This window comes from Alligator mississippiensis, chromosome 10, assembly GCF_030867095.1.
Source record: "Alligator mississippiensis isolate rAllMis1 chromosome 10, rAllMis1, whole genome shotgun sequence".
Taxonomy (NCBI): Eukaryota; Metazoa; Chordata; order Crocodylia; family Alligatoridae; genus Alligator; species Alligator mississippiensis.
Window position 1 is genome coordinate 72,620,079 of NC_081833.1, and position 144,179 is coordinate 72,764,257.

The 144,179-nt window shown below is 43.7% G+C and overlaps 3 protein-coding genes and 1 long non-coding RNA gene across 6 annotated transcripts; 2 read left to right on the plus strand and 2 right to left on the minus strand.

Annotated features, from left to right (window-relative positions):
- The first annotated feature begins 1,605 nt into the window (after positions 1–1,605).
- Positions 1,606–41,114, plus strand: LOC102558279 (hepatocyte nuclear factor 4-beta). The gene is made up of 10 exons (XM_014609275.3): positions 1,606–1,831; positions 10,531–10,702; positions 12,810–12,904; positions 25,936–26,042; positions 27,298–27,453; positions 28,992–29,079; positions 31,131–31,283; positions 35,184–35,420; positions 36,623–36,736; positions 38,844–41,114. The coding sequence occupies exons 1-10, from the start codon at positions 1,717–1,719 to the stop codon at positions 38,978–38,980; spliced, it is 1,374 nt and encodes a 457-aa protein (XP_014464761.1). The 5' UTR covers positions 1,606–1,716; the 3' UTR covers positions 38,981–41,114.
- Positions 12,898–27,395, minus strand: LOC109283366 (uncharacterized). The gene is made up of 3 exons (XR_002090518.2): positions 22,728–27,395; positions 22,376–22,643; positions 12,898–14,300 (listed from the first exon to the last, which is right to left on the minus strand). It is a non-coding gene; the product is annotated as an uncharacterized LOC109283366 (long non-coding RNA).
- A 703-nt stretch (positions 41,115–41,817) lies between the features above and the next one.
- On the minus strand, positions 41,818–78,817 carry ZDHHC7 (zinc finger DHHC-type palmitoyltransferase 7). Its single transcript, XM_006271340.4, has 8 exons — positions 78,686–78,817; positions 69,391–69,472; positions 61,816–62,138; positions 58,121–58,245; positions 50,298–50,394; positions 48,561–48,642; positions 46,449–46,579; positions 41,818–44,108 (listed from the first exon to the last, which is right to left on the minus strand). The coding sequence occupies exons 3-8, from the start codon at positions 62,119–62,121 to the stop codon at positions 43,932–43,934; spliced, it is 918 nt and encodes a 305-aa protein (XP_006271402.1). The 5' UTR covers positions 62,122–62,138; positions 69,391–69,472; positions 78,686–78,817; the 3' UTR covers positions 41,818–43,931.
- Positions 78,818–92,523: 13,706 nt separating this feature from the next.
- On the plus strand, positions 92,524–138,610 carry LOC102558510 (putative phosphoenolpyruvate synthase). Of its 3 annotated transcripts, none has more exons than XM_019488241.2 (36): positions 92,524–92,772; positions 94,413–94,547; positions 96,342–96,466; positions 98,444–98,512; positions 102,498–102,611; positions 103,405–103,520; positions 104,091–104,146; positions 106,771–106,823; positions 108,233–108,360; positions 109,073–109,229; positions 110,488–110,674; positions 111,552–111,658; positions 112,040–112,078; positions 112,632–112,821; positions 113,698–113,833; positions 114,908–114,984; positions 118,111–118,228; positions 118,840–118,943; positions 119,025–119,096; positions 120,305–120,411; positions 120,895–120,967; positions 122,071–122,166; positions 123,164–123,238; positions 123,326–123,415; positions 124,630–124,758; positions 126,156–126,240; positions 127,003–127,082; positions 128,118–128,180; positions 129,103–129,198; positions 130,069–130,226; positions 131,290–131,425; positions 132,481–132,572; positions 132,734–132,861; positions 132,967–133,146; positions 134,172–134,246; positions 135,786–138,610. In XM_019488241.2, exons 1-36 carry the CDS (start codon positions 92,539–92,541, stop codon positions 135,839–135,841), a joined length of 3,936 nt encoding a protein of 1,311 aa, XP_019343786.2. In that variant the 5' UTR covers positions 92,524–92,538; the 3' UTR covers positions 135,842–138,610. The 3 variants fall into 3 exon arrangements, with proteins under 3 accessions (XP_019343786.2, XP_059569891.1, XP_059569892.1); XM_059713908.1 differs by having other exon boundaries at positions 118,882–118,943; XM_059713909.1 differs by lacking the exons at positions 132,967–133,146; positions 134,172–134,246; positions 135,786–138,610 and having other exon boundaries at positions 132,481–132,585; positions 132,734–132,816.
- The last annotated feature ends 5,569 nt before the right edge of the window (positions 138,611–144,179 follow it).

A 144,179-nucleotide genomic window follows, 5' to 3' on the forward strand; every position in this document is an offset into this window, starting at 1 on the left:
GACACAGGAGGAGGGGTGGATGTCGTATACTTAGACTTCAGGAAGGCCTTCGATACGGTATCCCACCCCATACTGGTGAACAAGCTAAGAGGCTGTGATGTGGATGACTGCACAGTCCAGTGGGTGGCGAATTGGCTAGAGGGTCGCACCCAAAGAGTCGTGGTGGATGGGTTGGTCTCGACCTAGAAGGGTGTGGGCAGTGGGGTCCCGCAGGGTTCGGTCCTTGGACCGATACTCTTTAATGTCTTCATCAGTGACTTGGATGAGGGAGTGAAACGTACTCTGTCCAAGTTTGCAGATGACACAAAGCTGTGGGGAGAAGTGGACACGCCGGAGGGCAGGGAACAGCTGCAAGCAGACCTGGATAGGTTGGACAAGTGGGCAGAAAACAACAGGATGCAGTTCAACAAGGAGAAATGCAAAGTGCTGCACCTAGGGAGGAAAAATGTCCAGCACACCTACAGCCTAGGGAATGACCTGCTGGGTGGCACAGAGGTGGAAAGGGATCTTGGAGTCCTAGTGGACTCCAAGATGAACATGAGCCGGCAGTGTGACAAAGCCATCAGAAAAGCCAATGGCACTTTATCGTGCATCAGCAGATGCATGACGAATAGGTCCAAGGAGGTGATACTTCCCCTCTATCGGGCACTGGTCAGACCGCAGTTGGAGTACTGCGTGCAATTCTGGGTGCCACACTTCAAGAAGGATGCGGATAACCTGGAGAGGGTCCAGAGAAGGGCAACTCGTATGGTCAAGGGCCTGCAGACCAAGCCCTACGAGGAGAGACTAGAGAAACTGGACCTTTTCAGCCTCCGCAAGAGAAGGTTGAGAGGCGACCTTGTGGCTGCCTATAAGTTCATCACGGGGGCACAGAAGGGAATTGGTGAGGTTTTATTCACCAAGGCGCCCCCGGGGGTTACAAGAAATAATGGCCACAAGCTAGCAGAGAGCAGATTTAGATTGGACATCAGGAAGAACTTCTTCACAGTTAGAGTGGCCAAGGTCTGGAACAGGCTCCCAAGGGAGGTGGTGCTCTCCCCTACCCTGGGGGTCTTCAAGAGGAGGTTAGATGAGTATCTAGCTGGGGTCATCTAGACCCAGCACTCTTTCCTGCTTATGCAGGGGGCCGGACTTGATGATCTATTGAGGTCCCTTCCGACCCTAACATCTATGAATGAATCTATGAATGAGATAACTGGGCTTGGCATTAGGTGTAGGTACTTTTCATCCATGATACTTTCTGGGCGACTGATTCACATTCAGTGGCTCAGATGATAGCCCTTGATGTTTTTACAAGGGCAGACGGCACACAGCAGACACATGTAACATGAAGGTGACAGGAGCATTGCATGCAAAGACCCAGGGCTGGAGGAACTGTTCGGTGCATGAATGCCTCGCTGCTGTGCTTTTCAAAATGTTTACACAAGGATCGTCATAAACCTCGCTGTATTGAACCAAAGATGCAGTCCAAGTTGTGTTAACCCAGGCCTTATCTGCAACATATCATCGTGATCAGATGTGTGGGGGAGAGAGAGAAAGGTAAAGCCGCTCCTTCTCTCCAGCCTTCTCTTAAAGCGGGGCGGGGATTGCTGGGGTGCTAGGTAATGATTTGTCATTTCAAGGGCTTGGGGTTGTCTCTCTCTCTGCAGATGAAACCTTGGCCGTGATTGACAGCAAGGCTGTTTCGGCCTGCTCTATTGCCGTTGACAGGTAATAATGAAGCTTTGTCAGTCCCTAATGGACATGGATATGCCCGACTATGTCGAGTCCCTGGACTCCTCTTACACCATGCTGGAGTTTGAAAACCTGAGAGTGCTTCCCAATAACACGGGTGAGATCTCTGTTCACTTCCTCCTAAATAACCGCTGTTACCCTTGGGAAAAAAAGTTGGACTCCTAGAAAAGATAGCTAGGACACAAGGGGCAAAGGGTGGACGGTGTAATATTGAAGCAGATGAACTGTCAGCCTTTGTTGTGCCTGTCATTACGGTTAGGCGCAAGCTCCACGTAATGGCTGAAATGCGTGGTACCTTTCTAAATGATTCGGTGCTCGACTGTGCAAGCCACGATACGAAGGCTGGGCCGTTCCTGCCCTGGAGAACACGCCGCCTCTTTTGAGCTATTTGTGGGGCTCGGTAATATTTCTTCTGTTTGCTTTCTTAAAAGCAATTCAACTACTTCATAAAAAGCTGCTGTTTTCTCTCTATATGAATTAGACACAAATGTGTTGTGACTTTTGAGGGGAAAAAGCAATTTTGAGTCGTTTAATTCTTAAAACGCTATTGCCTACATCGTTCTTCACACAATAAATCATGTGTTGGACGGAACATATTCAAACATATTTACATGATGTAGCAAATACTAAACTTTGGGCTCGACTAGGAGCATTGCTGCTTATTTTTCACCTATTGAGCTTGACTGAACGTCTTTGCAAGACACAAAGAAGAGGATTGTTCTGTGTGCTTTTTCACCGAAAAGTCTGTGCCCTGTTCCAGGAAAGCAATTTAGTGTGACATTTGGGAGTGCGGCACTCAGGATTTTGTTTTCAGGCATTTTAGTAGTAGCCCGTCTTTCCAACACACGAATCAGTCATTGCCTCAAATGCAAGGCAAGGCAGCTGTTGTAAATGGTGTAGCATAGGGCTAACATCACAAATAAATTGGATTAAAATGAAAACGTTGGAAACTGCCTGCTTGGATAGTCTAAGCAATATTTATTCTGAGCTGTCAAAAGCGTGTTTTTTTCTGCTTAAGATTGATTTCTCACTGCCTCTCTTACACTTGCTCATTAGAGCCCTGGACTATCAGTGCTTCAAAATATCTTTTGCTGCCATCTTCTGCCATTATGCAAAGCTTGTGCACCGCAGGGAGGCTTTCAGAGCATCAGACCAACGGAAATTCAGAAATGTAGCCTGGCCTCGAAAGAAGTTGTATGACTAGCCCTTGGAAGAGGATTTTCAAACGTCTGGGTTTTAATTTGGTTGTAATCCAAACGCGTCATATGGTTTGTCACATCTATTTGAATAACGAGGTAGACCTTTTTGGTTTTTTGTAAACCAGGCTACAGATTTCCCCCAAATCCAATAATTTCAACAGAAATGTTCCAATTTTTGCATGCCCTCACACAGTAGAAATGACAGGTTCAGTTTTTTGGGGTTTTTTTTTTTTAAGTTTGTAGAGTTTATCTAGGTTAGCATTGGGCTATTTGTCTTAATGTTAATCAGTAACTGGCTCTCTCAGGAACCAGTTGTTTTGACATTAGCTTGTTTGTCTTGGGTAAGTCTCTTCTACAATTTGTAAAACGAGCTCTTAAAAAGAGATGTGAAAATGCCACGGATGGAAATGTATCACGAGCCATCAGAATTCAAGCCACTCAGCTCTCCCAGATGAGGCCACGGTTTTAGCAATATTTTTACGAAGTTGGGAATTAGAGAAATAAAGAGAAAAACAAGAGAAACAAACTTCTTTATTTCCCAACTTTAGAAGGCATTTCTAAAGACATAGGATCCTAAATACACTGTGGAGAGATTTAGTTTGAACCTATTCTCTACGTTTCCCCATTTAAAAACAGGTAAATGTTGTCCTACATTCGAGTGGGGGCACTATCAGGACCTCACTACGTATCCAACTCCATTAAGGCCTAGCTCTTGGATTTCAAACATATGATTCTGAGCTTAAAAGATGCTCATCATCCTTGCCCTGGTAGACCTCCATTGACTTTAGAGAGAAGAGGGCGAGCCATATAATTTAGGAGTAACTCCACTAATTTGTATATTATTTCCTGTAATTGAATGACCGCAAATTTAAAATGGATCATTTATAGTTAACCTATGGCATTTATTAGCACAAGATATTTTTAAACCAATCGTTTTTTTTTTCAAGTATTATTCAAGCATATTTAAAAATAATACTGTAGTTACCTTTATCTAAAAATAAAGCTAAGGGCTCTCCAATCTCATCAAATGATCATGAGCTGAAGACAGAAACCTAGTACCTTCCTGGAGTATAGAAATGCACAATATTCAAGTGGAGGACACATACTTATTAGTCACTCTGCGAGAGAGGGAATACCAGGCTAGCTTGAACGTTAATCTCATCAGTGAGCCTTTGATAGAGGCCGTTAGTCTAATTGTTTCCTTAAGGTTTAAAATCATTATTGTTTTATCACTATAACTATGGCAGCTGTTGATAATAGGCTTTGTTCAGAGAAGATCAGTGCAGCTATCAGTTTTGCTGGGTTTAACTGTGTGCCAAATCCTCTAGCAATGTAAAATTTGCAAAGAATATGAGACCTAGGTTTCTCCCCGAAATCGCTAATGTTAATTCATTTATGAAAGATGTATTGCAGTCAAGCAGCAAGTTAACTGGAGCTTGTTAACACATCAGTGCATAGTATGTACCATGGGAAAACACAAATAAAACTGAAAATTTTTTTTTAGTTAGAAATTTCATATGGGTTTTATGAAAAGTGTTTGTTTTTTTTTTAATTTGGAACATTTTCAAGACAATTATTAACTTTTGTGGGACAAAATCCCATACTTCCTTTTCCTTTTCTTCCTTACAAAAAATATGGGGGGGCAGAGAGGTAAAAAAATAGTGAAAGCTTTTCCCCCCAGCAAAATAAAATAAAATGTGGGTTAAAAAAATGGGATCAACGTAATCAAAATGTTCTATGTATCGTCGTGTGAAACACCATTTTTCTCCGACTGGTTTTCATCAAACATTTGACCAATTTGAAGATTAACCTTTCTTTCTTTGCTATTATGATTAAAACACTAATATTGCTTAGGCAATCGTTTTTAATCTTTTAGTAGTCTGTGCATGAATAATGGGCAAATGCGGTTTAGGTAACTCAGAGAATAGTCCAAAACGCAAAGCAAGAAATCCATTTTGACAGTGGAAGTGGGCATTTAAAACGTTGTCGCATTTAGATGGAAATAATGGGAAATAAGGAATAATGGCTATGTTAATCTTCTTCACAAAAGGAGTGTTCTGGTGGCAAAACTGTTCCCTCTTGGGACAATCGTATTTATTTTACCATGGATAGAATTACATCTTCATTCTTACATCATGTTTAATACTGGTGTCATCACCAATTGCATCAGAGTTATCCCTTGGCCAGCGAGAGTGTAAACAATATTCTCTTTAATAGTGTTATTCCTTTCTTCACTCTTCTGTTCAACCACCAACGTGACTCTGAAGAGTTCATCACGACCCTTTTTCAAATGTCACTCTTGGGCCAGATGCAAGTTGACCCTGGCTTAGTCCTAATTAAGGCCAAAGCAATAAGAGATGTTTTGCCAGTTAAGAGTGTGAATGTCTGAATATGCCACAAGTTATAAATTTGCTTGCAGGACACTTCACCCTTTCTGGCTGGAGACTGTGGAGTTTGAGAACAGTTATCTAACTTGTTCTTTGTTTTGGAGCAAAAGACTCGGGTTTTGGAACGCAGACAGCTGATGTATCATGCGATTGAATTGCATAGGACCAGACTTTCAAAATGGGGCCCACTCCACCCACAGTTTGGCAGTTGTAGATGTTTATAGTTCTTGTGTTGTCTCAAGCTGAGATTCCTAAGTGCAAACCACAAAGCAGGTACCTGGGTAGAAATCCAGGGATGCAGTGTGGTGCGGTCGAGTTGTGGGGGCTGCAGAATTGGCAACCAGAATGCATGCACCCAGGACTGACTTTTGGCATTTAGTTTTGGAAGCATAAATTCAAAGGCAAGAATTGAAAATGCAAGTTGCTGCATCTGCAGAAATCTCTGTCACGAGTAGGGTGCAGATGAAACATTTTATCATCCCCTTAGAGCAGTTATGCCCAATCTTTTGGCTTCATGGGCCACATGAGTAGTGCGGGGCTGGTCCCTGGGCTGGATTGGCCCCTGTGCTGTCTATGTCCAGCTCTTGCACTCCCAGATTGGGCCCCATGTGCTGGGATCACACCCTGGGGCTCTGCGCTGCTCCCACCCCACCCTGTGTGCTGGGATTGGGCCCTGCCCCATTGCTGCCCAGCCCCGCACTCTGGGATGAGGCTCTGCATGCCAGGATCAGGCCCTGGGGCCTTGCACCACCTTTGTCCATCCCCACACACTGGGATCAGACCCTGTGCCATCTTGCATGGCTGAAGGGCCACACTCTCTGGCTCAGAGGGCTCTCCGTGGGTCTGGAAATTTGGCAGCAGGGGAGCAGCAATTAATGCTCCCAGCATAAATTTTAGGACCTATGGGGAGCCCCAGATGGCACAGCACTGGGGGCTGCATCTGGTGTGTGGGCTGCAAGTTAAGCCCCTGCCTCAGAGTATCCGTCTCATTGCCAGAAGTGGATTTGACTCATCAAAATTAAATATGAATTGGATTCTGCATTCCCAATTCAGATCTGGGGTTTGAAAAGGGAGCCTGTTTCTTCCTACTGAATGTCTTACAGTAAATCCAGGACCTCATGCAAGGCCAGAGCCCCATCTTGTAGGCACTGTCCAGAATGATAAATACCTATGGTTTAAAGGAGAGAGTGGCGACATTCTTTGCAAGTCAATAGTCAAGCTGCAAACTGGCCCCAGGTATCAAAAGTCTTAACTACAAGACCACCCTTAATCTCATTTCTTCTCATTTCATTCATGTCTTCCTTGCACACGTTAGGACATCATCTTATATCAAGTCTCTAGTATATACTAAGGACCACGCTGATCTAGAATTGAACTTCCCCAGGGTTTGACAGGATTGTGTATATAATTTTATAGCCTAGAGGCTAGCTGTAAATGCCCAGATTGCACACTGATGAAGCAGCTCTGCTGAAACTCATGCAAGTTATGGAGTCAGACATCAGAGATTTCTGGCAGACAATTTTGGCAATGATTATCTCTTAGTGATACACCCAGCGCGGAGAGACAGATGCTTGCACTGCAATGACCATTCTGCTCAGAAGCCGTCTAGGACTGAGATGACCTTTAGAGAGTGCGTCTAATTATTGATTTTTCTTTAAAAAAGTTCCATCAGGTGTTTCCTTCTACCAGAAATCCCATAGATATGTCACCGGAAAACTTTCTGACACATTTTATTGAAAGATAATCCTTTGGCATTATGGAGCTGGGCAACTCTATCCATTACACATCATTGTGCTCCTGTGTTGGAAGAAGTAGGCGTCCTTCCAGAGCCTGTGTTTCCCTTTCTCTCTCAATAGAGGCCCTTCCAAAACAAAACCCCAAGCCAAAACATCACAAAGTGTTGTGCAAGGCTTGAAATTCAATTCCAGATCCAAACTTTGCATCTGGATTTTTATGGTTCACGTGCTCCTTTGTCTCACTCTTCCTCTGTTGGAGTCTGCCATTAATTTGGGATAGGAGTATAAAATAGTGATGGACTTGGCAGTATACAACTGCTCAGCCAATGTGTCTACGTCAAACTACTATCAACTCGTGAAAAGGAAACGTCATTGTGCACTCTGGACTGGACTTTGCTGTGCTCGGCACTCATCAAGTCTACTCTAATTTATAGCCTTACAACTTCACTGACCTCAGAGGTGTTTACATGGTTTTCTAGTTGTAATTGTGAGGACAAAATTAGCCCCTTAACTTGAAAGCAATAATATCATATGATTCATAAGGTGCACTGAGGTTATTCACCCACAAGGAATGATGTCAGGGCATCATGGGAGACAAAGTCTGACCAGAAACAGGGTTCGTGGAGGAGAATGGGGACATGAGGGCCCCAGAGCTACAGTTTTCTCAAGGCATTGCAAAAATTCAGGCAGGTCGTGGGGTCAATGTTGGTACAAAACAAACCAACGCGTTTCATTTTGATTTTTTGGACTGGAAAATTCTACCGATGCCAAACTTTTCTTCTAACCAATTTTGATTTTCTTGAAGCCTCTTTCTCTGGTCAGAAAAGGTTTTATTCAACTCGATTGTCCACAATGTGGTGCTGATAGCACCACTGAAAATGGATTCACTTTGCCTGGCGTGAGCACATGTGTTAGGTCAGAAAAGGGACATGTCTACGTGAGACGCTTACTGTGCATTGGCCTAATAACACTGCACTCAGTAGCCTGTCACGGCAAAAACTGTGCGAATAGCCTGCTGCGTAATGTTATTAGGCTAATGCTCATTAAATGTTACTAAAAAACGGGGTGCTAGTGCTACTGCGCAGTAACTTTAGGTACTATGCATTTAGTTAGTGCTTTATTAAGGAAGCACTAAAGTAAATGTGCAGTATCTAAGGTGCATTAATGAACGTGTAGACATGCCCAAGGTAACAGAATTGTTCCTGAAATGGCTGGAGCCAAAAGCTTGTGGGCCTTACTCAAGCAAAAGTCCTACCAAGTGAGGGTCAGGTTATGAACACTTTACTCACATTAGTGACAAGTGTAACCCTCATTGACTTCACTCACCAGAATGGTTTTATTAAGCTGAAACTAGGCTTTCATAGTCTGGTCTTGTGTTGGGTAGATGGCCTGAGGACAAACTGGGTTTCTTTGGAATAATGGATCTTTGAATTCTGTGCTGGTCATCTGGGCCCAGCTGTACTGGATTGAATGGGATTACATGGGTGTAACTGAGAAGAACTGGCCCCCTTTTATCTTTATGTTTATTGTGCAATTGAAAAAAAAATTGGAATCAAACGAACCCTGAGGAATTGTTTATTATGGCCAGTCTGACCACGTGCTTGTTCAGAAAAGACTTGGATGAAGCCAGAAGATATTCAAAGATCGAGCTGATCCTGACAAAATATAGCACTCTGGAGATACCGTTTCCGTTTCATTCAGTTCCATTGTGCTGTCACCAGTGGAAGGCTAGCAAGATCAATGTGAGCTTCAATGATCTGCCACATAAGAGTCTTGTCTGCTAAGACATCGAGCATTTTTCCCAGGGCTGAGCACACAACATTCAGTAACCTTAATGAGATCTGGGGACCACCTCCACTTTGGGAGGTGGAGAATAGTAATTCCTGCCCATATTGTCTACAAATTACTCACATGCCATTTTGCTACCTTGTCGTTCTTATTCCTCAGTATGGCCTTCCCTCCCCCCCATCCATCTCTTAGAGGTTTTCATTTAGTTTATAAGATTTGTCAGTGCAGCAGTGATAAGCTTATTATGTTTGTACAGTACCATGGAGAACGGGACCGTGCCCTTTTTGCCCACTGGGTACCAATGCAATATAAATGTTAAATAAAGTTAGTTTGATCTACCGACGACTAAAGTCACTCTGAGTTGGTTCAGGGACAGTGGCAGTGGTTAGATACCTATGTCAACCATCACAATTATGTGTCTTAGGATGTTTCTTAGACATTATTCTTTCCACATGTTAAATGTGCTTAAGACAGGAGCATCTGCATGTTAAGGCAGGAAAAGATGAGCTACATCTGCATGGAATAGATCATACTTACACCTCTTCAAGTGAGAAATCTTTTTGATTGGTGCTTATCATGAGGTTAAATTGATTTGCTCCACAGGGCCAATATGAGCAACTTGTGCTCCTCCAGTATCCTAGGATGCACTGCTTCCAGCCTCCCCCCCCCCGAGGACAATTTATCCTCCCAAACTCTGGATGAGACCTGGAGAGGCAGGCAGCCCTAGGAGAACTAGAGAGAGCTGGGAAGAGGTGAAGAGCCGCAGGGCAAGCTGGGCAACTGCCAGCCCTGGGATGCTGACCAGCCCCCTCCACCTCCCCGGTTTCCCCCAGTTGCCCAGCTTCTTGGCTTTCCCTTGCTCTCCATCTATCCAGGGCAGTACAGAGAATACAAAGAGTGGGGGACGGGTCCAGTAACACTCACAGCACGTTCTAACTTTAATACCACCTAACACTCAGCACACCCACATTACAATGTGTAACTACACCCTCGCATACAGGTGTGAGCTCCCTTGTAGGAAGAAATTTAGAAGCAATTTTCAACAAAATGGTCCTGGGATGCTTCTTTATTAGCATCCTGAGGTTATTTGAGTTGACAGGAGTGTATCTGTTGGAATAGGAGTGTAGGTTGTAGCCGTGTTGGTCTAAGGATATAGGCAGACAAGGTTCCTTGGGTGAATCTGATATCTTTTATTATTATTGGGTTGGTCTAATAAAAGATATCAGATTCACCCAAGGAACCTTGTCTGTTGGAATAGGGAATGGAAGCATTGAATAGAAAACAAATCCAAGGAGGGTTGTGCTTAGTGTGACAGCCTTCAAATGGCCAAGCTTTCCATTCTCTGTCATGCAGAGATAGGCAGGCAAGGTTGTTAGAGTAGATGTGACATCTTTTATTGGAGCAGCTGAATAGTTGGAAAACTGTTCTTAAAAAGTTCTTAGCAAGTTCTTTCCAAATAGTCAGTTTGAATAGATGTGATATCTTTTATTAGACCAAGAACCTTGCCTGCCCATGTCCTTAGACCAACACGGCTACAACCAAAAACCCTGTTTCACAGAGATAGCACAAGCAGGTTTGGAGGAAGGGCAGATGTGCAGGGGGAGACCAGATAGATAGAGCCCATGCCATCATGTTGTTCTGGCTCCTTGGGGGAAAGACCTAATTGAGTTTCTGCTCCATCTGCAGAACCGATAGCTGCAGAATCATCCAATGCCAGCCTGCTTGCCGGCAGCATCAGCTCCATTTGCTCCATCTGTGGGGACCGCGCCACTGGGAAGCATTATGGAGCCTCTAGCTGCGATGGCTGCAAAGGGTTCTTCAGAAGAAGCGTCCGCAAGAACCACGTCTACTCGTGCAGGTAAAGTGCTCTGCTGGGTTTCAGCACTGGGAGCAGGTTGGGGCAGGGATTGTCTATTATTCGGCGTACAGGGCCTCACACAATGGGACCTCAGTCTCAGCCTGGACCGATAATGATGATGGTGGTGATGTAATCTACTTTCTTGAGCATAAGACTTGGAAACTGGGGACTTCTGAGTTCTAATTTCACCTGAGTCTTTGAGCAATCCCTTTCCTGGTTGCATGTCTCCGTGCCCTCACAATTAAAACAGAGGAAAGTTCTAGCATTGAGGACTCGTTTCCATATGTCAAGTGCTAAGTACTTTTACTGGGTGTGGAGTGACCCTAAGAACTCATCGAGTCCTCGCAAGGGAATGCCGCGATGGCAGGGAGCCAAAGTCCCCGGGACTGATTTTCGAACACGGGCTCTCTTGCTTTGTCTAACCATTAATGGAAATGCAATCTGCAGGTATCTCCAAACCTGCTTCTCTCCCCCCAGCAGCTGTCTCTTTCTGCCTTTCTGGTCATGTTGGTTTTTAAGATGCACAAATCATACCTCTTGCTGCTATCAACTGCTTTACAGTCAGCCTGTGAACCAAAAAAGAACCGGCTCCGATGGTCTCCACCTTGACATGCAGGGATATATTCATGAGGCTTATTTACCAGAAGGAAGCCATAAATTATACAGCAGCTATCTCGGTTGACCTAAGAAAGATGATGTTTACTTAAAAAAAAAACAAAAAAACCCCAAAAAACAACCCACACTAGAGGATTAATTCATATCTAACTGGAACCTGGGAGTTTTCCTTGTGCTGCAAGGGATATTCCTTGTTCAAGAAGGTCCCAAACTAATAAAAGACGTGTCTCCCTGTTTGTTTTAGATGAAGCTGAATAGGAGGCACCAATAGCTCTGTTTTATTTGATCACTGGCCTGCCCTCGCCAGCCCAACCCCTTTCTTGGTTTAATTCCAGCGACCAAAGGGAAAATCTATTCTCACGTCTCAGAACGAGTTGCTCTCGTCCTCCGGGAGTTCGCGTGAAGCCTCCGTTTCATTGCGTGATCCCCCGGGAATCCATGAATCACGGCGATGCTTAGCAGGTCAGGGAAGACCTTCTCATTCAAATCCAAACCTATGCCAAGAGCTCCATTGGTGCTCTGTGAATCCTAATTTGGTGAACCATGCCGCAGCGAGTTTAAGGTCTGGGCCGCACTGTTTATAATGGAGTTGCATTCCTTGCAGACTTCTTCATTTGTTAAGTGGGGTCTGTTCTGCTCGCTGAAATGACCGCAGAGAAAATGTCTATGCAGCACAGTCAGAGAGTATCATTAGACCATAAAAGCTGAGGCAGATTCACCTTCCCTTCTTTTCCCCTTTAAAATCCATGTAGGGACCTAAATGCCAGCAAGAACCTGGCTCTAACTCTCTTAGACATGAATGGGAGAAAATATCCATCCAAAGAATTTCACCCGCCTCTACGCAAAGTAAAAGGGAGTTCCCAACAGAAGCAGGGGTGCTATCACTAGGATTTAACATCAGATATAAAGGAGAGGAAACAGACTGATTGCTGTTCCCTGTCTGTCCTCTTCTATACTCCCAGGTAGATGATGACAAGCCAGTACATGTATTCAGGCCCCTGTTCACTTCTGAAAGACAGTGACTTGCGGAGGATGCATCAGTAGCGGCCTTGGAGGAGGGCAAACCAGGCGACCGCGCAGGGTCCCACACTATATAAAAATAAAAATGAATTACATTGAATATTTGTATTGTCAATATTGTATTAAGACACTTTCATTGCAGTTTCCTGGATAGGGCAATGTGAAACTGAACTTGAAACTCTCTGACTTTCTTATAGCTCATCGAAATTAAAGCGCCCCAAATGACACTCCTGCCCAGGGCTCCAACAACCCTAAGGCCACCACCGCACACATTAGCTTGTAAAGGAGGAGACCTGGATTCTCCAACACTTAGGCAGGGTCACCCCACCGGTCAGTCTGTTTCCTCTCCTGTTTCTCTAAACGGGGTCCCCGTGAACAGTGCAATGAGCTTCTGGTCTGGCTTGGGCTTGTCAGGTGCTGGAGGGATCCCGAGAGCCTTTATAATCTCAAAGTCGGTCCTGTCTCCTTTCAGGTTCAGCCGGCAGTGTGTGATCGATAAAGATAAGAGGAATCAGTGCAGGTACTGCAGACTGAAGAAGTGTTTCAGGGCAGGGATGAAGAAAGAAGGTAGGTGGTAAAAGAGGATGCATCCTTTGCACGTAGCTTGGAAAGAACAACCTCTCAGCCGGTTCCACAATCCCGCTGCGGGAAACTCGACTGCACAATTTTGTGGCAATGGGGGACTGCGATCACGCTTCCCCCATGGCTTGCTCCCCAAGTCCACGGCTGGCATCCTCTGTGTAAGCCCCAAGTCTGAAGGGGTTTGGATGTTCTCTGTCTCGCTTGATCTTAGCCAAAAGCGTGAAGAGCATCTGAAGCCCAAGGCTGAGCAGTCTGGGAGGGAGGCTAGTTGCCTGGTGGCAGAGCCGCACACACAGACGTGAATGATTGAGCTCTGCTCAGTCTATATTAAAACAAAGTCCAATAGTCAAGTTCCAAATTTTATTTCAAGGACCAAATCAGTTCCAAATTTTATTGGGCAATATCACTGAGGGCGCATCTGGGGACATTCGGTTCCCTGGGAACAATTAGCAGCGGTGCACCTTGATGTCCCTGGGGAATGCCTGCGCCATGCTCACTCTGGCATGCGGCAGGTTACCCGGATGGGGTAGGGGAGGCTGGGGCTAGCACAGTTGCTGGCCTCAGCAGCCTTACCTGGGATCCTGGGAGCCAGGGAAGCTGCAGCCTCATCGCTTCTGCAGTTCGGAGCCTGGCTGGTAGCTGGAGTGTGTCTCCAGCCAGCCAGGCTCCAGTTTTGGGTGGTGCATGCTGTCCCAATGTGTGTTGTCTTGCTTGTTTTTTTGCACGGATTTTTTTGACCCTGGGTCAAAAGAAACCCCCCATGCTGCAAGGTAGCAGTATGGGAAATGCCTGAATGTGTGATAGGTGGCAGCACTACATATCACACGGCCACGCTCGTCTGGACGTGGCCTTTGCATCTATTTGGAGAGGTCCATTTAACTCCATTTCCATCTCTCAAATGTTAGCTGATGCTCTTTGACACATTTCCTGTTGGTTCCTATGGGAAGGTATGCTGGAATACCTAAACACCTCTTGCCAGGGAAGTAAGTCCCTTGTTCCAAGTTGCTATCCGAGATGAAATAGTTTCAGTTAGGCGGTTGCTGGCAACACCACCGCTCTCAGTAACGCCATGAAAACTGTGCTTTGCTCTTTGCCGTTGAGGAAGAATTTATCAGGTGCCAGAAATACCACAGCAATCCCTTGCAGCTGAGGATGATTTTCTTCCATGATTGCCTTATCTGTGGGTCTGATGAATTATTACCAGTTTGATGGGATATAGGGAGTTAATGGACTTGGACAGGATGCTCGGTTTGTACAGTACCTTGTACAGTCGGATTCTTGGCCAAGCTTGCGGCTCCGAAGAGTTACAGCAATAGAAACAGGACGCAAAAGTACCGCAGACTTCATTCCTTGCCTTCGATGGTATCTCGTTGCATAATGTCTGTTTGAAGAAAAAAGATGCTTTTGTGGTTTATAAAGCAAACAAGCAAGTACAAACCATTGTCCCACTTATATGTTGCGCCCTTGGAAGATTAAAGAGCTTTTTAATGTAATAGCTGATCAGGGGGATGGTAAAACAGTCCCAGATTGTTGAAACGAACAGATCCAAATATTTTTTAAAACTTAGAAAACGCTGGAGGATTAGATCAGCTCCTACACTCCTGCCCCTTTAGATGGCAGGGCAAAGGAGCTGGTTTTCTGAGCAACTCAGCAGTAAGGATGGCAATTTTCTGCCAGACCCTCCCAGCAAGCTAGATATAGTTAACAGCAGCTTTGTCACTGCTTTAGCTAATGCTATACACTAATCCTAGGGGATCAGGGAACCAGGAAGATGGTGTAAAATAGGGGTAGGTCAAATGCAGCCCACGGGTTGCATGCTGCCCGCCAGGTCATTCGATCCAGCCCACGGGGCCCCTAAAAAGTTTAGAGAATTAATATTTATCTGCCCCTGGCTGCCTGTCATGCGGCTCTCAATGGCTTGCCAAAGCTCAGTAAGTGGCCCTCTGCCCGAAATAACTGCCTGCCCCTGGTGTAAAATCATCTTTGCCCTGTTAGAAACCCATCAGGCCTGAGCTGGTTACAGTTCAACCAGGGCCAGGGGTCAAGAGGACAAAATTTTGGTTGCTTTCACTCTCACTTTGACTGGATTTTCTATTTGTCCGTAGTGCAGTGGTACTCAACCTTTGGCCCCCATGGCCTGGATGAGCCATGGGCTGGATCCCAAGCCCTGCACAGCTGGATTGGGTCCTGTATGGCCAATCCTACATGCAGGGCCAAGTTATCCAGCCTGTGGGGCTCCCCATGGGTCTAGACATTTAGCAGCAAGGAAGCAGCAGTTAATGATGCCACAATCCCCTGCAGCCAAGGTTTCAGACCCCTGGGGAGCCCGGTGGGCTGGATGACACCTCCATGGGCTGGTGTTGGCTCATGGGTCGGGGGTTGAGCACCCCCGAATTAATGTGTTCAGCTGGGAGCTAATGGCACAAGCCAGCATCCCCCAGAAATCTGGAGTGAATAATCTACAGAGCTAAAAACCAGTGGGGTAATAATGACTCCATGGACATAATGAGTTTATACCAATTTGGCACAGGAATACATTTGTGATAGGAAGCAGCAAAAATATCAACTGGTTTCTTTTGAGAAAAGTAAATACAAAAATTAAGGGAAAAAAAAATGTTAGCCTATCCGGGAAGAGGCAGTTACTAAATCAGGTATGTTTGAGCAACCTCGAAATATGGAGCTCTATTTGAGCAGCAATTTGACTTGATCTGAAACCTCATTTTTTTATAGGTTTACCAGTAAAGGTTGTAAAACATTGGCTCGCTCCTTCAATATCGATTGCAGCTAGATGGGCAGATGACTCATTGCAAGTTCCACCTAGGCAAAGCCTTTGAAGCTCCATTTATGAGTGCAAAGCCCGTGGCTGATGTTGCAAACAACTAATGCTTCTTCTACGAAATATTTTAAACACTCTGTGCAGTGTCTTAACTGAAATTGCTTCTTTCAACAGCTTCGCATGCAAAAAACCCATGTGCCTAACTATATGCGCAGCATCTTCTTGAACAGTTGCCTGCACGAGCATTAAAATCCAGTTTTTAGCTCTGAATTATATATTCAACTGCAGGCATGGGCAGATGAAATGGTTAGGCTGGGTTAAGAGGGGGGAGGATTATCGTAGCATAGGCAAATCTTGTGCAACTGTCCTTGGCTTCACTCTTAATTTCTAGCAAATGAGACTAAACCACAGTAATTTGGCCCTGAAGGAAATTGTTTCTTCTGGCCACTTCTAGCTAATAATAAGTGGACAGATGAAACAGTGATAAAGCATAAGCTGAGGCACGTCCCCTGAGTTGTGAGATCTATCCTTTAGCATGGTGTCATTGTACATCTGTCCAGGCCTGACATGAAACAACTTACCAGAAGACAAACTTTTCTAATGCTAATAGCTACAATGAAAATATTTGGGCGTTATTCCTTGGCCTCATGCATCTATGACCAGAGACCGTATCATCACGACACGGACAGTTGGTTCTAATTGTCTTAGCATAAACACGAAGTAATGTTGGCGCCGGCGTCTTCGCTCTGTTCGTCGCCGGCCTATTTATAATAGCAATCAGATTGTTCAGGGTGTGGCAATAACAGTGTCTGCCCACATTGCACGGCAGAGATCGGAAGCCATTCATTCTTCAGGCTTGTGCTTCAAACCACATTTCGGGTATGATGGCATGTGACAGTATCTCTATCACCGCAGCCTGTGATCACTGCCACCGCACCCTGGTGTGCGACCCACGGCTGCAATGTGGTGAGGTGCAATTTTGGGAAACATTCTGTTCCTGACGTGTTCACTTCTTAGCTAAGCAAAAACATGAGTTGGGATGTTGAGCTGGGGCGTATTTTCCAAGCTCTCTCTGTCAGCTGCAATGTGATTTTTCCGTAAGAAAAAGCTAGTGGGATTTAGGGATGTTATTATCCAAACTGGAATATGTCTGTATACTTAGGGTGCTTGACTAGCAAGAAACTTATGGCTTCAAACTTAGGCTCCCCAGAGACTCAGGTCATGGTGTGTGGCGCCAGACATGTCCTGGAGAAGTGAATGCTGTGTAATTTAGAGAGAGGCAAAGATTTCTTAGGGGGATATCTTTTATTGGACCAACTATGTAGTTGGCCTAAGTTAGACAAGTTTTTGAGTGCAAGACATTTTTTTTGGTCAGGTCTCTGGTCACAGCGTAGTGGAAAACGGCAGAGGGGAGTGGGAGACACATAATTAGCAGAAGAAAAGAAGCTGGTTCCTGGGAGATGGAGGTCTATCAAAGGGGAGGAGGGTCATTCGCACCTTGCCTGTGTCAAAAGAATTCAGGATTTGGGGAAAATACGAGGTGCCATAAACCCAAGACCAGTGTTTAGTCCTTGGTTCTCAGTGTCCAGCCAGCTTATGAATTGTTGTTCCTAAGTTCGTCTTTTAAAGGTATTTGGTAGATTCCCCATTGAGTGCGAGGCCAGTGAGGTCGAAGAGGGAGTGGTTGTTCTGTGGGAAGTGGGCTCCTGTCGATGTGTGTACGTCTCCATCCTCAGCCTGACGAAGGGCGTTTGTACCCGAAAGCTTGCAAAGAAGAATTTTCCCAACTATTCAGTGGGTCTAAAAGAGATCAGATTTAGACAAAAAATCTTGTCTGCCTGTCTCCTTTCTTCATATTTTTTTTCTCGGAGAGTTCCTTCTGGCATATAGCTGCTGTGTCATTTTACCCGCGCAATTGCCACTTGGTGCTTTGGATCTGGTAGATCCCGTTTTGGGAAAGGTGTATGTAGAAACCACGGATTCTGGTGCAATTCACGTCCAAGCTAACTTTAAACTAGCTGTCTCGGGTACCGGTAGTCTAATCCGACAGCATAGGGCTCAGCACAGGGTCATTTACAGGTAAAGAGGGGCTTCTGGGGCTCCGGTGTAGACGCATGCTGAGCCAGACTCAATGCTATCACTTATAATTGATTTGGGGTCCATTTCTGCTCTCAGGTTGCTGACACATGGAAAGCGTTCCCAGCTTGTGAGGGCACTGGGGGGACTGGGATGTGATGGTGGGTGATGTGATCAGCTGAGTCCATGCCTCCGTGTTTTTCATATTTCAATTCCTAATTGTATATCTTTTTATAGATCCTTGCAGAATATAACTGTAGACTTGTTCTCCTTGTCCAGCCGTTACCCAGCACTGAAGGCAGAAATGTGGCTAATGCTTAGAGCAGGGGTGAGGAAAAAGCCTGGATACTGTTTTTAGCTTCTTAAAGCTTGGTGTGACATGCAGGAAATTAGTTGAGCCCCTGACTCTCTTTTGAAAACCCCAGGCTAAGTCCCACTGGCTTTCAGAAAAAGCTGGGACTCTTGACTCCTTATACCTGTTTGAAGAGCCCAGCCTTAAACTTACTGAGCGCATCTACATGAGATGCTGTGAGTGCAGTAGACTACTTCTACTGTGCATTAGTGCAGCGGGGAAAACAGGTGCTAATGTGCAGTAGCGCCGATTATGGTGCATTAAGGTAGTACCTGTAATTACAGGTCCTAAACTTAATGCACCACAATTATAGCACATTAATGAATGTGTAGATGCGCCACTGTGACTTAGTTTGCCAGTCAGTACAACAGGGTTCATATTTTGCCTCTTGACCCCTTTAAGATAATATATTAATGTTTGTAATGTTTCTCTTGGGTTTCTCTGAAGACAAGCATCTGCCGAAGTAGAAAGGATTATAATATTATAGTTCATTTCCAACATTTTAGTGTCAGGATTATAAGTTATTTTAAACCACTTTATAATTTTTTTTTTTGCCAGGCAGGTTTCCAGGGCTTTTTTGATTAGTGTTTCACATAATTTATAGCTTGGTTCATCTCTACAATGGTCACATCTCCTCTCTGCCTGAGTTTGAAACCATAGGGTCAGATTCTGTGGATGTAATTTAACTTCTGCAAGTCATTTTTATGCTTATGCAAGCAGAGAGGAGAACATTAATCTGTCTCCCCTACCTGCATGTCCTCATAAATCAGGCTGTTATATGTGTAAGCCTTACATGTGTGAGTGTTTGGTGTTTAGTCACAGGGGGCAAAATTGCACATGAGACATTAGAAGTTGGATTGAGGTCCTTTTAAAAAAAAATCAGATCTTCTTCTCAGTGAATGTAACTGAAAGGGCAAATTGGGACTGTGGATTAAAGCACTGGGGAAGCTCTGTGCTTATCAGATGTTGCTGCAGTCTCAAGCCAGATGCATTATTGTGCAACACGTCTCTGTCTACCATCTCTCTCCACACATGCACATGCACACCCCTCACTTCACTGCTCAGTTGGTTCATCAAGATCATTTAGAAAACAGCAACACCAAACAGGACCTTTCCTAGAACAGCTAACCATTGGCTAGGTGGTGGTTCAATGCGAAGGGAGCTTTTGGTTATGCGCCTGTGGAAAGTTACTGGTTGAGTTGGCAGGCATGTTTACTCTTTCATTCCTAGGGTTTTCTGCTGATGCATTGTCATGTGCTCCGTTCCCAGTCCTACCCGGTGTGGCAATGCCACAAGGACAAAACAAAATTTTGGGAAATAAGGTCTGTTTGTCATCTGCTGAGTGAACAGTAACAAACAGCACTATTTGCTCACGTGTCCCGACATGGACGGCACTTCACAGTCTTCCAGGAATCCAATTGGCCGGCATGTCTTGCACATTTGATGCGTAAAAGACACCAGGCCAGCATCAACGATTAAACTTTCCACCTTGCTCATCTGCATCTCTGTCTGTTTGCCCAGAGTCACGGCATGTTGTTCAGAACAACAGCCAGCTCCCCGTTTCTCTCTCACTACTGTCCCTGTGAATCCCAAACAAGATTGAGACACTCATATTGGTGGAAAGGGCTGGTCTTACACTTCCAGCATATGGGATGGCTGAGATGACGATGATCCTACCTTGAGCAGGGGGCTAGGCTTGATGGGACCTCCGGAGGTCCCTTCCAGGCCCATTTCTCTATGGTTCTGTTTTTCCTTTCATCACTCAGTAGTGATTGTCTTCTTTTTCTGCAGTGCCTCCAAAAGAGATTGCCATTATTGTGCTACCCTATCTGGAAGGGAAATGTTTAGCATCCCTCAGTGTCTTCTGATGGGCTGCAAAGCTCTTTTGGGGGAGTACAGAAGCCTGAGGAAATCTCAAGGAGATGATAGCTTTGTCTATGGTTTAAGGGGTGCCTAGCAAAATGCAACCACCACCGACCACCCTCCATTCACTAGTTCTGGAGCAAGAGTTGTCTGCTCCACCCTGGTGCTTCACTTACATTTTGTGTTGGGCTAATAACCAATGGAAAGAGATTAATGAGGGAGTCTACAACCAAAAACCCAATAATAACCCTTATTAGTTGGTCTAATAAAAGATATCACATCTACTCCAAGATATCACATCTACTCTATGTCCATAGACCAACACAGATGAGTAGTTTGAAACAAGTTTTTAGCAAGCTTTTGGGTGCAAGCACCCTTCTTCAGGTATAGGGAGTCTCTGCTGTATTCAATGGGGGTTATGGCATTGGGTTATATCATTATGGTTATAACAGGGGTTATGGCAGTGAGAATGCTCATGGTCATGAGCGTTTTCACACGAATACCACATATTGCCAAGGCCTTGCTTCATACTCAGCAGCTGGAGGCAGCCTAGGTTGGTCTGCTCTGGTTGAAAAAGGCCTGCCACAGATTACTCTGCCCTCCATCATTTAACCAGCAGTAAAGTGACAGACTTTTTATCCAAAAAAATGGGGTTTTGCCAAACAACTAAAGCCCCTCCGGAAACCAGTGGCAGATCCAGGAACAGGATCCCTCTCTCTCCACTCGTGTCAATTTGCTCTTTTAAACTGACATCTGCATATCACAGCATCGATCACACAAAGAATTATCACGTACAGAGATGGCTGAGAGCTACCGGGAAATCTCGGCATGTGTAGGTTGTTAATACCCCAACCCCGCCAGTCCTGGAAATTTGGAAAAGGTATGTTCTGTGTGGGATAGGGTAATAATTGGATTTAGCCCTTATTCCAAGTTTGCCTGCCTCTATGGGGTTCCTCAATAAATGCAAACCTCCACGCAACACGATTTGTATGGCTTGCCTCATCCACTTTTCCAAGCGCAGTTCTTTGAGATCACACAACTGCCAACACCCTTGTAGATGCCACAAGAGGAATGACTATTTTTACAGGCGTAATAAATATTGCAGTATAATTACCCCTCCCCTAGTAACAGATTGATTTCAAATCAGGTAAAACATTAACTCCATTAGATATGTTATTCCATGGCTTCTTAGGTACTTTCAGTGATAACATCAAAATCACCTTGAGAAAGTCATTCTGTACCATCCACTTATACTTGAAGATTGGCTTTATCGGTATGTGAGCGGAGCATTAAATCAGGTACCATAAAAACCATTAAAAAAAAACTTGTGTGAGATCCGTGGAGCAACTGAATTCTTTTTAAATGATCTGATCGTCATGGGAATATTAATAGGTCTGTGTAATCTCAGAAGGCCTAATATAAAAGAAGCAGTAAGGTTAGGTTATGGCGCCCAATCCTGAAACCTTACTTCACATAAGAAGGTTTTAATCACTTGAGACTGCTCACACAAACAGCTCTGCTGTGTTGAACGGGCTAGCAGCAATAGGCAAGGGCCTTTGAGAAGAGAGAAGACTTTTGACTTTATGATGTACTTTCTGTTTGACATTGGACGGTGACATTTCTCCACCATTATTTTTCCTTTTATTCCTATTAGGGGGTGGTGTACTCTGAATGCTACCCCAGTTTCCTGTGTGCACCACAAGAATAAAATTAGGGCTGTTCATTCCCATCACCCAAGCCCAAACTACCCCTGGTTCCTCCCAGGGCCTAAATTTAGCACCCAGTACTGCAAATCCTCTTTCCTTTAAGAGGTGTGGTTGAAGGATCAGACCTGAACTGGATTCACAATGTGGAAAGCTGCTGTATAGGCTTCCTAGAAGAGGAAAACAGGGACTGTATTCTTTCTATACTTGTCCAGCATGTAGTGAAATCATGTCCTGATTGGATCTTGGTACTGCCTGGTCTTCCCGAATACAGCTCATATGAAAACCATAATCTGAAGAACTACCCTTCTCAAATTTTCCAGTAGATAAGAGCAGCTCAGGATCCTACAGAGATGGCTCCAAGCTCACAGAGCAGCAGACTTCAGCCCATTATTAAAAGATAAGATGCTTCCTGTGTCTCTGACAGGCCCAGATCTTGGAAGGCACACGTACATCCAGTAACTAGCAATTGCATATTATTCCTGTGAATCATTTATGCAAGAATCCCACAATGTTTCCTGGGTACAGAAGTAGGGAAGATTTATACAGCCCATGCAGCGACACCATCTGAACATAGCACCATGGGACTCACCACAGAACCTGATGAATAAGAGCTGTGCTAAACCCAGCTCCCCTGAAACCAAATATTGCATTTCTGATGAGAGGAGATAACACACGGTATTTACCTTGTCACTGGTTGACTGTTGCATGCCCTTTCACCTTGTTGGCACTCAATATATTCATCTGCAAAGGACAGGCACGTGGTTCCAGCTAGAGTCTAGGTTAATACCCAGCCTCCATATCGCCATTAGAAATGTTGCATGGACTCAAGCTATGACTTGGCCAAGTTGTTTGTAACTTCTGTTTTCAAGAGAAAGCATACAGACTCTACAGGTTGCTGTTAAGAGGCTTCCAGGGTCTTTATCTGTCACCCAGAACAGCTGTGGAAGGATTCTGGAGAGAGATAAAGCCACGTTAAAGGAAAATATATATATTTTAAATATAAAAAGGCACTATCGCCACTGAAATGAATCCTACCAGCAAATCTGGAATCTGAAGTCTTCTCCGCAGCAGAGGCATGCTCTGTTCAGCGGGAGTTTCTCTCGAGAGTTGGGAGACTGCGTTTGTCATTAGAAAACTGTCTTGGGCAATAAGTGAGTTAGCCACATTCAAGCAATAATTCAGCGTTGCTGTTTCTCAGCTGGAAACAAAAAGGACATTTCCAAATGCTTCACATCGTCGAAACAAAGTATTGCAATTGTTTTAGAACTTTGTGGGTTTCTCGTTTCTAAAGAAAATTAATGAAATGCTTTGCTCCACCCAAAACTCAACCCAGGTTTTTTCCAGAATGATTGGCATGCTGGAACATCTCTTATTTTGGGGTGAGAGAGGTAGAAATGAGTAAATAACTGAAAAAAAGCTTCACAGGAGTGATTCGAAGCTGTCTTTCCTACACCCCGGTCCAACACAATAACTGGTGAATGGATGGATCATGGTGGGGCACCAACTCCTCTGGCCATCTTTTCCGAGAAGGGGCTAGCTTCAGCATTTAGCACCCAACTCCTAGGGTGGGAGTGTAAGCTTCATCTCTCCACATCAGCATTTCCTTCTAGTTTTGGGATGGCTCCCAGCTCAGAATGAGGGATTTTTGTGGAGCAGAACAACTCCCATGCCTTGTATAAGGAGCCTGCATGCTTAACTGGGCCGTGATAGATAACAAAGCCCCTAAAAGTCACTAGAGAACTCAGCATGACAAGCCCTGAGGTCCTTTGTGTCTCCTTCCCCCAGCCTGACAGTAGATTCATCTTACTATCAGCTGCTCCTGAAAGGTCTGGTATTTTGCCATGAGCGGCTCAGAAGCAGTCGTTTTTGACATTGCAAACAAAAAGGGAATACAAGTCTCACCTAGACTGAGGAAGATTTTTTCACATGCTGTTCTTTTTATTCAGGTGTTATCCAATGAAGCAAAATAAGACTGGTATTTCTCAAACATCCAGCTCAATGCAAGCTTAGGGATCATGCATGGATGCCAGTTGTCTATATTAGTGTAGCTCTGAGATGAAGTGTCCTATCATGCTAAGCACTGTATATAGACATGGCAAAAAAGGTCCTTTTCCAAAGACTTTATGGCAGTGGGTTTCAACCTTTTTTTTCCCTAAAACATTTCAAATGGAAGTGTGGATACACATGCATTTGATTGATCCTAGTCGTCTTTTGTGGACCCCTTAGACAAAGTGTGTGGGCCCCCCAGGACCACCAGTTGAAAACCACTGATTTACTGTATGCTGCTGCAGACTCCAAAGTATCAGTCTAAGAGCTGCACAAGAGAAAGAAGTCTTGCTTTCCACAATGAAGTCTGGTCTGCCTGTCTCAGTCATCCCTATAAACATATGCCAAAGCAGGCTTGATTTAAAGCACATATGTAGGAGGAGGTATTGATGCACTGTATTATCATCACATGCTAAATCTTACTGCTTCCTGGGCTTCAAGAAGACAGGGCTTGACTTGCTGAACTGTACATTGCGAAAAATGGATGAGCTGTCAGGGAAATGTGGAGTCTGTGCTCAAGAGCCTTCCTTCAGTCTAATCATTGATCATTCAGTGTAGCGCTGGGGGTCTCCGTGTGAGAACAGGGATCTGGGGGAGAGACTTTGGTGCAGAAACTAGACATCACTCTAATTTCAACTGCTCTCTTGTAAAGCTGCGTCTTGCTCAAGTATTATTTTACCTGCTTTCTGTGGTCCAGAGAGAATAGCATTTTTTTTCCCCACTGAAGTAGATTGTTGCAAAGAAAAAGACTTTTGTTCACTCGCCGTGCTGTCACGCAATACTTAATTCTCATATAATCATAGTGTTTTCGTTTGCAAAGCTGCCTACAAACATATTGCCTCCCATGATGCTAAGCAGAGTCCAGTAGCAAGTAGGAGCTAGAACCAATTGAACAAGAAGCAACGTGGAGTCTCTCCTTGCTGGTTCCATAAAGGATCAAAAAATATGAACTCAAAGGAAAAAAAAGCAAATAATTTCTGGCACGTTCCAGATCCGGACATGGATGGGGAGGGCTCAGCCTCGTATCTGCACTCAAAACTCTCCTCTCTTGCCTCTTAGCTTATTAAATCTTGCAACCACATAAGTGTTGGTCAAGCAAGAGCCAGTTGATGGTGTAGTGATCTCAGTACTATTCCTTCCTGTTGTCTGGCGGCTGTCACTGAAGACAGGATTACTAGGCACCAAATAGCTGTAGACTGTGAGGACCCCCAAAAGCCCCATCAAAACCTCCTGTGATGTTTTTATCAGTTTTTCTTATCGGTTATTTTCTTATCCTATCTATCATTTTCTTTTGCATCAGTTTGCATGGAAGATCCCACCCTCTTCCATGCAAACTGGGAAATGTCAGCACCCTCTTCCACAGCTATATGCAAGGTGTGATTAGCAAGCAAATCCTAATAGACAAGCTAGTGTGTCAGCTGCTGTTGTCTTAACAAGTCATGGAGTGCCTGGCAATTCATGATGCGGGACCTGATTTCCCTTGTTTACTAGGCAAGTTTATGTGGCCAAAGGCAGGTTATACGACTATCGTTCATGGAGCGCTTTGCAGTGATTTTGCAGCAATACATAGATCTTTTGTTTACTCCCTCCGTTCTCCACCAGCATTATCTTTTGGGTTGACAGCTCATTGACTTGGACAATCAGTGTTAGAGGTAGGCCTGATGGGGTGCACTGAGGGCCTACAGATTATGCACCATCCCTGTTCCAGGTTTCTTTGATGGAGAGGCTATAAGGACCATTCTTTCTCCTCCTGAGTCCTACTGTCATACCTGGGAAATTATAGTAGGATACCTCGATGTCAAGAAACAAAGTACAGTTGTTCTGGGTTCTTCTGAAGTGGAGCCTCTAAGCAGATATAGTGAATTTTCCAGTGTTAGGTGAACATGGCCCAGCATCTTCCTGTGTGAATTTAATGGTAGAATTAGGCTTCAAAGCTGCCAGGGCTATGATGAGAATGCTTTCCTACCAGTAGGGCATTAACAAATCTAGCATTGCCAGTACTATTTCTCCTTGTCTGTATTTTCAGGAAATTGTTACTAATATCAAACTGTGACCGTTAATAATATGATATGTTTTGTTGCTGCATAAAATGATTAGCAAATTGCCAGGCTTTTTATGAGAGTAAATAGCAGCTATCGCTTATGGTGGGAAATGCCAGGATCTGACTAATCTAACTGGTTATTCTTCCTCTTTCAAGCTGTACAGAATGAACGGGACAGGATTAGCATTCGCAGGAGTAGCTATGAGGATAATGGGTCGCTGTCAATCACTGTCCTGACTCAGGCGGAGACTATGGCACAACAGGTATGAAATACTTGGGTTGTCATTATGATAGGCTGGCGTGGCTTTCAGCCGGACTACCCAGGGTTGGGCCTACTCTGTCGTTATCTGGCACGTGCATCAAACGACTGGTTGCTGCAGGAAGCTGTCTTCCCCTCCGTTCAGCGGTGATCATGAGCACACGTCTGCTCAGGGAAGTGCTAACAGGCTTGTGAGATGAAAAACAGAAGTCCTGATATCTTCAGGATGTTAAAGATCCCATTGCAGCTTCTGCAGAGGTTAGACAAGTAGGCCTGCATTACAGTCTGATCGATAATATTGCACCCGCTACAGACGGCCTACCTGTAACCTTTTTCCCCATATGCAAAGCAAGCCTGTTTAACCTAGCAATTGATTGTGCCTCCAAAATGCCATCCAGAAAGATGGCATTTTGGAGGCACCATCTAGCTTTTAACAGGGCCACCAAGGTGAGATGGGTTGTGATAGATGGATCCACAGCTGTTGTTCCAGCAGCTCTGGAAGCAGCCTTCACTTCTTGACTTAGACCGTTAATGGACTGGCTATCCACTTCACACGCCCTCTCCCTTCTTCTTCTCTACCCCATGGCCCAATCTAAAATGCAGTTGGATTTAAGAAACTACACAGAAACCCCTTTTAATTTCCAATACCAGCGATCTTTTTCTTCCCAGATACATAGAGGGAAAGCATTTTTAAAGGGAATGTGAAAATCTGTCCCATCAGGGATGATGCTGTTTTTAATGTGTGCAAAAGGGTCCTGGCTTTCAGATCACCAAGTCAGACCCATTTATTCCCATCTGGTCTTTAAAGACAAGCAGGGGGGTAGAGGTACCCGCTGATGTACAGGAGAGTATTTTATGAGAAGCTATTGCTTGGGGGAAGGGATGACCTGCATCTTGGTATGTAGGGTGCAGTGCTCACATCCTGTCCTTTTGATTATTCCCAAGAAGGCAACGAAAAATGAGAACCTGTTCATTCCCATCTGACAAATCGGTTGTAAAACGGTCTGCTGAAGTCCCAGCCGCTCTCTTGTGACGCAGCTCCACCTGGTGGACACTGCCAACATTTCAGAGCTGCTTCTGAGCCGACCAGATTCTGCAAAGTAATTTTGAAGGATGCATATTTTTAATACAATATCATGCAAATAAGCCCATTATGTGTATATAGGAAATACACATTATTATGTACACTTAGGTAGGCCCATTTGCCAGACAAAGAAAACCGAGTGCGGACCGCATATACACGTTAGTTTTTCTTTCAGTACTCAGCGCTGAGCCCAGTACACAGTGCTGATATCGCTATGAAGAAGGTGGCCACAATCAATGATGTGTGTGAGTCTATGAAACAGCAACTTTTAGTCCTCGTGGAATGGGCCAAATATATCCCAGCTTTCTGTGAGCTGCCGCTGGATGACCAGGTAAAATATGGCACTTTCATCTCGCTTCAATTTGTTGTCTTTCAAATAAGGTCGCTGTCCTTGGCCTAGAGCACAGAACTTGGTGTAACTGCATTCATTTCAGTAGGCAAGGCCGGAAAATCCTTGCAGGAAAGGAGGGATTATAAAGAACTAGGATTTGATTGTTACAAAGTGATGCCACGTGCTGAAATCGAGAAAAAAATACCATATTTTCCTGTATACAACATGCCCCTTCCCCCCCAAAAAAACAGTCCCCTGAAATTGGGGGGTGTATTCAGGGGAAAGGCTGATTTTCTGCCTGGGATAGAAGCAGCCTGCTTTGAATCCTGCTCCACAGTGCAGCAGCTGTTGCATTACTAACACAAAGGAAGATCAAACTAACACAAGGAAGTTTGGGTTTTTTTTACACGGCATGTAATTCAAATGCTGAACTCGTTGCCGCCAGATGTGGTGGAAGCCGACAGTTTAGCCAGATTCAAAAAGGGATCGGACAAGTTCTTGGAGGAAAGGGGCATCAGTAGCATGGGAGTTAGGGATACAGCCTCTGAAGTGGAACATCCTGGGTGCATCTACATGAGACGCTTAATGCGCACTAGCCTAATAACGCTGGACAGCAGCACAACACTGCATGGACAGTGCTAATACACTAATGTGCAGTATTATTAGGCTCCTGCAAACTAAAAGGACATTCGTTGGTGCTACTGTGCAGTAACTCTAGTATTTGCTTAATGAAGCACTAACTAAATGTGCAATAACTAAATTAAATGCACAGTAACTACTGCACATTAATGAACGTGTAGACGTGCCCCTTATACCTTAAATATTGGAGACTGCAAATGAGAGAGGAACAGTGGAAAGAAACCCTGGTCAGACCCAGTTCACCCTCCCCTTCAGCATCTGTGTGAAAAAGGGGACTGGGGAAGATGGACCTATAGTCTGATCCAGCAAACGGCAATACATATCTTCTTATGTACTATTTAGTCTGCCCCTGGTCCATGCAGCTATAACTCTGGACAAATCTTTTTTTCTTCATTCTGCCTTTCAGAAACAATGCCTATTATTACTGTATTATCCCACCTGAAGCATGCAGCAGAATATATGCAATCAGTTGAGCCAGTACAGGCAATGAAGTTAAAAAAAAAAGAAAAAAGGACATGGGTTTTTCTTGCCCTTCCTCTTTATGCTGGTGAAACATAAAAGCCTCTTATATCCAGGGCAGGAAAAAAATGTCCTCCTTTGTTCTTGTTGTGGGGTTTTGGCTTCAACTAATGGCGGACTTGGGAAGACTAGAGATCTAATATCGCCTTGCTGTTATACAGCACTTTTCATCATTAGATCTCAAAGCACAGTTTGTTGATGTCAGCATCTGTTCTCAGTTACCCCTGGCTGATTCAGGATAATTGCTGAGTTCAGCATTGCTACACCGCCTTCCTACCAGCGTAAGCAGGAGCAGAATTTGGCTCATGCGGTACAATGCCTGCCCGTTCCTTGGTTTGCTTTGGAAATGTAACAGCTCCTTTCTCCTGTTTGATCCGCAGGTTGCCTTGCTCAGAGCCCACGCCGGGGAACACCTGCTCCTGGGAGTTGCTAAGCGGTCGATACCGTATACAGATTTCCTATTATTAGGTAAAATAATATAATTAATTATTGCTTTGTAGCTTGCCCAGAGTTACCTGCTGGGTAATGACTACGCCTCCTACTTCCCTTAAATGTGCCCTGCATTCAGCCAGCGAAGGTATATTTTACTGCTTATGCAGTCAAATTGCTGACACGCATCTCCCTAGAGATGGCCTCACTGCTGCGGTGGACAAAATGGATGCAGACTGCGCGTCTGTTTGTAAACTAAAGTGCTTGGGGAGCTTTCTGGATGAAAGACGAGATAAATAAGCAGAAGCTTCGCCTTTTAGCTAACAAATTGCTCTATTACTAATTCAGGATCCGAGGGAAAATTAGTCTTTTTTTACCACTGAGAAAATATATTCAAATGCAAAGAGAAAGCCCTGTGTTTTGTAAGCCAAGTTACCAGGGTTATCCTGGCCCCAAGAGACCTTTGAGCATCTGGGCTCCAATTACCAGTACCAAGAACATGGAGAGATGCAGTTCCCGTCCCCCCCGTGGCTACAGCTTCCGCCCTGCTTCGAAACGAGCCACGTAATTAGCTGCAGAGCAGCACGTCCTTGGCACGCTCTTCTGAGAGCAGGGTGGGAGGAAGAAACCTGCAAGCTATGCTTGAAATTATGCTCCTTCTCCAAGGAGCTTAGGCTACTTTCCATCCCCCCAAAACCCCCACAGACTGGATGTAGGGAAGATAATCTCCTTGAACTTCTCTTTGAGGATGTTCCTGCTGAAGGGTCTTTTAAAGAAGATAAACAGGTCCATGCGTGTGGTTCCCAGTGAGCCCCCGTGTCTGACCTGATACAAAACAGCCAGAGGCCAGGACTCTCCTTCTCTGGCATCCTGCCTGTGTTGCCTCGCAGCCGCTCTCAAGAGGTTTTTAATGGCCATGGAGATTGGCTCACCCTGGGAAGACAATGCAGTGATAATGTGCATGCTGTTGGCTCTGTAAAACTCCCTGAATGGATCCAGGCTAGGATACATCTATAATCTCAAGTTGCAGCAAGGGAAGTTGAGGTTGGATATTAGGATAAACTCTCTCACTAGTGGGGTGCTGAAGCACTGGAGCAGGTTACCCAGAGAGGTGGTAGACGCTCCATCCTTGGAGGTTTTTCAGACCTGGTTAGACAAAGCCTTGGCTGGGATGATTTAATTGGGACTGGTCCTGCTTTGAGCAGGGGACTAGACTAGATGTGACCTCCTGAGGTCCTTTCCAAACTTATCTTTCAGGCATCTTTCATACAATCATAGAAAACGGACTGATCCTACCTTATGCTGCACATGCATGAATCAGTCCAGTTTCATTGAATCTGCTCAATGACTTGAAGCTGAAGACGCAGTGATGTTTCCCGAGGAGCCAGCACCTGGCCACCAATATTAATCTGCCCTACAGACTGAGCATTGAGAAAATGAGCATTTCCATCCTTGTGCTTTGAAAGCAAGGTGATGGGCCCTTTAGAAATACTAAAGAGTTAGATAAAACATAGAGGAAAATACCACGTCAGATAATTCCTTGGCATTTCATCTTGCACATAGGAAAAATAGTCTCAGCTTTAAATATTGAACTGTTTATCCAAAAGTATGAGACATCAGCAAACTTCCCCCCCACCACCCACCAACTGCAATGAGCCACCATCCCTCCTGGCCCTGTACAGTTTATCCTACCAGCTAGTCAGCGGGGAAGCTTCAAAAGGAGAATTGGAGAATACACTGAGTAATGCCAAGCCTGTGGCTTGGTAGCTTATGCCCTTTTCTAGGGAGCATGACATGCAGGTTCAAGTCCCCACTTTTATAATTGTTTTGGTACGTGAACACTCAAAGGGTAAAAATGTCTGTAAATCAACACGTATTAACTAGGGGGGCATATTCTAAGCTCAGTGGGTAATTAAGGACACAGATGCATGTGCTACCACATTGCTTTATGAAATTATACATGAAAATGAGGCGGATGGGGATGTGCTGTGGTCTGAAAACAAGGCTCTGGCCAGCCAAAGAAGCAGGGGTTTGATAACTCGCTGTATCTGCTGCAATCGGGTGATACAGATGTTCTCTTATCTGCGCAGGGAATGACTTCATCATCCCGATGCACTGCCCAGAGATGGAAATTGCTCGCGTAGCCATGAGGATCCTGGATGAGCTGGTGAAACCCCTCCGGGACATTCAGATCGACGATAATGAGTATGCTTGCCTCAAAGCCATCATCTTCTTTGACCCAGGTAAGATTTACTGAGGCATCACCATGATAGTAAGGTTCAAAGGGAAATAAAAGGGGACGGGAGTGGGTGCAATGAGGCATGAAAAGGCATCGATTCCAGGCCGATCTTATTCTGCCTTCACCCTAGGCATCCAAATGTTTCTTGAAAGTGTCCAATCTTGCTGGGATCCTTTGACCCTAGCTGACTTCCTGCCCCTGGGGCAGGGGGCTAGAACTGATGATCTTGCAAGGTCCCTTCCAGCCTGAATGTCTATGAAATCAGCAATTAGTAGCTGCATAATGGCAATTTTTGGCACTTAAGATTTGAGTTTGACAAAACTAGGACCTGTGCTGCTCTACTGACCATGCTCAGTAGGCTGCAGCCTGACTGTGTGGGTGCCTGAGCCTACACATAACACCTAATTCAGAAGCTTTAGCTGCCAAAAAAACAGGTGGGGGGGAGAGGAGGACTCTCCCCATCCTTTAGCCTAATAGCCTCATGCTTCAAACCCATTACTCAATGAGCTTTGAAGCTGTATCTATAGCTTCCCAGCACAGCGCTGTACTCCCCAGGCTGCATGGAGCATCTGACAGCTCTCTTCTTGAAGCTTGGCTTACTGGAAAATCAGGGAGTGATGATATTTGAGGCTAAAAGTGGGTGTCTGGCTGGCTTGATGAGGGTGGAGGTTCAGTACCTGAATGAGGCAGAAGGTTTTACCCTCCGCTGCTGCTCCTCTTGTAGCTGGCTTACAGGGCACCCCAAAGGGAAAGTTATGTGGGGCCAGGAAGACCTGTTGCAGCAAGCAGAGAGGGTGACTCAGTGAGATGGCTGTTGCTGTGGCTGGGTGAGGTTTCTGGCCCTGAGTGAGGCAGAAGCCAACCTACTGGTTGTTTTTTTATCCAGAGCACTTATTAGTACACCTCTTGAAACGGATACACTAGGTGACCAGGAGGAAAGCATTAAAACAGAGAGGATGTGCAGGGAGATGGTTGCAAGAAAGCAGCACTCTGAGTGCTAGGTTGGGCACATACCCCACCGAAACCATTCTGTTTATGCATTTGATTTATGCACGTCTAGCAAACGCAGTTAGCTGTGGGGCAGCTTCAGGAGGAAGGCTGAAGACAGCAATATCTGATCTGTGGCCTGGTGTTCAGGTCACTTGGCGAGAAAGCTGGAGATACACGCTCCAATCCCCTTGGAGCAAGGTCATCCAGTTTCTTGCTCCCAGTGACAGTGTTTTCACAGCCAGACCGTTGGCCTGAAAGGTGGCAAGCCCTCTTCTAGCACCTACACGCACAGGGAGATCCTAGTCTACCGTAAGTGGAACCTGGACCCAACTTGTGTATAAGTTCAATGCTACTTTGGATGTCGTCCGAATGGCACTGCTTCTAGCATTTCTTGATAGCGCCAATACTGTTGTGTTGCTCCTCTCCTTTGCAAGCCTTGCGATGGGGCTCCCTGAGGGGAGACAAAGGTTGATACGACTAGCTGTGTTTTGAGAACGTGGGGAAGGTTTTATCCAGACTATGCCTCCCAGCACCCATGAGTCACAGCAGGCAACAACTCTGCTTTCCAACTGATCACCTGCTGCAGGAGGTGCAGTCGGGGCAAGTTTCAAGTGATTCTTTCTTGCCCATTTCTCTATTATTTACAAGATGCTAGCGCCTGCCTGAGAGACATGCAAAACTCTGTAGGAATTGAGCTTTGGCCTCAGTGATACACATCAGTTCGAAAGGGAAGAGGCCGCGTAGGCCATGCCTGAATGGTGCAGAAGGCTAGTGAATCAGCTCTGCCACAGACCAGGCAGCCACGCAGGGAACAGAGGAGCATTAAAAACCACACAAGGTTAGATCATGAGCACTCATAAGTACGCGCAGTTCCTGCTGCTATCCTGGATGCTTGTAATCCTTTAGACGTAAATCCTTTGACTCAGTACCAAGAGGATGTAACCCTCTGGTGCAAGCCAAAGGTGCGGCTTGTCGTAGAGGTAAGACACCGGGTGCTTCTCGAGATAAAATGCCCCTACATAGCTGTGCCTGCCTAGCTGCCTGTTCCCCCAGCATGCACCTATCTGCGTGACTCACCTGATCTTTCATGCTAGCATCTGAGCCCTTCCTATTGTACCTGCATGAACACAGAGCTGCAAAGAGATAACCTACCCTGAACCGGTTGCTTAGGGCTCTTTCAGTCCCAACGTCCCTCTAGGCTGGACCGCATGTGGTGGTCATGGAACATTGCCTATTTATTCAAGGAGAATTAACACTGATTTGAGCTTTTTTAAGAGCAAAACACAAATGTCACCTGACTTATGAAACTGGAGGTGTATTTCTAATTAGAAAGGAGACATGAAGATATTCTCCCCAACTTTTGGCGACCGTTGCTGACCTGAATTGAAGATGCAGGTGTTTTTACCAGCTGTAACCAGTGCCATTTGTGTATAACAGTGACATAATGTGAATATACAACCAGCTGTGACATCAGCTGCAGTCTATACACCAACGAGAGCAACAGGCTGAATTAAGAGAGAGAGCTGAGACCCAAATCGGATGCTGCAGCCTCAGGTTTTGGCACCACTGCAGGAAAGGAAAAGGTTTCGGTGTTGCTCCTGCCTATGGAGAAAGCTAGAGAAAGACACTGGGTGAACCAGGCCTCCTTTCTTTGCCTCCCCAGGGGAGAGCTCTTGGGGATGGCTGATTTATCAAGCGGCCCTAGGACTCAGTCACCACTGGATACCTATTGCCATCATAGATCAGGGCTTTGCCTCACACCTCAATCTATCTAGCTGGGGAAGCACTACGTCCACTTTACAGCTAGGACAAAGACAAGCGAGTGATGTATTTTTCTATGGACTCTTACCTGTCACCATATGGTCCTTGTATTATATTATGGTCCCTTTAGCCATTTCTTGTGTCTGGAGGAACACAGACATGAAGCAATGCCTCTCAGGGTGGCTCCTTACTCCATCACTTTGATGATCGTTGTCTCAAGCAGAATAAGTGCCAGGCTCCTCATCCGACAAGTCCAGCAGTGTTTGTAGCTGCTCAGGTCTTTGGGAATTTCCCAGCAGCTCACTCTCCAGGCCACTAGAAGAGGACAAGGTTATTAAGGACTCATGGAGAATTGCAGTGCAAGTAAAGGTTGCATAAACATCATGCTCTGCAATAAAGAAGGCAGACATCACAAGGTCCCTTGAGTTGTTGGCACAGCCGAAAGCCTCCGTCCCACTCCAGGTTGCCCTGTGGTTGGGAAGTGCCTCTGGTACAAGATTATTCCTGGTGGCCTCACCTTTGAATCGCTCCCGATCCACTCAGCTTTATCTACAACACTTTGGTGAGACAGTTCAGGAACCCATATTCTCTGAGTGATTTGAGAGACCCCCCCTACCCTGATCAACACCAATCACTAAAAATCACAGGCAAGGTTTTTGAAAGGCAAGACAGGTTCCTGAATCCTTATTTAAGTTTCAAAAGAAATGGCCTGCTTTTCTGAAGTGCTAAGCACGCCTTGCCGTCAGTGGGTTCAGCTGGGTGCTCAACCCTTCTGGGAAATCAGGCCATTTATTAAGAAGCAGACAAAAAATAATCAGAAGTTCCTATTAAAAAAACCCAAAACTTTCCTTGCCTTTTGAGTGTTAATGGTTTCAGCCAGACATATCCACCTGACTCAAGCTTGTATTTTCCTACCGTTCTTTCTTGATATTTTTTATCTTAATCAGATGTGAACTACCGACAGGTTAACATTGAGCTGTCATATTACCCTGGAGGCGTCGCAACATGCGATCTAAAAGATAGATGTTAAAAAAAGGTCACCTGTGTTTAATCTTCTTTCCTTTACAGAGCAGGAATGACTCACAAGAGTTGTTCCGGCTTTGCCTCCGAATTGGATATAAATAGTTCTTATTGCTGTTCTTCTTTCTCCCAGATTGCAAAGGCCTGAGTGAGTCCGGGAAGGTGAAGAACATGCGATTCCAGGTACAGGTTAACCTGGAGGACTACATCAACGACCGGCAGTACGACTCCCGAGGGAGGTTCAGCGACATCCTTCTCCTCCTGCCGCCGCTGCAGAGCATCACTTGGCAGATGATTGAACAGGTCCAGTTTGTGAAACTCTTTGGCGTGGCGCGGATTGACAGCTTGCTGCAGGAGATGCTTCTGGGAGGTAAGAGCCCCCGGACTGAGCAAGTAATCATTTTGAGAGGTAGCAACGGATGGGGTTGCCGCTGCTCTACAATGGAGAGCGCACTTATATGTAGAGAAAGTGGAAGAGTGGGGATTTTGGTATTGCCGTGGGGAGCAAAAGACCAAGGTTCAAGTCCCTGGCTCCAAAAAAGGAAGAGGAGCAACTTGTTCCTCGGTCTTTTGCATCTTGAACTGCCCAACCCGAGAGAGAGGAAGCTAGCTGCGTTAGTCCAAAGTCAAGCAGAAGGAAGGGCAGGATGGTTATTCTTCACGATACCACCCAGTGCTGGCTCCCAACCAACTTTAGGCTGTGGCACATGGCCTAAAACCTTCCCAGGGAAAGTTCTGTAGAAATAGGTCAACTGTGAAAGGATGCCATCACTGTCTCTGCAAAAAAACATTTTGGTTTTGGCAAAAGCTGCAGTTTTAAACATGTTCTGACATGTGCCTTGACAAGGGCGTGTTTCAAAAGCTATTAACACTAGCACTAGCTCCAAAACTGTTTTAGGAGAGGCTCAGGAAACTCTTCAGACTTAAGCCTAGTATCAAAGACCCCTCAAGGCCTTGTCACCATCAGGTGTAAAGGTGCATAGCTCTGTTGAAGTGGCTTGAACTCCGGTGATTCATGCCAGCTGAGCACCTGCCCGTGCATCATAAACTGAGCTCACCTGCAGGGAACTATTCATGCAAAGAGTTGTAACCTATGCGGAGCCGATGCCAACATAGCTGCAAAGTGACTCATTAGCAACTACAACAGTGGGAATACACAGTTCAGCTCTTCGGTTAGACTGGGTGTACCTACACCACCTTCAGATGGTTGCTGGGGAGTGACACGATGAAGCATGGCATGCCTGCTCCATGCACATAGAGGCTGCTGGCTTGGCGTAGCACTGGATACATGCCTCGGAGCTGGAGCTGCACTCATTTCTGGGCCTTGTTTCCGCAGCGTGGGCACACTGTGCATCACGGCAGCACTCCAAGGCTTTGTCTGGATAGGTTGGAGATAAGGCCTAGGTAAAAAGTCCCAGTGACTAGGCAAGGGCAAAGACAACTAAATAAGTGCGTCCCACCCGCAAGCAGCTCTTCCACGTCAAAAATAGGCAAGACTCATCATTGCAATGCTGCTGCTGGCTTCCCATTCAGTAAGTGTGAGAGCGACTTCTCTTCCGTTCTCCTCTGCAGGGACCACTATTGATGTCCAGTACCAACCGGGACCTGCCAGCCTCAGCCTGGAGCCTCTCCCCGGACACGTCCTGCCAGGCAGCATGAGCTCTGTGATTCACGCTCCTCCACACCGTAGGTGTCCACCTTCACGTTGGCCGGGGTGGGTGCAGAGGAGGGACCGGGCAGGATGCTCTTAGCCCTATTTAATTTTGTTCATTGAAATAGCACGGTTGGAACGTGGGGGTAAAATGGAGTCGGTTAAATGTCAGATCCAACTGGAAAGGACAAAACAGGATTGCAGGTCTTTAGCGCCTCTACTGAATTAAAAACCACCCCTGCTGCCGGTGGCCGTCTTGCCAAACTGAAACTTCAAACGCAGGCCCAAGGCACGGGAGCATTACATCCTAACAGCATCAGCCTGCTCCTTCACTCTTCTCAATTTTTGTTTAAAATTAACATTCAAAACCAACTTCAAGTGATCAAATTTTTCAGTCATTTCCCCTCAGTGCTTTTTTTTCCCAAGCTGTATGTTTTGGGCTCTTCTTTACTGGCCTTTGGATCTTTGGGGCTCAGTTTCCTGGCTGCAGTGACAAGGGTTAGAAACTTATTTTTAAAAATAAAAGATGAGCTTTCATGTAACATGACTCCAGGAGTTGAAACTTTAAGATGACTCCAAGAAGCCCAAAATTTTGGTAATCTCATTTATATGAGTAAAGGTTGAATAAAGAAAGTCCACAAAGTAGTGCCTGTAGTTAGTATAGTGTCTGTATTGTACGTGAAGTAGCTAATTTATTGTCAACAGAGGAAAAAAGAGCACAGCCTCCATCCTTTCCTAATGGGCATGGGCTTTGCAAAGCTACTAGTAAACTTTTGTCCTCCCTTTTTAGCTTCTCACTGCTGGATAACTGATTTTCATATTCCTTTTGTGGTTGCTTAAGGCCGCTATTCAATATGTTGATGGATAACACTAATACAGCAGCAGTTAACATTTTCCATAGCACAGACTTCAAATTTAATTGGATTTGGGAAGCTGCCCTCCCTGGTCTCACAAGCTTAATCCCCACCCTCCATCATGGCGATCAGATCACTCCCGTAGCACAGCACAGTAATATTTGAGTGTAGTTTTAACTCTTTTTCATGGTGCTTAGCAGCTGAGTGAGCCAGCACCATGAGAAGTCTACGTTCTGGAGAACACCCAGGGTCAGGCACTTTAATTAGCAATCAGCACTTGGTGAAAATGTTTTTCCTTTATCAAAGGGCAGTGTACGTGAAAGGCAGCGTGGTACATTGCTGAGGAAAAGTCTGAATTGTCCACACCTCTCATCGAGCCCGTTATCCCAGAAATATGGGGTGGAGGGCAGTAAACGAACCCCTGCATTTGGAAGGGAAGCTGGCCCCATCTCTCCATGTAGCAGGCAACAGTCAATGCTTCTGGATTAGGGTGCATGTGCAAAAGGTTACCAAGATCCTCATCTGCCACGTGGGAGACTCAGGTTCAATTCCTGGAGGCACGTCTAACTATAGCCATTGAGGCTCCAGACTTGGTCTGGATTTTCAATGGTCTCAATGGCCAAAAGGAGGGTGGAAGGTCTAGGCAGCCTCCATACTCTTGCCTAATCATGCGTGGCCAAGGTCTCTCCCTGCTAGAGCCTTTTTTCTTAATTTTATTTTTTGTTAAGACTAATTCCAGGGAAGTGCCGGGTTCACTTCCTCTCTCTGGTACAGGATTATGCAGCTTTGTCCGCCTGTGCCCCAGTTCCCCCTTTGTGCAATAAAGATAATGATAGCAGTCTTCTCTGCAAAAGGCTGCAAGAGCTACCGTTAGGAAGCACTAGGTATTATTAAAATGGGGATAATAGCGTTTTCCTACTTCACAGAGGCAGCATGAGGATAGAGCTGTAAAAAGCAGAGCTATTCAGACACTGCAGGAATCGGTGCAATATAAGATGAGTCATTCCATTCAGAAGTGCTTCAGGCAAGACATGATATAGGGCAGTGTGTAGTGGGTTGTGCATTACCCAGTAAAAATACTAAGGATTTTTTAGACATAAAACCAACAAAGCCAATTGAGGATAGCTAGGAAAACCTGAGCTGACCCACTGAATTTGGTGCTCTTTGCAAACTCGCATCCTGGTTCTCATGACTCGCCTCTGGGGTCTGTAATCAGCCACTGTCTTATTAGAACAAGTCACTTTAGGGTATGTTTTAATTCTGCATTTGCTTCTTTTCTCCCCTGCAGCATCTCCTGAAACTTCCCTCCCTTCTCCTTCTACCAGCACAGGAAGTGAGGATTACAAGCTAGGCTCGGGCGCCATGCCGGAGGCCGTAGTGCAGCTGCTGCCGCAGACAGTGATACCAAAGCAGGAGATCTTATAAAAGGGAAGATGCCAAGAAAAATACCAAGCCCCCCTGTGGAGATGGAGACCAACCCTTGCTTTCTGCAGTGCAATTGCCTGCTTTTAACGAGATTGCATAACGCTGTACCTCACCAGTCACCCTCTTTACAGAAGCAGCTCAGACACGAATCTGTTATTCATTTTAGTGGACCCAGGACTGTAAAGCTCCTTGATGCAGAGACTTTTCGCTTCACCTAGCACCATAGGGCCATCACCTCATGGGGGCCTTTATGCACTTCTGTAATAAAAATATATATAACTTTCTGGTCGCTGACGAGTATATACCCCTCAAATTGGCAGAATGAGGTCTGTTTATTAAAAATAGTACACTCCCATCTCCCCTGCTGCAGGTCGAGCTAAATGAAGAAGCCTGTCTGCAGTGCTCTTCAAATCCATAGGAGGAATCAAAACTTCCTTATCCCACGGATCCGGTATTGCAGCAGTTTTTATACTGTGGTTTAGTAATGTGTAATGCTGGTGAATTATTAGTCATAAACCTTACTTAGATGTGATTAGGAATGCCATGGTCTCAACAATGCAGTCATTTGTTCCATATTTTAATGACCAGAGTCCATATTTGGTCTCTAAAAACATCCAGGGGAAGGGTAAAAAGTGGTCTTTATTTTGATCCTGAACCAAGCCTACTGCGCTCTATGAAAGGAAGGATGAGTTTCTCTCTCTAGAGTCAAACTAACTGCATCTCTGCACTCGCAATGCTGCTTTTACCTATCCAACATGCTGTCGAGACCATTAAGTAGGACTTCTGTGCATCAAAATGTCATAGGTACTACAATTATGCTGAGGCGAGTAAGCTTATGGAACCACCTTTGAAAGGCAGGTTGACAGAGATTTGGCAAATTAATTCTCTTGTACGCCCTCTTTTTCAGACCAACTCATGTAGGACTTTATTAACTGTATTGTGTTAAACAATATTCATTGCTCAGTACTTAGTAACACAAAGCTTTGCATGCTAAGTGCGGAGAAGTTTTATGTTATAATTAGCCATAGGATTTAACAAAACACTTGGGTTCACCAAGATGCAACTACTTCCAGCCTTCCAAATATTTACATTTAAAAAAAAAAGAAACCGATCTAGACTACCTTGTTTGCCTGCCTCAATTGCCTGGTAGTACAGTAGGGCTAAGGACAGAAGTTACACATAAACTGGTTTAAGTGATCAGAAACCGGTTTAAACCTGGAACAGAACAGAAGTTCAGTGCACATAAATGAGTTTCAAAATGGCTGAAATTAGTTAAAAATAAACCTGGTTGAATGTACTTAACTGATTTAGGTCTAACTGTTTTATGGAACTTCTGCCCCAGACCCAGCCGCAACGGGTTTATTTTTGTTAAGGTCGATGAATTCATCGACCTTGACTGAAGGAGCATCGCTGGGCTTTTAGTTGCAATACAAGAGCAGCTAAGAGGATTCTTTCCCTGCTCTGTGACCTTGGATAACTCTTTAAAGCCTTATCTCTTTTCTCCTGAAATGCAAGAGGGATAAACGACCACAGCCACGAGTAGTAGTTCACGTACGCTCGGAAAGCCCCTCAGGATCCTAGGATGGAGGACACAAAGTCTGTCAATCAAGGAGACTGCATTTCCTATCTGGCTGAAGCGTCAGCAAAACATCTCTTGTCAAGTGCATGCCAAATGCCCGTTGTTACAACAGTTATGGGGACGGTTTAAAGAACATTGCCTACTATTGGAAAGAATGTCGTTTCTCCCCTTTTTCACGCATGGTTTTCAGGTCTTCCCTAGTGCTTCAGAAAAAGGGTATTGAAGGATTAAATGTCAACCATGTTCAAAAGTTGCAGCATGTGCATTTTACTTGCTGGTCAAAACTGGGCTTAAACTATAAGATGACAGAGAACTCTGATTTAAAACATCTGCATTTGGAAAAAAAAAATCCTGCAGCAACATTTTTTCCATAGTGGGGGGAAAAGGGCATCATCTTGTATTAATATAGCAATTTTCCCCATGTACATTCTCCGATTTAAGGAAAATGAGTGCATTGAAATAAATATGCTGTACCTAAATATAAACCTATAAAATTAATCATGCCATTTTTAAAAATTGTGCCATATTACTGAATTAAAGCTCAAATGGACAGGGTATGAGTTCAGATTGCTTTCATTTGTTTTGGTGACTCACATTAGTATCAAGCTGTTCAAGTGGCCACACCAAATACGGTGTGATCATTCACCTCCAACTCCCCATAGCCACACTTGGGTTTTGCTTGCATTTAGCTAAATATTGGCAGGATTGCATCAAGCCAACTACAATGAGAAGCTCCAAACCCTGTGGCCATGAAAGATGTATTTCATTAAGAAAATGGATTACGACGGAAATATCATCCCATTTTACCTGAATACGTAACACCGAAGCATGTGAAGTTTTACAGAATTCAGCAAGAATGATCTGATTCTAGAGAAGCTTAAGGCCGCAGGAGTTCAACACGATAGCAGCTGATGCACATACAATATAGGTGACTATTAGCTATATATTAGCACTCCAGTATACCCAGATGCAGCAGCTTCTCCCCTGGCCAACACTAGGTAGCTATGAAGCTGAACACATTAAAGAGTGTATAAGCAGACTATACTAAAGTGAGTTATGTCCTTTATTTGACACATGTTCAATCATTATTTAATGGGCGTGCTTCACTGCACACACTCTTAGGGAAATTTAATAAATACCTATCAAGTTTCAACAGCCAGAAACACATCCTTTGCCCGGATGATTTTGTAAACCTAAACAAGCAGATTAAAAAAGAAGATGACAGATGACAAAGATAGGGAATGGAGATTAATCAACATTAAGACTTCCAATTCATTACTTTATTTTTACATTAAAAAATTACAATGCAACACAGGCTTGCAGACCCGAGTAAACTTGATTTCATACACGCATACGCACACACACGCACACGCTTGCTAAGTCACAGAAGTTCAACGGCTTGAAGTGATAGGTTCATTTCTTCATCAGTTTATTTCATTAAACAATATACACGCTAAAAGCCTCATGACAAAGCCAGATACAACATTTTTTTCCCCAATCTTTATGGAAGGTGTGCAACTGCATATGCAAAGATTCTTGTGGAATGCCCAACTTTCCCCTCATCTACATGATACATGTAACCGTGTTCCTCTGGCTGCAGTTTTGTTGGCTATGTCGGTCTGGAAATGTTCTGGTTTTATGCATTTACTTATACATATTCTGAAGTATTGCAGTTTTGTTCATTGAGCCATGATATACTGAATGGATCCCTTAAGTCAATTCACCCGCACCATGGCACAGGACCTGGTGGTAGAGTCAGTACGACTTAACGATTTAAATGCCATCAGAAAGTACACAGAAATAAAGAAATAAATCACCAGGTAAAGAAAGAGTATTTGCGGTCTGAATGTAAACTTACTAATGAAAGATCATTGAGCATGTCATAATGCCTGAGGTGGGACACGATTGCTGATGCTCCTGGCAGAGCAAAAACAAAAGCTGGACAAGTTTAAGGCAAATCCCAGAACAGGGAGCTCGTTACTCTCCAGGCACCGATTCAAGCTGTGCATCAAGGCTCCTGTTTTATCCTTTGTGCTGTGGATAATTAAAAGTAACCATATAAAAATTCTTCTATATGTAGTGTTTTGCTAACCCCCTTTCAGCTGAGTTTCATCACTTGCAGGATGCATTTCAACACTTGCAGATTTACAAACGCATCTTAGCACTACTAGTATTTGTCAGGCCCACAAAAAGCAGTTATGTTTCTACATTGCTCATTCCTTTTGTTCAGAAGCAGTTTGGGTTGGAAAATATGATTCAACGTAAAATTTTAGCTTGTGCCATGGATTGGCTTTCTTGCCCTTGTGCCAAAGGAGGGCCGGGGATTACACTCCCTTGCTCTGAAGGAAGTCTCCCTCCTCTCAGTGACTGGCATATTGTCTATCAGGTTCTGCTCCCGTGACAAATTTATACAATAAAAATAAAGAGGGCAAAGCAGGACCTTAACAAGAATGATTGTTCTTTGGATCAAGTTCCTTCCATCTGCAATACATTCATTTTAATCCCTCAGGAGGATGTAGCTGGTCCCTCTTTTCCCTGCACATAGGACGAGATACCATCCTCACATACCCATGAGTTCCTTTAGAGTCGATGCGCTGAGAACTGGAGATGCATATCTGAGGGCGGAAGTTTGCCCACAGGTTAAGTTAAAAAAAAAACTGATTACTGCACATTTAGAACTTACCTAAATGCATCTAAGATTAATACTGCCAAATACGAGACATGCTATTGAGAGTCTGGGAAGACATTTGGCAGAACACGGAGGAGAGCATCTGACATGGTTATGTTGCCAGTGCGTAAGTCTCTAATAATTAGCATACATGGAGCATACACTTGAAGAGGGACATGAGAAGAGCTTTGTCTATTAAGACGCATAGAAATGTAAAAGAAAATTTCGTAAACCATTGTTCCCTGAAAAAACTCTTGGATTTAGAAGGCTTCGTCTCATGTGAGATTGGCTTCCACCATAAATACTTGATCTCATGATTGGTAAGTGCGCCCCCCGGTCCATAATTTTATAAAACGCATAGGTAATTCCCCAAACATTTGTCAAATAAAAAGTGTTTTAACAAAAAAAAAAAAAAAGCATAATTAATTTCATAAAATAATAAGTTACAGTAGTATGACAACATTTTGGCTTCTTTAGTGTGGTCGCACGCCTTTCGTTTGTCATCTTGCTGAAAGACCACTACAGCATCCAGTTTACGTTTCTAAAAGTTAATGAGATGTCTGGACTATAAATGTATAAAACTCTGCTTGCTACAAGCAAATGTCCCGTTTCAGTTGGTCACAGATTATATGTAGACAGCCTTTTTGGGCCCCAAAATAAATATTAGAGAGCATTCTTGCAAGTTCCAGCATGAATAGGCAAACTCAGACAGAAAACTCCGGTCCTCCTTTCTTTGCTCTCAGTAGAAGTCGCCTGATTCGAAACCCTGCAAAAGGATTGATCCACAGGAGTGACGGCTGACCGCCAAAGACAGACTTCATCCCTTCCCATCGTAGCCTCCGCTCCCAAGTTGGCTTTTCACTCTTCAGCCTTTCAATCTCCTACACACAAATAAAAACGCAGTTACCTACTGAAAGTCTGCTGCTGCACTTCACTTCTCTCCAGCTCCTGAAACTGGATGCTATTTTGAAATCATCTGGGGAGGGGAAGGTCCTACAGCCTTAGACTACATATCAAAGATCACAGCAGCAGCAAAGCTAGCTAAGTAGGTGCAATGCTCTGAAAAACATTCCATATTTTTACAACAGATTCACTTTACAAAGAATTTTATGACAGATGTACAACATTATGACAATGAGAAATTATAGCCAGCGTGAAAAGATAATCCTGACGAAGCACAAGATTTATGTCACTCATCTAAGTTCTGGATGAAGGGACTCCATTCTTCAACACAAATAACAGAAAGGAGTTATTTCAGCTCAGTTCTACGACTGTGTTCACATCAGCTTCCTTCCCCAAGAACTGCTAGTTCTGGCTTTGGAGAAGCCCACGTTTAATGCCACAGAGATTTTGCAGAGTCAGAACTAAAATGCAACTGCTAAGCTGTGTAGTTGTTAGGCATGTCTGAGTGCCACATGCCTTGCTCCAGCTAGGACAGGTTTTTGAATGTTGAATTTTAGTTACCCCACCCCCCAATAACACACAAAAATACTTTAAAAACAAATAAAATAGTTTATTAGGCCTGAAATGCCAGATCAATGAAACAATAAATCTATTTGCTCAAAATGGGGAAAAAGAAGTGGACTTTCTACCCTTTGAACAAATTACCTTGTACAACTGAGACTAGGAAGATGATAAATGTGATATACAATGTACAGCTACTCCTCGCTTAATGACGTAGTTATGTTCTTGAACAATGCAACTTTAAGCAAAACGATGTTAAGCAAATGCAATTACATCACAGTAGTTACCATCTAGCAGGTGGTAGCCCAACAACATTATAACCGAACACTGCGCGACTTTAAACGAGTATGTTCTCTAATACGTCGGCGAGAATAACGAAATAACGTTAACTGGGATGATGTTAAGTGAGGAGTACCTGTATATGTAATTATCCATCCATCCATGCACACACACAACGCATGTACACCTATCCTAGCTATGTAAGAATAAAACGGGTTTAGCTGAAGTGCAGAGCAAGGTGCGATACATCAGGATATGCAGGTTTCTGGACGAAGAGGGGCTCTGTTATTGTACTAGCAGCAGATTCACACCAGGGAGCTTAACTGGTGGTGGTAACCCACAGGATCTCCCCTACCCCCCGTTCCCTCCCACACTTTGCCCCAAAAGCAGCTGGCTAACACATTACTTTATATGCAATGCAGCCAGATGAATATGAATATATATGGAAACTAATTAGTGATACTGCCTTGGTTAGGAAGAAGTAGGATCATCTCTTACTGAGATGATGGAACATAGCACACTTCAGTATTTATAACTTGTTGAATATATTGCATATTTATAAAATACTGTTGCAAACAAAGGTGTAATGGCTAACCAAGCAACGGGTACCAGAAAAAAAATGTCAAGTCCAACCTAGATACACAACATGCAAGAAATCTGTGCTTACTGCTAATTTGTTAATGAATCTAGGCAAAGAGAGAGAGGAATTCTAGGAAGAACCTTTACTGCAGCAACTCAAACTGCAGCTTCACTTTCAAATGTTTTACTTTAATAATTTATGCACTCGTTTCCCATTAAATGCTAATGTTTACCTTTTTGTTTCTTTTGGTAAAGCACAGAGCTATTCAATATTTAAGTATGTTACCACAGCAGCAGCAACCAAGGAAGTTCAGAACATTAAATTAGATTTCTTGTATTTCAGTGAATTCACGTTGGAAGACATTTCTCTCAACAGTTAAAAAAAGGAGTCGCTAATCTGAGTTTAGCACTGTATTTCCTCGTTGTACTGGATTTACATTAATGCATTTTTTTTAACTGTAGAGAGAACATCTAAATCCAGTACAACAAGGAAATACAATGCTAAACTCAGGTTAGCTTGCTACTTGTACCCCAATGGAAAGTCACCTTTTGGTGACATGCTAAGGCTTACAGGCAAGTTTTCAAGAGTGTTAGAGATTTAAGGAGCACAAGCCACAAAAAGTCAGATCAATGAACTTGCATAGCTTGTATTACACAATAACTCCGAGGTTCCCAACCATTTCAGCAGAGAACAGTATGCAGGAAGAGTAGACTGCGAAAGAAGCTTACACACCTGGTAATAAGCACACACTCTTTCCAATTAATGGGGTCGTGAGGAATAAGAGAGAGAAACCTTTAAATGTTTTCCAGCCTGAAACTTCCCCCATCAGACACTAATAAAGCTGAATCAAGACTTCTAATAAAGTCATTACGTCAAACAAGGGAAGTAAAAGTTTTACCGTTTCGTCATTGCATATTGAATGGATTTGGGTGCCAAACATAACTGCAGTGAAAGTGAGAAACAGAAAACCTTCAAGGCACAAGAAGATCATCAGGATCACAGTTACAGGCGGGGAGAAGTCACTGCATTCTGTGAAGATGGTAAACTTAGTCATAAAGAAGTCATAGCAAACGCACGTGAACGTAGCAACCCAAAACAGTAATCCACCCCCCTCCCTCCCCCGCAGTACAGTGATAAAAACCACAGTTCAGCAGAGATCAGCTTCTGCTGAGATTACACCAACCTTTTCCCCTCTCTGGAGGTACAGGCACAGACAATTACATTTACTATTCAAAGAGATAACATTTTAAAAATGTATTATAAAATGACTGCACTTCTGCACTGTCAGAAAGCACGCTGCACTGGCCTCAGTATAACCAAAAGCTCAGTGAGCTGAAAGCAAATACGTGTCTGCGTGCATGACCTACTGTCAACCATTAGTCAAGGCTATATACACAGTACCGGATACAGAGTGGAAGTGAAGGAGAGCTCAACGCAAATTCAGTACATGACAGGAGCTGTAGAAACACGAACACCACCTGTCTAATGTATATAGATCAGGCTCTTCCACTTGCTCCTACATTTTGCTTGTCTGGTCTGGTACTGAAAATAAGCTGACTTAAATCAGAAACTGTTCCAAGTCTCACACTTCAACTGGCTATTTGGTTCTGTCAGTCAGACAAGGAAGGATTTGGATGACCTATGTAAGAGGCTGGGATTTTAAGGGGAAACACGTCTATGGTTTGAAGAAACTTGCCTTCCTGAGGGAAAAATAGTGGTGGGAGACCATCAATGGATTCAGCCTGATCCTATTCAGTAAACTGCATTTGTAACATTAAAATAAAATCATACCTTCCATACTCTCGTTGAGGAGCTAAAAATATAATAATTTGATTTGGGAGTGAAGAATAGAAAGGAAACTGTTCACGAATTTCTAAGGCCAGAAGGGACTACTATAACCATCTAGATCACCCACCTACATAACACAGGCCATACTAGGGTCAGTAATTCCTGCATCAATCCTTCAAAAACTGGTTAAGCTATAGCATAATTTGACACGCCTTATTTTCTAGGCTGGCTTTGTGCAACTGCAGCTTCTAGCTACTGAGTCCTGTGTTTTCAATCTGTTGGTTTAAAGAGCTCTCTATCACAAGTCTCCTCCCCAGACAGGCATTTGTAACACCATCATGCTTATTTCTTGACTTTAAATGGAAAATAATAATGAACTATACAGAAACATTTCAAAGAGTTTTCTCATGCTGTGTAGAAAGAAATAGACGGCAAAGACTGGAGTTTAAACTCTCACGAATTTCAGGCATTTGCTCGTCTGGAATTTATTAACAGGACCCCCCCCATCCGATTTCAGCACTGAGAAAATTGCTAAAAGTAGCAATTTATTCACAGCGTGCATGAAAACGCTGGTGCTAACACACAGCAGCTTGCATAGGTTTCCCTGGAGATGTGCCAAGAACATTCCCAGTTGTTTAATATATGCAAATAAAAACAGATGAGAAACAAAATTTATGCGTGCAAGGCTGAAGACAGGCATAGGTCTGAATGCCCACCCCCTGGGCTCAGTGGGTTAGCCCCCAAGACCTCCCCATTACTAGGATCCGCATTAAAGGGCTATCACTAGAGCAGGGGTGAGGCAAAGTGATTATTCAGCAGAACTTGAACAGCCACCCTCCCACCACTATGCTCCTCGATATTTGGGCAACGACCAACGACCCTTCCAGCAGATCTTGAAATTGCAGCAGAACTCGACATTCCCTCAGGTAGCCGACCCTCCAAAAACTGGAGCACAACTTCTTGGTGCACCAGAGTATTATAATGAAGAACAAGGAAGAACAGGCAAATTCCAACTAAGACCTCACTCCACAAGATATAAACTGGTTACCCCTCATCAGCAAGAGAGACTTGAAAATAGTCCAAACACGTTATATTACGTGGTTGGAAAACTCAGAATATTTCACAGTTAGGGCTGAATGCAAATAGCATGCAGTTTTTCTAATTTGTTTTTTACATTTCAAATGTTACTCGGTTATGGCAGTACAAGTAAATACATGCTTACCAATCCACTGTCCTCTGACACAAGAGAAAAACTGAAACCCACACAGTATGAGCGCATGAGCTGATATTAGGGCTATATACATCTGAAAATAAGAAAGAAGGGTTAGTTTTGATGGCTGTCATAGCAATCCAGATATTCCAGACTATCTTTCTTCTCCAGGAGGGTCCATACTTGGGTGCAGTCTGAGTTTTAAAGGGAGCAAAATGAAGTTGCATCAATCCTAGTGCTATTAAAATTAAACTTATGTATGCTGCGACAAAATGAAATCAGTTGGACTTCCAACCCCCCGCTCAGAGCAGGATCAGTCCCAACTAGATCACCCCAGCCAAGGCTTTGTCTAGCTGGGTCTTCAAAACCTCCAAGGATGGAGAGCCCACCACCTCTCTGGGTAACTTGTTCCAGTGTTTTACTACCCTCCTAGTGAGAAAATTCTTCCTAATATCTCAGCTCAACTCCCTTTGCTGCAACTGGAGCCCATTGCTCCTTGTCCTGCCATCTGCCCCCACTGAGAACAGTCCAACTCCATCCTCTTTGGAGCCACCCTTCAGGTGGTTGAAGGCTACTATTAAATCCTAACTAAATAAGCCCGGTTCCCTCAGCCTCTCCTCATAAGTCACATGGCCCCAGTCCCCTTATCATTTCTGTTGTCCTTTGCTGGACTCTCTCCAAATTTGCCCACATCCTTCTTAACTTCAAACACTTAATGCAACCACAGGTGAAAAATATCCAAGACCAGTAGCATCTCCCAGACAGTGAAGAAACTGGCAGGGGAAGGGATGGGAGATTAGTCAGCTGATGTATCGCCACTAAATACATTATACAGATGCTCAACACAGATGTGTCTGAGCTCTGCTGGGTTCAGACCCCTATTCACTGAGGTTCGTATTTCCTATGGGATTTCTCCTTGACTGCAGGGGGATAGTGGAGGAGAAGAGCGGTGGCCTTTCCCAAATGCCACCTATCTGCGGCACCGAAGTGAGATGCCAATCACTGTAACTGTGCAGAGCTGTCATCCAGCTCCTCTCTTGCTGAGGGCTGAAATAGTTAATGGCATTGCAATTATTGCTAGGCATTCAAGTTAAAAACATGTGAGAGCAGTTGCTCCGGTCTCACTGCAGATCTCTGTTGCTTCAAATTTGTCAAGTTCTTCGCATCCATTAACAGCCAGAGATTTTGCCCAAAGAGAATTGTTAAGCTATTATCTTCTACAGAAAGGCGCCATCATGCTGTACCAACCTCTCGAGCCTTGTTCCTAGGCGTAATTATAGTGTAAACTCTCCAAAACAGCCCTCCCCCAATCAACCCACCCCACTAAACCACCCTAAAAGCTAGTAAACTATGCTGCGCAGTACAGCACGACACCACAAAGAGAAGAATGCTATAATTTTGTACATCCCAAACCGGCAAGAAAACAAGCAGATTTAACTCTGCAACTTGTAAGTACAAAATTAGTATATTCCAGTATTTCTCAAACCGCAGGTTAGCAGTGAACTTTCAACAGGGTATGTAAGAAAAAGCACTGGGAAAGAATATGGGAAAGGGGAAATAAAAAGAAACAGAAGAGCAGTTTAAGTCCTTCAGCAGCTGGAGAGACTACAGAATGGTCATAGTGACAGAAGTGCTCCTTTTTTTTCTTTTATGATTCATAAGGGGTATATGAAAGTGGCATAAACATAAAAGGGTACTATTGAGACAAAGCAATGTCATGTTTAGAACCAGTTAATAGTTTTTACTCACCGTAAATAGCACAAAAAATCTCTGGTTTTTCTCTCCCACACAGTTATTCACCCATGGGCAGTGATGATCCATCTTTCGAATACATCGCTTGCAAATACTGAAGGGAAGAAATGTGCCCTTTTAATAAAAAAGTATTTCAAATTTCACTGTAAGGAACATCAAAATGTACATCTGAACAACCAAAAAAAGATGTGGAGAACTCAATCAAAGCTGAAGAAAAGTAAAGCACTTAACTGGTTTTATCAATTGTGATGGTAATACATCGAATACTGTATCTTCTCCAGAAAAAGTTTTAGTAATTTAACTTCTGACTTTCAATCTGATCACATAGATAAGATACGTTTCCTGCACTAAAATGACTACTGGCATGTTCCAGAAATAGATAGAAATATATGCTGCCAAGTGAAATGTCCCACAGTATTAAAAAAAGTGATTTTTTTCATGAAAGTTGTGTAAGCAGAGCTTCAATCCTTTCCAGATTTAAGGTAAAAAGACAGCCAAAAACATTTGGCAGAAAGTTACTTGGTTAATTGGCAAACGTTCATGCTAAAAATCCAGTTTATAATAGAGCAAAGATGACCTATTATCTGCAAGCGGGGAGCCATGTTCAATCTCTCCAAACAGGTTTCACAGCTCTTTTAACTATCCATACAGCTCAGCAAATGCACAGACCACGAGTGCAGTCAAAATGTTTCATAAAGGACAGTCTATGCTTCCCCTGTAAATTGTTGGGGGAGCGGGGGTTATATTCCCCAGAAAATAAGCAATGACATTATGTTATAAAATAATCCAGCCAGAACAAGCATGTGATTTATCACATGTGTTCACAGGCCTTGTCTTTGCGGGTGGTGGATCGGCACTGTTAGGATATTTTATTGTTTTTGGCAGATGCACCAACAGCTCAGTTTCTTTAGGGTTGTGTCTATAGCCGTTTGCATCTTCTCCAACTCCTCTCCACACCTGCTGGCTGGCCATTTGGTGCTATATGGTTTATCAACCAACAGTTTTCTTAAAATTGAGTCCATCTGCAGCCTTTTCCAGCCAACCAAAAACGAAACTTTCCTACAAAACAGTTGCAAGATATGGCTAAGCTCCCCCAGACCAACTGTTTAATGTTTCTTTCATCTTCCTTCAGCAAATGTGAAGCAAGCCATATGAGCACAGTATAGCTTTTCCCGTGGAATATACAAAAAAAAAAAGGCAAGCCTTTCGATCTTGGAAGGGAACAGCTGTTGGTCATAAATAAATGTATTCAAGCACTCAAAAATTCTTCTGCTTTCAGTATTTCTATACCATCCTCCAAAGGGGCGAGAACTTAAAGATACTTCACAAACCAGGCGGCAATATAGTCTAAATTGCCACCAGAGCTGGACAAAATTGAAAAGCACCCACTCCCTGTTCTATACCTAAGACAAGTCATCTACAAAGTAAAAGGGGGGGGGGGGGGGGAACTGAAACAAAAGCTAAAAACAACCAAACCAACCCAAAACTGGTCCTACAAGAACACCACAGGTTTAGTTTGGTTTGTCTGGGAGAAAGAAAATTAGACTATTTCAGAGGTAAGCACTCAAAGAATGACCTACTGTACTGTCCCTGAATATATCTGACCCAGGGATCTATACAGCTATAGATACATAGATAGATATAGATATAGATGTATAATTATGCACACACATGTATACACATTAGTTAAAAAGCAGCACTTAATTTTATATATACATATATACATACACATACATATATACAGAGAGAGAGAGAGAAATATATTTAGTGATTCTGCTTTTTTGACAAAGACACATCATAATTGCAAAATGCCCAAAAAACTTTACAGGACATGGCAGTAGGCTGATGAGACCACAAAGCCTGTAAGATGGAAGAGAGTGATGAGGTCCATGGAGACTTTGCCAACTTTTACAAGCGCTTCATCCTCCCAAGACTCAGACACAGAAGAGCCTAAAGAGCTTACAAGTCCTGAGAGCAGCAGGTTGGGGAGAAGAGTGTTTGACAATCCTCCCTGGGGTCACTGGTAATAAGCAAACCTTCTTCACCTTAAGGAGTAAGGAAGGGCACTTTGGTTGGAAACTAGAGCTTAATAATGTTTGTTGGGGATGCAGTGAGCTAAATAGTTACAGGTTTTGGAAGGCAAGGAATTTGGGACTGAATTCCCATTAAACCCTCATTTGCAAGTCAATTCAACCTTCCTTGAATGTTGCGACTTCCTGGGGTGATACCAGATGTCCCAACTTCCTGGTGTGATAGCAAAAATTTGAGGGATGATACCATTCCTTGGATCAGCTAACTGACTTTTTGGGCTAAATACTGTATTCCTGCAAGTATTCTTACTCTGAAATTGGGATTTTTTGTTCAGACAAATGGTTTGTATAAGACAGGACTTAAAATTCTATACTGAGGCAAGCTTTGAAGATGCGATAAGAAACAAGTGTTTAAGACTGAGTTCAATGAGGTAGATTTCCCTTTGTTCAAGGCTGCTTACAAGTGCAATCAAAGCTCTGAGCAAATTTTCTGTTACTGAAAACCCGCTCTTCCACTTATAACCTGAGGCTTTTGAGAATTTTATTTTTAACTGCTGAATGCCAGGGATAAAATTTCAGGCAACCCTAGTTCTAGATTTTAAGTACAGTAGACCCATGCCGATTTGAACCCCCCTGTAACAAAGCATCTATAATATTAAACATATAAACCCCCAAATCCCGGGAGTCCAGAAACATTACTTCCAAACCTAGGATACAACTTATACATACATTAGGATTTGGTGGAGGTTTTTTGGGGGGGTTTTTTGGTGACCAGGCTGGAAGTCCATATACAAGAGTGTTCATATAAATGTGGGTCTACTGTCATGCTAAATTACAGATAATTTCACAGGAAAAGAGACTGTTTAGAAGATGGTAAGAAACAAGAAAAGCTGCAACGTGTTCTTTCCATTTGAAAACTAGCATTCAAGTTTTCCAAAATCGGAGTACTGTTTTCCCCATCAATGAAAAATCAGTTTTAGAGGAGCTTCCTCCTTAGCAGTGAAAGCCTGAAAATATGAATATTTATCTTAAAATATCACAACTACGGCCTAAGGGAAACGCATTGAAGTGGTGTCTCAGCTGTAAGCAACTGAAAGATTTTTCTTCCATTTTGGGCAATTATGAAACTCTTTCTTCCACAAATAACTCCATTGCATAACAACTTTTCATAACTGCAATAACAGAAAAGGCACTTGCCTCAACATCCTAAATCAAATTTACATTGTGGCAATGAAATGAAGCTTTTCACAACAAAAGCAGCTTCTTGAGAATTTACAGAGTCTCTTCTAGCAGGTTGTTTTAGACAATACTACCTTTTATTTTTTCTTCAAAGGATTATGGAAACCCATGAACGTTGGCAGCATATTTAAATATCCACTTCTGCTATGTGGGACAGGTTTTTGTACAACGCTATCCCTGTAATACTGAGGCAGAAGTTAGAGGTATGATCTGGTAGCTTGTTTCTAGCTTGCTGGCCTGTCAATGTGAAATGTCATCTCCACATACAGAACAAACCCAATATTTTAAATGGTTAGTAGGGAGCAAAAAAATCAGTAATTTTAATCAAGAGCATGGGTTTAACAGCACCTACATACTAAATATGAGGTATGAATAACTGTAGCTTGCAAAGCTGGTTTTAAGACAATGCTGCTGCCCAGCAAAAGCTAAACTTCTGGGATTCAGACAGTATACCACTACATCCATAAAGTTTACAAAAAGTGCCCCCCCCCCCCCCAACTTGAAAGACTTTTTTTCTATTAGTCATGTGGCTACTTCTGCAACTGCAATGAAAAAGATTTACTGGTAGGCTCTATTTAATCACACTACAATGAAATAGTTAATAGCCATTTGTAAAAACGCTCAAGAAAAAGGATTTCAGTGCATAGAAACTGCAGTACAGTTGTATACTATGATTAAAACAGCAATTACAACTCCTGAAGTTGCATTTGCTTGCAATCGTTAATAGTAACTTCTTATAAAGGGCACTATTTGATTGTGTTAACTTATATGAAGTCTATGGGCCAACGAGAGGCAAAACGCTGCTCGACCTGGTGCTGGCTACTGGGGATGACCTAGTCGGCGACCTAGTGATCAGTGGGAAGCCGGGTGACAGCGACCACGAGCTGATCACCTTCACCATCCGCTGAAAAGCTGGCAAGTCGGTCAGCAACATGGAAGTCCTTGACTTCAGGAAAGCCGACTTTGAAAAGCTCAGGAGGCTTGTCAGTGAGGCCCTAAGGGACCGTGACCACGGGGAGAGGGGAGTTCAAGAAGAGTCGTTGCTCCTCAAGGAAGCGATCCTCAATGCACAAGCTAAGTCTATTCCATCTCGGAGGAAAGGCAGCAAGAGGGCACAGCAGCCCCCCTGGCTCTCCAGGGACCTAGCAAACCTCCTGAGGCTAAAAAGAAAGGCTGACAAAGGATGGAGGATGGGAGTCACCTCCAAGGAGGATTATTCTGCACTGGTCCGGTCCTGTAGGGAGCAGACCAGGAAAGCCAAGGCTGCAACTGAACTCCAGCTAGCTTTGAGCATCAAGGACAATAAAAAGTCCTTTTTCAGATATGTGGGGAGCCGGAGGAAAAGCAGGGGCAACGTTGGACCCCTGCTGAACCAGATGGGGCAACTGACAACTGACGCCCAGGAAAAAGCCAACCTATTAAATAGGTACTTTGCGTCGGTCTTTCATCAGCCCCATGGGACGCCTGTGCCCGCTACAGGGCCGGGAAGTCCGGGTAAGGGTGATCCCCTGCCCTCCATTAATGCTGTCTTTGTGAAGGAACATCTTGAGAAGCTGGATACCTTCAAGTCAGCCGGCCCTGACAATCTTCACCCCAGGGTACTCAAGGAGTTGGCGAGCATCATTGCCCAGCCTCTAGCATGGATCTTTGAAAACTCTTGGCGCTCTGGTGTAGTGTCCGAAGACTGGAAGAAGGCCAACGTGGTGCCTATCTTCAAGAAAGGGAGGAAAGTGGATCCAGCTAACTATAGGCCCATCAGCCTGACTTCTATCCCGGGGAAGATCTTAGAAAAGTTTATTAAAGAGGCCATCCTTAATGGACTGGCCGACGCCAACATCTTAAGGGATAGCCAGCGCAGGTTTGTTGCGGGTAGGTCTTGCTTGACCAATCTCATTTCCTTCTACGACCAGGTGACCTATCACCTGGACAAGGGAGAAGAGATTGATGTCATATATCTTGACTTCAAAAAAGCCTTCGATCTGGTTTCCCATGATCACCTCTTGGAGAAACTGGCTAATTGGTCCTCCACGATCCACTGGCTGGAAAATTGGCTCCGGGGTCGGACCCAGAGGGTAGTAATTGATGGAAGTCACTCATCGTGGTGTCCTGTGACCAGTGGGGTCCCCCAAGGCTCTGTCCTTGGACCCATACTGTTCAACATCTTCATTAATGATGTGGACACTGGAGTCAGAAGCGGACTGGCCAAGTTTGCCGATGACACCAAACTTTGGGGCAAAGCATCCACACCAGAAGACAGGCGGGTGATCCAGGCTGACCTGGACAGGCTCAGCAAGTGGGCGGATGAGAATCTGATGGTGTTCAACGCCGATAAATGCAAGGTTCTCCACCTTGGGAAAAAACCCCCGCAGCATCCTTATAGGCTCGGCAGTGCTATGTTGGCTAGCACTATGGAAGAAAGAGACTTGGGGGTCATCATTGACCACAAGATGAACATGAGCCTGCAATGCGATGCTGCGGCTAGTAAAGCGACCAAAACGCTGGCTTGCATCCATAGATGCTTCTCAAGCAAATCCCGGGACGTCATTCTCCCCTTGTACTCGGCCTTAGTGAGGCCGCAGCTGGAGTACTGCGTCCTGTTTTGGGCTCCACAATTCAAAAAGGATGTGGAGAAGCTTGAGAGAGTCCAGAGAAGAGCCACGCGCATGATCAGAGGTCAGGGAAGCAGACCCTACGATGACAGGCTGAGAGCCCTGGGGCTCTTTAGCCTGGAAAAGCGCAGGCTCAGGGGTGATCTGATGGCCACCTATAAGTTTATCAGGGGTGACCACCAGTATCTGGGGGAACGTCTGTTCACCAGAGCGCCCCAAGGGATGACGAGGTCGAATGGTCACAAACTATTACAAGATCGTTTCAGGCTGGACATAAGGAAGAATTTGTTTACTGTCCGAGCCCCCAAGGTCTGGAACAGCCTGCCGCCAGAGGTGGTTCAAGCGCCTACATTGAACACCTTCAAGAGCAAACTGGATGCTTATCTTGCTGGGATCCTATGACCCCAGCTGACTTCCTGCCCTTTGGGCGGGGGGCTGGACTCGATGATCTTCCGAGGTCCCTTCCAGCCCTAGTGTCTATGAAATCTATGAAATATACATATTCACCCAAGTTATGGATGTTGTGAGGTCTGGCTTCCCCAGTTGGTGAAGTTTTAAACACCATCTTAACATTAACAGTTTCTACTACATCTTTTGATTACAAGAAAATAAAAACCTCTCTTCAGAGGAGTTCAAAATGTGCATGAATAGTGATTTAACAATAAGGCATTTCTACCATAGCTTTCAATCAAACATTTAAAGGTTTTTATGATTAAGGCTCAAAATCTATTTGGGTATTAACCCCATTTTTTCCAAGGCATGGGAAAGTAAAGCCACACTAGTTTCAGCTGACTACAGTGATACTGCTCAAAGAACACTCACTTTCAATTACAGTCTTGCTAGTTTTGATCTTTACAGACACTGTTGTTTGCAGAAGAGCAGAACTGTATTAGGATTTTAAAAAGTCATCAAGTGGCTTTTCAGGTGAAACAACATGTATGAAGTCTCAACAGCTATCCTGCCAAAAAGAGAGCCACTTAATATTACCAACAACAGACTTGTTTCCATAATGACTTGGATTTTAGAGATCTATTGAGAAATCTTCATTCTAGTTCTTGAGGCACTTTTAAATGACAGTTCAATGCATATTACTCTCTATAAAAAGTAGCATTATAAATATACACACATGCAGTTGTGTACAAAAAGCCATATACACAGTATGAATTTTTTCACTGTCTCTTAGGAACACAAAGGCAGACGCATTTAAATTCAATTTCCTGGGGGTTGAACATTACAGGTGCTTCTAAGATGACTTCAACCTAACCAGGTCAGCAGAGTGAATTAAAAATAGATTTACTATACTTTATACAACATCCTAATCCAGGATTACTATAATCACTTCTTTCATTACTCAGAGCAGTCTCAAGTGACCTGAAGAACATTTCACTGCTTTAACAAACAGTTTATGCATGCTGCATAGGAGAAAGTTGCTGATTCACATGCAATACCGAACAGGATCCTTTCAGGAGTGTCAGAAAAAAAAAAACTCCATGCTAAAGCAACCAAATTAAATGTACTTGTATTTTTTGTCCACAGTAGATGATACAATTAAAATGACTCTTGCAACCCAAAGGAAGTCCGGATACTAGAATCTAAGGTTAACACTGATTTATAAAAGATTCCTTATGAGTTTTTACTTTAGCAGGAGTAGTAGAGTCACAGAACCAAACACAGAAGATAAAACCTTCTGCTCAGCAACCAAATATGTTAAATTGTAATGAAATCCTTAAAAAAAAAGCCGTAGGCTTACTTTTCTTTCTTTCCCTATGCCACTGTACATTTCAGTTGGATATTTGATTTACAACTGTTGCGTGATGTATAACCTGTAAGCCAGCGGATCCAATTCAAGACACTTGACAGGGCCTGTTCATTAGCTATTTTGCAAAAAAAAGGATTTCCAAGCAAAATCCTTCAAATGTGCATAAAGAAGATGATGGTGTACCTGCAATGGTGTGCACGTTCTGGTTTGATACTACAGCACTTGGGACATTTGTAGATGACTTCGCCTGGCTTCAGCTGCAAACTCTCCATGTATTCTTTAGTGGCATTCCCCTTGGGTACGGCACCCTAAAATGAATGAAAGTGGGAGAGGAGAACACATCTTAAATTGGAAAAAAAAGAGCAGACTTCTCAGATCTGTCTCTTCAATGAAGAAGGCATTCAATGCAACTTTTTTTCTTCTTTCAATTTATATGCCGCCTCCTTCCCAACGAAGGTGCAGGGTGGGTTACAATAAGAAACCAGAGTAATTTATAAGAGCAGAGAATAAACAAGACCACTAAACAACTGTAAAGACAACCAGAATATCAGCATGAAACAGAAACCACGAAAAAATATCCCAGTCTAGCTTTATTTGCTAAATGCCTGCCCAAATAGGAAGAAGCTCTTACGGTGCTTCTGAAAGACATCCAGGCTTGGGCTCTGGCAGGCTTTAATATTTTGTGAATTAATCCCATTGGAGCATGAACCTTATATTTCTATTATGAAAACATACCAGCCATCTCTGCAGATAGATTAACTGTTTTCGAAAGAAGCTGGAATCTGTCAGACCAATATCCACGTTCAGTTTTGCTTAAAGCAAAAGCCCTTTTGCAAATAAATATGACCACATCTCTGGTAAGGTTTTCCAACAGCTACATACGTAAAAAGAGCGCAGGGACAAGAAGTTAAGAGGGAATGCATTTCGTTATTTGCAAAAGCAAGCATTGCAGTCAGAATTCTTGCTTTAGGGTGAAATGGGTGAAATGATTTAAGTGAAAAACTTGGAAAAAGGGCAGGCCTCCTTTTAGCTACATATAATAGGTTAACAGCCATGAGGCTCCATAATGGGGCCAGTCAGTTTTAAGAGCTACCGGGGTACTCTAATAGGTTGTAGACTGATTTGAAAAGTTTTTAAATGTTTTTGCCCTCAAGGATTAATCGAACGGCTAACAATGGTATCAGAAGGATTTGTATGATGTTATCAAGCAGGAGATGGCATCTATTTGTAAAAAGGGATGGGTCACATGGTAGAAACCCAAGTCACAACTCTCCTTTCCCAGTTTTCCAAAAGTGTAGGGAATTTTGTTAACTTTTAGCATCCTCTGATGCAGTGGATTTCAAACTGTGTTTTGCAGAATCTGACAGGTCATCAGGGGTGTCACAAGGATTGGAGGCAATGGTAGAGTAGGCTGGGAGGTGATGCACTGCCACTACCAGCTTGGGTCTCACCTGGCTCTATGTCAGTCTTTAGGACAGGGGTAGGGACTTTGCAGCATAAAGTGATATGAAGGGGCTCCATGACTTCAGGAAGTTTGAAAACTACCACTCTAGCGTAATGATGATTTCCTGGATGGGGCAGAAGGAACGAGAGGAAGGATATTCTTTCAGGAGCCTTCACTTTTAACACTGGCAGATATTTTGATGCACATCCCTAAAATTAAGGACTAGTCTACATGGAGATGGCCTTATGAAATATTTTAGGGTGTAAATTTATTCCATGTTATTTCTCTGTGTGGACATTTATTTCAGAGCATCTTTATACAGCATAGCCCTGAATTGCCAGAAGTGTTTAAGCTATTCCTATGTAGACAAGTCCCTAGCAATATGGCAGTATTATTCGGGCAATTTAAAGGAACTCTTCTGGACAGAAAACAGCTCTGCCAGATCTGAAGTAGGCACTTCTGCTCTTAGGAAGAATGTTTCCCAAACACACATCCATTTGCAAGTGTTTCATATTCTTAAAGCTTGCGTAAAACTCAGGCATTGTTCCAATCAACTGCAGAGCGCGTGCAAATAACCTCAAGTTTTAGTTAAGTGGTGCTTCAAGCAAACCAATCAATGGGCACAGGCTGAAACAAGTTCTAATTATGCAATCATTCTGTGCTTCTCAAGTGTTTTTTGGGGGTTTTTTTTGCAGAAAACTGTTCTTGTTCAAACTAGACTAGCTGGAGAGGAATCAGAAGTGCTGATCACTTGAGCAGAGACTGCAGTAAAGTTAAGCCTTACAAAGTCATTTAGTTGTTTCTGGAAGAAACATTTACTATTTCATCAATTAATTAATTCAGAAGCTTAAGTATCAAAAATACTGTGTCCTGGCCAACTGGCAGAATAGGAAACCCACATGAATACGAATACTGTCTATCCAGTTATACACAGCTTGAGGTTGTGTTTATAATCTGATTCTGTAGAGAGCTTTTAAGGAAATTCTAGCAGACAAGGTAAAACTACTCATATATATAATAAATGGAGCAGTGAATACCTGTTAAAATGGATGGTAAAAAGCTGTAAACACTGCTCATGATGTTGCAACTCCGGTATGCTTCAATCCAGACCTTGAGATAATGGCCAACTCACCTTTAAGATGCTGATGTTTTTTGAGACGCATCAATAAACTTCTTACTAAGGATGACATTTTAAAATGGAAGCCAACTAGGCTCTAATTATCATACAAGAGCTAATGCAGGCGTGGAATTTAATTTTTGACAGCTAGTGATGAGCACAATAGCTAAGAGGCCCTGTTATTGATTAATATGGAAAGATGAGACCAGATCCCCCAGATGGCCCCAAAACTACAGCTCTTAAATGTATTTAGATTTCATTCAAACATTTATGGTAGTGAAATAGTAGCACTGAACTTTTACAGGGAAGACCTATTTTACAGAACAAAGAACAAATACAAGTAAACCCCACTTAACATCAGACATTCACAATGTTAATGTCTACATCAGAATTTGATTTTAATAGTTAAGATTGCCAAAGCTATTTTAGATTTCCACTATGCCTTCCATTATACACCAGTAGCTATATATAAGCTTTTACAAGTTAATGTTAAGCAATCATACTGTGATAATATTTTGTTTAAAAGTAAATCTGTTTTTCCAGATTTGTAGAAAGCAAAAGCCATTCCCTTCCCCTACCCCAACTCCGGTTTCGTGTTGCTTCACAAAAAGTGCTATAAAACATCAATAATTTAATTTTTATGCTTGTGTTTAATTAAAAATATGCTAACAACAAATCATCTTATATGTACGGGAGAAAACCCATGAGTAATCCCAAGAGAACCCTTGGCCTACTTAAATTTCTGCTTTAAGAGATTACTGACAAGAAAATGAAATACAGGCTCAAATTCTGGTATTTAATTTTTTTTTTTTTACCAACAAGTTTTAGCAGCAGACAACATTTTGAAATATGCCTCGAGTCCACAGGTCTGAAAACCTTAACTTGTTCTGGTCTTTTAGAAAAATATTTGGTGATAAGTGAGAAACTTTTTTTTATAAAGCTTCCTACCTAGATTTACAAAAGTAGGCAATAAGGAAGAAAAAATACAAGACAGAATAACAGGGACTTGATCTTCTGGACAGAGCCAGAATGGCTAATCAATGAAACTACACTTCTCAATTGCCTTTCCCCTTGACTTGCAGTTTGCCTGTTAGCTCCCAGTTGCTTTCCCCACAATTTATGACTTGTTTATGGTGCCATAAAAGAACAGAAAACAGAACAGAGTAAGGGTCTGTCCCCATTAATTGCAGACGTTTTTAGCTGTAAATTGTTTAAACAGCAGGAGACAGACCCTCTGCTCTAAGAGAGTCCATCACTTTATTCTCTGCAACTAACTAAACAATTACACTGAATGTCAAGGAATAACTGCATACTTACTGGATCAGTTAGCATGGTTCTCAGATGAGATGACAGAGCGAGCACTGCCAAGCAGTTAAAGAGAACACCATTGATCACAGAGTACCAAAAGTCTTTGGAAGGCAGCAACATGACAAAAGTCACTACGAAGTCTGCGTAGACTACCAGAAGCCATGTCATGATAGCGCAGACCATGCCACAGCCGTCGCGGATAAACCAAACCCTATCTGCCATGTCAGCCTCTGATGAAGATGAATCATAGCTGTCATTTTCAGTGAGGAGAGGGTGGTGCTCAACATCACGGAATCTGTGCCCCGATGACTGCATGGTTTTCTGGACTTGCCCTGGAGGAAGATGGAAAGACCGGTTATACGCAAGTAACCATGAACACTGTATGCTGTTATTTTTATAACACGAAAGACACAAAGTCAAATGAGATTTGCAAGGCTGCGTATGGGGAGTAGGGTAGGGAAGGTTCACACTTTAAAATGCATGGCCCTCATTACAGAAGTCATAAAGTCCGTATCCACAATTTTGTAAGCAATGTGTATTGAAAACTGACAGTATGGAGGAATGGTTATGTACAGTTGTGATCTATGCTTAGTTTCATACATAATTTACAAAAGAATAAGGAAGGTTACACACTTGAGAGGCATGTGCACTGTATGTTTTTAATGAAGCCTCCCTGAGTTTTTCTATGTTGTAGGAAGGCCAAAAGCTTGAATATTGTTTTTATCCTTTTTGGTTTGTATTCCATATGATCAGAACAATACAGGGTTGGTGGGGGACCTCTGAAAGTTATCTAGTTCAACCGCTGCTCAAGGCAGAAATATCCCTGTTTCAAAAAACCCCATCTGTACTTCAACACTTCCATTAATGGAGATCCCACAGCCACTCGAGGTGACATGTTCCAGTAGTTAAGTACTAAAGTTTTTTTCAATTTTTAAAGTAAATTTTCTTTATTGTAATATACATCAATTATGTCTAGTCCTGTCTGCTGTAGATACAAGGACCAACTGATTGGCTCTTCACAACCCCCTTTTTTCCTTTTGAAGACTTAGTCAAAAAAGAGACTGACTGAGGATTTGATAAGTGCCAATTCTTCCAACCTTTTCTTGATGACATGCTTTCTAGACCTCTGAAAAGTTTTGTCACTGTCCTCTTCTTATGTGGTACCCAAACTGGACACAATACTCTAAGTGAGACCATGCAAGTGTTAAGTACTTCCAAAGACTTGCACACAACACTTTTTTTTTCAAACCCATTCTAGCACGTAATTAGTTTTTTTTTTTGTACAACAGTCCATTAACTCCTAATTCATCTTGTGACCCACTATAAACCCCAGATCTTTTTTTGCAGTACTGAAGCCTGGCCAATTGCTCTGTATTTTATATTTGCCAATTAAATTGTTGCTTTTCAAGCGCAGCACAGAGCACTCGTCCTTACTGAATTTCATCCTATTTATTTCAGACCATGTTTTCCAATTTAACAAGGTTATTCTGAATCCTACTCTTGCCTGTGAAGTGTCTCTTACTCCACCCAGATTGATGTCCTCCAGAAATTTAATAAGTATATACTTAAGTACACGTTACAAATCGTCCCTGTTAATAAATAAGCAAATCAAAAAGAGCCTCTCCCTATTCCCTTCCTCCCATATTTGGTTTCTCCACCACCCGACTAAAAATTTGTTCTCAACACAAACTCCCAGGATTGTCTATGTACTGTTGTGGTACGTTTCCAGCAGATACAAAGGTCATTAAAAGAGCCTCCCCCTCAACAAACAGTGCAGCACTGATTTTTTCCCCAATTCAACTTTCCAGTAATTCCAGACAACTGGAATGAAAATACTGTCAAAAAGTTGAAAAGAACCATCTAACTATATTTCTGCAATGTGACACTGTACTTAAAGATGACAAACTGCAAACCATTTTTTCTTAGTCCTAGACAAGTGGTGGAAGGTTCCTGGATGAAAAAGCCATGGGCAAGCAATTAGGCGGAGAGTAATGCCTGAAATCCTAAAAGAATTTCATTGTTTGTGCACAGAATTAAAACAAGATACAGGTACCTATACCTAGATGGTATCCGACAATTGAAGTGGCATTACTTTGCACCAATTTTTAATACTCCTCTGTTCCCTGGAAACAAATTATTGTTAAGTTGCCAAATGTTAGAATTAAGAATGAACAATAATTAGTAATATACAGACATCATAACATGTGCTTCTTTCTTCATTCTTCTTAATGCCTAATTCTACCAACATGCTACACACAGATGGTTATTCCAAAAATAAATATATTTAAGTGACCTGTAAAGCTTCCTGTGCAGAAAAATATTCTGCACTTTTTGGATAAGTAATTCCAAGTTCTCTAGCTGAGATTTAAACCTAAAAAAAAAAATAGTTAATGATTAAGTTTATACTGGTAAATAATTCACACAAGTGGTATAGGGTGCTCCAGAATGATGGCGTTGTAATGCTTTTAAAAAGTGAGAACAACATTTTAAGATCATAGATGACACACAATTTGCACAGATTTATATTAGGAGCTTGTATACACATAGGAATTGCACCAATTTAAAGGCGTGATGTTACACTGATTTAATTAAACTAGCAGAACTTTGTGCACTGTGCGAGCTTTGATTTAAAATGATTAGCTATTTTATTAGAAAAGCAAAAGGGAGGAGTCAAGGGGATTAATTAATTTGATCCAAAATGGCATTCTAAAGGGGGGGGGGGAGGGGGTTCTATAGGTTATAAAGCAATTAGACATATTTTACATAGTAAATTTTACAAAAAAACCCAACCCTGGAAAGTCACACCAGCAGTGTTAGAAACACCACTCTAAAGAAGTGTGTTCAGCAGTTGTCTAATAATTTATTATTTACAAACCACTCTTCTATTTAATATTCAGATTACCTGTTTTTTGTTTTCCAATACAGTTCACAGTGAATTGGAGTCCTTCACACGGCAGACCATGACTGGTATCAAACCTTAACTTTTATTGCCTTGACAGTTGTTGGTTTTGTAACAACCTCAAGGTTAAATGTGGATTTTTGTAACTGGCATGTTTTTCTGTGGTTGATTTGCCATACACCATTTTCCTCCTTGCATTAAGATTTAGCTTTCTTCTCAGACCTGACTAGTACAGCAAAGTCCTCATTACACTACAACTTACAGCACCAGCTTGCTGAGTTGTTATATAGCTCCAGCAAAGCACTAGATAATGAGAGAGAAAGAGGAGATCAGGAAACTCCTCAGTACACTGATCTCAATGCGAATTAGCAGAGTTGGCTGGAAACAATGTAAGCTCACTGGGGGGAAAAATGCAATTTCACAAAAACAGATGCATTTGCAAAATACATTTTCATGGTCAACAGGATAGGCTCTCAGATTACGGTCTATTTTCTAGCGGGAGGGATTTGTGACGTGCAGAGATTGAAAAGTAGTTTTATACCATTACAAAATTAGCATATTTCGTCTTTCATGAAAAGTTTTGGAGTGACTTTGCTGTCATTCCAACCTGGAAAAAAACATGAAATTCTAAATCTCAGAAAGATGCCATGAAACTGAGCTGCTGTTTTCCACCCAGCTCTAATACCTAGGTAAGTACAATCAAAGAATTAATGAGTAAGAGGCAGATAACAGTTTAAACGTAACCTATCAAGAATAGTGTGCAATCCTAGAAGGACACTCAGCCCTAAAACCTTTATTGATTCTGTGCTATTAAAGGCCATGTTTGAGAGAAACTTGAAAGCATTATATTGATTGGTGGCAGCTAAGCAGATGAGTCTTTTTTTCTACGCTAATGGTAGCCTCTGTGTGACTGGTAAGATTTATGGCAGCGTTAGGTTATATCCCAAGACCTTGAGCATACTTATTGCTTTGCTAAGCCCAAGTGTTATCTAAAACACCTAAATTTACTATTTAATTTATATGGGGCTCATTTGGGATACCTTTCAAACAAAGTCTGGCAGAAAGTGTGTGGAAGTTTGTTTGCAGGCTTGATTGCTCAAAATCAATTTAGACTGTTAATCTGGTTATCTGGTCCTTTTCTCCAACTCTCAAACCCTACTGGTATATTAAACTCACTCATTTATGACACCAATGGCTTGCTTATACTGAAGTTCAAGAGGTACTGGAGCTAGCTTGGGTAGTAATAATCTAGACATACTAATGTATAGCATGGGATATGTTACCCAGCCAAAAAACAAGGAAGGTTGGCCAACACTGATCTCTGTGATGTCAGAGCTAGACTGCTACCATTGCCCAAGCAACTAAGCTGCCCTGCAACCAGGGTAGATTAAAAAAAAAATTGATTAAAAAAAATTTAAATAGGATTTTAAAAGTTTTTAATTATAATGGTTTGTTAATTTCTTGCGTGCAGGAGGAGATGGAACAGAATAAGGAGCAGCACACGCAACAGAAAGGACCAACGCTGGGCTCAAGATAGCGTAGGAAAAGTAACTACTTTCTGTGCGCATCTATACAAGAAGCTGAATGTGTGGTAGACTAATTCTGCTGTGCACGAATGTGGCAGGCAAAAACCATGCTAATGTGCAGTAGAATTAGTCTACTGTGCACTAGTGTCACAAAAAAGTGTGCCCTGGCACTACTGTGCAGTAGCGTGGATTACGGCGCATTAATGAACATGTAGACCTGCTCACTGCGGAGCACAGCCTAGTCTTGATTTCAACACCTGGAAACTAGAGGGAAAACTGCCATGATTGCAGGTTGCAAAAAAGACCCTATTTGGGAACATTTTCTCTTTTGCTACTGGGAAAAATAGAAATATGTGCCACAGATAAACAGAACAATAAAAAGATGCAAGGCCTTGCAGTTTGAATGAAACATTATGAAAAATACTTCTCAGAAGGCAATGAACTTGAAGACTGTGATGCGGACACATCTGAGCTATCTGGATCAACTGGTTAGTAAACTTACTATTTTTGAACCATTCTTAAGGATTGCTTACCATATATCGCAATGCTAGTAAATGATAAATTTAAGACGATCATGCTAGTTATCTTGGGTGGACTACTTCTGAATTTCAAAATGGCCATGTTCAAAATTAATGGATGTGCCAATCTGTGAGAGTATTTGTTGATTATACATTTTTGGTATTACCCATGCACTTCTGAATGAGTTTAATTTCTTAGTGTGAGCAAATACATAAGCCCTAGGTAAAGATAGCCTGTGCAAAATAAATTTTAAAAGCAATTTATGAATTTTAAAATAATGACGTAATTTTTTCAAGTTGTTTTATAGTCATAATGAAAGGGCTTTACCTGGAAGATAAACTTCATGGTTTATAGAATATTTTTCCCCTATAGAACTGGTTTTGGAAAAAATTATGATTTAAACACTGGTTACTAAAACATCTGCTAGTCATTTTAGAAAATTTCCAGTGTGACCTGAAATAATTGGTTTAATTCACTAACCACAGTTCATACTTCTAATTCTGTAAGAGCTAATACCAGTCTTTAATAAATCAGTTGTCAATGTGCACCATGTTTTGATTTTAAAAAGTTTCTGTATCCAAAATATTAAAGTTTTGTTTAATAAACCTGAAGTGCTGGTTGTGTGTGCTTGATAAAATTCAAGTTGCCACCTTACTGCAGTTCAGTACAAACACAAGAAAAAAGCTAATCATCTAGTGAACATAATTTCACCATTTTATACCAAACTAAAATGTAGTATTTCTAACAATCCAAATAAGTTAAGCTATATTTACAAATGGTTTTTAACACACACACACACACACACACACACACACACACACACACACACACACACACACACACACACATATATTTGTTTTCCTACCTAGGAGACATATGTACAAAATCTACTGTAAAAAGGTATTTAGTTGTAAACTGATGTGGTTTAACTGATATATCAACCAAAGAAAACGCAGCTTTCTTTAAAAAAAATGCAATGGGAAAGTTGATGAAAAACAATTATTTATATTGGGCCTCTGAAGGAAATCAGTGATTTCAATTCATCAAGTATAGTTGCTGGCAGAATGGATTGATTAAAAATCACTATTTCCCCACTGTTCAGTAAATACAAGCTGAAGTCATTACATTAATTTAATCTTAATATGGTCTCCAAAGCAATCCTCCTTAATTCAGGCTATTGGTTAAGCAAGAGAGGGTTTTTTGAACAAGAGTACTTTTTTTTTTTTACTGAAATGCAGTATATAAAAATGCTCCTCTGCAAAATGACTCAAGATGTATGCATTCTAGAAAGTGCCTTATAAACCAGTGTTGCCTTCCCCACATTCAATCCTAATCTAATCAGGAAAATAAAGTGCATTGGTCATTCAATATTTAGGCAGGTTCAAGTGAATTCAATTTTGTGCTAATCAAAATGAATCAGAAGCTTCTGAACATGTATACATTAAAATATCCTAGCATCATTCACCTGTGCCGAATGGATTCACTGAGCTTTTCATGACAAGCACCTCTCAGGATCAAGTTTTTAATCACAGGGGCACACAAGTATTAGTTATATGCAGATGAAATGACTGACAGTTGACCATAAAATAAGGAAGGAAACCACAAAACCTTCCTGAAAAACAAGAATAAATGTGGCATAAGGAAATACTCTTTTCAGATGCTCTTCCTTAAAGGCTTGTAAAAATTTTAGGCAACAAAACTTTCAGCTGAGCCTCAAGACCGTCTGAAAAACTGGTGACAATGCAAACTTTTATAAACTGCCCAGCCACTAATATTGTATACCACATTAAAATTGGGAAGTTTAGCAACCAAAAATGGCTTCAAGCACCAACAATTTTGGAGCTTGCTCTCAGGGGCAAAATTCCAGTAGCAAAGGAGAATAAAAAACGTAAAGGGGCTGTAATCAGAGCTCTCCAGAAATTTTTTGGTTGGAAAACTCTTTTCCAGCAGCAAATAATTTTGAGAAAAATCAAAATTTTTCAAAGTCCGTTAAGTCTCTCAAAACAAAAAGTTTCTAGTGACAAATGTTAATCAACCTTTCTTTTAATTCAAATCATTTCATGATTTCTACACTACTGCACAATATGAGATTAGGCCCTATTATTCACTTCATGAGATAAATATCAAGACTAAAAGAATTTTCAAAACAAAAGTTATGATTTCTTTTCCCAAAGGGAGTCGTCTTAACTTTTTCAGAATTTAAAAAATAAAAAAAATCTGGAAGTGCTTAATTCCTCCGAACAGGAGAAAAACAAAATTTAAAAGTTACCAACATTTTCTATGCAATAGAAGTTCCAACGTTCAGCTAGCTCTACATATAAACTGACGCAATTACCTCTTTCTGCCAAATCATCTGCAATATATATATATTTTTAAATCAAAGCACGTTTTTGGCAGCACAAATCAAGCAAGTTATCAGAAACCAAGAGAGACGAGCAGATTTCCAAAACCAACAGACCTCCCAGCCCTCAGGACCTCCAGACGCATGCGAACTTTAGATAGATTCTTTCAGTAATTTAACTACTTTGGCTTTAGACAATGTCATTACTATAGTTCCTGTACTGGCTTCATTTAACAATTGTATTAAAAAGACAAATATAGCCTAGGATAAAGATACAGAGCAGCAGAAAAAACCCATACCTTACAAATGCTGTATATGTTATTTTGACATCGTGCTCTTTCTTCAGGCTTCTAAGATGTACAGAATCATATCTGATATAATCTGAAAAGACATCATCAACAGACTGGTTAGTAATGTAGTGTCACTTCCGTGAAACAGTATAAAATAAAAATAATCTCAAGTGATAGCACTTTGAAAGTATTCTACATAGTTATAGCAAGCAAACCTTTGGTTAAAAAGGGATTTTAGGACTGAACAAATAACCATGAAAACAGATAGACCTTCACAAGGGGAACGGCGAGATCTTCCTAGTGGAGGTACAGAATAACTAGTCTTCTAAACAGCTGCAAACTTGAAACTTTACCGAGTGCCTGAATGACTACTCCTCTTAATTTGCTTGTCAGGTTTTATTGCTGTCCAGTGAAAAGTTAAAATGTAGTTTAAGGGCCTAGGCATCCAAAGAACAATCATCTTTGCTCAGTGTCCTTAAAGCTCCGATAAGGTGTCGGTAAGTCTGGTACTGCAAGCAAGGTAAGGTGTTGCTTTACGTAACTGTAGTGTAGACTACTTAGCGTGGCCATCCGTCCTGTTTTATATCGGGCTGTTCTGTTTTGAAACCTTTGTCCCGTCCATTTCTAAATGAGGGCTGGACTGCACAAAGTTCTACTTTTCAGTCCATTGGGGGAAACGCATATCAATCACTTGTCCTTGTAATTCTACTGGCTGTGCCTAGAGGTAGGGCAGTGCGCAGCCCGGATAAGCAGGGCTCTGAGCAGGGAGGGAGGTGGCCTTGTGGTGACCCCACCCCTTGCTGCTGATTGGCCAAGGGGCCTGGTGGCTCTACCCCTCATCGCTGACAGATCAAGGCGGTGGCCCCACCCCTCACCACTGATTGGCCGAGGTGGCCAGCAGTCTCCCTCCCTTCTCCAAAGGGATGTCCTGTATTCTGGGGATGCACCAGTGACCACCCTAAGACTACTGTATAAATTTAGAGCTACACTATTTCCTAATTTAATAATCAGACTCCCATGTGGTTAACTCTAAATAAGCCCAGAATACTCTTGTACAAAGACTAAGTTAACAAAGTTCTCTTAACTCAAAGCAATGTCACATGCGCCTTAATACAGTGCACTGGGGGGCAACTTTCTAGACAGGCAGGCTACAAATAAAGCCCTGAGCCACTCCAATCCCCTTCCCCTTCTGGTGCTCTGCTTTTTGCTCCTAGCCCTGTATTCCCTGTCTGATCTGCTCTTCTGCTTTCTGCACAATCTGCTGTGCTGATCTGCCGCAGGACATCTACAAAGGCAGGTTGGCCACTCCTGATAGCACATGATATGAGCCTTCAAGAGGCTGAGAAGTGAATAAACAAACTAAATAAACTGGTTAACACTGCAAGAAAATGAGCCAGTGAATGCAGGCATTTATATTTAACTTTATAACCAGAATGTAGCACTGATACCTCATTTTAAATTACATTTCCTTCTTTTTCAGAAGATAGTGAGAATAACACCCCAAATATAGGTAGCAATTTGTACAGCTGAAAGTTGTACTTTTTAAAGAAAGACGACTTCAATCTTAGTTACCTGTTTGGCAGGTTCCAAAGAGGAAAAAGTTATATTTATGCAACTTCTGAGTTAAAAAAAAAAAATTAAAAATAAAATAAATAAATAAATAAAGCTTTACAAATGTTGAAAATTCATTAATTGCCCCGTTTCAGAAACTATCATATTGCATGACAGATAAAGGAAACCACCTAGTAGAGCCTACAGTCTCCAAACATTAACGTTGTTATGCAGATCAACAATCCAGTTTAAAACACAGTGACATAGTTTATTACTTCTTACATTAGGTGCCCTAACACAGTGAAAGGCGGCATAGAGATTACAAGGAAAAACACCAGGAGCCACCTTACCTCAGCCCCATGGGGTACCAATTACCGCATGCATGATTTGTAGTTAAGCACAAAGTAACTATGAAAGATTAGTCATCTTCTATTTTAAGCAAAACTAACAGTAACAAGGATTCTTATATTAATTTTTTACTTTATAAGATACAGGTTCGGAAAAGGTTGCAGTAGTAGCTGGGTTTATTTTCCACCAGCTTTCTCCGCAAACTCCATTATAATCTCCCTAATGTCACTGTTACATTCTTTAATTTGCCAGCTCGAGAGGCATAAATATTAGTAAGAACTGAACTGGTAGGATTTTTATAAATGTAAGCAACTATTAAGCAACTACTTATTTTTAGTAAAAGAACTCCAAATAGAACTCTGCTTCAACGTAACAATAGCTCCTGGTAACATTTTTATTGGGTTATGAAACTTAATACATGTTTTCATCCACTTTTTTTTTTTTTTTTTTTGTATAATCTTAAAAATCCACAGCAAACAAGGAATGCCCTGCCCTCTGTCTTAACAAGTTTGTGTCCTCCTTTGCAAGTCTAGGCACCTGCTTTAACTTTTACTTGCACATAATATCAAAGTTACTGGATGTTTTATTTTGCTGTTTGGCTTATACACTTATCTTTTTCATTTTCTTAGTCAATTCTTACTACCCACAGAGTGGATTAGAGATTACTGTGAATATCAATGATCTGATACTTTGCAATAAGCCAAGGAGATGCTGATAGGAGGAAGAACGTTTGAATAAAATCTCAAATATTTCCAAAATTACCAAGTAGTCTCTATTCTGAAAAATGCCTGGCTTGTACTCTTCATAAATCTAAAAAGATGAGAGATGCAAACTTGGAAAGTGAAATGTTGGCACTTTTTAAATTCTAAAATGGTTAAACCTCATTTTAATTCATCCAATCAGCAGTAGCTCTCAAATTTGAGAGACTGTCTTATTAAACTTACCCCTAAACTTTAAGTCAGTGGTCACCAACTGCTTGATCACAATTGACTGGTTGATCGCATGTGCTCAGCCCCCCCCCCCCCCCCCCCCCCAGACTGAGATCCAGAGCTGCTGCTGCTCTGGGAGTGTCAGGACGCCATGTGTGACCCACAGCTAGGCTGAACCATGCCCCCTGCTGCCATCGCCAGAGCCAGACCGCGCGAGTGAAGATCCCCCTATGCCCCAGCCATTGGGTGAGTGGGGCCCCAGCCGGACTAGGTGGTGGGAGGGTCGGAGCCCAGGTGGCTCGTCCAGGCACCTCTCGCTGCTGCACGCACCCCGGCAGAGGCCCAGAGGGCACTTGCCCTTCTAATCTGTGTGTGGGGCAGACGAGGTTGCCACTGCGCACTGGGCTCTGACCCTTCCACCACCCAGCCTGGCTGGGGCTGGACGTCCAGAGCAGGGTGGCGGGAGGGCGGACTCTGCCACTGCCCTGGATCCACCCAGCTCCTGCTGGTGGGACATGGGGACTGCGGAGGACCCAGGTCTTGAGTGCCGCTGGCCATAGCCCCAGGGCAAGGAGCTGCTTCCCCACTCTTCCCTCGCCAATCCACAAGGCCCTCAGTCCTCCCTATCCAGGCTCCTCCAGCCCAGCTTTGAGCTGGTCTCAAGCCAGAGCCACCGAGTGCTCCGTGGAGCCTGTGGCCGCTGATCCTGGGGAGACAATGTTTGCACCTCCCTGTGCCAGTGGTGCAAGGAAAGCCCTGGTCCTCGCACCACAGCCTCCTCTCCCCGTAGCTCTGACAGCACTTGTGGGAGCTGCTGCAGCCTGAAAGGAGGCTCTGGATGGCACTGAGCCCTGCCCCAGCCCTAGGCAAGGCTCGTGCTGGTCAGCCATCCTGGCACTCTGGCTCCTTTGGAAGCAGCAGCTCCACCAAGTGTGGGGGGCTGCAGGGGAGAGCAGTGCGTGGGAGGGCAGAGTGGGAGGCAGCACTGGCCCTGCCAGATGCTGCAAGGAAAGCCCATGTGTGCAGGGATCAAGATTTGCTGCTCCAGGCACCCTGCAGGAAAGCACTGGTGGAAGGAGTGCGGGGAGGGAGGAGCTGGGGGTTCCTGCCAGGGCGCTCTGGGCACCAGGGTCTAGGTCTCACTGCTGTCGTGCTGCTTTTGTGCATCTGTCCTGCCTGTGGAGGGGACCAAGCCCTGTGCTTCCAAAGGCCCAGAGAGGCTCCAGACCGTGACCAGGGAACAAATGTGCTGGGGCACAGCTGGGACATGCCCCACAGCATGGAGTGGGACTTGAATAGAGCTCATTCTCAGCCCTGCTCGCGCCAGGGAGACACGGCGGAGACTGCCTACACGGCTCTGCTCCAGGAGCAGCTGCGGTACAGGGGCAGAGAACAGCGACGCCCCCAGGCAAGGCGGGCAGGCACAAGGCGGTGCTTTCCCCTGGCAGCAGGAGGTTTAGCAGCAGTTTTATGTGCCATTGGGCACAGGGGAGTGCAGAGCGGGTGCGGATGGATCACTGCTGCTGGGTCCAGGCCAGGGGGTGGGTGGGGGCACCTAATATCAGGAGAGATTTCCCGCATGGTCCTTAGCACTCCTGTGGCAGCCCCTTGGCCCTGTGCTCCAGGTGGTGGGAGGGTTGGAGACCAACATGCAGTGGCTGCCACCTCCGCCCCACACACAGATGCGGGAGGGCATGTGACCCTGGGCTATGTGCAGCAGTGGAAGCCCCCTCCCCTGCATGTCTGGATGAGCTGGCTGAGCTCAAACCTCCCACCACCCAGCCTGGCCGGGGCCCCACTCACCCCCTCACCATGCGGGCTTCGATCTGTGCCCCCTCCGCCCCCCACAGACTGACCTGCTGGGCAGGGGGTGGGAGGTAGATCCTGGGTTGCCCTTTACTTCAAAAAGTGGTCTTTACCTTAAAAAGGTAGTCTTCACCTTAAAGAGACTGATTACAGTGATGTACTTGTAGCTGTACTACATTCTGTCCTTTTCAGGAGAAAAAAAGTCATGCTATCTCCCCTGCCAATCTGTTTTACTGTCCAGTCTTCATCTCTCTTTCTCCCCTGGACATTCAGTTCTGGCAAGAGAACGCGGTTGAAAAGCATTTCATATTTTTAAGTGCTAATTAGTCTCACTAGGTGTCTGCAGCCTTGCCACAGACTACTGATTTTTTCCAGCCCAATGTTTGTTCTAACACTGGAGCAGTTTTCAGTCAGTCTTCCTTTTACATTTGAAGCACAGATGCCTTAGAGCTGAAATGTGCTGCCTTTAAGCTGTAACAGGCTGAACAACTCCCCTCCACCCCCCTCCAAAACACACATTCTTAAAACCTGTTATTATCTTGCGTCAGAAAATACCAAGCTGTATAACCCATTTCATAAAAGAAAAACTACTTGATCAACTAACAAGCAATTAACCAAGTCATGTGAGATTCTCACTCTGAACAGACCACCTATCATCTGCTTTGCATACTACTGCTTAGTGAAATGCAAACCCAAATCACAGACATTTTACTGTAGCAATAATGGAATTAAGGCAACATGACTCTCAGGATGCTTATAAGGGGATTACAAGATAAAAACTGCTTTTAAACAGAAAGTGATGATGGTTAAGCCGCAATCCCATGGTAAGTTTAAGAATAATTACCACGGGAAAGATGGTTGCGTACAAATGACTTATCCTACAACTTGTAACATTGTAAATCTTTTAAACATGAGACAAGCTCTCCAGTTCCCTGAAAAGTGAAGGGTTGAGGGCAAGTTCCTTTACTCACCCACATGCTACTGTATGTAACAAAATATACTACATCAGACATGCTTCTCCTCTGAACTGTATTGGAGAAAAGCTTGAGGGTTTGGGGAAGGAGATGAACTAGTGTGTCACAAGCCTTGTGTGTTATTGCTTAAAAAGTAATTTAAGGCTAAGTACAATCTCCCCCGATTTCTTTTTCAAAGAAAAATAGCACCGTTCTGGAAAAGTCCACTCACAACACTTTACAGTAAAACACACACAGCTTGTACCTTAATTTTTACCAAAGTGCGATGTCGGTCTGTTGCTATGTTCTTTAAGATGCAGAAAGTGAAAGAGGTATTTTGTTTCTGAGAAAAAGAGGTAAAAGTTACTATGTTAACTTTTACAGCTACTCCAGTGTCCTTCACTATGCTGGTTTCTGCTCATTATCCAACACTCTCATTTCATTCTGCAGCAGGTACACGCACTGTGGAAGCTTGCCCGTTCAGCATTAGAAGAAGAAATACTTCCTCCCCCAGGGCAGAAAAGAAGAAAATAGTTAATTCACCCCTTTTAAACACTGCCTGACTACCAGAAATGGCAAGGTCAGAAGTAAAAAAACCACAGAAAGCAGCCCTCATGATTTTGTGTGCCTTTATGGTGGTTTCCTCCTAAAAAATGTCATCAAGACATTGCCATGAAAAATGACAGGAGAAAGAAGATACAACTGGCAAAACATACAGCTTGTGTTATTTATGGATGCCAGCTCTAAGCCACAAGCCAAGCTCTACAAAACACAGCTCAGTAATATATATGTAAAAAAACCCTTTATCTCCTTTGGCTGAAATACACTGGGTCTCTAAAAGCCTTCACCAACACACATCTACTGCAGACTAAATCTTTACTAAATTAAGGCTCTAGAGACTGCAGAGCCATTTCCACTACAAAGCTGCTACTGATTCTGCACAATTTAACCTCAGAACAAAAAGAAGAAAGAAAAAGGAAAAGCATCCCAAAGAGTAGGGCCTCTCTCCGTCTTCTCTTGCATGTGCTAAGACTCCAACAGGACCTGGCCTGGAGAAAACAGAAGAGCAAAAGGTGGCAGAGAGTATACGGCAGCAACTTAAGAAACAGGAATCCCAGACAAGCCCCTTTTCCCCCTGCCCTGAATCCACACAGTAAAATAATGCTACAGTGTCAGCTTCTTTTGCACAAGAGGAGGAAAGTTTATTAAGCACTGCTATTGTAATCCACAAGCAAAATACAGAGTTCAAAATTCATCTGCAGACAGGGTTGCTTACACTTCGCTTTCAAACATAATTTTAATTCTCCTTTTTCCTCCTCTTAGTCCATAGCCAAGTTCTGCAAATTTCTCTTCCCATCTCTCTTCTTTTTCACCCCTGAAACACTCATTTCCAGTCTTCCTGCATTTCTGTCAGACTAGAACGAATGGTGACATCCACATCCCAAAGTCCTATTGGGAGGGGAAAGTCCAATTAAATCTAACACCCACTTCTTTCTTGTTCCTCTATTCCCATACTCTCCCAAGCCTCTGGCTTACTCCTTCTGACCTGTTTTTGACAGAACTAAGAACCTCCTGGTATTAAATTCTTATTTTTTAAAATACCATTAGAGTAGCAAGATGTGGTGTAAAATTAGAAATTCAGTAAACAGACCACATATTACAAGCACTGAAATTTAGGAATAGTGCTTAGGACAAAATGACAAGGTTAAGACTGCTATTCCTACTGCTTCTGGGCCTGAAGGAGTCCATCCTTGCAAATATTGAGCAGTGTTATCCCCTGACAAATAACATGACTAAGTTATCTGGATTTCCCCCCCCCCCCCCCCCAAATATAAAATTACTGTTTTTTATACCTATCATTGCATGAGGTTGTCAGACTTCGTTATATAAAGCTACAGCTCTGATAGTTCATTACATGCTCTGAACATAAGTGTTTACAAAATGTCTTTTAAAAGATCATAAATTACACTGTTATCTTGAATTATTCTGCTACAAGTATTGTTGTTGGAGAGTTTATTATGTATCCCACATCTTCAGAATTTAGGTTCAACCTACTGAATGATTTAACAATGGTTATTAGTCAGACGATTTCATTTCATCGCTGGCACTGTTCAATGCTAAGAGACATCTGGCGAGCAGCTGAATCTTCAGAAGTTCTTGCCGACTAGCGGCATAGTTAAAAACAGGGGACTCAATTCTCCGCTATACAGCATCATGTAGAGCAGCTTGCTCTGAAGCAAGGCAAGCGCAGAATAGATATAAAAGGCCATCCTAACGCAGCAGAGCTTGACACATATGTATACCTTATTTTATACCTATACGGTCCAATATCACACAGGGTTGACATGGCACTGAAACAAAAGGGGCAGATCACACCTCGCAAAAAACCTTTCTATTTTTCCACAGCCATGAAAGGGGTTGCACAAAACAAAAGATATGGACTTCAACACACAGCAGGGATTTGACTGATCAACATGCACACAATAAATAATGGAGATTCACAGCAGCAGGGGCCTGCAGGACACCTCAGCGGCCTGATACAGGAGCTTCCTTTCCTCAAGTAGAAAGGCACACAGCGGAGAGCGCATGCATCCAGGGTAAGCACTGGCTTATTTGTCACTTTGAAGGATGTGGTCCTAAACCCACCAAGTAACCTATTGGCCTCCCTCAGGCAGCGAGGCTACAGAAGAGGTGAAAACTGATTACTGGGGACACAGGCTAACTAACCACCAGTGGCAGAATTGGGCTTTGGGTGGTTCATGCCTCTTTTCCCAGAGCTGAGACAGACCTGACTACCTCTGTTTCCACACTCCAAAAAGGGCTAGAAATGCATTAAAACACAGACCCAAAGCAGAAATATTCCCACTTGCCATATGCAATTGCAGCTACCCTTTCACCATCCTCTGAAGACACCACGGCGTCACAGTCGATGGCTGCACAGCTACAGCCTGCCCGTATAATATTCTCATCAGAAGTGATTTTTCCTTTCAGGACTAACGCCGAGATCCAAACCCAAGGGCTTTCGCGAGCCCATCAAAGCGCCGCCGGCTCCAGGATTGCTTAAAACAATCCTGTTGTTTTAAAGACGCGCGGCGCTGCTTTTCCTTCATCGCACGCGAGGTCTCTCCAACGCGGCCGTTCGGTTTTTGTTCTCCGGTTTCCGCTTCTAAGCTGCCACGGCGTACCCTGCTTTGGGAACACCACTCGACGTCTTCCCCCCCCAGATATGGTTAAAAGTATCGGTAGCAAACGCACGCGGCGTTACGAATCGGAGCTCGGGGAAGCAAACGACAGAATCCATTCATCCGGATTCATTTCGCTTCGGATTTGGGTTTGCTGGCGCTGGTTTCAAACCGATTTCAGTTCTCTTTTTCCCTCCTCTTAATCCAGGGAGGATTGCTCTTCCCACAGCAGCAATCGCAGAGAGACGGAGCCACCAGGACCGCTCCAAAGAGACTCCGGGTTTGTTTTACGTGCGTGCACGCGTGTGTGCAACCTCCCCTCCACCCCACACACACACACACACGGGGGGGGGGGGCTGAGATGGGGGGGGACACCTGGGTAAGGGGGGGGGGGCACTGGCCCCGCCCCGCCTGCATCAGGCCGGCCCCCCCACGGCTTTTAACCCCCGCCCAGGAAGCGGGGCAGGGGGAGCACCCCTACTGCGCATGCGCGCTGAGCCCCGGGGCAATGAGGCGCGGGCAAGGGGACACTCACCCGCTCTCCTGCGTGCCGGCCCGGCCCCCCGGTGCTGCTGGCTCGGGGCGGCGGCGCATGCCGGGGCCGGGGCCGAGCCCTCGCCGGGCGCCGCCTCCTGCCCGCACCGGAGCCGCCAGTCCCGGAAACGGCAGGAAGCGGGCAGAGGCCGCACTGCGCAGGCGCCCTAGTGCGCGCATGCGCCCTGGCTGCCGATGGGGAGGGTGGGGAGGACGCATGCGCATTCCAGGGTCCAGAGGGTTGGGCAGTACGCGTGCGTGGCAGGTGGAGGCTTCGCACAGGGTTGGGGCGGGGGGAGCAGGTGTGTGCACCCCTGTGACGTAGCTTTGACAGCATGTTTGATTATGATGTCATTATAATAGATGCATGCAAATAACATCTTATTTTACATTATAATGCTTACATATTGCATATTAGAATGACCTCATAATTATAGTTATTAGAATTATATACAAAATAACATTATTTTTTATATATAATAGAATGATTGTAATTAGAATTATATATAAAATAATGTTGTCTTTTATACCATAATTTATAATTATTATAAGTATATTTAATGTGATTTGATATCATAGCTATTTTATAGTATAATTATAATGTATATAATTCTTTATATGACAATTATTACAATAATATAAAAATGTTATTTTACAGGATTATTATAAAATTATTTTATAGGATTATGATAATTATATACAATGACATTTTATATAATTATATCGTAATTATAATTTTATCATAGTATATAATATAATATTATATCATATTATAATTGATATAATAATTTATATGATTATTATAATTATATGTATATTCAATAATGTTATTATTTTCTGCCACACTTACTGTGTCATTCGCATATGTGCCAGGGTTTTGCTAGCCAGAAGAGACCCCAGCAAACCTAATGCTTTCATGGGGAGAGGGGAAATCCTGACCTGTCACCTCACCCAGCACAGCTGTGACGAAGGTCCAGTCTTGCACCTAATGCATCATGCTGTTTCGGGAAGGCTACTAGGAGAAGTGGATTTCTTTCTGGTGCAAATAAGGTTATTGCAGGAAGGTTGTCGTTGTAAGGGTATCAGGAGCTTCTCGTAACATCTGCAAGTCTGGTTTAAAATAATAGGAGCTCTGTGTGTGTAACCACATGCTAGAGGGGAAGGGGAGCATACACAGCTTTTGTACATACATCAAGGCCATTTTTCCCTTAGACCATGAGTACGTAATCTGGTAGTTGGGGTGAACATAGATGGGGTTAAAACCCCCTTGGTTTCTGAGAGTATAAACCTGTTATAGGGAATTGGTAAGTTCATCTCCACCACACCAGTTTCTGGAACGCTGGATCAAATGTATACACATGGTCATCAATATATAAGTCAGCTTCCTCTCAGAAACCCCAGTGTTTCTCCATAGCTCCTCAGACACCAGCCATGGAAGGGCTGTGGGAGCAATTCTACTGACCACTCCTACGTGGACCATCGAGTTCATTGAATCATTTACCCCATGGACCATAGGGATGTTTGTATCCACCCTATGTGCATCACGCCAGGGACCTCTGGAGGGGAGGTCACCACAAAGTTTCCTAGAGGAGTTCCAAAGGGGAAGAGCCAGACGTTTCAGAAAGAAACATCCAAAATCATACAGGTTTCTAATTTTCTATTATTTATTCATTAAAAGAACAAAGCAAAAGTATAAAATGCCTGAAAACAAATGAAAAGGAAGTAGGTTAACATCAAATTGAATGATCAGATTGATCAAATTGTATGAAAATCCAGAAATACCTTTTAAGCATTGCAAAATGTAGAAAGGTAACCATCTTACTTAGCTTCAAATTGAGAATGATTTGTCAATGTATCAAGTAAGTATATTGGCATTGGCACTGTCCTCTTAATTTAGTGCCTGGTGATGACTAATATTGAGATGACGGGTCAGAAGCTAACTCAGGTAGCCTGCCCGAATTATTGGTATTTAGATCAATCTCTTTACCCTTAACATAGGGTTACAATATAATGTTCCATACACTTCAAGACAACACAGGTGACTGGATCTTCAGAACAAATGTTGATAGAGATGACATGACTTTTCAAGGTTAAACACACAGGCACTTGCCCAAGAAATCGATGAGTGTTTGTATGACCATTTAGACAGAAATGTTTTTTAAGGCTGTAGCTGTGTTAAGAAACGGGGAGTTTTATACAAGCAGGGACAGTCTCAAGTAGATTTGGTAGGCTCCAGCCGTGCATTCTCCTGCACACAAAGAACCACACGTGCGCTGCTTGTCTCTACTTTGTTTAATGGTCCGTTTGCTGGCTAGCCAGGAGTTGTTTGCTTGTAGGTGCTGAATTATCAATGCTGCTGAATTCCTACCACTCAGTAGCCATCTCTCCAGTAAATGGCACTTCACAGCTTCTCAATCCAGCTCATTATTGTGCACTACTACTCTGATTGAAGGTTTCTACTAGTATTTACTGTAACCTAATCCTCTGGTGCAATGAAAGCTGATTTCCTCATCCTGTCCACAGTGGACAAAAACATCAGATAAGTGCCTTCTTTATAATGACCTAAAGATTTATTTGAAGACAGTTATATTCTCTATTTGTTTTCTCTTTATTAAAAAATTCCAGTTTCTTCAACTTTTTGTTATAGAGATCGTGTTTTCCAACCATCTTATCATTCTTGTTGCTCCCCTTGGGCATCTCCATGATTTATCTGTGTTCTTTTCAAAGCGTGGAAGCCAAAACTAGACACAGGTCACTGTTGCTGAAAACAGATGTCTAACATATGAGCTGCCTGTTAATGCATCCTAGAATGAGACGGGGATTTTTTGCAAAGGTACCATGTTGTGTGTTGTCTATCGTAACTCCCAGGTCCCCTCCTGCAATCTGTCTAGCCAGGATTTTCCTATCTCATATTACATGTATATGTTCTCTTCTAAGAGAAGCCACAGCACAGTCCTCCAGCATCCCAGGGTGCTTTGCTCCTGCCTCCTCCATCCACCTGCCAGGGAGACTGTGTTGTTCACTGGACTCTGCTGCTCCAGTCAAGCAGGCAGCAGAATACACCCCCATCACAGTCCTAATGCCGTGTGGCAGGGAAACATCAGCTGACCCTGAGCAATCTGGATCAACCTACCAGGGCTGCCCTATGCACTGATGCCATCCGTCACCAGGCAGACTTGGGAGCCTGCAGGGCATGCTGAAATGTGTGCGTAAGTGTCCCCTGGTTGCATAGCATCAATACTGCAAGATCTCCAATATATATAGAGAGAGAGAGAGAAAGAGAGAGAGAGATTAGTGGTATTTCATTTTAATCTCAAAAAATGCGGATTTGGGCTTACTTTTTTAAATCTGAAAATTGGGGATTTTTCTTTTTTTAATCAGAGAAAACCAGAATCCCTGGCAATGAAAAGAATCAAACCACTTGGTTACCTGCTATCGGTGGACAAGCCGGCAGATGGTGCTAGCTGGTAGCTACATTACGTGTGCTCCACGATGCAGCAAGGCATTCATGCCAAAAACCTGCCTTGGCTGGGCAGATCACCCTAGTATAGGATGACAAAGGCTGCAATTTGAACTGCATCGTTGCACCGGCCAACCCTCTGACCAAAATTCCCGGTAGTCTAGCACTGGCATGCAGTTCTGTAACAACGAATACAGTGCCTGCAATAATAAAGAAAGGTAGTAAAAGGCATGTTATTCTAAAGTCAGGCAGCAGGCAGGACGGGAGCACTTTAGAGTCTACCTGGTTAGCGTTTCCCTAATGCAGTATACAATGAAGACCTCAATCATCTGAGAACAAGCAACACTAAGCTCAGCTTCCAGACGGTGGTGCAATACAAAGCAAAATATCACGTAAAAAATAAGGCTCTGGCAGGCATCATAGGGCACGTCCACATGAGTGTGGATGTTTGGTTCCCCGGGGACAAACAGAAGTGGCACAATGTGTCAGGGAACACTGGTGCCATGCATGCTACAGTGCGTGGCACGTTGCCCCAGGTGGAGTAGGGGAGGCTGGGGTCAGCAACTATGCTGGCCCCAGCAACCTTTTCTGGGCGCTTCCGGGAGCTGCATCTGTGGCAACCCTGAAGCAAGGAACCTGGCCAGCAGCTAGAGCGTGGCTCTGGTTTTGGGTGGTGTGTGCTGCTGCCACGTGCGCTGCCCTGCTTTTTTTAGCTGTGGGTTTTTTTGACCCCAGGATTTGACCCCCGCTGCAAATCAGCAGCGCAGAGAACACCTGCATGTGTAGCGCCACATACCACATGTCCATGCTCGTCTGGACACACCCATAGAGTCTTAACTGGTTTGAGACTAAGGTAGTGGCTCACAATCTTTTTAGACTCAAAGAACCCCTTATTAGACTCCAGGCACCCTTCGGAAAATGTCAGCTCTTTGCTTTCCCTTGTTTTTTGACCACGGGAAAAGAACAGAGCAATGCTGCTGTTGCAAAGGCCACAGCAGGACAGACTGTTTTTGACGTGTAGGATTCCTCTTTGAAACTGATGTTTTTATCTTGTGATGTGTGTAGGTGTTTGCAGCCCTTACAGTGCTAATATTGTGTGGCACCCTTAAAATGATCTCAAGGCTCCCCGGGGTGAGAATCACTGCTCTAAGGTGCCACCTTGCTATGCCATCTGCCTGACTTCAGGCTAGCATGGTGAACTACCTCTCTTTAGTCCTGGATGGCACCACACTCAGCCAAATTAAATGGACTGTGGTTAAACTACATAAGGAGTTAATCTCTAAAGTGTCCTCCTACCCTGCCTTTCCCTTGCAACAGAAGTCATATGAAAGCTCAGGGGAGCGGATTACAGTTTTTCTATATAGCATCATTATGGCAATTCATCATTTAACATTAGGTACCATAGAATACACCCATAAAGTAGCCTTTAAAAATGAGACTGGAAAGAGGATAAGCGAATTTTGAACATCAATGCATTTAAAATAAGAATGTGAGCATCTAAAGGCTGACAGTCGCAGATTGTGCACATCTTTGCAGGGCTTGGATTTTGCTTTTGCATGAATGCCATCTAGTGGGATTTTTGGGTATGTCGTGTGTTAGTTAGATTAGATTTAACCAGGATAAACATTCACTTGTGTTGGCATTTGCAGGGTTTAAATCAGCCCCAAAATGATGCATCCAATACAAGTTAGTATTTACTTTTTCTTAGGGCCACCATCCCGCCCTAACCTAGACTAGGGTCACCAAACTCAACTCCATTAATATCCCTGGAGCACTAATGAGCTCTGTTCCTAACCATACCCCAGGCTACTACCCAGCACCAGTCCTTATGGGTCTGGCTCTAACTCTAACCTTTAGTTTACCAGGATACCACAACATTAAGTTAGTGTACCACTGGAGGTGCACTGACTTAAATCAAGAAAGAGGTCATGCAATCTATGAATGGGCTTAACTTGATCTAGCAAATGTCTGCAAGTATTTGCAGCGTAGCCCAGGGGCTGGGAAAGCCTAGCTGCTTACCCGGCCCCAGGGCTGTGCTGTTCCTATCCCCTACCCCAGTCCTGACTGGTCTATTTTTAACCCTCCAACAATGCCACCCCACTGAATGAGCAACCCCCCTCCCATGGACCCATGATCTTCTTCTCCTGCAGACCCACTATTCACCCCCAAAATCCCACCGTCCCCCCCTCCACCTCTTGGACTGCCCATGCTGCTCCTGGCAGCAGCAAATGCCTGCACACACCAATCTTGGTCTAAGTTTAGGTGGCTTAAAGTAAGCTGCCTACACCTAGACCAGGTACAGTGAACATTTGTACATACCCTTTGAAAGCAACAATGGAATCCAGCTCAAGTGAAAGATTTTTCCATTTTAACTGTTGTGATATGAAGTAACAACCCCCACCCTGCCATTGTAGAAGTATGAAAGTACTTAGCTCTGGGAAGCAAATATGTAAAGAGAACAACTGTATTCATATATTGTGCCTCTGCTGCATGGGCTACACAGGCCCAGGATTGCTGATGTAAAGCTCTGTTCAGGTTGTGGCCTCTCCTATGCTCCCTCAGAGCACACGGAAATGCTTTCTGTTACAAGGCACCCTAAATTATCTCAGCTCATCCCAGCTATGTCATATATAAACTTGGTGCAGCTGAAGATTTCCAGGGATTTTTTATTTTTAGGCTACCTGATTCTAATCACGTTCCCATCTCAGTGGTGACTAAGGGCTTGCTCTTTTTCCAGGGAAATTACGTCAAGTATTTATTCAGTTTCCCAATACTAGTAAGAATTGTCAACACAAACTTATCTCCTCTACGCTGGTATTTTAAATTACTGATTTGCTACCAATGCAGTTTTCGCCAGGCTTGGGTTCTTTTATGGCCTGAGACTATGACCAAAGTTTTAATCCACAAGGAATCAATCCATTTATTTTTAGGAGGGGAAGCCTAAGGGAGCAAGAGCTTAATGTTACTCTCACACTGATATGAGAGCACGGAGCTGTTCTACGTTATCATGAAGGGGATGTGCACAAGAACAGGACTTTATCAAGTCCTGGGCGTGCACATGAACAGGACTTCAGGCAACTTCACGCGAAACTTGGGCAGGGATTTTGAGGACCACAATATTGGGTTTCTTCCCTTGAGCTTCTAAAGAGAGATTTAGATGGAATTCAAGTCCTTTTGTGCAGCGAGGCTCTAGCTCCTCTACACTCAGATCTCCATCTGCAAAATGAGAACAGTAGTTTCTCTCTTATCTCAGTGGAATGAGCGAAAATGTCTTAAAGACGGGGACATGCAAAAACATTATGAAAGAGGTCATTTAACTATGATGTATACTGAATGGCTGAACAGTTTAAGATAGAATCATAAGATCATTGACAAGTAGGGCCAGAAGGGACATGCACAAATCATCTAGTCCAACCCCTTGCCTGAGGCAGGATCATCCCTATCCAAACCACGATATACAAATCCGTAATCTAACCTCTTACTAAAACTGCAATCAACCCTGACACAACACAGAGCATAACACCCTCACTTGCCACAGGTAAAGCTGGGGACCACAGCAGCCAATGTCTTGCTTCTGTAAGACAACGTTGTTAATATACACAGAAGAGGTATCCCAGGTAGAAAGCCCTCCTTTTGGCTACAGAGGAAGGCAGAACACCCCCACATTGTCTCATAAGCAGTGAAAGTTGTATCAGGTGAAGGTCAAGGCACACTGGTGGGCCAGATTTGTGCTGTACTTGATCTGCAGATAGACAACAGACAACTTCAGCCCCCAGACTGCTCGGTCAGGTGTCCAGTGGTTCCTTGTACTCCTGTACAGAGCAGCTGGTGATATCCAGGTTCTCTGCTCAGTGCCCCCTTCTTGTAACCTGACTTTGACCTGGTAATCTGTGTTTCCCTCCTGGTTTTTTCCATCCATACTCATGTGATTCCTATGTTTCTTGTGGCCCTTTACTTGTGTTGAAGAGGAAGTCACGGGTGTCCAAATTGGTACATGGGTACCAGACAGACATACATCCTTTATAGAGCAAGTGGATGCTCTCTGAGGGTCTCTGATTTCCAAACCAGTTTTCCTGTCTTCATCCTATGATCTGAGCTCCACTGCTTTTTCTATTTTCCATTGTATCCCATGGATTTAATTTATTCTGGGTCCTGGGGCTCCCCTGTTTGATTGAGAAGATGGCCCTTCTTTCTAGGTGGGCTCTGTCTACCTCACTCACTGGGACATCTCGCATGCAGAAACTTTTCATCAGCACTAGTTAGTGAAATAGCGCTATAATTATTAAGAAAAATAAAAGAGAAAAAAAGAAGGAAATAGATCATTACAAATGTTAAATGTTCAGTGGTGCTGATCATTTCTCCCTGAATGTACTGACTTTAGTTTAATTCAGGGAGTTGCAATGTTTGCTGATAATAATCAAACCACAATGACCTGCAGGAGCAGGCGTCCAAGGTTGGCACCAGCAAAAAATGCCAGAAGTCGAGTAGGTCCAGACTGGCATCTGAGCCCTATTGAGGGTTAGCGGCTTGGATAAAAGGGAAGCTGCATACCAACCATTGCTGGCCTGGCTTCTGGCCAAATCAAATTCAGCTAATGTGGTTTTATAAACCAGAAATAAAGCTTGGCCATTTCTGCATGCTTTTGCTCAAAGTTAAGAAATACAACAGGTCAGGAAGACAACACACACAGGGCTACACGTATGTGTGAGATTGAACCTACTACATTATGTACTGCAAGAACAAAACAGGGACCTGCACAAGCAAAGATAGCCAAGACAGTTTTCATTTCTGAGTCTCTCAGCTGTGGTTCTAAGAAACCGGGAAATCAAGTCTGAACTCCCTGTGACTAGAGAAGCCTGGAAATCCCCATAAAAATTCCTCTGTAAGTGCATACTGCTTTTCTGGGATGTGTACTTAGACTTGCCAGGATTGCTTTCTGAGAAGCAAACTGTTTACTGAATGCAGTTGACGGTCCTGAATGCAATCACCCCAGAACAAGTCAACACTAAGCCCAGTTACTGAACAGACAGGGGCACTAATCAGTAAAATAACATGCAAAAATTATGCCTCTAGTAGATGCCCTGAAATAGGCTTAGGTCTGGACAAGTTGCTGGCCATGAACTAGTGTTAAGACTGCAGTTGGTTGATGGCTATGGACTAGGATTAGGGTTTTATCCACATGGTGATCCCATTCCAGTGCTACGACTGGGGTTGCCTGGTAAAGTAAAGGTCAGAGTTAGAGCCAGATCATAGCCTTGGCTGGAATAAGGACTGGTGCTAGATAGTGGCCTGGGGTATGGTTAGGAACAGAGTTCATTAGTGCTCCTGGGATACTGATGGAGATGAGTCTCGGTGACTCTGGTCTAGGTTAGGGCTGGATGGTGGTCCTAAGCAAAAGCTAATACTAGGGATAGGGTTGGAGCTTAGACTAGGGATAGGATTGGAGCTGCTAGATGGCCCTGGACTAGGCAGCACATTTCTAGTCAGGCAACAGTGCGAGATTCAACTGATTCATGGCTCATTATAATCTACCTGATTCCTTCTAAATACTTCATTCCATGGGTGTTAGCAACCCGCTCTCCTTTTTGATGCTCTTGATGTTCTGCTAATCAATCTACCTTTTCTTTGGCAATTCTGCTGTCTGTTAGGTGCTTCTGGTAATGCAGCTCCTATTTAACAGCAGTGATAGTTGCTTTTAACTAAAACATGAGCTAAAAACATTAGCTCAGGTAAACATTTGCTCAGGTGTGAAAATAGCTTTCAGTGGAGCGCCGGCTGCACTGCCGAGATGCTCAAGAAGGCTAGAGTTTGTCTTATAAGTCTGAAGGAGATGCCCATGTAACTCCAATGACTACGGGACTAGCAAAGCAACATTTTGATTATTTTTTGCCTATTTTGTTATTTTTTTTATACATAATAGCAAATTAATGCACACTCCAATAAAGTTATATTTATTTTCGCTTCCATCTTAAATGGAATAGTAAAGCCCTAAACCTGTAGCATATTACTACAGCATCTTATTTAATTTGTTATGGGAGAAAAATGTGTGTTGTGTTACATGGGATGATGCACCACATCCTCTGCATCCCCAGTCAGTGTCTGTCTAATTAGGTTTGGGATTAGTGACTTAGGGGTAGGGTTAGAGGTGGGAGATAGAGGATTGAAATGAAGGGCACTCCCTCCAGGGGTGGATCTGGCGGGGTGGAGGTGGGGGTGCAGTGTTGCAGTTGCACCCCTCTCCCTTTGATCCCTGCTCCACCCAAACTTTACAACCAACTGCTTGGCAGTGGCAGCAGCAATGTTTCTAGTCAGGCAGTGTTGAGGGAGTCGGTTGACTTCAGGGTTCATTATCACCTTCCTGATCCCTTCTACACTCTTCATTTAACAGCCTTGAAGCTCCACCAATGCAGCTATCCTTTGTTCTGCAATTCTGTTGTCTGTTTGCTGCTCCTGGTAATGAAGCTCCTATCTCACAGTCCTGCAGATTGCTTTTAGCGCATGCTGATGAACCTATACTTGTGTTTGCCTCAATCTTAGACTACTAATATGCAAGGGCCTAGGGCTGTATTATTCAAAGTTTCTAGTTTATTTTTAACTGGAGAAAAATATGTGTTGTTTTATAGGTGATGATGCACCTCACTACCTAGACCCCCTTTTCAAAAGTCTACATCCATCTATGGGTGTAGAAATGACACTCAGTGAATTATTGGGGGCACTGTCAAGATACTCAAGAAGGCTAGATTTTGTTTTATGAATCTGAATAATGTTGGGGAGTCCTGAACACCTCTTTTTGCTGTCTTGGGTGTGTGGCTTCATTCCTCCTTCCAGATACTCTGATCCCAGGAGCAGTTCAGTCTGAATCACAGTGGCATGTGAGAGAAGAGGACTGTGAGGGGCAGGTTCAAGGGAGATGAGATGCAAGGGCCCGTGATCACACCCAAACCTAATAAGGCAACCCTAGAAAAGAACAGTGGTTACAGACCGTGACTCAGTTTCCCTGCTCCCTGCTGAATTGGCCAAAACATCCTCATCTCAGATGAAGGAACGGGAATACAGAAATCTGAACCTGAATGGTATAAAACTCCCCCATTATAAATGGTGTAATGTTGGGATAGCCTAGTAAACAACAACAGAGGTGTGGGAGTCAGGAACTAGCCTCAAGGCCTGCGGATGCATTGCGAGGGACCTGAGACCTCGCCACCGGGTAGTGAGTATGTTTGTGTATTCTCTGCTGTGTGTAGCTGCTCTTGTTAATATTGCCTAATGGATAACAGGCCAATAAAGCAGTGTATAGTTTGGAGGAACTTGCTTTGGCTTCTCTTGTACTTCTCCGGAAAAAATAAAAGCCTCCAGAGATATCCTGGGTATAAAAAATGACACGCTTATTTAACTGTAACAACTTCTTCTGCAGGTGGGCCCTCATTGTCCCCACAGGTGCAGAGTGCTGGGACAGGCCTCCTCCTCCATGAAACTACACCTTCCTGGACCCCTTGGTCATCTTATGTAGAGTTTGGATGATGGATTGTATAGGACGGTTTGGATGATCCTGCCTCAGGCACAGGGCTGGGACTAGATGACTCCTGGAGGTCCTCTCCAGACCTACACCTCTAGGAACCTATGCTTCTGTGACTATAGGACTGACTAAACAATATCTTTTGACTATTCTGCGTTGTTTCTTGCGTTATTTTTTAAAGAAACTGTATCATCTAGAAAATCGGTGCACATCCCAATACATCGGTTTTGGCTTCGATCTTAAACTGGATAATATAGGGCCAGCCCCCTAGCCTAGTGGTAAAACTTCTAGTGCCTCTTCAACTACAGGTCCCTTCCAGCTCTTTAGGACACCAGTGGCATGGTGGGATTGCAGCTGGAGGACTGCTTATATTGATGTAAGAACCAGGGTGTCCACACTGGCACTGTGCTGAAAAGCTAGTACTGGCAGGATCCTTCAATGGTCTACAGAGGGGAAAACAAAGTAGACTGAGAAAGTGGAGGGAAGCAAACACCATGAAGTATAGGCACAAGCCAGGCTTTGCTTGGAAAGGATGCATTCTGCCCATGCAGGTTTCTACGGTGGAGCAGGGCCCACCACAGTGTGGCAGTTTGGCCCTAGCTGCAGTGACTCTTCCTTTGCCCTTGCCTTGATATGGGCCTGGGTTGCAGCTGGCACCCATGATACACAGGAGAGGGGAGGTGTGGAAGGTCAGGATTGACGCTGGTGACACACAGGAGATGGAGGAGGTTGGGACTGACAATGGTGACACGCAAGAGATGGGGGATGGAGCAGGTCAGGATTGACAGTTGTGACACATAGGAGATGAGGGAGGTTGGGATTGACAGTGGTGACATGCAGGAGATGGGAGATGGAGGAGGTCAGGATTGACAGTGGTGACACGCAGGAGAGGGGAGGTGGAGGAGGTCAGGATTGACAGTGGTGACACGCAGGAGAGGGGAGGTGGAGGAGGTCAGGATTGACAGTGGTGACACAGGAGATGGAAACTGGAGTAGGTCAGGATTGACAGTGGTGACACGCAGGAGAGGGGAGATGGGGGAGGTCAGGATTGACAATGGTGACACACAGGAGATGGAAACTGGAGTAGGTCAGGATTGACAGTGGTGACACGCAGGAGAGGGGAGGTGGAGGAGGTCAGGATTGCCAGTGGTGACACACAGGAGAGGGGAGGTGGAGGGAGGTCAGGATTGCCAGTGGTGACACGCAGGAGAGGGGAGGTGGAGGAGGTCAGGATTGCCAGTGGTGACACACAGGAGAGGGGAGGTGGAGGAGGTCAGGATTGCCAGTGGCGACACGCAGGAGATGGGAGATGGAGGAGGTCAGGATTGCCAGTGGTGACACACAGGAGATGGGAGATGGAGGAGGTCAGGATTGCCAGTGGTGACACACAGGAGAGGGGAGGTGGAGGAGGTCAGGATTGCCAGTGGTGACACGCAGGAGATGGAGGAGGTCAGGATTGCCAGTGGTGACACACAGGAGATGGGAGATGGAGGGAGGTCAGGATTGCCAGTGGTGACACACAGGAGATGGAGGAGGTCAGGATTGCCAGTGGTGACACGCAGGAGATGGGAGATGGAGGAGGTCAGGATTGCCAGTGGTGACACACAGGAGATGGGAGATGGAGGGAGGTCAGGATTGCCAGTGGTGACACACAGGAGATGGAGGAGGTCAGGATTGCCAGTGGTGACACGCAGGAGATGGGAGATGGAGGAGGTCGGGATTGCCAGTGGTGACACACAGGAGAGGGGAGGTGGAGGAGGTCAGGATTGCCAGTGGTGACACACAGGAGATGGAGGAGGTCAGGATTGCCAGTGGTGACACGCAGGAGATGGGAGATGGAGGAGGTCGGGATTGCCAGTGGTGACACGCAGGAGAGGGGAGGTGGAGGAGGTCAGGATTGCCAGTGGTGACACACAGGAGAGGGGAGGTGGAGTAGGTCAGGATTGCCAGTGGTGACACACAGGAGATGGAAACTGGAGGGAGGTCAGGATTGCCAGTGGTGACACACAGGAGAGGGGAGGTGGAGGAGGTCAGGATTGCCAGTGGTGACACACAGGAGAGGGGAGGTGGAGGAGGTCAGGATTGCCAGTGGTGACACACAGGAGAGGGGAGGTGGAGGAGGTCAGGATTGCCAGTGGTGACACACAGGAGAGGGGAGGTGGAGGAGGTCAGGATTGCCAGTGGTGACACGCAGGAGAGGGGAGGTGGAGGAGGTCAGGATTGCCAGTGGTGACACACAGGAGAGGGGAGATGGAGGGAGGTCAGGATTGCCAGTGGTGACACACAGGAGAGGGGAGATGGAGGGAGGTCAGGATTGCCAGTGGCGACACGCAGGAGATGGGAGGTGGAGGGAGGTCAGGATTGCCAGTGGTGACACGCAGGAGAGGGGAGGTGGAGGAGGTCAGGATTGCCAGTGGTGACACACAGGAGATGGGAGATGGAGGAGGTCAGGATTGCCAGTGGTGACACACAGGAGATGGGAGATGGAGGAGGTCAGGATTGCCAGTGGTGACACACAGGAGAGGGGAGGTGGAGGAGGTCAGGATTGCCAGTGGCGACACGCAGGAGATGGGAGATGGAGGGAGGTCAGGACTGACCCCTGACTTGCAGGAATGCTTGCGGTCGGGCTGGTCCTGCCTCCCGCAGCCGGGCTGCCGCCCCGCGCCCCGCATGTCCCCGCCGCCCCGTTCCTCCCCGACTCTCCCCCGCCATACAGCGACACAGGACTCGCGGCAGCCGCGCTCTTTCCTCAACCCAATTTGCAAAAAAAGTAAAATAAAAAGTCTGCAAGGGCTTCTGCGCCTTCCGGCCTGCCCTGCCGCCCCGCTGGGCGGAGGCGGAGGCTGGGAGGGTGCGGGAGTGGGCGGGCTGCGGCGCGGCCATGCCGGACCTGGCGAGCCTGGCGCTGGGCGCGCTGTGCGTGTACCTGGCGCTGCGGCTGCTGCGGCCGCGCCCCGCCGCGCCCGCGCCCGCCCGCGCCCGCGCCCGCTACTCCGCGCCGGGGCGCTGGAGCTGGCTCAAGCGCGGGGCTGCGCGGGGGCTGCTCCGCATCGCTGCCCCGCGCCGCCGGGCGCCGCTGCCGGAGCGGCCGCAGGAGCTGCAGCGCGACCCGCACGTGAGTGCTCCTGCGAGGAAGGATTTCTTGTGTTTTTTAACGCCCCCCCCATCGCCCTGTCCTTTCCCGTGGCTCGCAAAGAGACTCCTGAAACTTTGCCTTTCCATCTCTGGACACTATGCAATCTATAGGTGAAGGCGGACGCGTCTTGCCCGGTCCTCGTTTCGTGGATCTGCTCTGTGCGCGTGTCAGAAAACACCCCTTTCAGCATCTCTCTGGCTTGCAGCCTCCCTCCGTCCCGTCGCCCTGATGGCCCTAATGCCGTATCCGAGGGCTTGTCACGTTCATAGAGCCCAAGCGTCGCGTTCGGAGGTAGGCACGATGCCCCTTTCCTCCAGCTCCATCGATGCTCTGTATCGACCGTCCAGAGCTTTGTCCTTGACGCCAGTCTTTACATTTGGCTTCCTCGGTAATCCCTCGATTCGAGGATGACCTCTACCCCATTGATGGGTCTTGAGTTGACCGAAGAGTCCAATCCTTGAGCCGCGGGAGCGTCAGCAGAAGTCGCAGGTTTTTCTGCAGGGCAGAGTAGGTTGCAGGCTGGGATTCGTCTCCTTCCCCTTCCTCCGCTGTCCCTTTTCTGCTCCATGGGCAAGATGTTTGACCTCGAAACCAGCTGAGGTTGCGGCACCGTTGGAGCCGTTGGCCACCAACGTCCTCAAGCTGGACATGAATATGGGCATCCGGTCACCTGCAATGAGCATTTCTGAACACGAGATGGATATTTCAGAGGCAGGAGTTTCTCCATACCCCCCAAAAATCATAAGCAAGTCTGGATTGCATGTGCATAACCTGAGTTGTGGAAATTGGTCTGGCAGGGATGACACGCAGACCTCTAAATGTGATGCTTCGATTCTATGAACGTGACAAGCCCTCTGATACGGCGCTAGGGCCATTAATGCGCACAGGACAGATCGGGTTTTGTTGCAGCAAAGTTCTCACTTTGCTAAATATTCTGCATTGAGTTTGGAGACTCTCTCTCATCTGAACTGTTTGGGGTTGTTTTTTCTCTTTGCAGTCTGGATACATATTTGTGGCAGCTCTCTGTTACACGGCCAATTCTTAAACGATCTCTGCGTGCCACAGCAGTCTGTTTTCCCACAGAGACATGTAGTTGCACAAGGATAGAAAGAGGAGCCATCCTTATTGAATAGTGACAAATAGAGGAAGCAGTATTGTCTACCAGTAACAGTAGGGCACTAATTGGAAATCTGGCAGCACTTTCTGACTCTATCATTGATATATCATATGCAAAATTGGGAAGATATCTTGACCTTTTAGCAACCAGGTATAAAATAGCAATGAGAATGCTTAGCTGGGGGTATAATGAGGCTTAATCAATTGTTGCTTATAAAGCAATTTTGATCATTGGTTGAAAGTCACTTTATTATTGTTGACTGAGGGTAGCAGGTGGCTTTTGGAGGTGTCTAAGAAAGGCAGTCGCTACACCCAGTCTTCCAGAGTCATTGTACAAAGGACTCCTGTTAAGTTGGAAGACCCTTATACCCCCTTGTGAACTGGGTGAAAGCTTTGTTGGTTGGTTGAACCTGTAAGCCCCTCGGTTCCTGCATGCTCGTCTTTCTTTTTTTGCTCTCCTTCTCCACAATGAAGCGTTGTTTTTTTGTTCATATTTAATACAGGCTCTCGATTCAGTTTACTTCACTGGGTTTACAGAAGCTGACAAAACTTTTGTGATTGTTCGCCTTGCAAGACGTCCTAATGGGGTCTGTGAAATCTGGCTCTTTCTTCGGGTGGATGGAGTCGGAGAGTTTCAAGTAAGTGGTGGGTGAGAAGACGTGCGGGGTTTAGAGTCTGGGAATAATATTTCAATTCCTAACCTTTTCTTATGAAGATATGATCCCCAGAAGAAACAGTGCCTTAAGTAGAGGCTAATGTGCTGCGACTAAGGCTAATGATGGGTAACGTGCAGTGATTTAGGCTAGTTACAAGTCAAACTCAGTCTTTACCTTTTCTTTATCATTTTTACATCTTTTACCCAACCCTATTCTTTCTTCATCACTTATCAGCAAGTTTAGCACAACCACGTCTGTATTCCTCAGTAGCTCTTCTCCAGGGACGCTGGCGGCAGCAGCTTTGGTCAGCAATTAAGATGATGGTGTTTTATGATGTGCTATGTGGCTAGCACTACACACAGATAAATACCTGTTGAGCTGAATTGGCTAGTATATCAGACTCCTTTCAGAGAGGTGATACCAAAGGCTTAACGCAATGATGAAAATTAGGAGGGAATAACAGGAATGGGTATACTACAGCTGGGAATATGTGCAAACTTGATGGGAATGCAAAGCCAACGCTTTGCCAAAGATTACAGATAAAGCTGGGTTTATGAGAGAGGTGTGCTTCCTAATTGAAGCTCGATCCCTCAGACCCCAACAGCTGTTGCTTTATTCTGTGACTACAGAATCGAATTGCTCGACTGGTACGGATGCTGTTTGACATGCTCTGCTGGAACAATTGCAACTACCAGGGATTTCCTTCCAGCAGCATTGCCCTTTGAAACGTTTGTTCTGCCTTTTCAACCTGACTCAGTGTTACCTTTTTCTAAATTTCATCACAAAGCACATATTTCCTCATTGGCATTCTCACTGGTCTTTGTATTTAACTGTGTCTGTAACTCTGCACAGGCTTCTGTAATGCAACTTGCCTTAAGAAAATTGTACGGGATAAGAATTTTGTATGAAACCCTACCTCCATTGAAACCACTAGAAGTTTTGCCATTGATTTCCATGGGGTTGGGATTCCCACATAGTGCTGAGAGCCACTGAAGTGCCTCAAGATGTCTACCTGGCAAAATCGAGCAGTAGAACTGAAGCCTACCTAATTGTGTATGGGCGCTGTATTCTGGTATAATTACTGCTGTCACTTTTCTTCTGTGGATGTGGTAGTAGTGGCTATCCTTAACTAGAGGTGCTTGGAAAGTTTTATGATGCAACCATGTGAAAATTGTTAAGTTCCTAGACCCTGAAATGTTTTCATCATACTTTGGACTGGACAAACTTTTGTTTCTTCCAAGGCAAGGTCCCTGGCTGGGGGGTTTTCAGGGTGTGAAACTCTGGAAGCTGCAAGTCTCATCGCAGGGCAAAGTGCCTGTAGGTCTGCTTTTCATGATTGTTAATATTACTGCTGCCATTCACTGAGCAGCTGCAAAATCTCAGGAGCTTGTGTTTGTTGGGGTTGGTCCAGTTCAGACTGAAATCAATGTGATCTTAGCCAAAGGGGCAGTAAACCAGAACAAATCCAGTAAACAGGAAGCCTTGCTCTTGGCCAGCTCTACCTTTGACAGCATTTGCAGTGAAAAGTGCTAGAGTAATTCTCTAAGATTAAATTGCATATGTATGTGCATAACCCAAATGTGGTTTTTTTTGTAGAAATGACTGGATATTTATCCATTTGGGTGTTTCATTGTAATTCCCTCCTCCGTGAAACTTGTGGAATCAGGAAAGCTATTTCAATCAATGTTCCTTCCTCAGTGGGCTGACAAAGCAGGACTCTGCCTCTGTTTTAACCCTCACTGATTTAATTAATGTTTTAATTACATGTCTTCTTAGCATCCAGTGCATCCAGACATGATAGTGGCTGATGAATCTGAAAAATGCTGGAGTGGAGGAGGGCTGACAATTGAATGCTTAGAGCCGCACAGACGCTGGAAAATAGCATTCCAGGGACTGCTCAGGTATTACCATATCACTGCACAGGATGGGGGAGGAGAGTTTTTGGGATACTTGCTAAAGACTCTGGTTCTGGAGAATGAGATCAGCTCTCAGGCCTGCCAGAGACCTGCTGCATCATGTTAGGCAATTTGTTTGAACTTACTCAGACTCAGTTCCCAGTCTATAAAATAGGGTTGATGGAAGTAGTGCAGAAAAGAGTAACAAGCTGGAACATCTGTTCAGATACAGCCTTGAGGATAAAACCTCTCTCATACATGGTTTTGCAGTATGTAGCTATATGGAGGTCCTGGACTATTTATGTAGAATAGCTGGAGCAGATAAGCCATAGGGCTTTGCAAGGGATAGCAGGATAAGTTGTGTACAACAAATGTTACACCTTTCTTCCCCCCACACTCCCAGATCTCAGCTTAACTTTGAGTAAGTCCAGACCAGAGTTTTGTCTGATCAGGACATTTCAGAAAACATAATAGCAGCACTACCAATAGATGCAGGTCTTTCCACCAAGTCATATTCAAAGACAGCCTCAGACAATAGCTTCCTGTAAAGCTTTTATGTTAAATGAAGACAGTCCCAGCAATGTCAACAGTACTGGGAAATGAATTTAAATGATTTCAAACACAAGCTATTCCTATTAGGTAATATAGCTGGCAGTGCATGCATCCTGAAAAGACTTGAAAAACACTGGTGATTATACAATGCAAATAGAGTTTATAACATCCTGCACCATAAAATATAGACTTGGCGCAGCATTTAGATTTGACTTTGAACACGTGTGTACCCATTTTGCCTCTCTGATTTTCAGGAGATATCCTTTTTAATGTGAGCTAGGATGCAGAATGCATCATGATAAAGCATTCAGGCAACCATGAGAATTGCAACACCTCTTATTTTTTTTCCATATCTACATGCTTCTGCCTTTGCAGAAAACAGCTGGGAGATGGTTCCAGCAACAAGTATTCAGTCCATGTTAAAAGATGTGTTAAGGCTGAAAGCTTCTGATGTAGCTAAAATATTACAGGTTTTGAGACGATGGTGAAATGATCAAAGGTCTCCTTTTCGACAGTGGTGTGAATGTTTGGAGCCAGGTTTGCAAAGGTATTTAGTTATCTAAGGATGTAGATAGGCACCTATTAGGATTTTCAGTGCCTAATTTTGAGGGTCACATTTGCCCTGATTTAACTTACATAGATTTTGCATAGCAATGAAAAATTACACTGGATCTGGAGCAGGCAGACATGTAGGCAGCAGCATGCAGTAGAAACTATTACAGTTGGGTGGGAAGGGAGCAGGTTGTAGCCTGTGTTGCCTTGAGCAGATGGCTATTTTGGATTGCCACAGAGTTTTCCTGGGGTACTTCTATACTGGATTTGAATACATTACACTGGTATAGGGCCATACATTGTCTGTCGGCTCCTGGATTACCCCATTGTAAAGATTATTTTATATATAAATGTGCCATGTCTCCAGGCTCATCTGTGCCTGTCACTTTTGAAGAAATGGGACTAAGACTCTTAAATCATCGAGCGACTTATGAAAATTGTACTTCAAGCCATGAAAGCAACCACATCATTTGATCTTGCTTTTGTCACTTTGGCCCGGCTCCTTGAGAATACCTTGTACTTCTTACTGAAAACATTTCCTCAAAATCCATGTGGTCTGGTTAGCTCAGCTCTTAGAATGAGAACGTGCAAGATGTGCAAACGTGCCTGTGCCGTTACTCCCTAGGCTGGCTTCAGAAAAGCTCCCAAGCATGCTCTGCTGTCTTGCTGAGATTTTGGGGAGTTGCCAAATTCTGTCCTTCCTTCCCTTTGCCACTTTCCCTCTCTTGATTTTAAGCATTTGAAATCCTGCAGTACTAAAGCCCATGGATTGCACAAGAGCTCAGTAAATGCAAGAGGGGTGAGTGCAAAACAAATTTAAGGAATATAAAGAGATGCGGCTGACATAGAAACAAGTTGACAAGGTGTTTAATCTTCCAGGAAGGGGCCGTATCGGCAACAGTGGAGTGACGAGGAGGGTGAACTTGTGCATGTCAAATTCTCTCTCCGGTAAGCAGATCCTCTCTTTTACTTGGATGCATCCCTTTGTTGAGTATAACTACAAATAACAAAAACTGAGCCACAAATCTTGGCTCCTGCTGAGTCTGCTGGAGCAGCACTGAGGCCTCTTCCTAGCCTTCACTCGGGATCAAATTTCCTCCCACATGTATAATGAATTCCTGGTTAGGTTAGGTTGTTAGACTCGTTCACTGAAGAAAGATCTGATCAGAAACAGCCCAGCCACACACCCTGGCTTCAGGGTCTGGACAAGCTTTTACCTCGCTGTTAACTCACTGCACCTAAAACACTGGATATATTTTAACTTGGAAAGCTGTTATATATTTTAAGGTCAACGTTTGGCCTCCTTTTAAAACATTACAGACTTCAATCCTATTTCACGTAGAATCATAGAAGTCGGGTCGGAAGGGACCTTGTAGATCTTCAAGTCCGACCCCCTGCCTGGGCAGGAAGAAAACTGGGCTCAAATGACCCCAGCCAGGTAGGCATCAAGCTGCTTCTTAAAGACCCCCAGGGCAGGAGCCAGCACCACTTCCCTTGGAAGTTGGTTCCAGATCCTAGCCGCCCTGACTGTGAAGTAGTTCTTACGGATGTCTAATCTAAACCTACTCTCCAACAACTTGTGGCCGTTATTCCTTGCTATCCCGGGGGGTGCTAGGGGAAACAAGGTCTCCCCCAAACCCTTCTGGTCCCCCCTAGTGAGTTTATATACAGTCACAAGGTCTCCCCTCAGCCTTCTCTTGTGAAGGCTGAACAGGTTCAGGTCCCATAGCCTCTCATTGTAGGGTCTGCCCTGCTGTCCCCAGATCATGTGGGTGGCCCTCCTCTGGACCCTCTCATGCTGTCCACATCCCCCTTGAAGTGGGGTGCCCAGAACTGGACACAGTACTCCAGCTGTGGCCTGACCAGTGTCACGTAGAGGGGGAGGATCACCTCCTTGGCCCTACTTGAGATGCACCTGTGGATGCACAATAGGGTCTAGTTAGCCCTGCCGACCGTGACCTCGCATTGTCAGCCCATGTTCATCTCGGAGTCAATAATGACTCCAAGATCCCTTTCTGCCTGCGTGGTCTCAAGAAGGGAGTTTCCCATCTTATAAGTGTGCTGCTGGTTACTACTGCCCAAGTGCAGCACCCTGCACTTGTCAGTACTGAAACGCATCCTGTTTTTGTTCGCCCACCCCTGCCACCTATCCAGGTCTTTCTGCAGTCTTTCCCTCCCTACTAGCGTGCCCACCTCACTCCAAATTTTGGTATCATCAGCAAATTTGAACAGGTTGTTTTTCACCCTGTCATCCAAATCGCTGATAAAGAAATTGAACAGTGCAGGCTCCAGGACCGAGCCCTGGGGGACTCCGCTGCCCACTTCCCCCCAGGTCGAATATGACCCGTCCACCACCACCCTCTGAGTACGACCCTTCAGCCAATTTGCAATCCATCCGACTGTGTAGGCATCAGTACCACAGTCACCTAGTTTTTTAATGGGGATGGGGTGGGAAACAGTGTCAAAGGCCTTGCTGAAGTCCAGAAAGACTACATCCACGGCGACACCTGCATCCAGTGCTTTTGTGACCTGATCGTAAAAGGCAATCAGGTTGGTCTGACATGACCTGCCCCTAATGAAACCGTGCTGGTTGCCCTTGAGCATCATCCCCGATGCCGGCCCATCACAGATGTGCTCCTTGATGATCTTCTCAAAGAGTTTCCCCGGGATTGAGGTAAGACTGACAGGCCTATAGTTGCCTGGGTCCTCCCTCCTCCCTTTTTTAAAGATAGGGACCACATTGGCTATCTTCCAATCATGTGGCACCTGGCCTGAGTACCACGAGCACTCGTAAAGCCATGCCCAGGGCCCTGCAATAACCCCTGCTAGCTCCCTCAACACCCTGGGGTGGAGAGCATCTGGACCTGCTGATTTGAACGTGTCCAGCCCCTCCAGTAGCACTCTAACCTTAGGTCTAGAGGCGTTCCCCTCAAGTCTGTCCCCTGTGTATCACTTGCATGCAGCATAACTGCAGGTTTGGGCAGTTCTGGCTACCCCCAAGAGGAGCTGTAAAGAGTGCTCTGGCCACTGCCTGGTGGGCTTGTGGTTACAGCACCTTTTTTGGGAAGTGAGACATGCAGGTTCAAACCTCCTCTGGGCAAGTGGAGGGGTTACAACATAAGGCTATAAACAGATGTCACCAAATGAAGAGGAACTGCTATATCGGGGTGTGTCCCGGCACAACTGATCCACTTCATTGTGGAAAAAAGATGTTGCTGGATCCGTGTCTATGCCCTAGGTGTAGCAGGGTCCTGATCCTGCAGAACAACACTCAGGGTGCATCTCTATAAATGGGAAAACCCCAGGTATCCCTGTTGGCATAGGTGCGCCCGGGGCTGGAGTATCCAGGGGCACCTATGCAAGTGTAGGCTTCAAGGGCCTGATCCTATGCACCCCAGGAAATTCATCTGCAGGGCAGATCAGGTCCTAGGAGAGGTTGCCTGGGGTGTCTGGAGAGTGCGGGCAGCTCCAGGCTGTCCACACTCTTCTGCTTACAAAAATCCAGATGTCTGCTGCAAAATAGCAGTTCAAATTAATACTGCCTCTTGTCACAGCCACAGTTTTGGGCATGTGTGGCATGACAGAGCACACACATCTGTTTTTTTATTTAAAACGTTTATGTTATGGCACTGTTCATTTGCAGCCTATGTCTTCCAATCTCTGAACAAGTGCCCTAATCACTACACTGTGGGGCTGATACATGTGAAGGCCCATCCCACTACGCTACACTTCCAGCAGATAGGCACGTACCTGAGCCATCCTATTTTGCCACAGATAGAAATAGTCTCTAAATGGGCCTAAATGCCCAAAATTGCTGTTGTGGCTGCTTAAGTGCTACTAAGGCACATAAAGGGAAATAGGATTTAGATCTAAGTGTCTCAGTGATGAATAACCACAAGTTAGAAATGATCTCAGCATACACAGGAAAGAGGATGCAAGAGAAGCACTGATCCAAACTCTGAATTTCACTGCTTTTCACTGGGAATTTTCCCTGGATGCTCGAGGGGCTGTGCTGATAGCAGTATATATAAAGTGGACCTCACACAAAGCAGCTCCTTGCACAGTAAATATAGTTTACCTACTGGGATGAGGCAAAATTGGCAGGGAAGGGAACATATTAGTCGGAGGCAGGGGTATCAAAGTGACTTGGCCCCCCTGGGCTGGATTCAGATTGAGCAGTGGACTTAGAAGCACAATTTTATACTTGTTCTTGAAAAAGCCCCATCTCATCCAAGCTCCTAAACTGGGAAAGGTCTTCTGTATAGCAAGACCACTAAATAATATATTCAGAATATTTTCTGTTTCATTCAGGTTAGATTGTTTTCTATGGGTTTTCTCTTGGGCTCTTTGCACCTAGGTACAGTGCAGCACATGCATTAACAATCCCTCTTGTTTTCTGCATGTTCCACCAAGGAGCTGTTGAGTTCAAGTCCTCCTCTTGTCCCTTCCCAGCAGCAGAAGCTGCAGTTGACTTGTGACCCCTATTCTTCTCATATGAAGCAGAGACTGTGGCCACCTGGTTTCCTTCCAGATTAATTGAGGTCCCACAGAGCTGTCAAAGTCTCATTGCCTTTATAGTGCAAGGTGGACTGTGTCAATCATAACAGGAGATGCCAAGCTGCAATCTGAAAGCAGCACCTTCCCTCCTTGTGAGCTGTTGAGTGCCAGCCTCACTTGATGGATAATTTCTTGCGCCTTTCTGAAGTAGTCTTCTTCACATAGCATGGTTTTTCCATTGTCCCTTTCTTCATTTTCCCAGAAAATGAAGCATTAAGAAAAATTGTAGAAATCCAGAGATGCCATGCATGAGAAATAACAAGTTTCAAATCCCACGAGTCCCAAAGACAAATGAGATCTCTGAGCAATGAGTGCAGCAGTTGGCCCCATCCCAAATGAAGGCTGATGAGGTGTTTTATTTCTCCCTTCTTCGTAGCTGGACCACCTTTACAGACGTATTTGACTTTAAATTCGACAGTCATCCAGACTCATTCGCACGTGCCTTGGCTTTGGAGAAGTGGAGCCAAGAACTCTTCCAAAGGATCAAAAGGCGAGACACAATTTTTACCACTTCCGGGGCTGTTTGTAATTTTTGCTTTAATAGCCCAACAATGCCATCACCTTTCATAATAAAGCTGGGCAAATAGAGCTGACAAGCTATGTAACATTTTGCCTTTGATATTTTTCATGGGGAGGCTGTGCATATTTGCAGTCTTAGAAGAACATTTTAATTCTCTGTTGAGGCCATGCACAATTTGTAAGAATTAAACAGATTAATTTAATTGAATTTTGGGACAATATATTTTTTCTTCTCGGTTACAGATTAGCAGAGTAATACTCAGTTACCGCAATGCATTCCAGATCTCATGGGTTTCCCTCACCTCCAATGGCTGGGGAAGTGGCAGCAGTGACTGAAATACAGGGGATGTGAAAGTTGCTGAAGCAGGTGGCTTGCATCTGTGATTTGCATATGTTGCCCCCCACCAAAGAACATTTCATGCCCTCCCAGGATGCAAGTCCCCCCAGTTTGGGAACCTAATCCTGGAGTATTAGGCTGGAGTATTAAGCAGTCATCATCACATGCCTCTTCCTAGGTTTTCCTGCATTCCTCCAGTCTTCCTGTTGTCTCATTCTCAGGGCATCTCTATGTACAGCCCTGGTCTGAACAATTGTGTGTGACATTATTCAAGCTCAAAAGCACGCTAGATAAATTGCAGGCATAAGTCTTGGGTCCAAAATGTGCATCTTTCATTTAGAAGCAACACTTCTGCGACTAATGAGTTTGACTAAGAAGCCTTCTTTCTTAGCTGCCCGCTTTTTCTACACCTTTTATTTTTTTCCAGAGATGGGGAACAACATTCTCGGTATGAGCAATGGGGTCAGCAGATAGGAGAAATTGAAATTGAAAATCATCAGAAGAGAGAGCTGTTTCTGAGAGGCATTCGGACCCACTCTTACGGTAACTATATCCCAATGACTGTGATGAGTAACCTCGCGATTGTTACTTTAACTGTTAATGATGAGAGGATCACGGAAGAGACAGTTGTTACAGCATTCGTGCTCAGATGCGCAACGGAGCAGTTTTGGCAAAATTGTTTTTGTAGCCAAATTGAGGGCTGTATAAAGCTTGGTTTGTTCGTGGGAGTTCATTTTTCTAGCCTATCCCCACCATTTGCAGGGCAGGACTGGTAGCACCATTTCCAATTTAATTGACAGGCTGGCTTAAAGTGGTTTAAGTGACATTGAAATCAGTGGGATTTAGCAAATGGCTAGTGTTGTGTGCATGATTTAAATAACCACTACCTAACTCCTGGGTGTTTAAGTGACATATACTGCATACATCAAAGGACTGTTAGAATCAAAGGGCTTTCTTCATCCCTCCAGGCAGACAATGGAGTGGACCCAAGAAAGTGTTGCATAGAATTAGGTACAAGAATTACCCTCTTACTAAAGACTGAGGTAGGGTTTGGCTGCTAACAAGATTTGCAGTGAACTTTCAAGTCGGTGTTTCCATTCTGCCCTTCTGCAGGTATCCGAAACTGGGAGGAGTTTTACCGATATGTCATGCTTTTGATGCATTTTGAGGTAGGTCTTAATATGCCATTCTGCACTCTAGCCATCCAGTGCAAGCGTCACTCAACTGGAAGGATATATTTGAAGATCTGGTGGTAATTTCCATAAAGCAGGGATGTCATGAATCTGGCCCGGGGTCTGGATCTGGCCTGTGGAGCTGTGACATCCTGTCTGTGAGGCTTCAGGAGAGGTCAGGAAGGCAGGGCAAGTGAGCCCATGCCTCGGGAGGGGCAGGTCTGGTTTCACACTAGGCTGGACGCTGCATAACGTGATGCTGTGGATGAGTTTGGAGATTACTGCTGGCACTTGAGGCAGCATCAGTTTAGTACAGTTCATGCATTCAGATAAATTCCTGGAAGTCAGTGATGATGGATGCAGCTGTTAGTTAATCTCAGTCGTGACATTTAATTTCCTGTAAGGACACATCTTCAAGTAATCTAGGCAAAACACATGCTGTATTCGCCTCCCCCCACACAGTGTTTTGCAGCAGCACATTGCTATCCCACAAGCTTTGAAGGACCCAATGCCATAGAGTGCTCTAAGTCTTCTCTGCCCCCCACAGCAGCTTGGTCCTGTACCTGGAGTCACGGATCACAGAATTGCAATTGCAGAAAGTTTCCACAAATTTCCAAGTTTTTGAAGCCTAGTGGGCAGAATCTCTCTTCTCTTCCTTAGTGTGTCTCAAATGACCTTGTCAGGGGGCTTTCCTTAAGTATTAGACCAATGGATCCTGGCCCTGTCTCCTCAAAACTGAGGGTTAATTTTTGGTACAAATCTATTCCTTGAGCTCCCCTAGTCCACTCAACGTCCTGAAATATTTAAGAAACCTCAGTTTTGATTCTTTCGGTATCAGGGAAATAGCAGCAGGAAACCGTGCTTGTGTTTCGGACCTCGCCCCAGCTCATTTATGCTTATTTTGCTCCCCTGTTGCTTTCTCTTTGCTTCTTTGCAGTGCACCTTGTTTTGATCCGGGCACCGATCGCTGCCCATTTTGACCAAAGCCTCCAATAAACCCGTCCACTGAATCAGCGGACTTGCAGCTGCACTGATTCAAACCAGCCAGCGTTTTGAGCTGTTGTGTCTGAGTAGTCTTAGCCCTCTTAAACGAAGGACACAGCAAACATTTGCCCATGGCTCGTTCAGCTTTCATTCCTTTGCTGCGTTTATATTTGGTGGCTCGGTTGAAGGGATGTATGCCAACAAACAGTGGGAATGATGGGCTGGGCAGAATTATTGACCAAGGCGTCCCAATAGACCCTGGAAACCCACCTTGGGTCTAGTGCCAAGGAAATGCTTCTTCGGAGGCCCTCCTAGTGTAGATATAGGTATGGCAAGCCCTGATGTCTCTACTAGAGGTGGCACTTGAAGACGTACCCTTGAAGACCCTGCCCATGTACATGTGAGCAGATATCACCGCATGCTTGGATGAGGAAATGCAGCAGCTGCTTTGCTCAAACTGGCAGCAATGCACCAGCGTCTCATAAAATATTGCTGATCCCTGGAGTATCCGATTCCTATCACGAGCGGTACCCGCAGCGCTTTTATTCTCATAGTCAGTAGCATAACTAAGGTGGGGCAACCAGGGCAGCAGCCCCAGGCACTGACTGGAGGGGGCAGAAAAATAGCAGCTGCATAGCTACACTGGCAGCACAATGACAGCTGGATGTCACCACTGCCTCTATGTGTCACAGCTGCCCGGGGTGCCAGCTGCCTCGTTACACCCCTCCCAGTCAAAGTTAATGATCTCCCTGCACAACTCATTAAAAGCCATGAAAATATTTGCTTTGATAAATAATTGCTCACTGCTGGCAGAGGGCTAGCATCTCCTTCTCTGTATGCAGCATGGACCAGGCACATACTCACACCAGAAAGACCTGAAAGGAGCCTGCTAGGGAGCTTCGGGGGGGGGGGGGGGGAATATGGCAAAGTGAGGGTGCCATCAGTTCAAGTTTCTATAGTCCTTGCCTGTGGGTCTTCTCTTGTTTCCTGCTCTTGCCATTGCTTATGCTCCTCCTATTCCTGCTTCTGGTTCTCCAATTGATCCTGGTCGGTGTCCTCCTCCCACACATCTTCCTGGCTTTTCCACGCAATGCCATTATGCTGTCTGCAGCACCGTCTTTCATCATTACACACCCTTGTGTAACCAGATAAAGCTGTCAGTCAGCATCTGCTTTCATGCATCTGCTGGATCAAAAGTGGTCCTCGGTGTGTCTGGTTTGCATTGTCTGCCCATCACGTTCTGTCTGGGGCCTTTTCATAGATGACATAGCGAGTCAAGTGCTAGCAATTTTATATCCAGAATGGTTGGCAACACAGAATGATAAAATGCTGCATAACCCCAGTCTTCTCTGGGGTCTACTTATTTAATGAAGTCTGGAGATTTCTTCAGTGTGCAGCACATAAGATATAATTTGATCAAGCACGTTGGGAACAGCTGGTGGATTCAAAATAGCAGATGTCTCAGCTAGCTCGAGCAAGTTAGAATAGTTTCATCTCCCTGTGCCTGAAGGAGGGTGTTTATGCCCACAAGCTTGCAAAGAACAAAGTTTCTAACTATTTAGTTGGTATAATGAAAGATATGACATTTACCCAAATGATCTTGTCTGCTTGTTTCATCTCAGACCTTTTTCTTGCAGGATGGGACCTCGGCACACCTAACAGTTCTTTGTAAACCAGCAACTACAACACAGTAAGTAGATTCAAGGAGTTTGTGTAAAAGATACCTTCAAAACTGCAGCAAGTTGCACCCTTGGAAGACCATGAGACACCCCTTGTTCTGCACCTGCACGATCAGATTGTCTTCCACATCACACCTGGATGTCCAAGGGGTAGGGGTTGGGGGGAAAGTTTGCCTCTACCATTTTGTGGTTGCCAGTAACCTTAGGAACAGCTTTCACTTTTTGTTATTTGTTGACTCAGTTTACATCATTCACTTTTCTGCCTTATTGTCACAAGTCAAGGATTTCTAGGCATGTAAGTTCTGCCATTGACCCACAGCTAATGGCACAGGAAAGATCAGAGTTAAGCATTTAAATCCTGACCTTTTGTAGCCGGGGTGAAGCTAGCATTGCACCAGAAAGCTTAGCACTTTGCAAATTGCTTCAAGATTTCCTAACATTAATAAATGTACAACTATAGGAAACATTAGATTTTAGTGGTAGACAAATCATGACACAGGCAGGTCCAGCAACTTTCCCAAAGACCCAAGTAATGGAGTGAATCTTGCTGGGGAAAACTCAGCAGTGCTAATTACCAGTCCTCCCCTGAGTAACCGTGAGAGCAAGTGAAGAATCAGGAAAGTTAAAGTCAGATATACCCGAAGTTCCCAAATGAACTAGAGTAGAAAAAAGAACGCGTGCAATAGTTGTTCTCCTACCACGTTTGATTAAGATGCTAAAAGTTCCCTTCCCTTCTTGTTTTGTAGGTTAACCTCACCCTTTCCCAGATCCCCCATACCGTGAGTTCCCAGTTCCCCAACTGTGTGGCGCTATCCCTAGATATTTCTCCTTCCCCTATTCCCCTGGCCAGTGCCCTATCTGGACTCCTGGCAGCCCTGGGTGAACTTTTAGTATCAGGCTCCCCTTTGCCAGAGAGAATGATTTTTTTATTGCAAAAGTCTTTATCACATCTATGGTATCAATGTCTTTAAATAATTCGTTCTCCATTGATAACGTTGCCATTCCTGTATATGCACGGTATTAAAACTTTAATTTTTGCAGTTTTTTTTTTTTTTCATTTTCAGGCCCCCTCTCTATCCAGGTCCCGAGCGGCCTCTGGGTTCACCTATGCCTGTGTCTGGGTTTGCCCCTGGCAGCTCTGTTCACCTGCCTCTTTCGCAGTCTTCCTACAATGTCTACTCTTAGTCTTGTCTCTTCTCTTGCCTGTTACTGGAAAGTAGATTAGTTGTTCTTTCTCCCTTTTTTTCCTAGCACTCATCGCTACTCAGCCTACATATCTCAGGGCTCTTCTAGGAGCCGCCTGTTTTCGGTTCAGGTTTGAACCATTTTCTGCAGTCTGTCTTAAACAGCCAGCACTTGGTTTCATTAAAAAGGTCATTAGTTTTGACTGAGCTTTGGATTTGTTCTTGTTTTCCTTCAGCCTTGCCGTTGGCTATGTTCTTTTCCCAAATGGGAAGAAAGCCGGTATTGACTGGACCGATGCCTTGCTGGCTGAGATGGCTGATGATGGTATTATTAAAGACACATACAGGGTCAGCTTCACTGCAGGCAAGTTTCAGTTTACCATCACCTTCATACTTTTTTCAAGATCAAATTAATATCTTTAGCATCTAGGAAATAACTTTGCTGAAAGCTGGTAGAGACATTTAGGAGAATTTTCCTGGATATGTCATGGAGAAACCGCATTTTCGGAGCTCTCATTACTGTAATTTGATTTCTCATTTTGGTTTTATTTTGCATGATTTCATCTGTCCAGGCACCACACACTTTTCACCTGCCGCATCTGTCATGTCTCTGAATGATCAAGTGATCCTTCACTTCTATAAGCATTTATACATGCTTCATATGTTAAGCATGGGATATTGCCGTTGCCTCCAGTGAGACTACTCACATACCTAAATATAAGCATGTGGAGCATTTGCTGCAAGACCAGGACATTAGATAACGGTCTAAAGCACATAAACCCTATTTTTGTTGAGGATTTCTGCTCCAGTTCATCTAGTTTTGGAATAACTTGTGCAGTTTCCAGTTTTCTTTGCTCAGAGTTCATGTTTTGGACTAGATGCCAACCTCTGTAGTCCCTAAAATGCTGAACAACCAAGTACCTTCTAAAAAAATATACATAGCACGTGTGAGAAATATTTTAAAAATACAAGGGGTTGGAGAACTGTTTAAGAATATGCAAAAGCTCTTGCTTGATTCATCTTGCCAAATTGCTGTCATAAATCCAAGGAAACCATCTTTTTTCACCTTAACACAGATGGCAAGTCCTTCAGCGTTTCTGCTACACTTGACAAGGAAGCTCGCCCCATGGTGTATAATGGTTTAATTGGGAAGGGAGTATTCCACGAGTGTATTGCTGATTTCCAGCTGAATTCTTCGCTTCGAGGCTGGGGCCTGGTTGAATTTTATTACAGGTAAAATCACAAGTAAAAACAGAGACATTATTCTGGTAGCGCCGAGCAGATCTGAGTGAATGCGGCCACCGGGGATCTACAAACATACGTTCAAATAAAATGCTCAGTCACCGAATAGGATCAAATATGAATGTATTTGTTGTGTGTGTATTTGTAGTTGTTTTATTTTGAATTGTACACAGGCCAACCCATGGGGAGTTTGGACTGGATCAACCTTGCTTGGATCAAGCAAGTTGTTGTTCAAAGGACTGCTTATGCAAAGCAAATAAGTCACAAGCTTGTGCAAATGTGTATCACTGCGCGTGTTTAATCTAAAGAAGGAGTAATACAGACAGCTTGGTACCTCCTCCTGTTTTCTGAAGTGGGAAGGTATTTTGGGAGTATAAATAATAGCATGGCCGGGATGATCCTGCCTTGAGCAGGGGGCTGGACTAGGTGAGCTCGTGAAGTCTCTTCCAGCCCTACTTTCTGTGTTGCTTGGGGACCCTGTCATGTTATGGAAATAATGCATCAGGAACATTATCCATTCACAAGCAGCATACTAGGGGCTGAAGACTGTTCACCCACAAGATTTGTCCAGTCATAACTGGAAATTGAGAAAATATTAAAATCCCAGTTTATGCGTGAGTTGTACTTAGGAAAACTACAATCCATTCTTCACGCTACGGTGCTGTGGAGTGTGATTATTTCTTTCATTGCAGTAGCCACTAAAAGCCTAAGGCCAAGCTGTCTGAGAAGTGGACAGTAATGCTGGGGTCTAGAGGCAATGTAAAGAGTGCCACTTTTCAGAACATAGGTGCTCAGGTTTCTTTGGCAAGCTCGGGCCTCTTTACAGTAGCTCAAGATTTTCCTCCAAACAAATAAGTAAAACCACAAAGTGTATTTGAAAAATCTTGGCCTAAGACTGCTGCAGGTTTCCAGCTAAACTGGGTATGTTCACAAGCTGATCAAGACCACTTGCAAAGGAAACACAGTATTTGGATAATGGTCCCGGAAAAGCTTTTCATTAGGGCACGGCGGTTCTTTTTTTTTTTTTTTTCTTCCATAAAAGCAAACACTAGGCCACTTTTGGATGCACGCCATCAGTGCTTAATTAGACACTACTGAGCATTTTCCTAGGAACTGGTGTAACTGTCTCCTGCTACTCCCTAGCTTGTAATGAATCCTGTGACTCAAGTTTCTTGGCAACCTTTCTTGGCAAAAGGTTGTCTCATACCCCTCCTTCCTGAGCTAACATACACCACTTCTGCATTTCCAGAGATGAAGTTGGAGACCTGGTTCCTTCCGTTAATTCTCCACTAAAGCTGAAGGAGCCATCACTGCCTGCCAGCTCCAAGTTCGTGGTGTCCTTCACTGAAGAGCACTCGCAGTGTACCAAGGAGGTTGGGGGCAAAGGAGCTCAGATAGGGCAGCTCACTCGCTTACAGGGGCAGCTTGGGAATCAGGTGAGCTGATCTCAAAGAGGAACATCTAGCAACCATTAACTCAGTGATTCCCTTGCTTTGTGGGTTTGCAGGATAGTTGTTGTTGTGATACGGGCACTTTGTCCCTAGAAGTCACCGCAGACTGATGTTACGAGGGTCTGCGTGCTCTTATACTCAGGAGGATCTTGGACTTTGACCTTGACACAAAATTGAACCAGGAATAGAAAGAGAGGCTGGCATTGTTCCCCAAAAGGGATGTTCATCAAGGCATCTAGAGCTATAATGCTATGTGCCAGTGATAGAGAAGAATGTCAGCCCTACTACCGTTATCAAGAGAAAAAGTTAATGATTTATATCTCGGCAAGATGCATGTTGGAAATAAGCTACAGTTCTCATAGCAGCAAAAAGTTATCACCTACCATCAAGCATTCAAAGTGCAATGTTCTGCATTATTATAATAAATCAATAATGAATGAAGTTTGAAACGAAATTGTGAAAGTTCTTGGACTAAAACCAAGCTTAAAAACATGGTAGTTCTTCATAATTAATTCTTGGGCAGTTCGTAAAATCAGACAGTTTTTAGAAGAACGAGAACCCTGGGAATTTTAACCTGTCTTTTCAGAAATTTCTGCAGGTAAAAATGCACTCGTGGTTGTATGTTTAATGTGGAAGTGCAGTTATCCTAACTGTGAGAGCAAAGGTATATGCAAATGATTAGGCAAAAGTTGCTTGCACGCATAATTACTGACATGGCATATACAGTTGTGGTTATGACGTGTGCAAATTTGGCATGCTTTTTTTGCACAAACTTTTCTGCCAGACTTGCTCTGAATGTCTGAGGTTGATATACTGTAGTAACAGCTCTCATACACAATGTGATCCTCATTATGCTTTTCAGTTCATAGTCCCCCCAGGCTTCTGTGTCACGGTATTAGCATTGGAACAGCACATAAAGCAGAACCAGGCGCTCCAAGAAGCTGTGAAAGAGCTCACCCAAGTGGCCTGGTAAGATGGACTTATCTGCAGATATTTCTTGTGTGTCGCTGGATAGGATTCATGCTTTATCTTCAAGGTTTGGGGCCTTCAGAATTTCCTGCATTCACTTAAAAATAGAATGCGTTTTTTTAAAGTGAGTGTCACACTTAGAAGGAAACCTATTCTCCACGGTGGTCTTGTCCTTAGAATTTGCTGACAGATTCAAGCACACTGATTTAGCACCAACAACATCGACATGATAGTCTCAAACCTCACTGTATTTCTGACTAAAATTAAACTTGCCACGGTTCACAATATGTTTTCAGTGCCTATTTTTTGGTTTGTAAGAATAACAACGGAGGCAGATGGAGTTATTTTAGTTTGATATCCATTTTGTTATTTTTTTTCCAGTAAAATTAAACCAGGAAATCTCCAGGAGCTTTGCAAAAGGTAAAACCTATACCTCAGATCCATTATATCTTCATTTCTCTTCCCTGCTCCTTTGCAGTTGGAACTGATATGACTCATTTAGGACTATCAAATGGGATGGCAGGAAGCTCTCTTTGATCTGTAAAATCTTGGTAGCAGATGTTGGAGCTCCTTCAGAGACAAGGAGGGCCATGAAGGCAGTAAGACCAACATGGTTTTCCTATGCAAGAAGGGTGGGATTTGAGAAAACCATACGTGTACTTCCCAAATTCTGTTCAGCACAGTCGGCTCCTGTGGTTCAATACTGAGGATGGGTGTGAGAGTTGGGGAAAGGGTGGTAGATATAAGATAGACATGTGGGAGTTCACATGAGTCCACAACTCAGCACCGCCAGGCCAATGTGGAGATCCGGATGCTTAGCATCTCTCAGACTAGACTCAGAGATTTGTTGGCTGTCATGAATTACAGGAACCTTGTCTTAACTGCATCGACAAGGATCAAAGCACCCGTTAATTGTATGAATTTATGTTTCATTGGCAGGCGATGCTAATTCAGTCTGCTCTGTGTGCCACAGATACTCTGAAACGTTCAACAGCACCAGGCTCTCCTGTGAGATAGAAGATGCTGTGCTTCAGCGGCTAGAGGAACTGGGGTTACAGCAGGAGCTCCTAGCAGTCAGGCCCAGTCCTGTTGGAGAAGACACAACAGACAAGGCTGCCGCTGGACAACTCCAGTCAGAGCTGGGAATTAAGGGGAGGCAGCAGGTAAGGTGGCTTCCTCTGGGCGACAACCGCTGTTCTCTTTGCTGCGGTGTGCAAGGAAGCTTTCCGTATCCCTGTGTCAGCCCCAGCCATGCTATAATTACCCATGCCAGCTAGATGACAATTAGACATGCTCCAATCACACCTTATCTTTGCTGTGCAGACATCCCTGAAATCTTCTCATATCTCAACCAACCTACTGTGTTCTTCATTATCCCTTCACTGCATTTTTTATGTCTTGGGATCAAGAGCAGAAAATCCACTCAGTCGGGCTTTCTAACTAAACTAGCAATGGAGTGACTACGCTCCACTCGTAGTACATTCAAATGGGAAAGTGGGATCTGCGTAGGGATGACAAGGTTGGATTTAGCAATATGAAAGCTAGGCTGAATATCAGGGGAAATATTGCTAACTGTGAGATGCATTAGTCAAAGAAAAAGATAGACTCTCTACTGCCTCATTGTTTAATGGTAATGTCCATAAAGGACCACTCAGAAAACTTTAATAGGAATCAATGAACGATACGGTTAGAAGTGGATTAGTTACTGCACTTAACTTCCGGGCCACCATTTGAAATCAAGCCTCAATTCAATTTAGGTTAATTCCTTTTGGAAGGGGCTAAGATAAATCAAGTTTAATTCACTGAATAAAAGTGTCCACACAGGAGGACCAAGCAGCCGAGGAGACAGATGGAGGATTTCTTCTTTTCTCACCTCTCTGGCTGAGAGGACACATAGGTGGCTCAAAGAAACGGAGAATACAGAGCTTTGCTTGAATGCTCAGTTGCAAACTGTGTAGGTGTTATTTTCCCCATAAGCTGGGCCCAGTCCTGGGTGGTGCTGCATGGTGCATGATGGTCTGGGTTGTTGTTCATCGCAGGTGTGTGGGGCGATTCTGGCCTGCTGGGCCTCTCTGTACTCATTCCCGGCTGTACGGTATCGCCATCAAAGAGGACAGCTGATCCCGTCACTCATGGGGGTTGTCATCCAGCAAATGGTGCCAGCTGAGGCTGCAGGTGAGATGCTTGTGTGTACACCGGTGCTCAGCCCTCAGTTTTTTTCTCTTGGTTTTGTACATGGACTTTGTGTGCTGCTGCAGCAGCCTTGGAGGCCTCTGATCAACCCATGCAGTGGCTTGGCTAGTATATCGGCATAGCATTAGCTCCATTGCCTCAGTCTCCCACCGTACCACTGAGTGCTACTACGGCTATCATCAGAGCACAGGACGGTGGTTGGATTCATTCATTGGGGGCCTTCTCCCTTGCTTCATGTGGCTAAAGGTCATTGACTTCAGGGGTTTTTTTTCATGCTGTATTCACTGTGCAGAGCTGGCAGTATGAAGGGAAAGACTGAAGAACAGGATTTGGATGTAGATGTGTCTACGTCTACTGCCTACTAATGTTGCCCAGTGCTTCTTAGTATGAGACCCAGTTTCCAGTTCCTTGTGGCTTTGCCAGAAGTTAACCATTTGAACTGAAATGATGCATCTTGAACCACTTGAACATGAAATTGTGACTGTCAGCCTTAATATATTCTTTAATTTTTGTATGTGTGTTAAGGAGAATGGATAATTTCAGTTAAGGACAATGGATAATTCACAAGGAATACATTTTTCCTGTTTATTCGCTTGTAGTTTCTTTCTTTGAGACCACCCACAAGAAAATTACTTCTTGTTTTCCACATTTTATTCAGGGTTCATGTTTATTCAGTGATATTTTTTGCTCTGCTATTAAGAGTTTGCTGTGTTTAGATACAGTGGGTCCAATAAAAGATCACCCCAAAAAATCCTTGCCTCTATTATTTGATACTTGAGGTTCAGATTGAGCTACTTAACTGCAATCGCTCAGAGAAGTTATATGATATTATTTGCAACCCCTTCTACGTACAGCTTTGAAATTTGCTCGCCATGAGTTTTTGTCGTAGTAAAACTCAATATCACCAGTGTGAACATAAGCAACTCAGGTCTGGTTGAGGTAAAGCCACTTAAGATTGTAGGCAGACATCTTCTGTGAATGCTGCTTTAGGTTTTATTTCCAGTAAGCATTTTGTAGTCATTTATTTTTTTCTTCCCCATAAAATATCCATTTCAGGAACGCTGTTCACTTGTGACCCACTTACGGGACATCCTGGGAAGATTATCATTAAAGCCAACTATGGAATTGGGGAGGTTAGTGAAGACCTTTGCTGTTTAAATATAATTTGGGAGCCATTGGAAGAGAGAGAAAATAATTGGGAGCCATTGGGAGAGAGAGGATAACAAGGATGTCACTGGTATTGCTCTTTTGTACATCTGATCCGTTAATTTGTTAGGGGGTTGCTTCATAGTTATTCAGTCCTTTGAAGGTGGGAACGTGTATTCCCCCCACCTCTAATTCAGGCTGGTTATTCTTCAAGAACTGATTGGTATTCCCAGCTGTGTTGGTCACTTGCTCGGTTCGAGCGTGCTGTTCTCGCTCTGCGGAGGCAAGTTCCTCGGCCATCTCCTTTTCTACCAAGGAGAAGTTCTGCAAAGCCTTGCTGCATTTGAAGTCCTTTCTCCTTGGAAAGAGGGATTTGGGGTGAAATGGAGAAGACAGAGGATGTGTGGCCAAGTTGAAGAGCTGAAAGGTCATCTGGGTTCATCACTCCATAATTCAAGACTTCCCTACTCTGCTGCTTACACAGGGCCAACCCTCCTCAAACCAAGAGGACCTCTGCAGAGCACTGTTCAAGCAGCTGACAACATTTCTGTTGGTGAAGCAAAAAAGAGATAGCACTGAATGCAACTTCCAGTTACCTTCATTTGTTCCCTTGAAACACAACAGAGGGAGGACTGGAGTGCTCTTGAGTTGTGTTGTGCTGGTCGTTGAAGCATGTGGACTTTTGCTTGAGTATAATGGCCAACATCTTGAGTCTCAGCCTTTTCTGTCTGAACTGTCCATAACCTACAGTCATCAATGTGTCTGGAGCCCACGGAAGAACCACGTTATGTTTAGCATAAATCACGTCCCAAACCCCACCTTTGAACCATGTAAAGTGGTCCTCTGCCACAGCTCCCACCCCGGTGGAAAGAATCACCCTGGGAAGCAATCCCGCAGCCCAAGAAAACAGGAATTCCAGAAGCATTATGGGTCTAATGATGAGCATTTAAAGATTTGACAGAAAGCAGTAAAATGTAGGAAGCTCACAGCCAGGAGTGCAGTGTACCATACTGTTCTGCGCCGGTCTGGCACCAAGGAATACAGTCAGAGGGTGGTGATAGCAGTGCCTTATTGCGTCTGGGCTTCAGGGGACCTGGAGAGAGGCTAAACACCTGCTATTCTGATTACAGCCAACAGGCCAAATCCTGACGCAACTAAAGACTTGCGACTCTCATTGGAGCTGTACATAAGCTGCCTTTATTGGCTCCACTTAAAGAGATGTGCTAGTCAAGAGAGTGCTTTGTGGAGGGGTTAGGGTGGAATTGGCATCCTAGGCATTTCGCATCAGTCTACCCGTAGCCACAGCAAATACTTTCCTAATGTTATTTCCCTGCATTGTCTTCTTTAAATGTATATCTTAGCATGCATCCCATGCATAGCAAATAAGGTTCTTTGGCTGAATCTGATATCTTTGATATCTTTTTAAACCTGAAAGCTTGCAAAAAAAAATTTCCAACTGTTTAATTTGGTTTAATAAGAGTCACCTCGTCTACCTATGTCCTTAGACCAACACAGCTACAACCCACACCCCTGTTGCATAACTAATATCACTTGAAGGGTCCAAGATGTAGTTGCATGCAAGATGGAAACTTATTTTTTTCATTTAGGTTTTAGTTTTACAGTTGGAAAAGCCAAGTCACTTATGGAATCCCTAAGAGCTCCATGGAGAGGAATAATTTACAACAAAATGCACCGCCTGGCTGAATTTTCTCTGAAAAGCAATGATTTACTCAGCAAATAGCTCCCAAAAAAACTGCCTAAAATTGAGCTCTCTGTTCAACGCTGAACTGAATTTGAGATTATCCAAGTAGAGTGATTGAAAGAAATCCTTTGGGAAAAAAACTGAGCGTCCACTAAGAGTCCCGCACCGATTCCTTAAAAATTCACTCTCTTCTTTTTTGAGTGAAAGTTGCTCTTCACGGGGCTTTTTAAATTAAAGCATCGAAACGCAAGTAGAAATGTAGGAGTGTAAGGATAGGAATCGGTCTCTCCTACAGGAACCATTGTAGAGGCTGTGTGGATTTAGCCATCAGATGCACTGTGCTTTCACAGTTTGGGTATTTTTTCCTGCAATGTCTTTAACATTCAGGCGAGACAGGAGAGGACTAGTCCAGACTACAAGCGAGGTGCAAGTGAAGTTCATTCTAATCTGGCTATAAACTTTTACAGTGTATTTTAAATCAAAGGGAAGAGGCCGAGAACAGCTAAGTGGCTTTCAAGCTTTCTTGAAAGAATTAAGTCCTCTGGGGAGTAATTTACCTAACAAGCTCTTTGATCCAGTTATAAATAACACCACTGACCGAGACCTACAAAAGCAAAGGCATCTGCTCAGTTTACAAGTGATATGTTTTATATACTTAGAGAAAGCAACAGTGAATGCTCTTTTTCTATTCCAAAGGAGAGGCAAAACCCTGACAGTTGCCAGGCGGATTATTGTGGTCTCCAAGAATAATATTTCTTGGCGCCCCTATGCTCAGCGCTTCTCCATTATTCTTTCAATGTGCTCGAGGGCTCTGCAAGCTGGGACATATTCAGAGGCCTTCATAGAGATACAGGGAGCTAACCTGTACCACCTAAGTTGTAACAGGTTGATCGGTTTATAAAAAAGTAAAGCAGCAGCAGTTTGGGAAGGGTGTGATCCCGATGAGCCTGGAAATGCAATTATTTGGGAATGGAGATGGCTTTCTATAGAGTTTATTGCCGTTTCCTCCAAAAAAGTGTATTAGTCTGAGAGGACCATAGGTCAAATCCACTCAGTCAATAGCTATTTTCACATGTTACAGCATAACTACTGTCCGAGAACAGAGGATCATTTTGAACCATGAGCTGTTCCTATGGGAAAGGAATTGTTTGTGGCCTTGATAGGACGGTGCCACGATCGAGGAAAGTTACCAAGTCACACCTCTATGCCATATGCCATCGTCAGTCTTTCTGTTTGGAAATGGGTAGTGATAGCACAAGGTAGTGCTGTCACGAGTTTTTCTTTTGCATAATGAATTTGATGAGTTCTGATGCATTTCCCAGTGGGTGGGGAGCACCTGTTGTCCCCGTGGAAGCACACAAAACCACCAGCAGTAGGGTGGTAGATCTTCTTTCTTTTTTCTTCTCCCCAGTCCACAGTAACTAGCAACGTGGAGCCCGATACAATCACTCTCCTCCACAGCCCAAAAAGCGGACTCCAGGTCACCAGTAAGAAGATTGGATCGAAGAAGCAACATGTCCATTTGAGCGGTGAGTGTTGTGTTGTGTAACCATCTGCCCGTTTTCTGTCTGCGCACAGATTCTCTCTTTAAATCAGAACACACGTGGCCTTGGCTTTGCATAGTGATGCCTGCAGGAAGAAGTAGTTAGCAAACTGCACACCCAGGTGGGTCAGTGATACAGGATACCTTACAGAGCCTGGGGATCCAGACTACCTACTGGCTTCAGCTTCACACGTTGGTACTTTTGGCCACTCCAAACACAGTCCTCTCTGCTTAAGAGGTAGTCTCCACATCTCTTTTAGAGATACTCATATGCATCTATTCCCGTTGTATCTTAGCGTCTCACAGAAGTTAATATAATGATCTTAACAGCTCTAGGGTGGGGTAAGTCAGTATGTATTACCATTTTACCAAGGGAGACATTGGGACGTGCACAAAAGGGATTGATTTCAGGGGGAAGTAGGCACCTAACTCCTTCCTTACCCAAGGAGGTTTTTGTGGTGGAACAAAGACTAGAACCCAGGTGTCTCAGTCCCTAGTCTGGCACGCTAACCATTAGGCTTGTCTTCCCTCTCTTAAAAATCTTCCTCCTCAAAACATGAATTTGTTTCTCACTCAACTGTGCTGCGTAATTACAAGTTGGTGGAGGTACCATGATGCTAGAGGACTCTCACCCTACAGAGACCTCGCAGTGCTGCATTTCTGATGACATTATTCTAAAGGTGGCTGGCCTTGCTCTTTGGGTAGGTGTGTCTACTTGCATTTAACAGACTTCAGCTTCGTTATGGTCGCCATGCCGAACCATAATTATTTGTTTGTTAAAGGTGAGAAAAGCATATGGATCTGCCAGGGATATTGAGTGGGCTGTGAAAGAAAACCTCATCTACTTCCTTCAGGTGAGACTAAAAACCAGGCTCTTCCTTGGCTTCTCTTTGGCTCTCATCACTACTATCTGAACATCTCCTGTACATCCAGGACTTAGTCTCCACAACACCCAGTGGGGCAGGGAGCTATCATTAACTATTGTTAACAAAGAGTTTTACAGATGAGTAATGGAGGCAGGTGCTGGTGACACTGAGTCCCACTGGGCATGTCTACTCGAGATGCTAAGCTGCCATAGCAATGCACTATGGCGCCGTAGCGTCCATTGGCAAAAACCGTGACACCATCGCTACATCACCATAGCAGTGCGTTCCCTCATTATAGCTCATTGCTATAGCCATGGAGAGGCCAAAAATAGCTGTGCAGCTGGCACGGTGCAGCACGGGCTGTTATTGTGCCGTCATTACCGTACCATGATGTTGTACTTCCTTTTGGACGTACTAAATCATGGCACAGTAACAGCCTGCCCTGCGCTGTGCACACCGCGAACGGTTATTTTTAGCAACTACTTTGCTGTAGTGTTGTGCTGTAGTGGGGGAGTGCACCACTATGGTGAAGTAGCTCCTAGTTGCATGTAGGTGCACGTGGACACTACGTTGCTGTAGTGTGTTGTGCCCTGTATTTATCAAAACCATCCAGGTCCCAGTTTTTACTTCCTCAGTCTCATTTTGCTGCTGTTTTAAGACTGGTGGCTTCCTGTCCCCAGAGCTAGTGATGGATTCATATAGACCTGACTCAGTAGCCGGGACCTTCTTCCCACCTGCACATTGCATGACTTGCATTTCTACTCTGTATTATGTTTTTACTTAGCTTGGTGGAGCCTCAGGAGATTGCACTGGTTACTTGCCTCTAAAACCAGCTTTGCCTACCACAGGTCAATAAACGGGTAAAACCACAGGGATACAAATGTTTTTGTCCTCTGTTGAGGAACAGGATGATGGAGTCTTCAAGTGCAGCATCATTTGTTGAACTTTCTGTATGAAGGAGGGAAAGAGGGGGGAAAATCTTTATAGTCCTACTTTGAGGAGGGGGTTGGACTCGGTGACCTCCTGAGGTCCCTCCCAACCCAAATTTTCTACGATCCTATGAAAATCTCTCAGAAAAGTGGGAAAATGAGAGAAATATTGCATAAATTGCTGGCTACAGCTGTGTCGATGTGCCTCTGAATGACCACATGTTGGATCAAGCCAAATAAAGAGAGCCAATTTGTACTTCCCTTTAGGCTAGGCCTATGACATCTTTCAATATGGAATCAGATTTTGAGCTGATGCATGAATTTGACACTGGATTACCTTCGGATCTTCAGTGGCTGACAACTGCCACCATCAGGTAACTTCTGACTGCCCGTGAACAGCTTTGGACTGAATGGTTTCACATGGATATCTTGATTTACTAGGCTAAAAGCATGTAGCCCTTCACCATTTAATCCATTTGATATGCTGACTGTGCACAGCTCCTGTTGGATACAGTAGGAGCATTGATCTCTATCCATGAATGGAGGGAGTAACTACATTAACAGCAATAAACTGTTACCCCTTCTGGACCAGTTGCAGGAGTAGATGACCCATGCTCTGCAAAGCATATCCTATTATCCCTAATTCTCAATGGGTGGTTCAAAACAGAGTAAGTAAACTCTGATCGCATTTGAATAGCCTACAGAATAGCTGCATGAAATGTGCAATTAAAGCATTGCCATAATTAACTTGATTCTGTTTTCTATTTGGGTTTTGTCTTCTATTTAAAAAAAAAGCCACAAGCTATTTCAATGTTGCAATCTAAGCTTGGAGAATGAATATTTTTGGCTATTCACAGTGAAGCAGCTCCTGGAGCAATCACCCCGTTGACATGGAGTGTATTTGGGACAGCCACACAGTATGTCATTCAGGTGAGATTTTTTCAAAGAAATGATGAAAACACATGTGGCCTGCTGATAAATAAGAGCCTTTATCCATCATTCCCAGTAGTAAAACCAGTGATTAATAATCCTTGCTTTTATGTACAGCAGGGGTGTGGAACAGAGGGACATAAGGCTAATGAATTGAATCTAGCCTACTTCCTTCCTTTTTTGTGTACTTGTGTGACAAGGTATTTAGCAGAATTCACAGATTCATTGGACCATGAAAAAGGGCTATGCCATAAGTGTTGCTGCTGTGGCCTTGAACTTGTAACCTCTGGACTATTAAACATGTCCTTTAGCATTTGCACCCCACTGAGTTGTGTTATTTGGACTGCAGGACCTCTGGAGGGACCAGAATTTCAGCAGTGGGGCTAGTGGCAGTGACACGAACCCTGCTGCGTTAGCCCCGACAGTGGCTCAGAGTCCCATGGGTTAATACCACCATCACTCACCTTGCCACCAAAATCCTTGATACCGATCCCTGTTGGCGACTCATTTTGGTGGAGGCAGGGCAAGCAATGGTGGTGTTCGTTCATGCTGAGACATCAGCTCAGGCACTGTCAGAGTTGGGTCCAGATGTGAGCCATTTGCATTTTGCACCCGTCATACAGAGCACTTTTCACCCAAATAGCTCAGTGCTACATGTAGGGGCAAATCCATTATCCATATCCATGAGTGGGGATATTGAGAAACACAAGGGGACAAAAATCTAATTTCCCCTCCCAGAAACTTCCCAAAATGCTAAACTTGGAGTTTACATTCAGTTCGTTGCTGCTCCCTGTGGTACAGCTCTGGGAAGCTCTGCAGGGATGCTGTCTTGGAGCGGTGGGGTTTCTGTTGAGAACTGTAGACCGCTGCAGATCTTCAGGATCTTCATATATTCCCCCCAGTGCTTGGGTTCTCTGGTTCCTGCTATGCTGCTTGTACAGTGCAATAGTACAACATCAACATCAGGGCTCAAATCTGGCTCCTAGAGGGTAAACTCCTTGCTCTAAAGACCAGTGTCTAGGAAGCCCCTAGCATACTCTGGATACTTTGACATACTAAGTAATAACCACAGTAATAATGCTTTGCTTCTGAATCACTTCCAGCAACTTGGCGCGCTCAATGGTGGACTGAGTCAACTCAAGCTGCACAGCTTACGTGGCCTGGATATGTACTGTGGCCATCTGTTCCTGAGTATTTTGGTATGGCGAGAAGAAAGGAAAGGCTTTAGAATGAATGATGATCATCTTTGCTTTTCTTGAGCTTATTGCAAACTTGTGGATAAACTATTCCCTACGCATACTTTCTGTATAGTTATGTCTGCCTAAAGAAAGAGAAAAGGCCATTTATTAGGTGTGTAATTATCTGCATGCAAACCTAATTCCACCTCGCTTGAACTAACCTTTAACTCATCTACTTCTGCAAGGCACTTTCATGTTACCTGTATGACTAAATTATAGAAAACAGTGCGGAGGACCCACACACCTTTAAGATTACCGATTTCTAGGGACTTGAGCAGGGTGAAATTTTAGATGTCTAAGTGTCACTTGGACGCATAATAGATGGAGCAGGATCTGACCCTAAATGTTCCTCATGGAACAAAATAAGGAATATAGTGGACACAGGGCATGTCTACACATTCATGAATGCGCCATAGTTACTGACCGTTTAGTGTAGTACTTCCTTAATGAGTACTAACTGAATGCGCAGTAAGTACATTTACTATGCAGTAGCACCAGCGCATGGTTTTTTTGTGATGCTTACTGCACAGTAGCCTAATAACACTGCGCAGTAGGTTATTAGAACAGTTTTTGACTTGCTTGCTACTGCACAGTGTTATTAGGCTACTGCACAGTAAGTGTCTTGGGTAGGTGTGCCCACAGGGTGTTAATCGATATGTCCAGTATATATATATAGTGTATACAACTGTATATAGTGTATGTACAGTTGTGCATATATAACTGCATATAGCTGTGATTTATCAGGTTACTCTGCCATGCATAGAGAGGAGAGGTGAGAAGGAGCAAAGCTTCCTTTCAGAAGGTGCTTGTAATTATTTTTAATCGTGGTGGCCATCACCTGAAAGCCCTGATCATGGGAGAGGCAGCGATGAGTGCCAGCCCTATCAATGACCAGTAGGCACCTGCTGTTTTCCATTTTCCCCACATTTGTCCAATACTTGCGTTCTCCTCCATTTAGTCTTATGCTGCTTCCTGTGAACCATCCAACGTGATAAATCAGAAGAACAATCCTCTCTGCTCACCAGTGGAAAAAGTAGGTGCTTATTAGGTTCTTGGGCTTTTCAAAATGAAAACATCTGCCTCTGTTAATTCATCTCTTGTGTTGTGTTTCTTCCACCAGGAGCTGAATGAGCTGGGCTTTCACGACATCATTTTACAGGGCTTACATTTGTCACCATGGAGGAAGATCTTCAGCTTCAAGTTCATGAAGGTAAACTAGAGGAATACAGTTCCAGGTCACTAGTGTATCCAAGGTGCTCCTGGGCCCTTGCTGATTTAAGTTAATTATTCTAACACTGGACAGACCATTTGAGGCTTCCAACATGTTTTAACGATTTCCTAGTTGATGTCTAACATGTATGAAGAACCTACTTGTGGTTTCAGATACACCCAAGCTCTTCTGTTTTATGTTAGGAGAGGGGAAAATATTTCTTCTATTTTTTTTTTTTTAGAAGGTACTTTATTGATAGGGGTCAAATGAAGAATTTGCATATTAAACACCTTCATCCTGTAGATTCCAGTTCATTTTGATAACCAGATATAAATAGAAAGTCCTGAACATATGTTGTGATTTTAAGGATTTCATGGATTTTTTTGTTTTGTAAGGAACTGTGCATTCAGTATCTGCTGAGCAAAGGGTAGGAAATGGCTGTGAACAAACTGGTAACAGTTCTCTGACTCCCTGTCTGGTCCAGCACTGAATCTCTTAAAGGCTCATATACCTACTGCAGATGTTTGGAGGTCTCTGCATTTTAAGTTGCTTTTTTGACTCTAGCAGTAGATCTAATACCATGAAGCATAGGTCATTTTTTGATGACCATAAATCTACATGTACAATACGCCAGTAAAATATATATTCAACTATACAAGTTCTTCTATTTTGAATGGGATGTAAAAACTGTAGAAATAATTCATTTTCTTGCAAAAATCACCATTTCCTGATCTTTTGAGTAGTCAACTCAGGGAGAAACTAGATTGTATCTTCTCTTCTTTAATAGGGTTCACCAATCATTATCAGTTGTTCTGCTGAGGGTTTTATTGTGGATGAATGCAGTTATGCAACCTTGTAACAAGATGAAAACATTTAAAAATAATAAAATAAAACCTAAACTGCCCCAAAGTTGGGTTATCAGCAGGAAGTGTATTTTCTATGTATTACATAGATCTAATCATTATTTTTCTCTTTATAGTTTTAATTAGGTTTAATCTGGATGCTTCAATAAAGTCTATTAATCACATATTTTTCCATCAAATAGTTCAAGGTTTATTGAATAATTTATTCATTGGATAACAATCAAAAAGCTAAAATGAAATGTGGCATTATATTTAATAATTATTATGATCATTAGCTCAGTGTTACCATTTTCCCCAGTGTATTTCTGTTCACTCCTAAAAGCTCCTGTGTATTTTTGTGGGCTTTCCTAGTTTTTGCTCAACAGCTCCTCTAAGCAGCGGTACTGGGAAGAGCAACTCCAAAACTTCAGCATCCCTTCTGGCAGCGATGCTGCTGAGGCCTACCTCCATCTTACTAAGATGCTGCCAGAATATTTCAATGTAAGTAGTCCTTTGCACACACACTATCATTTTTAGGGTCATTCAGGAGCTCTGCTTATCATTTTCCAACCCCAAATTCCCCCAATCAACAATGTGAGTAAAAATTGTGGCCTTGTTTTCACTTCACTTGTCTATCTTCATAGACATTTCCCGATGATTTTCCTTGCTAACGTGCGGTTTGATTTTATTTTGATTTCTGAAATGTATTTGGAGAAATTAGCAACTCCACAGGACTCAAAATAAAAACTCACTCTTATCTGGCATCCTTGAAAGAGACTGTCACATACATAAGAAAGACAACCAAGATTAATATCTTGGACAAATTGGTTATGTAGCCCACTGTTGCTTATGCTTGCTTTTGTTAGCTGGTGGATAACTTGGGTCGCTGTTTGAAGGTTAAATAATAGTAGCATCCAGAAAAGAGGAAGAGAGACAGGAAAGGAGTGGTGGAAGAGAGAAAGGTAGAGGAGACGGACAAAGGAAAAGTAGCATAGTAAAGAGGTGATGCTTTTAAAGAGTTATTTGACTGCCCTATATTTGATCAGAAGTATATTTGATCATTCTTCATGACCCCAATTATTTAATATATGTGTCTCCATTTCCCAAGTTACATGGGAATAATAATGTTTATCCCCTTTTGGTGAAGAAACCACTTTGGCTGAAAACCTCCACACTGCCCCTCGTTTAACAAGGGACTTACAGATAAACCTGACTACAGTCACTCCTGGAATCAGTACGTTTCCACTGTATTTAAAGCTTGACCTATGCCTCATAGCGTCATGGAGCTGGGCTGTCGGGGGAAAAGCATTAACCTTTGGTGATGCTGCAGCACTGTAGTATTCATAATATTTCTGTGGAATGAAGAATGTCAGACCAAGAGCTGTTGAGAATTGGGTGGTCTGCTAGTTAATATGCTGAACATTAAGCAGTAAGAGAGGTTTAATGTCAGATGTCACTTGTTGGGCAAGAACAACAGATACGATAGCCTTGAACGCTGCGGTGATCCCGGCTGTCACGTGACTTTTAGTTCATGGCACAACAAGCCAAAATCTGCTCTCCGTCTGATGTGAACCAAGACAAACTTCCTGTCTTGGGCAGAGCAGCTCTGGTTTACCTACGTGTAATGGGTCCAAATAGCCAGTAGAGTCGCAGCCAATGTTGTCTCACCAAAGACTGTGTCAGGTAAGGCTTTTGGCTGCATTTGAAATACCGTGACACACGTTGTTCCTGCTGCATTTCCAAAACTAAGAAATGCAGAGGCCTTTTGAAATGACAGAGAAGTAAGGTTAATGGAACCCTTTTAAAGGCATGACCTTTAGGACTAAAGTGCACAGCGTCCATGTCAGGTATGAGCCGGAAGTTGCAAGCTTGTCTGTAACTGGAAGTTTCTCTCCTAGGCTTATTTAACTTCAGTCATGAGCTCCTCAGCCTCGATCATGTGGACCAGCTATTTGATTGACACTTTGTCTCAAGGAGAAAACAGTAAGAGGTGGATTTTATGTTTTCACAAAAGTGAGCACAAGGTTTACCTTTGCCAACTGCATCTTCATATGCTGGGTGCCATCCTGTTGGCCACCATACCAGCAACTGGGGCATGGACCTCCCAGACTACTAACTGGAGCTGTTACAGCCTGAGCTAAAGATTCAGTCCCTTCCAATGAAACTATAACATATCCCTGTCCTTTGCAAGCTGGGCCTTTGCAAGGCGATTTACACCTGTTCTCCAGCTGGATTTCTTGTCCTGTATCGAACCTGCTATTCGGTATGCATTTCAACCTAAATGATTTGCTGGTAAGAAATCCATAGAAAGTGCGAACAAAGCATGGTGAAATTTGCCCTTGAATTGAAACCAGCCGGGAAGATGGACACACCATTACCCATTGAGCAGTAGCGGCCTTAGGATAGGGCAAACTGGGTGACCACCTGGGGCCCCACACTGGCTATTGGCTTATGTCCTGTGAGGAATTTGTGTTGTAGTAGATGCAATGAACCTAGAATATAGCTCAATGTTAAAAAAAAACCCCTCTTTCTTTCTTCAACTTATTCAAAACTTTGTTTTTTCTTCAACTTATGCCTCTAAAAGGCCCCAAATGACTCTCTTGCCTAGGGCCCCAACAACCCTAAGGCCACCGCTGTATTGAGTGCCACTGTAGAAACTGCAGACTTGTAGGTTTTAGGAAACTTAGACTCCCCATAGCCCTTTGTCCATGAATACACTCTGAATTAACCTCTTTCCTGTGCCAGAATTGACCGCAGAGGCCATCGCTGTGCTCTGCAAGAACTGCCCGGATGCTTTGTCTACAGAGCTGCCTCATTCAGTAGAGGTGAGCCTCTTTCATATTCCAGGTGCCTTCCCAGGCTTCTCTAAACTCACAAAGACACTAGAAACGGGGCCATTTCTTCAGAAGTAATGGCAGTGATGTTGAACAAGTCATTTTACTCAGCAATTTCTATTACTCGCTGTAGTTTTCATTTTATAGGTCAGAGTTGCCAGGTACAAAACATAGAACAGATCATATTCTTTTAAGCCAAATCAACATGGCATTTAGTTAACAGTCCTCTGGCTATATAGCGCCAGGCCCTCAATTTTCACAAATTGTTCTGAAGTCTAGAGGGTAACTATCAAGTTTGCATCCATCAGAAAAGGCAATGGATTGAGCTTGGACTAGGATCCCGAGAATCCTGTTTGTGGACATCTCTCTCAGCTGTATTCCTTGCTTTTGTGCTCTTTAGATTAGGTTAGCACTACATGGTAATCCATTCGAACAGCACTCAGTGAACCGGTTCATCTACCTTAAAGGAAGGCATTACACTGGCTCTATCTGGCTTGAGCTCAGAAAGCTGATTTTTCCTTTAACAGCCATGGCTGGTTTGGATGCTAGCTAGCAGAAAGACTGCCTCACGTCTGCTGTTCTGTCAAGATAGCTGGGATCAGCCAATTGCTTGAGTTTCGGTTTCAGTTTCCATGGTTGGATGTCAGCAACTGATGCTTAGTGTAGTCCCAGGTCTCTTGAACTTGCTTCCCCTTTGATTGACAGAGCTTGAATTTGTTGATCTCTGGGGCATTCATTATTTAAAACCCATCTCTTTCCTGGACTTCTCTCTTTGGTCAAGTACTGAGGTTGTAGATCTGATAATCATTGCAATTTGGTGTAAAGTACTTTTTGAATTGCCATAGTCAGTATTTGCCTCTAAGCAAGTGTGTGTGTACAGTATGCATGTGTGTGTGCGTGTGTGTATTGTCATGGACACTAAATAACCCAGTGTACTGTTTTCTACCCAAGAGGCCTTCTGTGAGCTGAACACACACACAAAAAATGAAAATAGCCACCCCTTAGTTACTTGTTTTCTCTTTCCAGGTGATAATCCAAGCTGTTAGAGACCAAGGAAACAGTGCAGAATTTGCAAAAATGGATTCACAGGTAAAATACTGCAAAATGTGCATGAAAGCAGCTTGCAGTCTTTAGAAAGTGAAGTCTCTATGCATATTTGATAGTCAAGAACTTTTGGTGATCGGGTTCGATAAAAATATACATGGTTAACCATGTCCCCTGATTGAAAGAGCTGGCAAATGAGTCCATCCTACCCTTTTAAAACATAATTTTCCATTAGATGTATTTAATGTTGGAGTCTGCTGTTCCAAAATCTTTGTGCTATTGGAACTGAACTGCTCCAATAGTCACACAAAACATATGCTGAAGGACCCTGAGAAAAATGAATATTTCCATTAACACTGACTCCACAATTGAACATGCTTTTGCCATATCCCCCCAGCTCTACTACCCAGAGCGAAGGTGAGGAGAATATCACAGAAGACAATTGCTCTACCTGGTGTTCTCTTTCTTCCTTTGAGGTATCAGTTGTCCCACCAAATGAATAACATTTTTCCAGGGTCACAAAGAAATTCAGGAGCAAAACTGGCTAAACACCAGATTAATACTGCACTTGGCATATTCTCAAAGAAATTAAGTCCACTCTGGTTCCTGAGATGCCTTCTGAACATTATTATCATTAGTTGTGTTCGTATTGTGGGGGGGCCTAGAGGCTCCAGTCAATTTATGGCTCAAGCTCCTCTTGTGGTGGGCACAGTACAAACACAGGACAAAGAGATAATCCCCATCCCAAAAGGCTTGCCATCTAAATAGTAATGGGACCAGTATGGCTACTGGAGAAATTAAAACCAAGCAAGCAAACAGAGCTGGGAAAAAACAGACCATCCCACCAAGTTCATCATAGACCTCATTCATTAATATGGTGCCAACTGCTTCTGACACATTAGTGCACAAGCACATTGTAAATCAGTGATTCAGGGAAGAAAATTAATGTAGAAAATTCCTTTCCCAGACAGCAGTGTCATGGCTGCTTTCAGCTGACAGCGGGGAAGCTGGAAAGGCGTTTCAGAGCTTTCTGAAAAGACATGGTTTCTTCAGCTTTGGAGAAGTAAGTGCAAAATTTGAATAAATATATGAGGGCTCACAAACTTCCCTTTTGTTCAGAGCAAGGTGTAATGCGTACTTGGGAGAGCAGTAGTGCTGGTGGATTTGTTCAAGGAATTGATGATGGGCAAATATGCTAGACCAGACCTCTCTTGGTCTGCTATCTGGTACCATGTAAACCAGAACAACCTGTTTCATGGTTAGGTTGTTGGTGACTAAACTGGCTCCCCTATCTGGGCTAGCCTGGGTGAGGAGATGTGTGGACACCAAGAAGGACTAAAAATAAGACCTGTCAAAGGGCAGATGAGCTCCCTGTGAGTCAATGGCCATCCATACCTGGAGAGGAGATGGGCACCACCAGATCCTTTGCCCGAAGAATCACCAATGATGCAAAGCAACCCAACTAATCTCATACCGAATCAGTTTGAGGCCTGGGTCTACAACGACTGCATCCAAACAGAGGGTAGACCGGAGGAGGGTTTTTACAGCATCTAAGGTGCCCCAGTAATCGCAGTGGCCTCAGGACTGACTTGATTGGACTTGAAATAAGTTCAATGGCATAATTTGACCATTGTGACTATCACAGAATTGCCACAGGTGAAATCACAGAAAATGTGGCCTGTAGTCAACCGATCAGTTGACCTTTGAATGATTATGATGCATCTACCTACTCACTGTTCATAGCCACTCAGACCCTGATATGTTTCCACTGAAGAAGCGAGTGACATTTGTAAAGCAGCCTTGAAAAGGAGAACAGTCCATCTTTGACTTCGTCCATCAGTCACCCATAGGAACCCTTGCTGAACGCAGCTGGCATATTTAAAATAGGTTAAACCAGAGTCAGACGATGAAATCACACATTTGTTTGTTATAGGCGGAGTTGAGGAGCAAGCCTTGGGCTGATGATCCCACCCAACTGATTCCACTTATTCAAAGAGCTGTGGCGTCTAATCACATTTCCAAGAAGAAAACCCAAACATCAGTAGAAGAAGCCATTGCTGCTGTAAAAATCCCAATCACTGGGTTAAGAAAGTAAGCCAGCGCTCTAATAGCCCGTTTACAACTCAGACGTAAAATAGTTTAATTAAAATAGGAACGATATTATTTGTATGACACAAGAATGCTCTGTGCATCTTCTGGAGTAGAAATGCTTACAACTCTCTAATCTGATCCTTTCTGGGTGCATCAACACAAGGCATTTAATGCACAGAAGACTAATTTGACTGCATATTAGCGTGATGGGCAAAGGTGAAAAAATGTTCACCTATGCAATACACATAGTGCTGGTGATGGCGCATTAAGTTAGTACCTGTCATTAAGTTTAGTACCTGCCACGACAGGTGTTAACTTAATGCGCCTTAATTATGGTGCATTAATGAACATGTAGACGTGCCCTCTAAGAACTTCAATGCTGGACAACTTGTTTTCTAGAGCCAAATAGCTGTAGAAAATAACAAAGATTCCTTAAGTGCTGTTACTTAGTCAAGTCAGAAGTAGATGTACACTGGTAAACTATTTGTCATCAAGACCACATGGTCTCGCGGGGAAAGCATTGCTGTTTAATAAGAACCAGACTTAAGATGAATGGGACACACACAGCTCCTACTGGTGCGCTTTCCTCCTTGCATGTACATATTTCCCTATGGTTTTTCTGATAGTCCGTCCCCACCCCTACTGTACCCCGTGAAGCTACAGTGAGCCCTCTCTTTACATTATTTGCAGCAAATCTTCCTTTTACATAATCCCCTGGCCAAGGTAATTGCCTATCCATCCAGATGGAGTAGGATCCAGGAAATTATTTCAAATAAACTGGACAAGTTTTTAGGGCTGTTAGGCAAATCAGTGTCTATTATGGCCTAGTAGTGTCAGATACCAATAAGGAGGGCCAGTAATAGGGAAAGTGGATGTCACTCTCACGGGGTCCCTAAGTCCCAGCAAAGTCCTACAGTTGGATGAAGGCCACCGCTTGCTGAGTGTTCCCTGTTAATTTTTAGTTTGCAATAATGGTAAACCTCCCTCCTGGAATTATGCAAATATGTTCATTTGTTTTAAGCAAGCATTGAAGCATATTAACTTTTGTCTCTCCATATATCAGGATCATACTTCCCCTTTTGGTAAGGAAAGCAAGAGTTGGGATTTCCAAGCGAGAATATTCAAAGACTTTAGCCAGGAAGGTTTATGCTTTATTCAAGACAGCCTACTGGGACCTGGCCAGGCAGATGGTGAAAGAGGTTAGTTATTATTTGATCTCTCGTTAAATTTACAGTAGCTAAATTTGACAGCCCTCATTCCTCTATCTAAATGCAAGTTAAATATTAAAGGGACACGGTTCAAAAGCCTAAAAAGTATAGCCAGAATTGTCAGCAGTTCTGTGCTGGGCTACCACTGCTTTTATTGACATCACTGGGAGTTTTAGCAGCGACTTCAGTGGAAACAGGGTTCGGCTACTGCTGGGCTCTTTTGAAAATCTCAACAAAAGTCTCATGACAACCTGCTTAATAATTCTTCCCCGTGTAATGAAAGAGAACGGTCTTTTTCCCACTTTATGCTGTTTGCATGCGCCTCCTACTTCGTACGGCATGAGCTGTGGAACTAATCTAGCTGCTGTTAAGATAAGGTAACCGCCTTGAATTTCCACTTCTGCTTGGGAATTTGAGAAGAGCTAAGACCCCCTTTTTTGACATCCCCAGTGTAAATTGTTTCAACAGAAGCAGGTTTATACTCTTAACGTACTTGCCAGTGGCTGTGTCAACACATGCAATTAATTTGCTGCAATAGACTCTGGCCTATATGGTGCCAGAGTTTATTGCCCCCAAGCACACTGTTTGAATGTGCACCCAGGACTACAGGACGTTGATCCAGGTTGAAGCAGTCGTGTCTGGCAGGGGCGCAGGGGGTCAGCGTGCCAGCCTGAAGCTGCTCTGACCTGGCTCATTGTGCCACTGTGGGGCTGGCTGGGGCATGAGGGTGCTCCAGTGCAGGGCTAATCAGCAGACAGCCCCTGCACAGAAGCACCCTCGTGCCCCAGCCAGCCCCGTCAGCATTTACACGTGCACTGCTGTGCACAAAACAACTCTGCAGCAGAGTGGGTAGTACTTGTAAATACAAGCACCGCCCTGCTGCAGAGTGTAATAGGTTCCTGCAACTTAACAGAGCCACACGTTTAGACACCGAGGTATGTACTGTGGAGCAAATTAGGCAATTCTGCAGCAAGCGTCTCATGTAGACATGTCCAGTTTGTCCCTTTGATCACTGTATTTCCAGTAGTCTTTGTCATTCCTCTTAGGGTTTTTTGCCAGATGAGGACTTGCTGTTCTTCCTAACGCACGCCGAGGTTGGAGAAATCTTACAGCACAGACCTCTGGATATAATCCTCAGGTGAAACGTAAAGGTGTTTTATGTTGAATTCTCATGCCCATCAGAAACTCCCTGCGTGCGTGATATTCATGAGATCACCCAGCCCGGTACTTTTTACCGAGTGTTTCTCCATTTGGCACTTCTGACCTTTAGTGCTGCTTTTTTTCCTCTCTGGTCCCCAGGGCTAACAGGAGGAAAAGGATATTAGATCAACAGAATCTGTTACAATTCCCAGAGGTGGCTATGGGCAGACCAGTTCCTTTACGTTTCAAGGAGGTTGCAGACCTAACAACTGAGACCGTACTCAGTGGTAAGGATACAATGAGCTATACCCAACAAGAGTTAGCAGTCCTTGCAGGCTTGTTGCAATCACTATACTGTTTGCATAACATTATATCTTCTGCTTTGGCCTCAGGCATAATCATTAGTCAAGGAGTGGCTAAAGGAACGGCCCGGGTATTGAAGAGTGTGGCAGAAGCCAGCAGTATTCAGCAAGGAGATATTTTAATTGTGGCAATCCCAGAGGTCGGCTGGACATATTACTTTCCTTTACTGGGAGGATTAGTCACTGAAATTGGAGGCATACTATCACATGGTAGGCATGACTTCAGGATTGGCACATAATTCGGAGCCAACAATACGACCAATAAATACCCTTCCTTTATTTTCGGTCTGTGGACTTTTTGAGGGCAGATTGCAACACTCAAGTGCATCCATGATCTGCTGGTGTTTGCAAATTCATTCAGCAAACAATTGTTGTGCTGTGGGTAGCACTCGAGCTGGGAATCGTAAGTAAGCAAAATCTCTGGCATGTCTGTCACGTGGCATCCCAGTCCCAACAACCCCTGGAGCTAATTGCAGATTTGACAGCTGCCATTTGCTTCCACACTGGGTGCACCAGTGTGTTGTCTCTGGGTTTTTGTATTAGTGAGTGTGAGTGTGTAACGTTTACAGAAAGTGGATGCAAAAAGTTGAGAAATCAGCATTCGCTTTTGAATATAAGGGAAGATTTGTCAATAATTTTTGCATTACTTCATGTTCCCTTAAACATGTGGGCAATCAGAGTGAACGGTTTTTAGGGCATTCACCTCTTTACTGGGAGGGAATATAACTGTGGCACTGTTTGCAATGGCTTCACTGTCCTTTGCTGTAAAAGGTACATGGACAACTGATTTAGCAGAGGCTGGGCATAAATCATCTCTCACATGACATGAGTTAGTCATGTTAGTCTGAAAGGCAGCAGACACTCGCTTGAACACACAGTAGATTTAAAAGACTCTGGAGACCTCTTGTGGACAAACACATTTCTTTCCTCTCCATCTGTGTATTAATTAAAATATATCATTTCTAAGACCCTCTCTGATACTTTAACTGATTACATATGTTCCTTTTGAGTTGTGCTTCACATTGTGCATTTTGGATCGGCCTGAGTGGCAATCAGAAAATAATATTCACATGGAGTCTCTGCTTTTCCTTGTTTCCTTTCATGATAGATTATTCCTATTTCAAAGTGTCATTGGCTGTCAACATTATTTTAATTCATGGGCACATTATGGCATTATTAATATCTTGTTAACAGAATATGGCATCTAGAAGAGAACACTCTTTACTCTATTGCAGGTGGTATAATCGCAAGGGAGTATGGCCTGCCTTGTATTATGAAATGCAAAGGAGCAACCATCTGGTTTAAGTCAGGTTGGTTTATATATTCTTTCCTTAACACTTTTTCTTGTTTGACAACAATAGAATTGTTACGGTCTACAAAGAAATACTGTTTCCATTTATAACCAGTGAACAGAGCTGGCCAATAATGACTTTTTTTGGAAAACTTTCAAAGGAAAAAAAGAACTTTTTTTTTTGTGGAAAAAATTGGGGGCTTTTTTCATTAAAAACCAAAACTTGAAATTAATATACATTAGACTATAAACTTCTTTTACTAGCTATTTGTTGAACAAAATCCTAAAAAAATCCTTCAAATCCTAACAATGACCTTTTCTTGTGGAAATTTGCATTTTGACCCAAAAAGCCATTTTACTCGTAGTTCGACAGTGGTTCTCAAAACCGGTTCAAATGTTATATCCCAAACAGTCCCACTCTTACGTAGAGGAGACAGTATCTGGAAGCCTTGCTGGAGCATGTTTAATGAAAGAAGGAGTGTAGAGTTTCATAGGCCAGATTCATTGCTGCAATATAGCTTTTTGATACAACATGAATGCTAACCTGATGAATCCAGGCAATGGAGGATTTCCTTTATGGGACAAATTCTGTGACAGGTTATGCCTCATATGGGCCCCAGCTTTTATTCCCCATATAGCGTAGTAGTCTCAACCAGGGAAAAAGGAAGCTAGGTAGAATGTAGCTTCATGGATTGGGACAGATGTCTTACACAAACCAGTATAACTCATCAGTTCAAATCTGTAACTCAACAGAAGTTCAGTGCACGTAAACCACTTCAAAATGGCTGAAATCAGGTTAAGATAAACCAGGATGGATGTAGTATCAGACTTAACTGATTTAGGTTGAACCAATTTATTGAACTTCTGTCCCAAATCCCCTCCATATTCAAATTAACTCACTGGGTTAATTAGCCCCCCAGCATCCCAGGATGCTTTGCACCTTCCCCACACACCCCCTCCCCCACCTCGCATGGTGGGTAGACCAGCCTTGGCCCAAGCTGTCTGCTCCACATGAGCAGAAAGGCATGCTCTAGCGCCCCCCAGCTTCTGGGGGCCACTGCAGGCTTCATTTCCAAAATCAAAAGTGAATGTCTGTTCACTTGCTTATCGGTTCAATCTACCCAGCTTAGACTAACCTGCAAAGACTGAATTGATTCAGCCTCAGGCTTTTGGACTGTACTTAGCCCATATGACTAAATCTGGTTGTCATCTGTCACAAGACACATTGCCCTTTAATGCTCTGTTTTGTACTGGGGATGAAGCCAGATACTTTCAGGAAACAGTAAGGTGGCGTAAAACTAATGCGTCTAGCCCAACACCAAGCGTAGCTTGGACAAGCCAGAGAAGTGAGAGCTATAGCAATAAGTATGCAGTCATTATTTTTACAGGGTTATGCTCGTTTGTTATTTAAAAAAAAAAGTGTTTCTGTTTTTCCCAACAAAAAACCCAATTTTTGTGGGTTTAATTTTATGACAAAGTCTATTATTGTTTCTGTCAAAGCTTTCTGTTAAGAAAAAATATTAACTCCCTTTAATTTAATCATGGATTCATTTTTCAGGAGACAAAGTGATATTGGATGGATTTAAAGGAACAGTGCAGAAACTTGAGGAGTAAAACTTCATGGAGGGTATACGTTATATGAATACTAGCACCAATCTGCAAAGCTGTCTGCAGCAGGGCTCTTTTGAACATTTTGCCAGTGGGGAAGAAGGGGGGTAACACTTAATATTTGCACTATAGATTTGTTCATCTTTTTATAAATGGCTATAAATAAATTCCCATCTGTTTCTGTTGACCTAAAGTTTAGGTTATCTAGTTAGGGTACAGAAAAATGCAACATGTCCATTCCTGTGCCAAAAATACTAAGTAACAAATCATGACTACCAGTCACCATTGTATAGATGGCCTTTTGCATAAAAATGGCCTTCTAAACTGCTCATTGAAAATTTGTAAATGAAGGGGGAAAAAAAACCGTAGATGTTATACCCATTCAACGAAGTCTTCATATAGAGAAGAAGGGAGCTAAATTCAGTTGAGTAAATTGTTTGCTTCAAATAGTTCAACAAGTAAAAGTTAAAGCAAAGGCAGAAGAGAAAGTGAAGGAAACTCAAACACGGCAAATTTTAAATGGATCATAGGAAATACTTTTCTACACAATTTGGAATTAGCCTGTGGACCTCCTTGCCACAAGATATAACAGCAGTTAGACCAGGGGTGGGCAAAATGTGGCCCGTGGGCCAGATGCGGCCCACCAGGTCATTCTGTCTGGCCTGCGGGGCCCCTAAAAATTTAGAAAATTAATATTTATCTGCCCCAGCTGCCTGTCATGCGGCCCTCGATGGCTTGCCAAAACTCAGTGAGCGGCCCACCCCTTAGTTAGAAGATTCAGAGCAAAGGACCATTTACAACCCTAACAGGACTATCCAGAACCACATCAGTAAGGTTTTTAAAAAAGTAACCAAGAGTTTTGGCAAGGATAAAATCCTTCCTTTTCAATCTGTAAATATTGCAGGTGGGGGTTTCCCTGGGACCAATTGCTCCATAACCATCTCTACCATGTTTCTTGCATCTTCTTCTGGACCTGGTGGACATGACTCTTGGCCCATGGATTCCTCTACTCTGACTTTTCTGTCACTTATGAAAAATGGAGTGACAGAAAACCCTGTCACTCCTGTTCAGAAGCCGCATTTGTCTGCTTTTACCTGTAAGCATTCAGTAGCTATTTGTCCTGCTACGCTCTTACCCACCAGCAACTTCTTAAGTCTTTGATATATTTGATTTCAAGACCTGATGTCTTTCTTTAAGCAAAACAGAGTTGGGATCTCTGCAAGAGTAACAGAAGGATTTTGCTGTGATATATGTTATCCAAGGTCGCTTGTCCACGTCATCGGCATTTATCCTCTAAAAATGTTTGCGGTTTAATTTTCTTTTCTTAGTTTAGCTAGCTTAATGGCGATTTTTGTAACGTGGTAACAGGAGAAGTGGAACGTGGTAACAGGAGAGGCATAACGTGTACAAGGGCCCCAAAAGATCAGACTAGATAATTTAATGATCCTTGTTCTGGCCACAACGTCTATATGACTTGACATAGTTTGCAAAGCAAAACTAAATGGGAAAAAAGTTATAGTGTAGCACAGAGCAGCCAATCAACAGATATATCCTTTTTATTTTTGTTGGAGGAACTTCTTCACCGGTGAATCCATGTTAAACAGACTGAAAAACTAATTTGGGAATAATCACCTGATTTTCCAGCGGCCAGAGTTTTGTGCACCAGCCTCCAAGTATGGAGATCAACCAGGGAAACAATTGTGTTTATTAATTATGATATTTTTCCTTGCCACATATGAGCTCAAAGTTAGAGAAAGCTGCTCTCCTCTGCTCTGCTCAGCTCTTCCATCGGGGTGGGTTTTTTCGCTTTGTGCTTTTTGTCCCTAGTTCCCAGGCCCCCCGTGGTCTGTGAACCAGTAAGAGACCTCACAGTAAAATCAGGGGGATGCTGGGTATTTTTTTAAAGACAACTCAGACACTGTCCCTAGTGATGTATTTTTTTCCCTGAGTATAGGCTTGGATTCTGGCCATAGCACAGTCCAAACGTGGAACTGGAATCTGAAGCCCTGTCCTACTTGTGCTCTGTCCTTCTTATCCAAAGCATTCTCGTTTCATTTTGACAAACCGCCGAGGAATTCAAGTCTGAGTATTATTTTTAGTGGTACATCTTATCGGCCAATTAGCATTTTAATTTAAAAATACAAATGCCTATCTCTCCGTTCACAGTTATTCTGTCAGCTACAAAGCGATTGTTTGGTTACAGACTTCATGAATCAATATTAGCACGACTCACGAAGTATCTTATTTGCTTTGTGATATGAATGTTTAACGTCTTTTTATTTTATATATATTGGGGGGGGGGGGGCACATATTTTATGTGCCGTGAAAACCATGGTGATCTCAGCAAGCTATTTTCCTGTTGTTAAGCCCTGAACCCTAATCTGAAGGAAACAAGCGCAGCTTCTCTTATTTTCAAACAGATAAGATTTGCGAGGTTATTAATCACAGATTCAAATGGCTACAGTGGGAATTGAAAGTGATATACAGTTTTATATAAAACTTGTCAACATTTATTACCAAGTCAGACCATCAGTCCGGTGGGAGCCTTAGAAAGTCATTATGTGTCTGGTGTATGATAAAGAGCGATTTTCCCGCATAAACAGCCATGACATCATGCTGAACTTACATGTTCTTTCATCTGCCTCCTAACCGTACAGCTTCTTTTAAGGCCATTGCACTGGGCTTTGATTTTTGGATGGGGGGGAGTTCTCTTTTCTGCTATGTATCCTTTAATCTGCTGTTTTGTTAGTACAATAAAATACTGTTTTTCTCGAAGTACTGAAAACCTTCCTCTGCAGATTTATTGGACTAGCTCTTTAGCGGGCGTAAAGCAGCTTCATTCCAAGGAGGTCAGTTTATGCCAGATGAAGATTTGGCCCATAGCATATTTTCTTGGCCGGTCTGTGGGCTGGAATATGGCCACCCTTCTTAGTGCTAGTGACATTTAATTTCCAAGAAATTCTGTTTTTCCCATGAAAAAAATAATAATCCTGGATAGCGCCCAACCTTTTGGAAAAAAAGTTGATTTTGCTTATTTGCATTTTCAGTGTACTTTCTGTTGCCTTATTCAACCCTGTTGCTCTGACTGAATTTCACAAGTGAACTATATATCAGTGCTAATGAAGCCATTAGGTACTTTGACAATTGATGATGCCGCGGAATTTGTAACAAGACAAATTTCTTTTGCTGGAGCAGCAGCCAGCGCTCAGCGTGTTGAACCACATTCGAAGTAGAGGTGCTGTCATCATTCAATATAACATTACCATTACTATGATGATATAATTTAAAGCATTCATAAATATCCTGTCGCAGACTTTTCATTGGCCATTTGTTCCAACGCTCAGGTCTCAAATGAGTTAAAGAACACTTTTACTAACTAATAAATGTAGGACTTAGAGCATCTAAGGATAGAGACAGATGTCACAACTGTATTGATATCAAAAGAGAACCAGAAGCTGTTATGCTGCAACTCTTACCTGCTTGATTTTGTAGAGATGCAAGCACATGGCTTTGACCCAACTTGAACCCAGCTTCAGTTAGGGTCAGAGTTTGGGTTATTTAGCTAACTTGCATTGTTACAGGATCTTTCAGACATTTAACAGATGGTAATAGGTGATGAACATTCTCCTTTTAAAGCAGATATATGCTTATAACATATGTTCATATGCACAGCATATGTTCATATGCTAAACACTATGTATAGCACATAGTAGATGAGCTCTTCCCTATTCTATTATATTAATGGCTGTAACAATATTTACTTCTGGAATAGTATAGGACTGACACGGCCTCTGAAGAACCATTTGCAGTGCAAAGGAGTCTGGTCTTACCTTATAAACAGAAGCTGAGAAAAAAATCACAGTATGAAAAAAATCCCCAAGCGGTTCTGTTCCAAAAAATGGAAGACTGAAAAATGTCTGCACTTAAATAGGTTTAACTGTGGCCTTTGGGGAGAGGGGAAATAGCCTGGTGAAAATGCTCTTTTTAAAAAAAACGTATTGTCCCTTGATTTCTGTGACTCTGTTGCATCAGCATTTTGCTCCTAATGAGGAAACATAAAGCCTCAGATTTTGGCAGCAGCCAAAATTACAAGCGAGAAGCCTGGCGTATGTGAAAGGAAGGCTATTCGCTGCAGGGAATTTTCAGAGGGGATTTTCAAAGGGGCCCACTATTGTTTGGTGTTCCCTTGCTGGATTTCAAGAGACTTGGCTTCTGATCCCCGGAGCTTCCTTTGAACATCCCAGTCTTAATGTTAAATACAGCACAGGGTCTGATGCAAAGTCTGTGAAGTCAGTGACTCTTTCCTTGGAGATCAGTGCACTGTGGGTTAGACTGGTAGTGAGTTCTCGCTTCCATGAGTGGGTTAATTGACCCTAATGGCTCAAGATGCATACACGTATGCTAATTGTGACATGCTTTGAGGTCATTATGAGTAGTCCACACAGTTCTTGTAATCATTTATTTTTAATGTCTGGGGCGGGGGTGTGGTTTGTTTGGGTGGGAGGGTTGTGTGTGTGGCGGGGGCGAACATTCAGTTATTTTCCATCTATGGACAAAGACATTTCCAAATAGCCTAAATGTTTGGGGGATGCTCACTATTTTTATTGGCCACTCCCACTGCAGGATACTTGAACAGACCCCAAAGTCTCTTAGGGGCTGAAGATGGGAGTCAATATACGTCACGGTCTGAGGATGCATTGTTCGTGTGATTATACAAAACCTCACAACACTGAGCCACACAGCATTGAAAATGAGTTGGTTTTAATTTTGGAGCAACCCTGAGACAAATCTCGCTGAGGTCAGTTATGCAGACCTATAAGAGGCGTACGTGTCAGAAAAGAGTATTTGTACTGCTCTTCTATATTTCTTCAGGGTACCACATTACAGACACTTTTCTTAGACATGGCTGCTGGGGGATATGTCTCAGTGTCCCGGCACAGAGCTCGCTCGTGCTAGGTTTCTAGCTGGGACAACCACAACGATATGTTCACGTGTCGTCCTCAGGCCCATGCAGTGAGCGAGTGACTTGAGCTAATTAGAAGAATGCAGCATGATGGACATTTCCTGAGATGAATTCCTGATTCAGTGGAGTACCTAAACTAGTTCGTTAAATGCCAATGAGTTTCAAGCTACCTACAGTACATTGAATGGATACAGTAATAAGTAAGGATGACTTAGCATAAGTTAACAGGCTTTAATGTGCAGGTGGTCCTGTTTGAAGTGCCCGTAGTATGGTCTAATTTCATCCTAAGTGTTCTCCGAGTGTCGCAAAGTCACGCCACTTCAGGTGAGGGTTAACTCTGGGATGTGCTACGTAGTTCATATTAGGGGAACTTCACTCTGTTCCATGGAGATAAAATTAGCACTTTGCAGTCCTCTAGCATCCCAAGGAGCACTGTTCCCAGCCCCCTAACTCTTCAGAGCAGGGGTAAAGCCCAGGTGTCTTGGCTTCTAGCCATGGCTCTGTTCATACGCCCACCAGTAGCAAGTCAGAGCTGGGCAAGCTAGCAACAGTACTGACAAGAACAAGTACTGACCTTAACATGAGACTGCTCCCAGCATGTTCTAACTTTACCACCACTTAACATCCCACAGATTTAGCATAGTCTACATTTAATGTGTAACTTCACTCTAATTATGTAATGTTAGATTTGCATCTAACTGAATCAGAGAGAGATATATAGCATCAGGGCCGGATTGGCACATAGATAAACTAGGGATGTGCCTAGGGCCCTGAGCTGCAGAGGGCTCCGGTCCTTCCCTCCGAGGTGGCAGTGTGAATGGCCCCATCCACCTCCCTTCACCTCCCATCTGCTGTCCTTGCCACCACGGTGGCTGCTTCCTAGCACTGGCCTCCGAGCTTCCTGCGGGTGGCAGCACCGGGGTGGGGGGTCTCGACTGGCCCAAGGCCTACGAGTTTGTTTGCCTAGAGACCACTAAAGGGTTAATCCAGCCCTGTATAGCACAGGCTTTCAAGATGCCTCCATCCGATGCTGTGAAAGGACAGTGTATCTTACACGAATAAAACATTTTGTAGAGCTAGGCTCTTTCACAATCATCTCCATTATTTCATTTAAAGAGCTTGCCGGTGGCAAGGAAGCTTCAAGTGAAGTCTTTCTCCTTGAGCATTTTGAGCTATACCTAGATATTTTTCCCCCACAATGTACATTTAGTTTTACATTTCAAGGTTCTTTCTTTTTTCATATGTAAGAGAGAACTCGATTATGGTGAGGGCTGAAGCTGTAAAAATGCTCCAGTCCTGAGTCAGAGAAAGGCTCACTGTTTATGCAATTCCAAATTCTTCCTTTTTAAATAAAATTTACAACCTTCTGAAATGGCTTGCACAGACCTCCCAGGCTTTGATTTCTTGCAGAGTTTTTGAAATGCATATTAGCCCCGAGACTGGTAACAGACTGAAATAATTATGCTCAAAGGTAGGTGTTAATGCCTTTGACATTTGCCTGCCAGTTGTCTCCATGCTTGTGAGAAATTTATGCGCCAACTGCCCAAGGTTTTACTGCCAAATTGTATTCTTTCCATTCCTCTTAAGTGATGTCCTGTGTGCCATGCCTTTTCTCATTTGTTTAATCACAGTGAACCTTGTAGAGTTATCTTTAAAAATAAATAAATAAAAGTTCATGTCTCCATGAGGGTGTAGCAAAAGCAGATTTTCCCGTAAAATTAGGCAAATAAATGCCCATAAAATGGGCCTGTATTTGCATCTCTAATTTGCCTGTGTAGTTGACACAGTGATGTAAGGAAAAGCAGGTTGCCTAATTAGGTGCGTGCGGTTGTCTAAATTGTGTGCACAGTTTCAGTGCTTTCTGCTCAATGGATTTGCACATTTGTGCATATGAATTTGGAAAGCATGCCCAAGTTCGCGGGAACCACTCCAGCTGTAGCGGTAAATTAACCTTCAAGGAGAAGGCTGAAGGCCGATTGTAAGCTCGGGTGGTTAAATGAGCCTATGAGAGCAATGTACACCCAACTACCCTAGGATGGGTACATACATACATGTGTCTGTCTCCCTTAGGCTCCTGTAAAAAAATCTATCCCTAATACCTTGATGACAGACCCTATTGAACATACATTTCTTATTTCATGTAAACGACCTAAAATGGAGAGCAGGGTAATAGGAGATCTGCCCATTAATAAGTCTGGGAAGGTGTTGAAGTAAAGGACTTGACAACCCTATCTGATGCTGGCAGGCTGTCATCTCTGACAGAAAAGGGGTGTTTTTCACTGGGTTCAGTAATGCAGGCTTGATATCCCACTCTAAAAACAGTGGGAACAAAGCACTTTGTTTTCTTGAGGGTAAGTAGGTGAGCACCACTACTGGCAAGGTGTGGGCATAATGTTGACTTCACCTAGCTACCTAAAGCAAACACAAGTGCTCCATCTCCATTTAGAGTTTTACAGCTTAGGTCTAATCATTATTTCACTATAAAAAGGTCACCGTTGTGTTAGTGAAGACAAACCTTTGTTCTTCCGGGAGGGAAGTCTGGAATTGTCCACGCTTCCTCCATAATGAATCTGCCAGACTTCTAATGTGCGGTGCCCTCTCCTCACCCTCTTCAACTGGTCCATCCCCTAGTAATTAATAGCTCAAATATAATGGTGATGTGCACATTAAAAATGCATTAGATGAGCTGGCTTAGGAGAATGAAACAAATAATTCTTTGACTTTCAACCTGCTGTTTTGGATTGTGAATACATGAAAACATTGCAGATGCATTTGCTGTTCATTAGTCCGATGTGTAAGTTGCAGATCTCTTCAGAAGAATAATTCTCATCTGGTGGATCTTTTGGAAAGAAGTTGCTGTAAATATTTGCGATTTGAAATGCCTTCCCCCCCACCTACCCTCCCCGATGCTGGTTGGTATCAGTGAGACTCTTACTATGTAGTGCCAGGAATATACTACCTGAAGATTTAGCTTTATGGTTAGCGCAGCAAGTCTCCATTTGCCCTGGAATCTTTAATAAAAATGAAGCAAATAAGGTCTCTTGAGTCCCTGGATCTGGATGAGAAGAACCTGGCAGGCAACTAGAAAAGGTGGCTGCAGCATTTCCAGAGTTTCCTGAAAGTAAGGATTTGCAGTGAATATGGAGTGAAATCCTTCCCATGCCCCCTGGTATTATTTTTGGTGCCTGAATGGATGATTCCTTTTTAACTAACCAATGCAGCAAGAATTGTGAATTTTACACACTGAAGATAGACCACAGAATTTGCTTTTGCCAACTCTTCAAGTACTGGAGCCTCTCACTTCTTTCTCAAAGGTCCCTCAGGGCCTTTAGAAAGTGAATGTGAAAAGATCACGGGAGAAGTGAATTTGAAACTTCCTTT

Excerpts from the sequence above, each read along its gene's own strand:
- ZDHHC7 (XM_006271340.4), bottom strand. The coding sequence starts at position 62,121 with ATGCAGTCATCGGGGCACAGATTCCGTGATGTTGAGCACCACCCTCTC. Across the intron at positions 46,580-48,560 it reads TGTCAGAGGACAGTGGATTG|AATGCAGTGACTTCTCCCCG; the intron begins GTAAGCATGTAT and ends CCATCTTCACAG. Across the intron at positions 44,109-46,448 it reads CAATATGCAATGACGAAACG|GAGATTGAAAGGCTGAAGAG; the intron begins GTAAAACTTTTA and ends ATTTGTGTGTAG.
- LOC102558279 (XM_014609275.3), top strand. The coding sequence starts at position 1,717 with ATGAAGCTTTGTCAGTCCCTAATGGACATGGATATGCCCGACTATGTC. Across the intron at positions 1,832-10,530 it reads AGTGCTTCCCAATAACACGG|AACCGATAGCTGCAGAATCA; the intron begins GTGAGATCTCTG and ends CTCCATCTGCAG. Across the intron at positions 31,284-35,183 it reads CATCATCTTCTTTGACCCAG|ATTGCAAAGGCCTGAGTGAG; the intron begins GTAAGATTTACT and ends TCTTTCTCCCAG.
- LOC102558510 (XM_019488241.2), top strand. The coding sequence starts at position 92,539 with ATGCCGGACCTGGCGAGCCTGGCGCTGGGCGCGCTGTGCGTGTACCTG. Across the intron at positions 96,467-98,443 it reads GCATTCCAGGGACTGCTCAG|GAAGGGGCCGTATCGGCAAC; the intron begins GTATTACCATAT and ends TTAATCTTCCAG. Across the intron at positions 132,862-132,966 it reads AACTGAGACCGTACTCAGTG|GCATAATCATTAGTCAAGGA; the intron begins GTAAGGATACAA and ends CTTTGGCCTCAG.